Here is a 144,179-nt window from a genome sequence, read left to right as displayed (position 1 = left end):
TTTGATTTTTTTTACACCTATACCTTTCTATAAAACCTTTGAAGTTTGCTTTGCAAGGTGTGGTTTCTTTCAACATTTCTTGCCACGATGTTGATTGAGCCAACCAGATGCATATTGATCAATAAATATCTGTAACTTTTTACAGAAGTCTCGTCTCAAGTTTTTGTTTGGCTCTCTGAAACTTGGGTAGCATAGAGTGCCTTACATGAGGAAAGCTACGGCAAACCTAGACAGCATACTAAAAAGCAGAGTCATCACCTTGCCAACAAAGATCTGCAGAATCAAAGCTATGGTTTTTCCAGTAGCAATGTATGGCTGTGAGAGCTGGACCATAAGGAAGGCTGAGGACTGAAGAATCAATGCCTTTGAACTGTGGTGCTGGAGAAGACTCTTAGGAGTCCCTTGGACTGCCAGAAGGTCAAATCAGTCAATCTTAAAGGAAATCAACCCTGACTGGTCATTGGAAGGATTGATACTGAAGCTCAAGCTCAGATACTTTGGCCACCTAATGCGAAGAGATGACTCTTTGGAAAAGACCCTGATGCTGGGAAAGATTGAAGGCAAAAGGAGAAGTACATTAGTTTTGTCAGTTATCGTTTTTATATTTCATTGAATCCTTGTCTGAATTTTAGTGAATTAGAGAGAGAGAGAGAGAGAGAGAGAGTTATAAAAAAAGTCAAGGAAAAATGGTATCAGGCCTATCAAGAACAAATGAGTCCCGATTGTGATAAATACTTCAATTTGCATGTAGGTGTCCAAACTGAGAGATCTTAATATTTAACTTCTACAGTTGTGCTCATCTTGGGTGCTTGACAATCTCTCTCTCTTTTCTCAAAATGAAATCTGAAATATTAAAGGTGTTGAGGCAGCCTCTCCTTTTTGTGTGAATATAGCTTGTATCCTATTCTGTGGGACTTTGGATAGTCCATCAGTGGATTTTGGTAGAAGCTTTTGAGGACAAATGTGACCGCCTTTCTTTTTTATTTATCCTGGTTATCAGTAGATTTTGGAAGTCTTTCTGGAGAACAATTGTTTTCTCCATCATGTAGCTTTGCATTCTGTATGTGGATGTCTTAAGAATGAATGCCCATCCTGATCTATTTTCCCTTATTACTCAACCTACAGCGTGTAACAAATCCAGTAATTTGAATTAAATCTTCCTTCCTTCCTTCCTTCCTTCCTTCCTTCCTTCCTTCCTTCCTTCCTTCCTTCCTTCCTTCCTTCCTTCCTTCCTTCCTTCCTTCCTGTTTGTCCCTTAGCTTTCCATCAATTATTTGTTACTATCGGCAAACTCAGAGTCTTCCCTGCCATGGTTGATCCTTTAGAAGTCCCCCGTTTTGGCCTGGGAATTTGACCTTTCATTTATTATCCTTTTGGTTTTGATCATAATGTCCTAATATCATAATGGCTTATTGAGAGTCTCCCTTGAGGACTCTTTGGCTATTTTGTCTTACGTATCAATCCTTGATACTGAAACAGATTTTAGGTTGTGGACCTGCAGAGAACAGTGTAGCTTTGCTCCGACTGATTGGTCCAGAGCTAGACTCCATGGAGAAACCATGGCACAGAAGCAGTTGGCCAAAGGATGTGGTTGGATCAAGGACGATGGGAAGCTTTTCAGTCAATAATTACAATTCTATGTATTTCAGCTACTTCGACTTTTTGCTCTTGGGCTAAGCAGCCAACATACAGAGAAGGGCACTCTTAAGAATATAGGAAAGTGGATATGGAGCAGAGAGGATAGTAGAGGATACTTGTCCTTGAACCTGATGGGTTCAAATCTCCACTGAAAGCCACTAAAGCTCACCACGTTGGTTTAGACGCATCTATTCCACTCTTTTCTCACTGCAGTGAGGCTAAATTGGGGTACCCACACATACACCAGCTAAATCCATTGGCCTTCTTGGGATTCATATAGAAGAATGATGAACTCCATTTAGACTATCATCCTTAAGCCTTGACTCTGCTTTTTCAGACAGATTATCCCCTTTCCCCTTCTAGACCTCACCCCTAAGGAGAAAAGAACAGAACCCGAGATATTTCTGAGATGGTTTGCTTTTATTCATCCAGAAGCCAAATGGGGGAGTAGGGAAATAAATAAAGGTTTCGTCTGACAGTACTAGAGGGAAATCTAGGATGGACTGAAATGGAGAAGCTGGTTGAGATCAGTCTTCATTTTTTACCCTGAGGTTTTGACATGTTCCTCTGAGTGAACTTCATGGGGAGGGCTTCATGAACCACCATACAGGTGAATACGTTGGGCTGGTCCCAATCATCTCTGGGGATACTCAGTTTGCTGTAGGCGAAGAAGGAATCTTCATGGTTATTCTTCATAGCTGGGGTATTCACAAAGTTGTCTTCTGGCAGAGGATTGTAATTCTTTAGCCACTGGATATCAATATTTGATGGGGAAAGCCCATTCACCAGGCAGGTAAGGATAACCTCTCTGCCTGGGCTGAGTTTCTCTCGAGCCGGAGGGAAGATGCAGACCTTGGGTGCACTGCTCTTGCCTTTGTGAAGCATGAGGAATGAAACACAATGATGAAACGTAGGACAACTTAGTGGCAGCAATGAATGGTTCACGTCTCTTGCTAAAGTATATGTTTTTAGCCACTATTCATAAATAAGCCCAGTGTTCATGTATATCACTAAATCATGGTTTGCAGGCCATTCTATGACTAGAGTCACACATTCTGCCAAGCCAAAATCAAGTTTTGTTCACATGATGTATTTATCCAACCAGTATTCTGGATTGTTGATGCACATGAGAGACCATGCCTTTTCAGGTCTCTAAGCTTGCAGTGTGCCCAATACATTAAAAATTTTCCTACAACCCCTTGGCCCAAGGGAAAATAAGTCCATTAGTCCCCATGACGGGCAACAAGGTAACTTCTTCCTTACCTGTGGGCTTGGAAATTGTCTTTGTGATGGGAACAGCCAAGCCTGGATATTCCACTGCACAGGTGAAAATCTTTCCTGATTCCCAATCATGGAGGAAGATGGGGAGGCGAATGACAACGGTGTAGGTACCATTCTGTTCTTCCGCCATTTCCATTAAATCAGGATGTGTCATTCCACTCTTCTCCCAAGACCAGGTAATATTCAACCCCTGATCATTTTCCGGATTGCCCACTGCACAGCTGAGCTTGCTATTCTATCTATGTACAAGGGTCTTGGTGTTGGGGGCAGGGCATACACATTAATAGCACTGGAGGAACAGCTTTGGCCATCCAAAGATAAAAAATTAATGTCAGTTCCCTATTCAGCTCTCACTCTCTCTTTTACATTAAAGGCATTAGGGAACTTTAGGGGTGTTTTGAAAGCATCACCAGAAAGGATGGGCCATGCCTACAGCCTAGGGTCCAGTTGCATTCTCTCTTTGATTCAATATTCTGGTTAAAAATGAAAGCAGTGAGATAAAGAGGGAGAAACAATTGGTCAAGTCAAGTAGAAAAAGTGAGAACTTTGGGTAACAGAGGGTGAGGAAAAAATTGAGATCATTTAACCTTTTGTTCTATTCATCGCAAGAAATTGGGCGGGAAAGAAGGACCAGTCACAGACAGAACCAACACTTCATGAAGGGGCCTGTCAACTATTCTTCTCTACCAACTTCTATCCCATAATTTTCTTCCCAATAGGTAAAATGGCTTTTTTCTACAGCAATGCAGTTAAAGATGCAACCAATGACCTCAGATTACAAGAACATACTCCAGTAGAGGATCTAAGGCTACTTCTAGGAAAACCCATCCTAGTTCTTTGGAGGTGCAATGGGAAGATATTTGCTTGGGTCTACAACTCCATCTTCAAAGTAAAGACATTCAGCCCCTCTCTATCCTACACCACCAGAGATGCAATCTGTGGAAGCAGGTGGACAAAGAATGTTGCTAGGATCTGGAACAAAACATATTCCTGTAGAGCTGGTGTCTTCAAAGCAATGCCACTGAAGAAAGCCTTCTTGACCAGTATTAAATTGTGTCCTAAAAAGCAGGCAGTAAAGGCTTAAATCTTCCCAGCTGAACATGGCAGCTATGTTTGCATGGATTGCTAGTTGCCAAGTTCAGCTGAAGGTGGACCATCGTCTGGAATGGGAAGAGTCCAGGCTTAGCTTCTGGTAGTGCTGCAGGTTGCCCAATCACTGAGGTTCTTAGCTGGGGGCTCAACTGAGACTTCAGGGATTACGGTGGTATGCAATTACCCCACAACTTGCTCTAAGCCACATATCAGGAGTTTCAGTCCTTTTGTTCCTTCACTGGTAAGATACTTGGACATGGTGGTGAGCATTTATCATCGGCAGCATTAACTAGGGGAGGAGAATTTCAGAGTGGGTGCAAATGGAACATGGCATCATTTTTTCTTTCCTCTTCCTGGATTTTCCTAGGCTGTGCATACAATCACATAAGAAAAAAAATATGATCAGAATTCCTTTCTAAATTATTGAGTTGCAGTAAGATGTTGCTGGTGAAATATTCATTAGATTTCACTGGCTGGAAATGAGAGAGCTGTTTCACACTGGTGCTTCCAGAGTAGAAACCCCTCAAGGTGCAAACCATGATCTCTGCTTTCTTTGAAGCCAACTGTTCCAATAGAGGGGTCACCCGTTGGAACACGATGGCTGTTTCTGGGAACTGAAAAGACAACAAGCGATGGGAGAGAACATCGCATCCACTGCCTTAAGGTGCAAGTAGGAATTCTTGCCCTGTTAGTCCTTTCCTTCCAAAAATTAAGTTCTCAGAACTCTCTCATTGGGAACCGTGTTTCAGAAAAGCTGGAAACTGGCACAGCAATCTTTGAGAGGGTGTTTAGGCATCTTTTAGGCAAATGAATCTCACTAAATATATCAATTAAAATAAGCGGATGAATCAAAGTGGTGATACGGTTTCAACACCAGCCTGCTAGATTATATAGGGAGGGTCATTTGGTTCAGAACAGGGTTGAAGGTACAGAGGTGCTAATGTCGTGGTCTGAATCTGGAGCATAACAAATTGGATTGCTTGTTTGATGTAATTATTTATTTGTAAAATATTCAAACTGAAATTCCCCTTTCAGGGGGACGACAGATCAAAACATATTGCCACACTCTACCATTTCTGAGCCTCTGAGGGACACAAAGGTTATCAAGTCACTTCCTTCAAAAGATTTTTTTTTCATTTTTCATTTTGTAACATGGGGCACCCATGCTACTGAGATTTCTGGAAATCCAGAGGGTGGCTGGAAGCTTCAGCTGAATGGGAAAAGGAAAAGAATTGTTGCAAAATCTCTAATCCTAAGGCAAGCCTTCTCCATCGTCTACCAAAGGAAGTGAAAAGAAAATGATGATGATGATGATGATGATGATGATGTGGAGAACTCACCTGAGACGTGGTTTTGAGGGCTCAGCGGGAGGCTGTGTCCAGGGAAAAGGAACCCCAAAAAGAGGAGGAGGAGGATGGACCACATTGTGAAATTCAGATTGAAGTTTCACAAGGGCTCCGAGCAGTTATATAATTCCAGAAGATGAAGGAAATCAGCTTCCTATTAAATATCTAGAGCTTCATGGAGAAAGCGAGCAAGCTGACTCAGAAGGGCAAACTTAAGCATCATTGGAAGAGAATCTTGGCACCACATACAGTTGGGTATTTTATTTTTCTACTGGCCATATTCATTTGGATCCCCTCCAATCCTATCAGACTCGGGCTGCTCCCAGTACGATATTGACTTGAGTGGCCACATGATCAGATTTCGCTGAACACAATGTTGGCACCTGCTGAGTAATCTTACTTCTATCTTCTGATCTTTTGGTCATTTTCTGTCCCATTAAAAATGTAGAGCAAAAGTGTGCAAACATGCAGCAATGCAACAATAAACCAATTGTCATCAGCCAAATGCAAAATCATAGTCAATTAAAGCAGACAGGCCACGTGACTTTTTCTTCATCAGCGTGTCCCATGATTGGGTCTTGAATCACGTAAAGAATTTTGTGTTCCACGTCTTTCCAACTGCCGGGTTCTTTCCCTCAATGTTTTTGACCTGGCAATGGGTTTGCCGTTGAAACATTTCACTTTTCAGAGGAAATTTCTTTGCAATGTCTCCACAGCTACCTTCTATGGAGATGACACCCACCAAGAAGAGATGCTGGCTGGAGAATTCTGGAGTTGAAGTCCACCCATCTTAATGTGGCCAAGGTTGGAGAACATTGACTTTATGGAATGCCAGCTGTAGTCTCATAAGGGCTCAGAACAATGATCTAGTTACAGACAGATGCAGGAATGGAATTTCCTGGTTTCGTAGCCTTTACTTTTTTCATGCTTGGGTACGACCTTCTTCCTTTCCTCCTCAGACAACTCTTTGCTTTTCAGCAGCTGCATCACACGGATGGCTCATGATTAATTTGTGTTTCAAAAGAATACCCTGATCACCTTCACAGGTGCTTTTAGCAAGCCTGGTCTCCCTCCTCTTATACTTGAGGGAAGACACATAGAGGTTAAGTCATTCTTCCTTCATGGGAAGTCTGATCCACATGATTACATGCAGTCAAACTTTATTTTTTTAAGACTTGATGCCATGGGCTATTTAATCGATCTATATTGCTGTATGTCAGTATAGCCAAGAAACGGGGCCCTTAACACACTCAGGGCATGCTCAACCTTAACATGCCCAACCTGCTGGACCAAATTGGACAGGTAGAGACAACTGGGAAAGGATGGTCCCTCAGGTAACCTGGTCCCAAGCCATGAAGGGCTTTAAAGGTGACAACCAGCAACTTGAGTTGCACCTAGAAACACACCGGCCACCAATGCAGCTCACCTAGCAGTGGTGTTACATGTGTTGAATATCTGACACCATTTCCTACCCCTGCAGCTGCATTCTGCACCAGTTGAACCTTTCAAATGCTCTTCAAGGGCAGCCAATGTACCGCGTGTTGCAGTAGTCCAAACGGGAGGTCACGAGGGCATGAGCAACGTGAGCAGAGCCTCCCAGTCCAGGAATGGGTGCAACTGGCGCACAAACCTCCTAGCCATGGTTGCCACCTTCTCTCCTAGCAGGAGCCATGAGTCCAAGAGGACTCCCAGATTGCGCACCAGGCCTGTCTGGGGAAGTGCCACCCCTTCCAGGACCAACAGTGGAAAAACCTTGTCACCAGAAGGCCCGAATACCCAAAGCCACTCAGTCTTGCTTGGGTTGAGTCAAAGCCCATTGCAACCCATCTTACACTTACAATCTCCAGAGACTGGGAGAGGACATCCACGGCATCACTCGGGCAGCCCAGGTTGAAGATCTAAAGCTGGGTATCATCAGCGTGCAGATGATACCTCACCCCAAACCTTTGGATCACCTCACCAATGGCCTCACATAGATGTTAAATAGGAGAGGAGGAAGAAGCAAGCCGTAAGGAACCCCACAAAGTAGGGGGCGTGGGCTGGATCTCTCTCCCCCTATCAACTGGAGCTGACCCCGGAGGAAGGAGGACAACCAGCGCAACCCAGTGCTGCCCACTTCCAACTTTCAAAGCTGGTCCAGAAGAATACCATGGTCGATGGTATCGAAGGCTGCTGAGAGGTCAAGAAGAGCAAAGATGGTCACACTAATGCCATCCCGCTCTTGCCAGAGGTCATTTAAGAGTGCAATCAATGCTGTCTCAGTCCCGTAACCCGGCCTGTACATGACTGAAAAGGGTTGAGACAATACTGACTGGAACCAACCCTGGTGGAAGGAGAAGAACCAGTGCAACACCCACCAAGTCAAGAAGCTCAGGCAAGGAGGTTGCTACACAGCAAGGAGGCTGGTACAATAGCAACTGTCCCAACTGATCCCCCTTAGAACCCAACTTCACAAATAGGGTCTCGCACCTGGCAAACTAAGGAGCAGTGCCCCTGGGTGCCTCACATGAGTCTTGGATGACCACTGCCACCCCACTGTCCCTACCAGCTGGGCAATCTCAGAAAGGGGACCCCCCCCCCAAGTAGGTCTTGCACAAAGTAGGGAAGCTAGTTTGAAAGAAAGTTGTTGTCATGTATATCCAATTATTCTTTTTGCTGTGTTTTTTTTGGCTTCTGTTAGGGTTGATGTATGATGTTGATGTTCCTTGTGCTGTTCTTTCTGTTCTCCTCAGTGTAGATGCTGCTGTCATGATTCTCATTGTCCCTTTTCGTTGCTCCTCCATCTGGAACCCCTGCACCATCTTACACATCTGAAGGGGAGGGAAAGAAATGGGAGAATCTGGTGGTAAAAAGTACCCCCCCTACATATGTTAACTAGATTCACCTATGAAAATACTATGAGATGCCCCCCCCCCCACACATATGAACTGCTTAAAGTGCCCTTGTAAGAAAACCTTCGCACCAAGCTGAAGTCACCCTGAGGAGAAGACTCAGTCAGGAAGGCCCAGAGAAGGCCCCGCATTGATTCACTGACCGTCTCTCAAGGATCGTATGGCCTAGGAGGAAGGAGGGGATAAATGATAATCAGGTCACAATGGATGGGCTTATCTAATCAATGGTTTAATAAATAAATATTAACATCCTTTTATTCTCTGTTTTAGTTTGCTTGTTACATTTTTAATATATTTATTGACTGTTTTCAGCTGTGTTGTCCACCGCCCAGAGTCGCCTGCGGTGAGATGGGCGGCTATAGAAATCGGTTTAATAAATAAATAAATACATAAAATAATATTCCAGCGTCACGGTGTCATTTCCACTGTCTCTGCCTTTTGCTTCAGGCTGTCTTTGCAACGTAGTGGGCCGAAGACACACAAGCCCTGGTTCTGCTTTTCTTTGTGGCCGCTCAGCAAAGTACCAGAGCTTTGCGGGGGACCCGTCTCTCCTGTATTACTGCTTGTATGCATGCCAGTAAAATTCTGTCGTCTCTTCCCAGGGATTTGGTGGCTTCGGGTGAGCTACAGACGCCTCCTGAGCCCCCCCATGGCAATATCCCCCCATCTTCCTGTGGCTGCTGCTGACAGTTCCTGGGCTTCAGCTTCCTGGGACCAGCAGACCAATCGCCATCCGGAGTCTCCCGGTCCCTTCTCCGGACTCTCTGAACGGGGGGCATCCCCACATCTGGGAGCAGGGGCTCCTGTTTCACTAGGCTTGGCGTTCCAAGGAAGGGGCCCTGTCTCTGGCTCGCCTTCAGAGGATGGGGGCGGCCAGTGCACGGAGTGAACATTCGGGTTGAGCTCCAACGGGGGAGGACGGCCTAGGCAGCCCCCCACCCTACCCCATATCCAAGTGCAAGCTTGGGACCTTCTCCAAGAAATAGGTAGAGGTCTGTCGCCCCCGGCCCTCCCCAGGTGGTCTGGCAGCCGCTGTAGAGGTATGGGGCAGAAGGGCCTCCCCCAACCCCTCTGGGGAGACCGAAGATTCACTTGGGCAATGGTGCTGGGGGGGAGCCTGGCTTAAGGGGGGGCGGATTTGCTGATTGGCAGCAGCCCAACCCTCCCCCCAGCTGTAGTTTTCGGCAGAAACTGAGAAAACGTTTCCCACAGGCGGGCGGGCAGTGCAGCAGGAGTGCTTGGGGACCTCCAGGATGGCCTTCGTGGTTTGCCCCCCACCCCACCCCCCCTTGCTGCAGCAGCCAGCGATTGCCCAGAAAGCGTCCGCCCCCTCAGGCAGCGCTCCTGTACCTGCCCAGCTGCGGTGTGTGTGTGTGTGTGTGTGTGTGTGTCTGCCTGCCAATCTGGAGCTTTATGAGATTTATATGTTGGCTGTGGCCCTCTGGCATAGGAACAATGTTCATTCAATTACAACTCTTTATTTACAATTTTCCCATGAAGTTTCGCTTTCATCTCTCTTTCATCTCTCTCATTTGCATAGCCTCCCATCTTCAAACCTCATTCTGGGCGGCTTTCAACCCAGCAATAAAGACAACATATACAACGATCAAAACAAACAGAAATAAAACTAAAACCAGAAAGACCAGGCCCTGGGACCACGCTTCAGCCATGCAACCCATCACGTTCTCATCCTACTCTGACTTCACCCCATCCCAGCATCTGGGGCTATCCATCCCCAGAGGTGGAGCACAGAGATGAGCGAGGTAGCCTTGGGAAACCCCATGTTAGAGTGCTGCCTCAAAGGAATCATAAACCTCAGAAACAGCCAAGAGTCACGTAACGCAACAGAACACACACACAAATATACCACGGAGCCCAAGCTGAAGAATCTCCCTCCATATTGATTCACATTGCATGGATTCTTGTACAGCTGCGAAACAAAGACATAACATGTTGGAACATGAAGGATAGTTTCAGGCACCACCTTAATGGTGATCCTTCATGTGTGCTGATCGACCTGAGGGCCAAAATCCTTGGTCCAGGTGTGCACAATCATCCCGTTCTCCTCCTCACAGCTCTTTCAGCGATTCACGAGCGGAAGGGATCCATCCAGACGAACCCTGAAAGCTGGGTGGGCGACTTTGGGCCAGTCACTCTCTCTCAACCCAGCCCATCTCACAGGGTTGCTGTTGTGGGGAGAATGGGGGGATGATCTATGTTTACCACTTTGAGTTATTTATAAAAAAATAATAAAGGCAGGATAAATGTGTATGGAGTAAACCAGCTGAGCTTCATAGTTTTCTGGAGATTTGAACCCATATTGTCTTCCAACAAACTCCCCTCTACTCCACCTTCATTTCATTCTATACATGCTCAGAAGACCACTTTCTTGTATATGTCGGCAGTAATGTCAGAGGTGACATATGACTGAAATTCCTTTAATTACGACGATTTATTTACAATTTCCCCATTCAGTTTCTATGTCATCTCCCCTTGTCCCTCCATCCTTCAAATTCTTTCAGCCAATTGCCACCAGATCAGGGTTGAGCTTCAGTGTTCATTGCAAGTAAACTAGAGGAAGATGGTGTTCATCTGAAAGCAAGATTGATGTTTACCCAACTAATTTAAGTTTAAAGTAGAAGAATGGAAGTGTGGTCCTGGCTTCCCTGAAATGATAAATATTTTCCTTCCTTCCTTCCTTCCTTCCTTCCTTCCTTCCTTCCTTCCTTCCTTCCTTCCTTCCTTCCTTCCTTCCTTCCTTCCTTCCTTCCTTCCTTCCTTCCTTTCACCCTCCCTCCCTCCCTCCCTCCCTCCCTCCCTCCCTCCCTCCCTCCCTCCCTCCCTCCCTTCCTTCCTTCCCCCCAGTTGCAGTTTACATAGTAGAAAACAAATGTAAAACAGCTACAGCAAGTTTAAAAACAGAAAAACGCAATCTTTAGTGGCCCTGAAGAGGTTCAAACAGACTGGAACAGCTCCATCTTCAAGATCTTCATGAATGCTGTCATGGTGGTGCCTGCTTCAGCTCCCTTTAGGCGTTTGTAGGCCCAAACCTGGAGTTCAAGTTGCACCTGGAATCTAATTGTTAGTGAGTTCAGGGCCAGGAGTATTGATGTAAGATGTTCCCGATGACGGGAACGCATTGGTGTATGTGCCATTGAAGTTTGGACTATCTGCACTTCAAAATGGTCTTTAAAGGCAGAATTCTGAATGTCCTTTGTGGAGAGAGGGCTGAATGACACCCTGTGACCAATCCAGGGGCCTTTTATTAAAGGTAATTATTCATTCGTCAACAGGAGTGATATTCACAGGTGAACCTCTTAAGCCACATTGTGGTGTTCTCTCTGAATTGCTGGTGTTGCTTTGCTTGGCCACCTCGGCCTTCATGCCAGATGGCTCTCAGGAGAAGCAACAGGTGAAACGTGTTTGCTTTGCTAGCACAACTCATCAGTTGACGTGTCCCTATTTCATGGATTAATGATAACTTAGCAAAATGCCTCATGGAAATCTCCCAATCTTCTCTACTGTTCGGTGCTCCTCCAGCTAGATGACCATTCGATGTTGGTCCTTAGCCAGCATTGTTTTCAAATTGCTCTTCTTTTTCACCTCTGGTGAACCAAGGGAAGGGAGCAGAGCGATGTTCTCCAGGGGAACATTTTTATAACAATGAGGCTTCAATCGCTCATCATGGAACACCAAATAGAAAAATAGAAAATGCTCCTTTGATCCAGCTTTACTTATCACTCTGTTTTTAAACATCTCTTCATGGAAAACTGCAGGAGTTCCTTGTACACTGAGATGCAGTTTCATTTTTTCACATTCGAGCCCTGAGGGGTAAAAAGAAGAACCAATGGTACTGATAAATTTCACTTCCCTCATCTAACTCGGGAGACTTTTCCATCTTTCTTTGCTGTTCCAGGTGACTCAGACCTTGGACCCCAATCTCCATTCCAATGAGCAGAACCCTGACATAACCTGCTGGTGGCCTTCGAGGAAGCTGACTTTTTGGAAAACCAGCTGCAGAGATGACGTGTTCAGCTAGATTTCTCTTGGTACTGCAGTAAAAGAGGAAAGGGCACCCTCTTCTTCTAATGGACCTGGAAAAAAGTGCCACTCTTTCGCAAACCTGAGAAGACAAAAGTATTTCTGGCATTGCTTTCCACTTCAGTAGTTTTTCACCAGCTGCCTTGCTTCACCTCAGACATAGGCAACTCTTGGAAATAAGCTTTCTCGGCTCAGTCCTAGAAGGTCCATTGAGAAGGCTCTCCAACAGGATTTTCCCTGTGTGCTCAAACCTAGGACTTGGGATTCAGAAGGACTCCCCTCCCCAAAAACGGGAATATAAGTATGGAATTCTATTCAATAGTGTACATTCTATTCAATAAAAAGTCCTTGAAAGAAAGGCGAACGTGATATTCTCCTCCATTCCTTCTTTTTCTTCCTTGAAATGTTATCCCGCCCATCCCTTTCCCACGGCCTCTGCTTTGAATGAAGATCATCCCTCATTGTTCCTCCACTGGATCCCCATTGCCGCCCTCTCCCTTGCAGTGTCTTCTGTGGCCCTTGGAGGTTCAGAAATAGTTGCAAACTTGGGCAGAGTGTTGCCATCTGGTTTGGTCTGTCCCCAGGAATTGACCGGCGAAGGGCAGGTTAGATTTTTGGCGACCAAATAAATAAATACATCAAGCAAGCAATCGGCTATGTTCTGCTGTAGGTTAGGATGGCCACATTACCACCTCGATCCTTTCAACATTGGTCTAAACTGCAAGACCTGGAATATTTTTTTATTTATCTTTCAAATTTGTCACTGTCCATCTCACTGCAGAGTGACTCTGGGCGGTTTACAGTAAAAACAGAATAAACATTAATTAAAATAAATAAATAAATGAAATTTATGGCCCATGGAAGAGGCCCTCTGTCTTTCTTCTCTGCCCTCTTCCCCTACCATTGTCTCCCCCGTGGCCTCTGCTGCCAATGAACACAGCCGTTTTATGTCCTACATGTATGAAAAAGAACATGCAACCGTGTAACTGGCAGCATAAATAAGGGTGAGGGCCTTATTCTGCCACCTCTACATTCTGATTGGCACAGAATTCTACAAATGAATTAAAAAAAAAAAAAAGCTTAATTCTGCTGGTAGGCATTTACGTCCTGGTCAAGTTCTCAAGTGAAAAGCAGCACACGAAAAGGAAATGTTTTCTCTGGTGACACTCAAATATTTGAGGTATGAGTTCTCTGGTTTAGGAAAGTGCTTTGAGGGAAATATACTGGTCTTCCGAATTCTCCAAAAGATGCCTGTAAAATTCTTCAAGGGGCACAGTTTAGACCCCTGGAAAAGCAGCGACGGAGATCCTTGGTAGGAGAAACTTCAGATTAGCTAGACTTATCTACAAATATTTCAGATGACCTTTCTTCTTGCTTATAAGCTGATTGGGTGAGTGTTATTAACAGAGAAGATTGTTGAAGGCAAATTAGAAGATTGCCTGAAGTATCTACTGATGCTGCCGATTATGATGAAGTTTAAGGACTCGCCCAAATTTCCCAGGCTGTTCCTTCCCAGCTGGTCAATTTTGGTCTGTAGAGATATACTAGGAAATCTTCTTCAGAACTACCATATAAACAGTCCTTACCTCTTGTGGGTCCTCACAGTGGGTTCCATAGCACAGTCCAAGATTGTCATCTTCCTTTTGGGTTCTTTGTTCGGAGAACAAGTCTGCCACTAGGTCTTCAATCACAAGGTTCCCACTGAGTCTCCTTCTTTCTTTTCAACGGTCTCTGGCTTAACTCTTAAGATTGTTTTGCCTTTATTTCTATGTCTCCAAAATTCTTCCTGTTGCTGTTTTTGTCCCTGGGTTCCCGTTCCCAGAGAGAAGGTTGGTGTTGAACTGGAAAAAGAAGGGAGGGAGGGAGGGAGGGAAATAAAAAGATGATATGATCTTCATGATAATTATCAGAGAACTTCATCTGTTGGAGCGTAGACCTTAAGAGGCTGCAGTATGAAAAATGCTCACGGGAGGGCAGCAAAAGATTAGGGAAAGTGGAAAAGAACTTAAAGAAGCGTATGTAAAATTGAGACTTCTGTCACTTAAAACTGAAGTTATTCTTATGTAAAATATTTTACGTTGGCTTATGGTCAGTCCCTGACTACACAGGTAGATTAGTGCAGAGAATAAGAAGCCCGTTCTAGTTCTGATTATGCTGGCTTATCTTGTGAAAGCAATAAATGAATTTTAAAAGTGTCTACAGTACTAGAACAAAGGGCTTGGGCTGAGTTTCAATGCCTGCTGTGTTTGTAATGTCCGCATGGTGGCAGGAGAAGATTGGGAAAGAACCACAGAAGCTGAATTGTAGGAAGCAGGGAGAGATCAGAAGTGATTATGGACTGTGTGAATACAGAAGTTAACGCTCTTGATTTCCAGAGGCTTGTAGGGATGATCTCCATAAGTTGGTAGGAAAGTGCATAGCCTTCAGGATACTGACGGTCCCATTTCCATTGCCCATAGAGTCCACCTAGGTTGTGCCTCAATCCACATAGCAATTCCCCAAAAAAGTTCTGGAACTGGTAACATACTTGCATTTCCTCCAGTGACATTACTGCTACGCTCCCTGCAGGCTGAGAGAGGCAAAATGACATATAATCGGACTGACCACTTGCTTGACCATCCTTGAGAATGGTTAGCATATCTGAGCTGCATTAATCCAGATGATCACTAGATGCCAGCAAAGAGAGCTTCAGTGTCCCTTTGCTGCCACCTAGAGGTCCTCTGGATATTTTTAGCCCACTTACGGTAGCCGTATCACTGATGCACGAGAGCCAGTTTGGTGTGGCGGTTAAGGCACCAGGCTAGAAATGGGGAGACGGTGAGTTCTAGTCCTGCTTTAGGCATGAAGCCAGCTGGGTGACCTTGGGCCAGTCGCTCTCTCTCAGCCCTAGGAAGAAGGCAAGGGCAAACCCCTTCTGAAATCTTGCCAAGAAAACTGCAGGGACTTGTCTAGGCAGTTGCCAGGAGTCAGGACTGACTCAAAGGCACACAGACACATCACCAGTGAACCCAAGAATGAAAGAAAGTGAAGTTGAAGCCTAGCTTTTAAAGAAGATCATCTATCCCTGGTGTCATGCTTTTGCCAGAAGAAATTGATGGGAGCAAGGAAAGGAAAATTCATGGTAGAACATGGAGATTGGAAGCTCTGCCATCTTCACCCACAAAGAGTCAAAACTGCAACATGGTTCCTGGGATGAATTCCTAGCCCCCACAAAAAGTTCCTGTAATTACATTGAACCTTCACAGTCATCCTGCTTCCCTATGCAAAGAATTCCTGTTTGGTTTTCAAATGCAGCAATATTCAAAATGTCCACATGGTGGGAGCAGAGGATCAGGAATGATGTTGCAAATTCCGAATGGGGGAAGGTCAGTCATTCTTCAAGAAAGGCAAGTGCTCCTAATTCTGAGCATGTATGCAAAAACTGGAACCCACTAATGCTCGGAAAAGAATAACATGGAAGGAAGGAATATTGGGATTTTCTACTTCTCACTCCCCCCTGCAATGAATTTGGTGGAGACCCCCATGACCCAGAAAAATGTTGGGCTCCTCCTTGTTGAATATGATGAAACTGAGTCTTGAGAACCATCTGTCAGGGATTCTTACCTTGAGCAAGGGGTTGGAGCTCATGGCCTCAAGGGCTCTGTCCAACCCCAGGATTACTAAGGGTTGATTTCAAGATCTTTTCCCAATTTGCAAGTGTAGTGTAACTCTTGCTTCCTTAACCTGCAGGTGGCAGAAAACCAGCTTGATTTGGAGGGTCTGTTGTGGTTTGCGTTTAATTTCCCACCATAAGCATGAAAACATAAGGACTAGAGGTGTGGAGTACCCAGATACGAGCAGGCAAGATGCTTCTGATTTGATGGAGACACTCTCCCTGCACCTGTTGGCTGATCCCTCAAGGAGCTGTGCTTTCTCCCCACCTGGTTCAGGGTCACCTGTTTGTGCTTCTTTCATCTGCAGGTGGCATAAAAATAGTCTGATTTGTCACAGGCCTATCTTTGCCTCATTGGAGCTTCCTGATGTGCTTTCTATGTCTATCTCGTTCCCAAGGAAAAGGTGTGGCTCCTTTAAGGAGGAGCTGATACATACAGGGGGCTGTTGACTTTGGATCTGAATATAGCCTTCCTCTAATAAGAACAGAAGAACATCAGTAGGGACCCGGGCTAAACTAATCCAGCAACGGGATACATTTGGGAACTTCCTCAGTTTGCACTGGATGACTCTAGCTCCCTTCTACTCTGGCCTCCCAAATGGTACCATCACATAGTAAAAATACCCACTGAGACTCGCGTCCGTTGAAAGCCTCATCCTACACAAAGCCGTCCAGTCCTCTTTTTGCATCATCCAACTTAAAGAAGAGAATATACGTAGCTCATGGCCTCAACTGTGGAGTCCTTGGGGTTCTCTGAGCTTGGTTGTTTTCTTGCAAACGCTTTGTTATCCAGCTAGGTAACATCTTCAGTGCTAGAATAGAGTGGGGTTTGCCACTGTATATAAACAGAGAGCAAACCCCACTCCCTTCTAGCACTGAAGATGTTACCTAGCTGGATAACAAAGCGTTTGCAAGAAAACAACCAAGCTCAGAGAACCCCAAGGACTCATCCAACTTCGCTGCCATGGCCACAACTATTGGTAGGGAATGCACAGTTTGAGTAGGCGGGGTGTGAAAAAAGATGTCCTTCTGCTAGTCCTGAATCCCCTGCATTTTTGTTCAATGGATGACCTTGAAGTCTACTATGGTGTCTGTGAGACAAAAGTATTTTTCTCTATCTTCTCTCAGCCATGCATCATTTATAGGCCTCTATGTGATGGAATGGAATTATGAAGGCCAAGCTCAGGCAGATAAACATTTTCTTAGCTCCCCCGAACCGCGTGGGAGGAACAAGAGGATGAGGCTGGCACCTCCCTGAGGAATTCACACTGTTGTGGCTGGAGGACTTTGGCAGCTGGGGTTTGAGTCTGGGAAGATTCTTGCTAGAGGTTGTAGCTAATAAACATAGCTGGACTGAATTGGCATTGTCTCTTGGAGTTCCTTGGGCTAGGCCTGACATCAATCTTCCCAGACTAAAACCCCAGTTCCCAAAGTCCTCCAGCCACAACAGTGTGAATTCCTCCGGGAGGTGCCGTCTCATCCTCTTGTTCCTCCCACGCGGTTCTGGTGAGCTAAGAAAATGTTTACCTGCCTGAGCTTGGCCTTCATAATTCCATTCCATCACACTCTATCATGTCTCCCCTAACCCTCCTCCATTCCAGGTTAGAGACCCCCAATTTCTGTAATCTTTCCTTGTAGGGGAACTTTTTCGCTGCTCTAATTGTTTTGATTACCCCTTTCTGCATGTTTTCCAGCTCTATTGTATCCTATCTAAAGTGTGGTGAAACTAAGCGTCCACCATATTTCAAGGGCGATGTTACCAAAGATTTTTGTTAGGACTTTATTAGATTGGCAGTTCTGTTTTTCATTGCCTTCCTCATGATTCCATGGATGGACGTTCCCTTTTGTAGAGCAACTGAACGCTGAGTTGATATTTCAACCAATGTTCTCCATGATTCCAAGGTCACTTTGCTGGTTAGTGGCTGGCCAAATCCTGGATTCATATTAGCATATAGGTGAAGGTTGGATTTATTGTGCCAGTGTGCCTCACTCGGTACTTCTTTTCACTGAACGTCATTTGTCATTTGGAAGCCCATTTACCCAGATTAGAAAGTCCTTAAGGAGGTCTTCATAAACTCTCTCTGTTTTTGCCACTCTAACCAAGTTGATATATTCACCAAACATGGCCACCTCTCTACTCAGCAGTAAAGCCAGATCCTTTATATATAGGTTCAAAAGTTCTGGTCCTACCTCTTACGGACTTTTTGCTGAAAATGGAAACAAATGAATGGGTGATATATGGATTTGCTGATTGGAAAGGGTCGAATATGGGAAGAAGAGAATTAGGATGTAATTTTAAGGAGGGAGGAACGAGGATAAGATTATTTGGAACTGCTGTAAAGAAGATCGGAAGTCGCTTCCTTATAAATCTTTTTTTTCCTATTTGTGTCTCTTCCTATAATTTATTTTCTTACTTCACATGTTTCTTTTCCTTTCTCTAACTTTGTATTATTTCATGTTTATCTTTTATTCCTGTGAAAAAAAATCAACAAAAATTAAATACATAAAAAATGCTGCTCCCAACACCTCTTCTGTCTCATTTTAGCTAGTTTTGATGCACCTCTTGGTTGGTTCAGGAATGCACTGAGGTTACCCTTAAGTGGGTTTGTCAAGTTGGACCCAGTTTTATGGGTTCTACCAATTGGCTCTTTCTGCTTCATATCTGCAGGCCAAAATGATTTAGACCCTGGATTCCACTCTCCATTCCAATGAGCAGAAATATTATATAACCCACTGGGCACATTACAGGAGCTTTTTTTCTTTTGGGAAGGTGGGATAACTGGAAAGACAGATTGCTAAGCTGGGTGATAGCACTTAGGTGACTGCAGTTGATCTTAAAAAGCTAAGAATGACTTGGGCTGGCTGGTATTTGGACGGGAGACCACCAGGGACCTAAGCTATACTTGGAAGCAAAATAAATCCCAAAAGAAGGCAATGGAAACTATTTCCATACTGTGGCCCAAAACCCAACGTGGATTTTTCCATGAAGTTACCTGGAGTAAATCCTGACTCAATAAAGCTGACCTTGGCAGATGTTAAAAGGGGAAGCTGAACTGCATCTCCCATCTAACTGAAAAGCTGGATGGGAGATGATCAGGACATCTCAGAGCTGTAGGCTAGACTGGGATAGGCAGTGGCAATCTCTTCCATATTGCTTCCAACATGGATGTATCCATGAAGTCACCAACAGCCAACTTGAAGGAGACAGATCGAGTATGCCTTTACGGATCACAGGTGAATCATGGCGATGGGTCAACTGTTTGGAGGCCCATGAGAGTGGAGGCCCATGAGCGTGACAGACCTCCAATCCTATCCAGGCCAAATAAATTTGCTGCGGTGCTCTGGTTGTTGACCTGCAAATGGCGATGGAGGGAAGCGAATTTTTGGAGCACGAGGTATGGCTCTGTTATTTAGCTTAGTAGACATCTGTCCAAAGACTTTGGTTCTCAGATGTTTCAAATGAAAGTGGTTCGGATTATTAAATGCATTTAATATCTCTAAACTGAATGTCAGTGGCGTTACAAAAAGTGGAAAATGGCCTAAATCTCTCTCTCTCTCTCTCTCTCTCTCTCTCTCTCTCTCCTCTCCCTCTCTCTTTTAATTGAATAATTCCAGTGTTTTTGCATTCGCTGAGATTAGATTTATTTTCTCCAATAGCTGGACAAAATATTACTGTACCTAGATATTTCTCCTTATGCTTTGATAAATAAAAAGATAATAAAGCAACCAGCTCACAAAATTTAGACACATAAACACTCTGGGGAAGGCAGGAAATTGCACTTTTTTTGAGGAACTAGGGTGTTGTTCACTGTAGATTTTTCTCTTCTTGTTGTTGTTCAGTCGTTAAGTCATGTCCGACTCTTCCATCTCATCCTCTGACGTCCCCTTCTCCTTTTGCCTTCAACCTTTCCCAGCATCAGGGTCTTTTCCAAAGAGTCCTCTCTTCGCATTAGGTGACCAAAGTATCTGAGCTTGAGCTTCATTATCAGTCCTTCCAATGAGCAATCAGGGTTGATTTCCTTTAAGATGGACTGGTTTGACCTCCTAGCAGTCCAGGGGACTCTAAAGAGTCTTCTCCAGCACCACAGTTCAAAGGCATCGATTCTTTGGTGCTCAGCCTTCTTTATGGTCAGCTTCCTTTTATTCATCCATATCAGTGTGTGAATTCAGGGATGACACTTCTGCCCAGAAATTGAAGTTAGCCTTCTGGGTCAGGTGGGGTTGCTTTGGCTGTTGTCCTCTTTGTGCCATCTTTTTGTTCTGTGCTTTTATTAAAATAAAACAATTATTTTATTGTTTGCTTTTATTTGTGAACTGCTCAGAGTCCCTAGGAGTGAGGCAATATAATAAATAAATAAGTAAATAATCAGTCCAGATTTTTGCACATGCTTGACTTCCTGGCTTTTTAAAATTTAAAGACTGGTAAAAAACCTAGACACAGTGGTTTCGTCTTCTTATTCTTTTCCACCATTAATGTCATTTCTCTCTTGTTGGTCTCTGATAAGTAGATCTGTCTCCACCTCCACCTCCATCTTCATCTCCACCCTCCTCTCTCTCTACGTCTCTCTCTTTCTCGCTCCCCCATTTCTCTTTCACTCTCCCCTTTTCTGCAGTGAAGGAAATGGCCCAGAAACAGGACGGTGGAGTGCGTGAAGGGGAAAACGTTTGAGTGCAGTTGAGTAGGCACAGCTGAGACAGAAGCATTTTTAGAATTCAGAAAAAAGTGTCCCGTGGTCAACTAGAACTTGTTCCATGTTTACAAAGACCCGGCATATGTGGGCTGCAATAATTTGGATGGCAGACACGCACCCAGATCTAATTTCTTCCTTTCCTGACATTTAGTGGTGGGCTGGATTTCTGTAGCTCAAATACAGAAGCCCTAGCTTAAAGCTAAAGTCTGTGCAACTATGTTGTGGTGGTGGTGATCCATCATGTCAACCTTGACTTGTGGTGATTATACGGACAGGTCTATGCAGTTGGTTTGGCAACATTTGCAGAAGTGTTTTTGCCAGGGCTTCTTCCTGGGGCTGAGAGTCCCCAACATTGAATGTGGCAGGGGGCAATTAGTCTCTCTGTGCCCTGCAGGCAGTTTTCACATGACACACGAAGTTAACATTGCAGTCCAAGAGCTATTTTATGCTATCATTTTGCCCCTTGTTGTGTGTGGCCCTTTAACCACATTTTGGGGCTTATTGTGTGATCTGAAGCTAAAACAGAAACCATTTAGGGTTTTGGTAAACAAGACTGTATAGCCAAGGTTTGTTGTAAGCTTCTGCAAACCCCGGAAGCTATTTGGGGTTCAGTTGACATAGCTTGTCACAAACCTTGGTTAAAGAGCCAGATGCAATGTTGGGCAAAAGGGCCCCATGCCCAGGCTTTTTAACGAAGCTTTTAAGTTTGGTATGTCTTGAGAACATAGTCCAAAGTAAGATTTTTGTCAAGACCGATGCTACCTGGCGTGATCACTGGAGAATGGGGGAAAGAGAAGGCAAGCAAGGGCTACTCATGCATTTCTCTTCTTCAGGAGTGGTAAGATAGGTGAGTCACATCAACACATGTTCTAGAATGGAAAGAGGTTTTTGAAAGATCCAGCTAGTTACTGGGACTTTGTAATCCCTTAGAGGTTGTTGAGCTTTAGTTCTCATCCTCCTCAGATAACATATTCCGAGATTATGGAAATAGTGGTCCTTCCAAATGTGGAGCACTACTGATTTTCCACCCTTGACCTCAGTAAAGGTTCCTTCAAGGTGAGCTTGACCCCTGGTATCATCATGGGTCTATCTCTGTTGTGTTTGTAGCAACAGTATGGAAGTGATTTGCCATTGCCTACTTCATGGAGATGTTTCCACTCTCATCCACAGTCCTGGAATTTCTTGCTGCTCTTCATTCCATGACTAACCTTTCCTGGCCTTGCTTAGCTTTTGAAGATTGGCCAAGCATTTAAAATTCGAATGTCTTGGATCCATATTTAGGTGATCACTTATTAGTTTCATCAGAAACAAACCAATAAGATCAACCAAGTTGTAGTTGCTTGTCCATCCCTGCTTATGTTTAGTGGGACATCTCCTTTTGATGTAATGTTGGCCTTTGAAACTTTGATGGAATTAATAAGGGGATGTTGAACCTGAAATATATCTTCCTGATTGTGATGGTAGCTGCTCTGAAAATAATTCTACCTTGGAATTGAGAGGTTCGGCTCTTTACATAACACCCTCCTCCCCCCACTATCTCTTGGTCTGGGTCAATGTAATCTGCTTTCCCCCATATTGGTGAATACTTATGAATGCTTTTTTTTTCACCCGTATCACTGGGACCATCACTACCTCAGTTGAGTGTAGTACCCAGAATTCCTTGCTGCTTTGTGCACCAGTGGCTCTGTAGTGCATGGATGCCCTTGCCATGCAAATGATCTTCTCCAAAGCCCTGCCCAGCTGGACCATGCCCAATTCTAAACTTTGCTCTGCCCTTCAGAGTTTCACACTTAGGATAATTATAGCTTCTGGCTGTCAAGGCTAGAAACTGAGAAGTGCTGAGAATAGCTATCTGAAAAACAAGGTGCTTTCTGAAGAAGCCATTTCTTCTTCCTCCTACCTTTTTTCCAGTTGTGAACAATGCCTGGCCCACCCTCTTTTGGTCCTCCTGAGCCTGATCATGCTGTCCCATCATCCTCCTGTTATGTGCCCAACCTGCATCTAGAGAAGAAAAGATGGAGATTGAGAGAAAGGCCAGTCTGTGCCTGACAAATTCCAACATTTCTATGATCTCTTCAGGAAGGAACTGGGCAATGGAGATACTGAACAACGGCTGAGCTTTTAAAAGAAGCAAATACTTACTTCAAGCCCAGTGGAAGTGTAGCCCCCTTCAACAGAGGGACACACATTCAATCTAGGTGGAAAGCCTGTGTATGGAGGCCACAAGATAGTTTGGAGAAGTTGTGTCTTTCATACCAGGCCAGCCAGATGAAGCCCAAATCATGTTTCTGAGCCCTCCTGAAATGGCTGCCATGAGCTATTTGCTATTCATCCAGTGGTTGCTATGGTGGACATGGCCAGTCAGGAAACACTTGCTTCCCCTCCAGACAAGGTCTCCTATCTTCTCATACTTCAGAATCAGAAACGTGGACATAATTATCTTAATGTGCCTCTAATAGCTTAATGCACAACAATTTTGGGTCCTCCTGTCTCCCCCCACTATGTATTGCCTCTCAAGCTCTAGAACAGTGTTTTTCAAACTTGGCAACTTTAAGATGTGTGCCTCTTAAAGTTGCCAAGTTTGAAAAACTTTGCTCTAAAGGGATAATCTTTGTAGAGATCCAACCAGGTGAAAAAGCACCCCACTACTGATTTCACTAGGTTTATTTCATTATATTCTGAGAAAGATTTCAGGGCCCACATTCTGATTTTGAAGGGGCAAAAGTTAAAATGGACCGCATTTGAAAAAGCACTTCCAAAATAAGAGCATCAGTTACACACACCACTTCCTACATGCTTACTCAGAAGTAAGCTGTGGCAACGGCTGAAAAAATGATTCTTCCCCTCTCCTATTCAGATGTGAGTCTCCCTAGGTTGAGGGGGGGGGGTGCTTATTCTCAGGTAAGTATGGGTAAAATACATGTTGCCTTCATGAAGAAGTAAACAATAAATTCAGTACAGGAATAACCCACCAGTAATTTTTTTTTTGGATCCCCACTTTTTCTGAGCCAATAGAAAACTATTTCTAGTGGGACTTCTTCCCTGTAGAATTTGTCTAACTTGTTCTTGGCACCGTCAGTCTTCAATGTGCCTATTCAGAAGTAGGTCCAGTGGAATGTTGTGGCTTTTATTTCTAGGTTGAAAAACAACAGGACCAGGAACTCTCTTAGGAGAAAGCTAGTGTTTTGCAGCGGTGAAGGGTTTGGGCAAGGAGAGGGGAGATCAGGCTCAAGTCCACCCTTAATCACAGGAGATCACTAGGGACTTTGGCCAGTCCTTCTCACTCAGCCTAGTCAACCTCACAAGGTTATCCTGCTACATTTTTATTCATCACGCAAGGAGGATGTCAGTGTGATAGCACGCATAGATAGAGTGAACTGTATGACTTCAGACTACATAGCATAGAGATTAATTTTGAATATTCCGTCCAGCTAACTATGTTTGCCTGGTGGAAATCCCTGGGCAGGGTTGTTTTTCCCCTTGCTAGCAGAGCATTAAAAAGAAATGTATCACCCACCTAAAAAAGCACTCTTTCCATCACCTCATTCTGCATTAGATCAAATCCACCATCTTGTTAGGTTTTAAGTAGCAACCTATATTTTTATCTTGTCTAAGAGCAGATCTTCCCCAACTTGGACTGAAGGGCTGGATTTGCCCAGCAACCTTAAATCCATTCCTGAATTAGCCCATTTTTCTGGATTCATACAATTCACTGAATCATAAGGGACCTCTGGGTTGGCCTACAAATTAATTAATTAATGCAATTCCACCCTTACACATTGCATTGTGGTTTGGTTAACCATGATTTGAAAAGTCACCACTGGCTGGATACATACATTATACTTTCAGGGGCCTGTGTGATGGGGTTTACCATTGCTGTTTGAACCTCACTTGGGCTTGCATGGTTTCCATGTTGGAAGCAGGATAAATTTTACGTACTCCATGATTATTTTCTTTCCCAATCATGTTTCTGCTCTGCCCTTGACAGCATTCAGTCAATGGGCTACTCATTTTTACGATGATGCCATGACATGCTGATGTCAAAATGGGTTCCACTAGTTGCCTGTCTCCATACATATCTCTAGAGACATGGGAATACCGTTGTCTCCCATCCAGTCTGCTTCCCAGGGTCAAAATGGAGGAAAATAACCCAACTAGGAAAAGGGACAGCACTTTGTCCCCCTTTTGTCTCCTCTCTGAGAAAAAAGAACCCCTTTTGCTTTCTTCCAGAAAAGCTGGGCCTGAAGGTTTGATGATGTTTCTAGAAATATTTAAAACATTTCTAGGCCCTGTGGATGTGAAACCTTTCCAAGGCCACTGACTTAAAATGAACAGAACTTTCATTAAATCAGCATTTCAAATCCAAATACTGCAAACTTTGAAAATGCCCCTTGCAAAATACTTCAACCCTAAAGCAAGGACAACTGAGAAACATCAGAGGAAAACCGGAATGAATAAATGAGAATTTAAAAGGGCTTTCTTAAACATTGGCAAGAATGTTCCCCTTTCCTTAGATACCAAATATCTCCATCCACAGGAAAGCCATCAGTCAGTTATTTCAGATTCTGTTTTCAGTTTGCTTTTCCCTTCCCCCATTTTTCCTTTAAATTATAAACCTAATTAAATTAAAAGGCTGCCCTTTACATTTTTCAGAATCTGATTATGGTGTAAGTGGTCCTGGGAGAGGTTTTTGCAGGAAAAAAAAAGCAGGCAGGAGGAATATTTTTTGAAAGAATCAGAGAGGAATAAAGGGGTGTTTTACAATGATTTGGAGGGGGTTGTTGTGATAGGTTCCATTAAGAAAAAAAAGTCAAGCCGGGCAGCCTTTTCTTCTGAAGAAGGAGCCTGTTAGTCAACAGTTTATATATTACAAGCATCAAAAACTGCTTCAGTACATAAATGCCTTGATTTTCTTAGGGCTGAGTCCCTGCTCACAAAGATGAACTTCAGGAGATGTATGTTGAGGTTGCCTGTTGTAAACTCAGTTTACTTTGGGATTTTTGCAAAGGTTTGTGGATGAAGTCAACTGAAGTCCTTGATTATTTGAAGAGGATTCAAATGCTCAGAAGTGTAAGGGCAGAAAATCCCCATAGATTTTCTCTGAAGTCAACATTGTGAGTTTTCAAAACACAATTCTTTTTCTGGAATACGCTTCAGCCAAGATTAACCCTGGCTCAGAGTCTGCTTCTTTGCTCTTTGGTCTGTCCAACTTCTCTTAATTGCCCCCCCCCCCGTTTATATTGTGCTCATTCTCGCTTCCTTTTCTTGCAGTATCATCTGCAGCTGTGGGGTTGAAACATCCTGTTTGCCATCCTTGTGCATCCAGATGTGACCCAACATTGATGTGAAGGGTGGTGTTTAAAAAGAAAAATGGATGAAGCCCAACTTATAGTGGCAAACTGAAAAAAGTTGGAAACCACCAATTGTCAGAAAAGCATAAAACTAATTCATTTGGACAGGGTATTTTAAAATAGTTCCATCTTTATTGAGAAATTGAGAAGGTTCTCTGGAAGGTATTGGTAGTTCTTGGGTTATGATCGATACTTTGTGAACGGCCCCAATTGTCCAAGCTTTTCCAACTTCTCAGTGAAAAAAAAGTCTGAGAAACATACATAGTCAGCTCGGGAAGAAAGGGAGACAGATTTTTAAAAAATCATAAAATTCCAGTGATGATTTCTCATTCAGTTATTAAAGATGAAGGAGCCCAACTGATCAGTGGTGGTGGTAGAGAGGAAAGGCTTTAACTATTTTAATTAAGTTAAAATGATTTTGGATGTTCTGAAATAAAAAGAAGGCTCTTATTTAAAAGCCCAATATAAAGTTTAGGTTAAGATGGCTACTCAGAAGAAGGGACAGAAGCCCTTCAAACCTTCATCTACATTATGGTTCAGATAGACTGGCCAGACTTCTGCTAAGTCAGCCAAGGCTTTCTATCAAAAATCTGGACAACTCTGGGATGCAGAGAACTTTTGGATTATCTCGGAACAGCTGGAGTCACGGCTCAATTACTGGGGAACCTAGAGTACAATTCTACCCTTACACGTTGCATTGTGCTTTGCTTAATCATAATCTGAATAAGCCACAACTGGCTAGATGCATGCCTTACACATGAAGGGTTCTCTTTAGTATGGCTTAACATGCTGCGTGAACCCAACTGGAGCTTGCATTGTTTCTGTGTTGAGAGGAGGACAACTTTTACCTGCTTAGAGATCATTTCCTTTCCAATCATGGTTGTGTTCTGCCCTTAACAGCATGCAGTCAATGGGCTAATATTGCTGAATTTTGCTCCAGGATCTTTGAGAGCAGAGCAACATCCACCCACATAATTGGTGAAACCTGTTCCTTTCTTCTAATTCTGGTTGTCGGGAATATCTATGACTGGGTTCATGAACTGTCCTAAGCCGTGGCTTGTTTTAATGACTAATTCTTAAGGAAACCATAAGAAACTGGCTCCCACACTGGGCTAAACTATAAACCATGAATGTTTATAAGCCAAAATGTCTGGGTTAGCACAACATGCCAAGCTACAATCAGATGCTGCCTTATGGCTTAGACCAGTGTTTCCCCAACCATAGCCACTGTCAGAGGTGTGCACTTCAGCTCCCAGTATTCTCAGCAACGGCCACACTGGCAAGGACATTCTGGGAGTTGAAGTCTGCACATCTGGAAATTGCCAGGCCGGGAAACACTGGCATGCGTGAATCCAGTGTGGGTCAGGGGCTTTCCAAAGGCCCCAAAATTCAAGATCTGCTCAAAGGCTGCTCTCTGGCTCCCCACACACTGCAGCATCTGTAATTTATCCAGTTTTCAATGGGGATAAAAATCTTTGAACCTGCAACTAAAATTGAACAACCCAAAGCTCCAATTTCACCAGTGTTATTAAGACTGTTTGGGGAGCTGGAGGGTTAGGGATGAGAATGTGAGGTTGGCCTACCAGAGACCTCCCGCTTTTTATTCCCCACTTAAAATGCCCCAAAGTAGGTCAACAAATTTTGGGTAGGCCCTTTCCTGATGGCCCCAGTTGAAATAGTATTGAGTCAGACTGCTACTTGAATTAAACACTACTTATTAAAAAATAAAGTCTTGCAATGCTTGTAGTCTTGACCTTCCTTGTGGATTCTCAGGTGCCCTTGCTGAACTTTTGTCTAAGCTGTCCAATCAAGTTGGGAATATAGAAGCAAAATGAAATGATTACCTCTTGCCTGCTAGGTTTGGAGGTTGCATCTAGCTGGCCTCGGTTGGCCTTGGGAAAAAACAAACAGATCAGCTCTCAGATGGGCATCCACTAAGAAATCTCTGGACTGCAGTGTAGACTTGGAAGTTGAGGAAGGGAGTGGGAAACTATTTCTGAATGATTTTCAGGGAAGCATCTGAACATGCCCGTGGAATCAACAGGGGTTGACCTGGACTCGAGGCAGACTTGATTACTTTATTTGGAGAAGGATCCTGATGCTGATCATCATCAGTCAAAGAAGTTGTGGGTAACCTTAGCCTTCATCCCCATCCATTCCTGTTTCAAACCTTTCTAGCTTTGTGGTCTGACATGCTACCCTGAAGACAGAGGGTACCTCCTGCCCAACCATTAGTTTCAGCTGAGTTTTGCAACCACAAGCCCTATGTGGCTGAAAAGGAGAGATGAATCTCCCTTCTCTAATTTGACTCACATATAGGAAAGTGGATTAATCCAGAAGCTGAAGCTGTCAGCTTTTTTTCCTCTGTCAAATGCAGTGAAAAGCATCAGCCATTTCTTCTGTTCAAAGCACAACACCCAGAGGCACACAACATGCCAACCCCAGGTGACATAACCACGATTTAACTAATTGCCTAACCTTGCCAAAGTTGGAGCTGGAACCCAATTGCTCTAGTGAGTTTGCAACCTACTGGCCACAAACGAATCAACTCTTCATTCAAACTCACTGTCTTGTCCCAGCCATAAATTACAAACATGCTTTTTCTCTTACATGATTTCTACCTTGGAAAAAAACACAAAACCTTAAACCATTTCTTTTTCTGTTCAGTTACTGCTACCAGGAAGAGGGATGGGGGGGGGGAGGGTTATATCGATTCTATTTTACCTACAAAAGCAATTCTGTCTTTTTTTGACCAGTTCTGCTTTGCTTCTATCTTCCTACCTAGAGAAAGGGGGTTCAAAGATGTAGCTTGTTAAGGAAAATTGCAGGGTTTGCAGACAGAGTGAAAAGCATTGACACTTTATTGGAAATAAAAGTGTCATTGCTTTTCCTTCTCTAAGTCAGGAACTATCTGTCTGTCTAAGAACAAGAACCTAAGAGTACCCGCCCATCACTTAGAGCTGAGGAAAACCCCCAGATGTTCTCCATTCCACAGGTGCTAAGCAACACATTTTTTAGAAGCTGGAATCCCCTCCATGGTTTAATGTGGTGTCTGAGGTTCTATTGTGAGAACAAGGGACAGCAATCCAGAACCTCTTTTTCTTAAATGTATCAGATTCTATTTTAAGAATTAGAGCTAGACCCCAACCAGATGATCTCTGCTCCCTGCGAGAGGACTTAGATGTTTGACGTTTTGTGTGTCCCCTGCAAGTTTTCCCAGGAACTGTAACATCTCCCCTACGAGGAATTCTAAGGAACGGATCCAGGCCATAAATTGCCCAGTCCCACTTATCAGTTGCAATCTATGCCAGAGAGAATCTTTGCTGCCACTCTGGAACCACCAGCAGTCCTGGGAAAGCTTGATGGGTCTCCTGAAATGAAACCCTTTCTGCCTTCTGATCTTGGTCCAGACATCCAGATTCCTCAAAATCACTTGCTCTAACCCACTTGAAACTGTTCTTCCTGATGTGAGGAAGCTGAGAATGAAGCAGATGGCCTCTGAAGATCAAAGGGGCCAAGCTTCATAGCCTGCTTTTTTCCAGGTTGACACTCATTAGCCAAAGGAGAGGAAGACGGGGTGTGAGGTTACAGATTGATTAACACATTTTTTCCATAGGGGAAACAAGATTGAGACCCACATCAAACTAAATTTTAGATTCTTTTCCATTGTAAATGACAAAACATTCAGTGGGGGTAGGGAACCAAATGTTTCTGCAGAACCCCAGGAGAGAACTGAAACCAACTAAGGTCAAAATCATTTTGAGTGAGTTGCACATGATAGCTTAAAAAAAAGTCTCACACACATACAGTACACATGCACACTAGGTGTATGCAACCAGAGCCTGGATGAAACAATCAGAACTAGAAGGCTTTGAGTCCAGCCTCTGCTCAGGGCAGGAACCTACTTTCAACAATCCCAAACAGATGGTTGTCTGACCTTCTTCTGAATAGCTCCAGTGAAGGGGAGACCAACCCCTCTCTGGATACCAGGGCCACACTGCTCTGTTTGGAGGTTTTGAGTTTGTTTAGCATTCCCTTGAAATCTATTCCCTTCTATTAAATCCATTATCCTGTCTCCTGAACTCTGGAACAAGACAGGACAGCTGTTGACTTGCTTCTGAGTGACATCCTTTGAGATATTTGAATAGTGCTCTCTGGTCCCCATTCAAGCTCCCTTTCTTCAAGGCCAAACTTGTCTGCTCCTTCAGCCTAAGCTTCTAGACCCCAGATTAACCTTGTTGCTCTTCTCTGAGCCTTTCTGAAATCTGCTGAATGGGATGCAGTGCTCAGTGTGCTGTCTGATCAAAGTTTAGTCATCGCCACCTTACATGAAACCGATGCAATGATCCTGCTCAATCTCGCCTCCATATTTAGTTTCTTTGGCATTTCCCACCAGGTCCATTTCGAACAAGGGTACGGCAGTTATAAACTAATGATAGTGTCCTCTGGCTTGAAACCATCTTACAAAGACCTGCTAGCTTTCATTTCCTTTCTGTGATTTCTGGAGTGATATCAGAAACAGTTAAGAAACGAGTGCACACATTTTAAAAATAGTGAACGTAATAGTCAGTTTGCAGGGGACAGGTTTCAACCTACCAAAGTGTGTTTTTTCCCCTCTTTTGGAAATTGTTTGGGGGGAGGGGAGGAAATAGGTCATGGGCTCAGAAGAGTGGGGTTTCTTATGATGCCCTGAACCTCTTGATAATCTGGAAGCAACTTGATCTTTGCAGTGTGGACATTTCTCCATGCAAATACTCATCTTCTCCCTATATCCTGTATTTTGTTTTTTGTATCTGCTGCTTGGATTTTGCTTTGCCCAGGACAGCTTCATATTCTTTGATCATTACAGTTTTGTCATGGGCAAGCTGGGAAAGGAACTGTGAATAATAATGGAGGGAAACTGTGAGTTACTTTCCTGAAGCTGAATCCTATTGCTTTGGCTTCTTTCCACTGAGTGAGTGACAGACCCATTTTTCTCTAGGTAGGCAATTTCCTGGGCCACCTTGTTCCTGTCCCCCATGTGTCAAGGGCTGGCCTGCCTGCTGAGGAAAATAATTTGATCGAAGGGAGTCCGGTGGACCACTTTGATTACAGGCGTGGATAGCCTTTTCTCTTGTAATGAGTAAAAGAAAGAGAAGTTCTGCTAAAGGCAGAGAAGAGACAAGAGTTTCCCCCCTGATAGGAGATTCTAACATGTATGCTGCGTATTAAAATCCTTATCATCCATCAGCTCATTCGTGAGCTGCACTACCTGCAAATTCAGATGTCACTTTCTTAAAAGTGGGCATAAACCAACGGAGAAGGTTGCAAGTTGCCTCGTATGAATTCAGATCTTCGATCTTCTTCCCCCCTTTGCTTACTTAGCTTGAAAAGGCTGATCTAAGTGAGCTTCACATCATTCTTAAGGGATGTCTCAGAGTACCTGCATTATTTCCTATTTTGTGCTTTTGTGTGTGAGTGAACAGAGGGTGCTACAACTGATGCAGAAGAAAGGTTGCCTCTTCTTTCATCCCATTTGATTTCACAGGCTTTAGAGGGCTTTAATTTACTACAATAGCCTGTCAAATCTTCTTCCCCAGGGCCTAAAAATCATGTGCCTGTGTAGAAGGGGGCAAGAGGGTCAGATGACATGTCCATGACTATGTCATAATGCTGTGACTTATGTAGTTGTGCCAGAAGTCAGGATACAATTACTTAAGGGTAGCATTCAAGTGGTGACATAGTCATACATGCACCCATTTTACTAAGCCAGAATGTGGTTTGCTTGGTTTCCATTGAAAGTGTTGTGTGAAAGGAGTTGCTGTCCTTCTTAGAACAGAATGTGTAGCTCAGCTTCTAGCAGGAACCCAACCAAAGTTGCTTTCTTTCAATAAGCCATGGTTGTAGAAACCAGAGCTAAGCATCATGTGTGAACCCAGCTAGTGACAGATGGGTAATACTATGTATGTTCTGAGGGCTAGTTCAGAACATAGGATTGATGAAGAAGAAGGGTGGGGTTTCTGAGAAGGTGAAATTCCATTCTGCAAGAAGGAGTGAAGATGTCCATTCCTTTAAAACTAAATCCAACTCTAGGAAGCATAAGATCTCTTAGAACGCATGATGACATCACAGGATGTATGACATCGTCATGCAAGTGATGCAAAATTATGTCATTTGCATCACTCATTTCATCATTTGCCCTACTGGCTGAAAAACATTATAACATGCATGGCATCACTTGTTCCCTTGCACCTCACCCCCAGATACCCACGTAGGAAGATTTTATTTTGTTTCGGTTTCTCTTTATTATTTTCAAGCAAATACAATACAGATGACAAAAAAATAGAATACGAAGAGCAGCAACAGTGCTTCCAATCTGGAATCCCAATAGCGTGCCATTGGGGAAAGGGGGAGTTTGTTGGTGATAGAGAATGAGGCAAGAGGCATTTCTTGACCGTGCTTAAGTTACTATCACTAAAATATAGGAAAGGGCACATTTTTTCTCGTGCTGTTCTGAGAGCCTGAGGACCTATTAAGGAGATAGACACACAGCTTAAAAGACCTTGGGGTAAAAAGGAGACTTGGATCTCTGCAGTGGGCTGGCGAGTTGGAAACAGAAGCAGTGGCAGTAGCTCATTGGAAGATGACCTGCTTTCTGCAGGGACTTTTCTAATATTTTTATCTCCACACCCGGTTACTTTGTGGAGAAGAGTTTCATACTGGTCTGTGCTTTCTTTTTGCGAGAGGGCTCTTTCAGCAGACATTTGAAAATGGATCCAAGCAAAGTGGCCTCTCCTCCACCAGAACATCATCTCCAACTCAACAGGAAGAGAACCGGCTGATCACGGAGAAGAGTGGGATTGAAAGAAGTAGAATGGAGCTTCCAGAAAATGGTTCTATATTCTTTGCTGGATTACGTTCTTATAGTGAGGGCTTATTGGTTTATTCTTCAGGTTCAAAAGAGAAGATGCAAGCCATTTTACCTGTTGAGGAGAGATGAGAATAATATAATACGAAATATAAATCAGGCGAAGGGATAGAAGAAGAGTTGATAGGCATCTCCATGAAATAGGTTACTGTGTTTTCTTTTCCTCTCTATTACTTTCCTTCTTGAACACCCTAGCCATAATCGCTGAGAATGTAATCAGATCAGAAGAGGTGATCTGATTACAGTAAAGGATTAATTATCATGTCTTCCGTTTTCAGATCACATGTGAACTGCTGTAAGGACACTGAATGTAACCCAAGGTCACCTGTGTAAACTCCTGAGCATTCCAGAGGCCCCCTCCCCAAGAGCATAGAGATTGAAGTCCTCCAGGACTTAGCTGGGGAGATTCCAGAACCAGGCCTGTGATGGGGTCTGGGAGCCCAAGAAAGCTCTGTGTCTTGCAGCAAGATGGCAGAACCCAAACAGCATCTTCAGCTTACCCCCAACACCCTAAATTTGCATACAAATAGTCCTTGTTTAGCGACTGCTCATTTAGCGACTGTTCCCAGTTATGATAGTGATGAAAAAGTAACTTTATGACCAATCCTTGCATTTATGACCTTCACAGGTCTGAAAGTAAAGGGAAGCTGAAGTAAGATCTTAAGCACAGTCAGAGTTTCACTTAGTGACTGCTTCACTTAATGATCAAGTTGCCGGTCCCAATTGTGGTTGCAACACAAGGACTACTTGTACCGGCACTGACAATCCATCACCTCTACAGCAAGTCCCATCATCACCCCCAAAATATCTCAGAAGATCATTGCCACCCCTCCTCCACTATCTTGGGGTCATGGTTGGTGAAGGCCATAAACCTGGGAAGGTATATCTCAGATAGGGCAACTGCTCCATGCTCGCCCAACCAGGTTTTGATAATACATATCAGTGTGTTCAATCGTTTACAAGCAAGTCATGGATTTGATGTTTACCAGCGCCAGCTTGAGATCAAGGCCTTGTGGACTGGCTACCTGGACCCAGGAGTGAGGTCACTGAACTGGTAGCAGAAACTAGCACCCTGTTCCCAACCTCCCTTCCTTGGAAAGCTAGCCTGATTCCTCCTGTTGTACCTTCACTAATCTGTCGTGACTAAAAGTTGCCTTCTGTTCAACCCTTCTCGTCCACACCCTCCAAGTACTACCCTTCCACCTACCCACTGGCTCTGGGAGCCATCAGAAAGTTTAAAAAAGGGAAAAAAAGAGTAATACGTATCCATAAGGACCACTCATAGTCTATCCACCATTTCTTCTTTTCTTACTCTTCTATTTCCAAAATATTTAGGTCAGCATCTTTCCATCCTGTACCTAGGACAAAAACAAATGCATTTTGCAACATCCCTCTTTTTACCCTTTACTTACTTTGAACAATGTTACAGTGGCACTGTAACACACGCTGAGCAGGAAGAAAATAAAGAAAATCAAGATGGTAGTCCACAAATGCTTAATCTCCTCCTCTTTCTTTATACTGTAATTGTTCTCGATTGACACAGTTGCCTCTGTAAGATGAGAAAGAGATGTCAATCCTGGGGTTGTTCATCAACATAAAATATCCAGCATCCACTCCCCCATCAACTGTTTCATCGTAAGCGTGGAACCTTTATATCCATAAATCTGGCTGTAACACAATGGGAATTCTACCATGATGGAATTCCATGGTGAAACTGCTTAGCCATTAGAGAGGTATGGATATCCTCTAAAAATCAGTTTTGTCCAATGGATTCCATCTGCTTCAATTGATTCTGTTGTTTTTTATGCCTAATGTAATATAAATGCCAGGTATCGGCATCCACCAGCATTTAACTTGGTTGTGCGTGATCTCTGGTTGATGATGATGATTCCTTTCAATGTAATGTAGGCAACAAAACATGATATAGACAGGGATGAATGAAATGTCTATTTATAAGATCAGCTAGGATGGGTTTATTAGTAGGTAGACCCAAGTGTGGTCATATTTAGAGCTGACTTACATCAACCCGTGAGATTGTAGTGTCTTGGCTAACTTAAATCTTGTTCATTTTCATGAATCTACTCCAATCACTTCTAAACTTATTTTCAAGCCAGTAAACATTGCCTCACTTTTGTAATGGTGATTTGCTGTAAGATCCTTATTAGGGGATTCTGCAAAGTACGGTTCAAAGAAGATGTGATGGTGCAATCAAAGCTTTTGTGTGCGACACACATAAAGAACAGTAGGGCTTCAATTGTGCCATCATGACCGCCATCTTGACTTTTTAAATCATATTCTGCAGATTGTTGCCATCAGTGTAAAATATCGAGCATCCACAATTGTTATCATGGATTGTTATGTTAGCGTGATTGTTATTCTAGTTGTCTGGAGGGGGGCCAAGAAAGCAAATGACCAAACAAGCATCGTGACATCATGATGCAAGCAAGCTGCCATCTTGGAGCACAAGTAATGTGTCGTTTCATCTTTCTTGCATCATTATGCTGTGTACCAGACATCTATGAATCTTGGCTGCGACTTTGGTGCTCACTCTTACAGAGAGTGATTTCACTCCATTGAAATAAATGGGCTCTCCTAACAATAAAGAGAAGTTTACTCCAAAATCTGGTCATCAATTTATTTCTGGCATAATGAATTTGTCCTAGAGTATCTGCAGATGATCACTTTCCATGTTTTTTTCAGGATTGTACCTGGGGACCTGTTTATGGATGATCTCTGAAGATGTTAACTGTAGCTTGATGAGCAAGCTACAGGCCAGTCTTTGCTAAGTCTATCAGTGTCAAGAAGCCACTGAAAATGTCTGGGTGGGATAATAAGGTGATACTAGCAGAAGGAGAATAAGTGAGTCCAATGAATCTATTCCATCACAAACATGACTAGAAAGACCACCCAGGGAGCTTCACCATTGAATAGAGATTTGAAAATAGGCCTCCAGTTACCAAAATTTAGAATAACCCGTTCAGATATGTGGTTATTATTGACTCAAATAGTGCACAATTTATTGTGAACACAAGAGGAAATTGATGTTTTCCTTTCATGGATGATGATAATTAATCACAAAGTCACAACTATGGCAATGAAACTCCAAGCTGAGACCGAGATCTACTTGTAATTATGTTGTTTTAATTGTGTTCCTAAGGACCGCAAGGCCATCCTTTTTTAGGCCAGAGTGGGGCATATTATGTCTATTGTGTGATATGTTCTTTTTAGTTTTTGGATGGTATTCTGAATCGTCATTCTGAATACTCAGTTATTCAGTTTATTTATGTTCTTCCTTGCACACCAGGACAGGAAGAATCACTGATGAGCATATTCTGTTTCTCTCCAGTAGCTTGGAGTTCTTCTCTCCCAGATTATATAACCTGGCATTGCTCTACCAAAGCAGGTCTGGAAAATGAACCAGTTGCCTAGTAGAAGCATCTTCACCAAATGTCAAAATTCCAAAAATATTTGGCATCTGTGTCGATACATTTTTCAGTGTTCGGCATTCTTCCTTGTTTCCATGTTTCTTCTGAACTGCTCTTTGGCTATCAGAGAGCAATTCTTAGAAAAATTGGGGAACACGATTATTTTATGGAGCCTGATAAATGCAGATGTTTTAGGTTAGTTTGTATTATCAGAAGAAACTGAGAAGTTTTAATGTTTATTTTCCAAAATTATGGGTGTTTGTGCCAGGTCCATTAATCTGGCCTAAGTATTTTGAGAATATGATCCTTCCTTCCCTTTCTCCTTCTTTTAAGTTGTGCTTAAGAAATTATTATATTAAATTGGAACCATGCTCTCCTCAAATTATTTTACAGGTGTGGTTTGAAGGCCATCTTTTGAGCAGACTTTCTTCACCACCATGTTTTTGTAGGAAAAGATCCCTCTTAGATGGTTTTAGTTCCTAGATGGATTAGTGGATTGAGCAATGAATGTCTTGCCTGTAGAGCACAATAATTTCTACTGGTATTGCTGTGAGAAAAGGTGGTGTTTGTCTCTCGTCATGCACATTGGACTTGTCAAAAACATCCTTTTCTTCCTAACCATTAAGTTAAAAAGAATTGGGGAAAAAAAGGTCAGGTTGCACATTAAAGATCACCATTAAGGTGGTGCTTGAAACTATCCTTTATATTCTAACATGTTATGTCTTTGTTTCACAGCTATATAAGAATCCATGCAACGTGAATCAATATGGAGGGAGATTCTTCAGCTTGGGATCCATGGTATATTTGTGTGTGTGTTCTGTTGCGTTACATGACTCTTGGCTGTTTCTGAGGTTTATGATTCCTTTGAGGCAGCACTCTAACATGGGGTTTCCCAAGGCTACCTCGCTCATCTCTGTGCTCCACCTCTGGGGATGGATAGCCCCAGATGCTGGGATGGGGTGAAGTCAGAGTAGGATGAGAATGTGATGGGTTGCATGGCTGAAGCGTGGTCCCAGGGCCTGGTCTTTCTGGTTTTAGTTTTATTTCTGTTTGTTTTGATCGTTGTATATGTTGTCTTTATTGCTGGGTTGAAGGCCGCCCAGAATGAGATTTTAAGATGGGAGGGTATATAACCGAGAGAGATGAAAGAGAGATGAAAGCGAAACTTAATGGGAAAATTGTAAATAAAGAATTGTAATTGAATGAACTTCATTCCTATGCCAGAGGGCCACAGCCAACATATAAAGGAAAGTGGTCTTCTTTGCACATTCAACAAGAAACAAGTGTGTGCAGTACAGAGGAGTTTGGTGGAAGGTGATATGGGTTCAAATCTCCAGAGAACTATGAAGCTCAGCTGGTTGGTCTGGACACGTCCCTTCTGCTCCTGACTCACCTGGAAGAGCTGGGAGGAGGATAACAGGGGATGATTGCCCATACACGGACCAATGATTTCGGCCCTCAGGTCGATACTGATATGCAAGAAGTGAAACCCCCTTTGCTTCCAATATCAACCTGAAATCTTATTCTAATGTGCAGAGAAATTAGCTCATTTCCTCTCCATTCCAGAATTCATCCCTCATCCTGGCCAAGTCCCCAGTCTGGTTGAAGAAAAGAGCACAATCTGAGAGACCTCTGAGTTTGGTTTGCTTTTATTTAGCCAGGAGCCAAACACATAAGCCTGGAAACTATTTACAAGGACTGGATATGACAAGTGAGAGAGAACTCTAGGAAGACAATGCATGTTGACAGGAGTCTTCAACGTTTACCCGTAGATTTCTCTATGCTCCTCTGAATGAACTTCATCTCAGGGGCCTCATGGACTATCATACAGGTGAAAATATCTCCAACGTTCCATTGTGATTCGGGGAGGAACAGTTTGCTATACGTGAAGAAGGAATCATCTCGTTTCTCCTTCACAGGTGGGGTGTTGACATAGTTATCTTCTGAAATGGGATTGCCATTCTTTTGCCACTGGACATCATTATCCTCTGGGTAGAACCCACGAATTAAGCAGCTTATGATCAATGAATTGCCAGGGTTGTGCGTCACTTCAATGGGAGGGTAGATGTGGATGATGGGTTCCTTGCTGTGTTCTTTGTGAACATAGAAAGAAAAAGATAAAGGAAAGAGAGGCAAATATTTTTTAGTCTGTAATAAAGTAATGGAAGCAGTGATTGGATCCCCATGTACTAAGCCATAATTTATTGTAGCTAAGAAACCACTGAGGATTGGTTCACTTGTGAGATAAAGAGATTAGTCACAATTATAATTACACAGAATTGACTGGGGGGGAGGGGGTATCACATAGCATTCCAAGCCAAAATGAAACTTAATGTGATGTAAGAACCTCAGCCAATGTGCACAATTAATATTCTGAAGGCAGGACATGCTGGAGCTTTAAAGGGTTTAACTCTGCTTCCTCCTTACCTCTGATCTTGGAAATTGTCTTAACGATGGGGCCGGGCAAACCTGGATATTCCACTGTACAGGTGAAAAGCTCTCCTGAGTCCCAATCTTCGGTAGACACACGGAGGCGGCTGACAGCAGTGAAGGTTCCATTCATTTCTTCGGTCACCTCCACTAATTCAGGATGCATGGCTTCTTGCTTCTCCCGTGACCAGCTAATTTTCAACCCCTCTTCCTTTTCCAGACTGACAACCACACAGGTGATCTTGGCATTTTTGTTTATGTACAAGTCTTTTGGGCGTGGGGCCAGAAGGTAGGTGTTAATCCCAGAGGAGATGTGGCTACTGTCATCTATGGATACAAAATTCATGTCAACACTCCTCACCTTTCCCTTAGAACCTTGACCTAATTTCTTCCCTTCCTTCTAGATCAGCTCTTGAGCTTGTTCGAGTAAAATGTTGCTTGTTTAGCTTGGGAATGGGGAATTGTCCAGTGTACATCCCATTATCTGACCCCAGTTGACTACTGGCTCAGTGTTTTGCATGTCTTCCTTTCACAAGAATACTTCTTACAGTAAAATTCAAGGAAGGATCACTTCATGACACATCTTTTAAAAGAAGGAACCATGTTATTGGTAAGAGTTTATACTTCAATCTCAATAGTCAAGTAGTGAGGAACTGTTGCCCACTAAGACTTACAATATGTCTGATAATATGTTATCCCACTATTAGATTCAAGTCCTCCTTCTTCTGGTTAAGATGCCCATTCCTATCACTGGGTAGTGTTCCATATGCTGGGGCATCTTAACCATGAAATCTTCCTCTGTGTGCCCACGATTCTTGCTTCCAGCTATGCCAGAAAAATGGCAGTGGGGATTTGCCTGAATATCTACATATCAGCAAGTAATGAACTTGCTTATGTCAATGAAGCTTAATTGAAAATGGTATAGATTTCTATATAAGAGAGAAGATCTTGTAAAAAGGCTAGCCATCCTCCTCCATGACTTTCTATTTTTGTCCATTACCCCCTTCTATAAACCAGAGTCTGCATCCAATCATTATTACCTTCACATTTCCTGGCTCTGCTTTTCACCTTGGTTTGTGATGCCTCGTGGGTTACTTGGCAGTAGTACGTATTCCCTTCCAGCCAATCTGCTTGGGTAATGTTGACCGTGCTGGTGGTACTGAAGGTGTACCCACTTACATCATGCTTGGGAGGTTCGGTGTATGGAGCCAGCAAACCCTGGTGGCTGCCCACCAGCCATTCAACGTGAATCTCTTTGGGGTAGAAACTCTCAATGAAGCACACCAGCTGTATGATTCCATCACTCCCTTTCAAGTTGCATGGGGAATGGAGCAGCCGGACCTCGGGGGCCACCGGTTCACGGGCTGCACAGGCTGTGGGGATGGGAGTGACTTTTAGTGATTCAAGATGCACCACCTCTTCTTCCCTGAACTCTGTTCCACTCAAGATGGCCTTCTTACAAATACTGAACCATAACAGGACCACAAAGGGCAAATTAAAGAACCGATTTTGTTGCTTAGCAGATTCTAAGCAAAATTAACCTCCATTAATGTCTTTTGTTTCTCGTATTCTTGTTGTATTTGCCCTCTGGCTTCATGATCTATGGTTTAATGATCATTCCTTCTCATTCAAATTCATCCTCTCTTAATCCCTTTTCAAAGCATAAGGTTTCCTGGCCCTACAGCTCCAAGGTGTGCTTTGCTGCTCCCAATACAAGGGAGGGCAAAGGGATTATGTCATCCGTTTTCTTCTACTGTTGCCTCTGAGATGCTCCCAGACACCTCCAGATCCTTTTTCATAGCACCCATTCAACACCAAGAAAAGGGATACAGATACTTAAACTGGCAAATGCTTCATATTGCTAAAGCTGCTTCAAGAATGATAAAGCAGTAAAACCTTTATAATGCATCCCCACCAATTGCACTGAAATATGACATGGATTTCAGAAAACATCCCAGGCTTGCCTGCATTTAAATAAAAATGCTGAAACTTGCCCCCTCATCATTGAAATCTCAAATGACTTGACCTGGGTTCTCCCTTCTCCAGATTAGAAAGGCCCAAATCTTTTCTCCTCACACCGATCACCTGGTCCTTGCAAATCCCTTTGGAAAGGCACCAGTTTTAGGTATTTTCCATAATGTAAGAGTTTTGGTCCTAAGCAAAAATCTGATACTATCCTGAATACTATATCGATTTTCCATCCCTTCACCCTCAACCTTGGTTTTCTTGCTTTTGCCAAATCAACTGCCCTTTGAAAGGAAAAAGGTTAACAACAATTTTGCTGGACTCACGCTCAATTTTTTTGTTAATTCTGGAGTTGGTGGCTGGATGGTGAACGCTGCACTGGAATGACTCCGATTCCCACTGGTTGATTGGGATGGTGAGCAGACTGCTATGGGTATAATGGCTGGACGAATGCAAAACTGGAGGGAAGTGGAGGATTCCGCTGGTGATGGCGCCTGAGTTCCATTGCACCGTGGCTGGTTCGGGAAAGTAGTCATCGATGAGACAACCAATGGTAACTTGGGAGGCGGTGGAAATGTCTTGGCCAGGAGACAGTGGGAACACAGTTGGGGCTTTGGGAGTAGCTGTAGGGAAGATAAAGACAGGATGATGAAGATGGTGTAGACATATCTTCTGATGGACTTGAGTGCTTCTAGAGCAGATTGTTCTACAGCAGTGTTTTTCATGCTTGGCCACTTGAAGATGTTTGACTTCAACTCCCAAAATTCTCTAGCCCCCATGCTGGCTGGGGAATTTTGGGAGTTGAAGCACACACATTTTAAAGTTGCCAAGTTTGAAGAGCACTGCTCTACACTATTCATGTGAATTTGTGGAGAGAGAATTTGCAGGAAACTGTGGTCCTGTAGTTGTTCTGATTTTTTTTTCTTTCCTCAAATAGATTAGTTAAGGAGATAAATATGGAATAGTTCTATGGTGCCATTAGAGAGATCCATCATCTGGAAACACCTGCAACTATTATTTCATCTAATTATTGACAGTGCATGGAAGAGAGACAGACTTCAAGCATATTTTCATACTGTGAGGTCTAGAGTTTTGCTTCGATCGAAAGAAAGCTGAGGTTCTCAATGTGCTGAATTTGCAGAACATTCATACCCTCGTTTCTCCTTAAGCCCTAGATTTCAGACCTTGAACTGCAATTTTTCTGCAAATCAGGGAAGTTTAGCTTTCTGAGTTCAAAGCAGCTACATCAAACCACACCGAAGGAATTTTATTTTGTCCCCCAAATCAGGTTTAGAGCCATCAAGTGATGAATACAAGGAGTGGGGCCATATTTTTGTGGCAAAGCAGAAAATCTGAGAAAGATCTAGGGATGTAGCATTTTAATCCCCAAAACCTGGATAGGAGACAGAAGGAGACTTTAGATTGCTGAGATTCTGACTGAGGTAGCAACGCAGCATTTAAGTTGTATAGGATTTAGTCTGAAGATGAAAACAATAAAAACCTACATTAAAAAAATACATGCATTTTAAAAAATATATTTTTAAAATTAAAAATGATTTGAAAATATTTAGAACTTAAATATTTTCTAAAAGTTTACTTTTTAAAAAAAATAATAAACCCAAATCTCTGCATAAAGAGAACTGGATTCCTGGAAGAAGAGGTTCTAGATTAATTTTCTTCCTGCTCTCCATCTGGATCAGATGCTTATTTATTTGTTTACGAATATGGTGATACATCGCTCACCTGAAATGTCTTAGACCTCGAGGAGATTGTTTCAGTGAAAACCAGATATTGTTTCACTTGACAGGTCCAGAGTCTGAAGCAAGTGCAATGAAACCTTTTGCTTGTGAAGGGAAAAATGGGTACGAATCGAAATCCTCTACAGACAAAACCCTAGCTGAAACCTTGTTATTTCATTTAAGAATGTCAACCCCTCTCTTGTTTGTTGGCTCTCCTGCTCATGTACAAGGCAGAAAATTGAGAGCTAAGGCTCCTAATGGGCCAATCTATATCACTAACGGTTGACTCATATTTCCTTTCTGGTGGATGATGTACCACTCTAAACCGTTCAGCTGTCAGAACAAGACACTTTCATCTAACAATGCCCGGATACAAATCCTATTGAAGTCCACCTGGATTCAAACTGGCGCTAAGGACTCAGGAACCGATACAGAAAAAGAGTTGGCACTCCTGGACTTAACCTTCGATCAGGAACTTGCATTTCATCATCTCTTATCCATGTTTCTTTCATGCCATTCTAGCACCATGCATTATCTGAGCTAGTTGATACCTCCCCACTACTAGGCTGAAATAAATTTCATGTCCAGGAAAATATGGGGACTTAGGCCAGTCTGCAAAGAGAAGGAGACTTTTCATCTTAACCTCACATTGGTACAGAGAGGCCCAGATGGACACCACAATAGCCCAGCAAGGGGCCAATGAACAATGATAGACCATCCATTCCTAAGACAGAGTGAGGGTCATTTTAGACTCTCTACATTATAGTCAAAAAGAGGGAAAAAGTCCATGAGAGTGGTTTAACAAAATAGTGAAAAAAATACATTATGGGAGTTGAAGCCCAATACATTGCAAGGCTCCGGATTGGAGGAGTCAGCTCTAGGCAATAGGTTCAAGTTTCTCTAGTAAATGCAAAGCTTCAGTTTATAAGAACTGTTCTGCTTTCATCTGGCAGCAGAGAAGACCCTAAGTACTATGAGAGCCTAAAAGTTAGGGACTGGTCTTTCAGCCAGGGTTCAGCTCCCACTGTGTGCAGAATTCCCTGGGTACAATCTAGCCCATGTCCTGCAGGGGCTGGATCTAGAACCTGAGATGTCCAGTAACAAAAGGGCCAGACTACCCTGACTTGTCAGATCCTTTCTGTCACCACAGTCTCTCCTTTCATGCTTTGCTACACCCTTTCATTCCTAAATGGGGAAGAGAACTAGGGTTGCTAACCATCCTTTCATCTCTGCAGGCCTTAGCTAGCAATCGCATGAACATCCATCTTGCAAAAGCCATCACCTGCTGGCTAGGGGCAATTACATGTCTTTTGAAGCAGGTGGCTTCATTGGGGAGCTGTGGGCTTGGAGAAACCACGCTGTTAGAGCCCTTGGTCCAGTGAGCCCCCTTAAAATGTGGTTCTCAACAAAGCCGCAAGGAATCTTGCGTTAGTACATCCTATGAAACATGCCACTCACCTCCCTGCAAGAGTCAGACTGGGAGCGTATTTTCATATAGTATCCCTGAGCATTAGGCTTCAAGCAGTAGATAAATCACATAAATATGCAGATAAATATCTTCAGATCGGGAAGATCAGAAACCTCTGGATTTCACAACTTGGTTCCTTGGGTCTCCTTACTCAGAAGCGTGTCTATTTAACAGCTTTTGAGTTTTTCTAAGGGTTTCTCCCACCTTCTGGTAGCCCTTTAAGGTAGTCCAGATTACTAGCTCTATCTGTGGCTCTTCCTCCTGTCTCCAAAGGTCATTCCCACCTACTATGACACCTTCTCAGAAACCGAATGATCTTGATCTGGAAATTCCAGAGTCTCTCAAGATGAGCAACAGGTGGGGGGACAAAATCTCGAGAGCTTCCCTCCACCTTCCTGAGCCCAGTTAATTGTCTGAGAGATGAGAGACCTTCTCAATGAATTTTAGCCTTGGCATAGGGTTTCCAGGAGGGTGCTTGGCTCTCTAGCACCTAGTTTGAAGCTTACATTCAACTGATGGCGCATCAAACTTTCCCAGTCAAGCATCATCCTCAAAACAAGCCTCCTTGCAGCCTAAGCCCAATTTAGCAGCTCATCAATTTTCCAGCTCAAATCTGACTGGGTTATGCTTTCTGCTTCCCTCTCCCACTTGCCAAGATGTCAAGTGCCTCTTTTGCTGTCCAGTAGCTTCACCGTAGCCTAACCTTTCTCTGTGAGGAGAGACTTTTAAGTAGCAATCCAGAACCAGCTTTGAGGAACCAGCTGTCCCAAAGCACAGCTGGGAATTAAGACCTTTCTGGTAGAAGCTTTTCTCATCACCAATGAGTTCTAAGGTGAACAATGGCTTCTAGCAATTTCCTTTAGGATCTCCCTATCACAGCAGGCTTTGAGCAATCATCTACATTGCATCTTTGCTCTTCACTAACTAATTGGAACCCTAAAATACAAGAAGATGACCCCCAAAATTGCAGATGAGCACAGGGCACCAAACAGGTACCCAGTTAGCTTGCTTCTGCCTGCCAGCTGATCTGAACTCTGGATTCAACTAGAAGCGCATGTACCACATGGTTGAGCCTACAGTTTGCAGCAGGCCCCCTTGCAGGCTACCTTACCTGCTCAGCTCAGAAGTGGAAAAATCCTTGGGTGAGCTTTAGGCTTGGACGAGACTCCAAGGAGCCCCATTCTCTCCAATTGCTGAACCTTCAAACCCACCTCCTCCCAACTGAGGTGGCAGGCTTGGCACCCAGATAATACCCTTACTCCCTGATAGTTTCCCTGACCCCTAGCATTCATCAGGAAGCTCGTAGTTGGGCTTCTGGCTGAGAGTAGACCCCCAAGTAGCCTCTTTCTGCTGACTAGCTTGACTAAACTCTGAATTCAGCTAGGAGGATGACAAATGGCACAGTGAAGGATCCAGCATGGCTCAGATTTCCCTCCCTCTGACACTCAATCAAAAGCAAAGGATCTCCCAGATGAGCTACCCCAAGGCACCCAGATCCTAGAATTCAAATGGGTGATCAAGAAGCTATCAGTTGAGGATCAGGCTTGAAGCAGATGCTGGGGTAGCTCTTCCTAGTCTTAGCTCTCAGCTGGAGCTTCAGAAATATCCCAGCTGAGTATCATCTTTGGGGCAGGCTATCAATCACCTCCTTCGATTTTCACTAGTAGAAGCTGGTGTTGATTGGTAAGGCCTAAGCTTCCCAATTATATATCAGGCTTGTGAGGTTATCTAGGTAAGCCTACTGCTGCCCCCTCAGCTGAACTGAGAGCTAAAAATGTATCTCAGTTGAGTTTGGATGAGGCTTTCTGGAAACTCTCCACAGCTCCAATATCTTCCTTGCAAACTGCATATCTGAGCATCTTACAAATGAATCCCCTAACATGGGACAGATTCTATTCTCCTCACCTTGATCCACTTCAGGTTCCTTCACATAATGCTAAACAAGGACATGAGAAGCAAGGTGGAAGGTGGGTCAGAAGTTAAATAAGAAACTTCCTGGTTGTTTGTGGAACGTGGAAGAAGCTAACAAAGAGAGCTGAGTTCTCCTCATCCCCAGTTTTGGAACTTCTCCCTCAGCTTCCCAGCTGAACATGGGTTGCTACTTGCCAAACCCAACTGAAGTTGGAGCATTATCTGGAATATGAGGAGCCCATGGTTAGGTTCTGGTAGTACTACAGTTTGCCTGGTTAGTGAAATGCTCAACTGGGAGGCTCAGCTGAGACTTCAGGGATTACTACCTTACAAATTGCTCTAAGCCTGATATCAAGAATTTCAGTCTATTTGTTCCTTCAGCTAGTGAGATACACAGAAGATGGTGGTGACCAAACTTTACTATTCAGCATCTGTTGGGAAACCTGAACCTGAGTTACCTTAACCTTCTATGTCTTGATCTTCCCAAACCCCAAATGTTGATGAATTTTGTACTTACCAAGCCAAGCGTCAGCTTCAGTTCAAATCATCAAACCTCTGCTGCCAATCTGTAGTCTGTCTCAGAATTTCCCCCTCACCTTGTTCTTAAAGAATGTTCTAAAAAAGATTTTTTCCAGTTAGTGACGTTCTTTGATCTGGCGTGAAGGTGTGAAAAAAACAAGATCACTGAGGTCCAAGAGATATAATTGGGATCCAAGAGGTGCCATCTTAGAACAAAAAAGTCTCAGTCACAGAGAACTTCCCCATTTTCTTCCCCTAGCGATCTCTTTTTAGAGTCCCAAAGTTCCATCACTAGGCAAGGCCAAGCTGTCGAAATGAGCTGATGATTAATTAATCTGACCAACAGAAATGTCTAGATTGCTGTCTTTATTGTTTTAAGTTTCTTGCATAGTACTTCATTAATTAATCAATACTGTTATGTTTTTTCTGAAGAAGAGGTAAAGGCATTCTGGGGCATAAAACAAACTGAACCTGTCTTCCTAAATGGATATAAATCTTATGGAGAGTAGTGATATATATCTAATTATTTCATTTACTAGCAATTTTTTAAATATATTACCTAGGTTTTTAAAAAGCCCAAATCCAATGAGCATTAGTTGCCTTATATTTCCATGCTGTCTGTTCACACCACTCACATGCTTCTCATATCTTCTTATTAATCCATTTTATTCATCTTTCCCATTCTTTCCCTTTCCCCATTTTTATTTCATCTAGATCTTTGGGATCTTATGATTGGGGAGGGCAAGGCATTTCACTGATGTGGAATATGAGGGTGTGCACTGGGAATGGAGCCTGAAAGATTTGTACAAGATTTTCCAAAACTACCACAGAATAACTTTAAAAAAGGCCTTAAGCAGCACTTTCCAGCGAATAAAAGAAGATGAGGACTTCCAACCAGCAGTTGGTCCCTTAAAAGAACCTGAGCAATAAAAGCTATGAAAGAAAGTGACGTCTTGGTGGAAAAGAAGCTAATCTGCACTGACCACACATGGTGCCACGTAAAAGATAAGTGGACATGAGTTCTAGATCTGAGATCTCAGTACCAAGATCCACAGTAGTGCCAAGTTGTAGAAACTCTAGGTTCAAATGGCTCTCCTTAGTTTACATGTTTATTTGTGGGTGAAAAAAACCTATAGACACAATAATCAATTATCATATCTGTCTAAGCTGTGGATAAGGATTCCTGAGCCAGAAACCTTATGGAAAAGGTCAGTTTTGAAGAAGTCTTTCAAGGAAGGAAAAAAGTATTTTCCTATCTCTCTAAAATAAAAAAGGGGGTGGGGAGGAAGTAAATTAGTCTCAGATCTGTTATACTTTCCTATATTTGCACTGATAATATCTACTTCGAAAACACAGAAGGAAGTGTTGTTTTTGTCAAGGTTTAACGCCCTCATGGGTTAGCCAACAAACAAACAAGGAAGCATAAAACCTCCCCTTCTAGAGTCCTAAATCCTGCCATAATCAGAGCTGGTTTAAGGAATTTGGGGACTAAATGTTCCAGCAGTGCTCACGAGGTGACCCTGGTGCATAATCCTAGATGAACATTGCAGGTGGATTTCCGCAAAAGGAGGTGGTCAAACAGTGTAATCAAAAGTGAATGTCCACAGAACCTGAGCTGCACATGAAAACTGTCTCTAGAATAAACAGATTGCATATAAAAACTGAATCCTTGCTACTCAAACTCTTTGAGGCCTGCAAGTTTATTGCAATACTTGAATGCATATTTTTATTTTAAAAAGTGTAATTCAGAGAGAGAGAGAGAGAGAGAGAGAGAGAGAGAGACTTTCCCTTGGCAGAAGCCGAGAGAGAAAATTACTACCCTTTATTCTGGAAATGTTATTTTCCCTGCTTTCCATGCTATACACTTATAGTAAACAGGGGAAATCCTATTGTAAGAGGTTAAAAGAAAATCTGACCTGTCAATCTAGCTAAAGCAACAGACACATCTAAAACCTGTAAAACTGTCAGGTCTACAGGATAGACCAGGCCAAGAACTAACTCCAGTTTGGCCTAAAACTACTTTTATAAGGATTGGCTATCAGAAGAGAACCTTGCAAGTCTGAATGTGCTTCCCCTCTTTCCCCTTTTATCTTCATGTGAATTAGGGGGGTGCCTGAGATATTTTTGGGCCCTTTCCCCCTCATCTGGGATTAAGCCATGTTTATCTACTCTTTGCCTTGGTAACAGATCTTCCCTCTCTCCATCGAGGTCATCCTTTTCACTCTTTACAGAAACTCAGGTATGAGGAACCAAGCAGGAACAGAAGGTTCCCCTCTTGGGCTTTAGAAAAAGGGGAATACAACACATGTACAAAAGGGAGAAGCTTGTGTTAGGATGTCATAACACCCATTATGTTCTTTTGGTGTCATCGTGGCTAGAAGTGAACCCCTCCAGCCAGCTAGTGACTAGTGAAAGCTATAGGTCAAATGGAATTTGTTTTCTTTTATGGACTATGATCTGAGTTGTGAGATTTTCTGCTGTGGTGTGTATATGTTTGCGTGAGCTTCTGGGCGAAGGAAGCAGCTGACTGAAATCAACTTCTTTAGACATAACTTCTCATCTTTCTCTTGTTTTCCTTCTTTTTTTTAACACCCTTCTAGTTCTTTGACCTTGAGGTTCATCATAAAGAGACGAATTATTCCTGAATCAGTGACACTCATTCTGGGGAGCTGTCAGATCAAGCAACTGAAAGAAGAATGGCTGCCACTTGCCTTCTTTTGAGTAAACCAAAGGACAGTTGCTGCAGTGCCAAATTGGCTGTCCCCAGTGTCTACAATGACGTGTCTCTACCTACAGAGATTAGAATTATGCTGGCCATCTTTTTCCCACTGATACTCTATGGAAAAGAGATTTGGATTTTGAAGAAGCAAGATAGAAAGAGTATTGATTCTTTTGGGCTTTGGTGTTGGAGAAGACTCCAAACCATGGATGTCCAAGGAAGCAAGGGGCTCAATGAACAAAGCAACCCAGGGTTCTCACTCAAAGCACAAATGACACTTCTGTAATAGCTGCCTCCATTTCAGCTATACAAAGGAAACATAAGAAAAGGTAAGATGTAAGATTTATTCTAGAAGTAAAATCTGCACCTAAATATATCTTAGTGCCATCTATTCCTGCCTTCAACTTCTTTAGCCAGTTACCTTTCCATGAGCAGTTATGAAGGATTTATCTCTGCCCTTGAGAAGGAGGTGGGAGAAATGAAATGACTACTCAGACCTGGAAAACTAGAAGGTGGGAGAAAGGGTCTCCAAACAGCCCCAGCTTGACTTCATTGTCTTTAAAAAAGGTTTTGGACAGGTGTTCAAGTTTCTGTTAATACACTGTACAATAATAAAATAGAATTCCTGGAGTCCTGCAGAGTCTGTTTTGTGAGCTGGCTTATCTTGAAGGGCTGAGAAAAGTTCTCCCTCTTAATTCACATCTACTAAGCCTAGGCATCCACAGATGATGATAATGATGATGATGATGACCCTTCCCAACCCAATGTCTTTCAGAACTGCAGGACTACAACACCTTGAGATCCCCAGCCAACATTGTCATGCTTGATTGGAGATGCTGGGCAGTGGAGTGGAGGCACCACAGCTGGATGTAGACCAACCCTGAGCTGCAGAGGGCACTGAGAAGGCAGACTGGACTTTGGATAAAGTCAGCAGAAGAACAAGCCCCTTCAATGCCTCTCAGCACAGCTGCCAGGGCAATGTGCGTATCTACAACCATGGAACACCAAACACAACCCCCCCACCAACAACGGCAGGGCGTGCTACTGTATATAAACAGAGAGCAAACCCCATTCCACTCTAGCATTGAAGATGTTACTTAGCCGGGTAACAAAACATTTGCAAGAAAACTATCAAAGCTTTGCTGGGGATCCTGTCTATACTGTATTATTGGTTGTATGCATGTAAATAAAATTATGCTGTATCTTCAAAGGGTTTTGGCTGCTTTAGGCAGGCCAGGTTTTGGCTATAACAATAGAAATTTGGGAGCTAGTTCAGAATTGGATAAGTAGTGCTAAGTTTGCAACTTGAGCAATCCCAACTCCATCATCATTTGAAAGAGGTAGCAAAGAGAACCCTTGTTAGATGTTAACATCTCCCTGAGGATACAGCTCTGGAGGGAAATGGTGAACTCCTCCTGACATATAGCCAGATGTTTCCTTTGATGGAAGTTCTTCCCACCTTCTGGCCTCCTCAGAATTTTGGAGATTAGAGGAGCAAACCTGAGGGGCAAGAAAGGCAATGTGCCAACCAGGAGGAGGAGCAGGCCTGGATAGATAAACCAAACTTCAGCTAGAACGGATTAGTAGATTTGCTTTCAAAGCTTGAAGTCATATGCTGAACTTCCATGAAAGGACAGGGGGCTTAGGGAGGCATGGATATAACCTTGGAAAAGGCATCCAGAGGACAACAATAAGTGCATGTGTAAATCCTGGGGTGGGGGGGCAGGACAGTATTAGAAAGAAGACTGGTTCCTCCCTGACTCCCTAGAGTAGAAGAGAGTAGAAAGGGAAAACTCAGGCAGACTTGCAAGATTCTGTTACTACATGTTGCCTCAATACAGTATAGGGGCTACCTTATGGAGTTAGTTTCTTGATCTGATCTACAGTACCTTGTAGGTAGAGGGGGAAATTCATGTTGCTTTTATCCATGCCATCAAGGAGACTGGATCTTAGGCTCCTTGGTTCCCTACTCATCGTGTCTATACCACTGTGGCCAGCTCTGAAATACTCTTGTTGTCTGGAATTTGCAGGAGACGGAGCTACTGTGACAGAGGGCTGTTCCTCTAATTGCACAGGAGATATTCTCCCGTTTGAGTCTTCTTCCTTCTCTCTTGGGCATCTGAGGTGGGTGAGCCACCACAATGGGGTTGTGTGTATTTGGATATTTCCTCATTTGCTCTAGACATATTGGAAGGGAGTGTAATTGTTCCAAGTCTTTTAGTCCTTCCTCCCAGGGCAGCTATGAAGAGCAATCCAGTTTTCAAGATACCCTCCTCCCCTGTAGGAAAACCCAGCCATTTTGTAAAACAAGATTAATGGCTTAGCCTGTTGCACGAACTCAATCAACTGAGATCTGTTCAATTAACCATGTTTGGATGTGTGAACTCAGGCAGAGAGAGAGAAGTGAGTGTTCCAGGAGGCAGTTCAGAAAAGCAATCCACCCCGCTGAAGTGTTAACAGGAATTAGTTTTTGCAGACATCTGAAAGAGGAGCAAAGATACCACTACTCGTAAAGAGTGTCCATCCATTTTTATTTATTTTCTAGCAAACAGAGTACAATAACAAAGTAAGCCATTATATTACAGCAGTAGAATTTTTCTTTGTATCGGTCTTGTCTAAAAAAATGTGAAGATGGACTAGGGGAGATGACAGGTGGACAGTTCACAAAACAGATTACACATTTAAAGCTGTGCAAGAGGACACAAGGTATTTCTTTACTGTGGTTATGGGGTCCTCTCTGAAATAGATACACCGAACTGAGTCGGCTACATTCAATTGGAGCTAAAGGTCTCATGATGGAAGATATTTTAAGGGAATAGGGATGATACTCTGTGTATTTCTCTGTGTGTGTTTGTACACCTTCAAGTCAGCGTTGACTCCTGGCAACTGCCTGGACTAGTTCCTGCAGTTTTTTTGGCAAGGTTTTTTGGAAGTGGTTTGCCGTTGCCTTCTTCTTCCTAGGGCTGAGAGAGGAACTGGCCCAAGGTCACCCAGCTGGCTTCCTGCTAAGGCAGGACTTGAACTGATGGCCTCCTGGTTTCCAGTCTGATGCCTTAACCACTACACCAAACTGACTCTCAGGAGTAATGCTTAGAGGAGGACAAATGAAGAATGGAATGTCTGAAACAGAGAGGATGGGCTGGGAAAGAGAAGCATGTGGACGAATGCTTCAGACACTAAACTAGGTTTTTTCAAGAGGCTTTTGGTAGATATCCATTTTTTCTCATCCCTATCTGGATACGAGACCTGTCTGCTTTTTAGGAAACAATTTAATACTGGTCCAGAAGGCTTTCTTCAGTGGCATTGCTTTGAAGACACCGGCTCTACAGGAATATGTTTTTGTTCCAGATCCTAGCAACGTTCTTTGTCCACCTGCTTCCACAGATTGCATCTCTGGTGGTGCAGGATAGAGAGGGGCTGAAAGTCTTTTAATTGAAGATGGAGTTGTAGACCCAAGCAAATATCTTCCCATTGTACCTCCAAAGGACTAGAATGGGTTTTCCTAGAAGTAGCCTTAGATCCTCTACTGGAGTATGTTCTTGTAATCTGAGGTCAGTGGTTGCTTCTTTAACTGCATTACTGTAGAAAAAAGCCATTTTACCTATTGGGAAGAAAATTATGGGATAGAAGTTGTTAGAGAAGAATAGTTGACAGGCCCCTTCATGAAGTGTTGGTTCTGTCTGTGACTGGTCCTTCTTTCCCGCCCAATTTCTTGCAATGAATAGAACAAAAGGTTAAATGATCTCAATTTTTTCCTCACCCTCTGTTACCCAAAGTTCTCACTTTTTCCACTTGACTTGACTAATTGTTTCTCCCTCTTTATCTCACTGCTTTGATTTTTAACCAGAATATTGAATCAAAAAGAGAATGCAACTGGACCCTAGGCTGTAGGCATGGCCCATCCTTTCTGGTGATGCTGTCAAAACACCTCTAAAGTTCCCTAATGCCTTTAATGTAAAACAGAAACTTCTTAAGTACATGGGGAGTAATGCTGTTAATTACATTGCAAGGAAATTGAATCAAGCTTAGCTTTTCTCCTGGCTCTGCCCATTTTTTTTTTTTAAATCAAGCTCTTATCTACTTAACAATGTGACCTGGTATATTATTTGAAGGGCAGATGCAGCCCTCATTCTGAAAAAAAGTTGCTGTCTTCTGTTTTAATGGAATAGTTGACCTAATACCATTTTTGCAAGCAGGGGTATATGCATGTCCTTCCACAGCACCACACTCTATCCACACTAGGTTGTAATGAACCACACAGATATTTCAGCATTTATGAGAACATAAGAACTCTACAGATGAATCAAAGCAAAGGCCTTTCTAGTCTAGTCTTCTGCTGCGATAGTATGGCCTCTTAAAGCAGGGTTCCTCAACCTTGGCAACTTTAAGACGGGTGGACTTCAACTCCCAGAATTCCCCAGGCTGGGGAATTCTGGAAGTTGAAGTCCACCCATCTTAAAGTTGCCAAGGTTGAGGAACCCTGTCTTAAAGGATCGTGAGAAGGTCATAAAAGGAACATGAGCTGAATAGCATCTGCCCACCTCAAATACTGGCAAGAAAAAAGTCATCATTCTGATCATGGATTGCTGATCCTCCTTTTTGCCTTGTTCTGTTTTCAAAGGGTCCATGTGAACCCCTTTCCTCCTCCTACTCACTGAGAAAAAGTAAGTCCTCCTCCTTCCCACTTACTTTGAACAGTGTTACTGTGGCACTATAGCACACGCTGAGGAGGAAGAGAATGAAGAAAATAAAAAGTATGGTCCACAAATGCTCTAGTTCCTCCTCTTTCTCATTGCTGTAATCATTCTCCACAATCACAAAGATCCCTGTGAAAGAAAACGTAAAAATAAGTCATTCTCCATATTGGTCACCAACATAAAATCCATCAACATAAAATCCATAAAACGTCTGTCTATCTATCTACCCACTCATTAGTACTTCTGATTAATCAGACCATACGTGTTACAAGTATACATAAACCAATATTGTGGGACATCTGGATAGAATTCCATTATGAAAATGCTAATCAATTTGCAGAACTATGGATTTCTATTAAAAAAAATCCTCTTTGGCCCTATGGATTATATTTCCTGTAAATGATTCTGTCATGTTATATTTAATGTGATTCATGGTAAAGATATTAGCTTGTTCATGGGTTCTGTACTAATCCTTTTTATTATTTATCTGATTTTAATGTTGATTAGCATATATATGGGTATAAATGGACTTCAAGAAGTCATGATAAGTGTATATTAATGATGATTCAGGCATTACGACTAATTCTGCATAAAGATTATGATTGTTGGGAAGGGGGAATAATTCAGTGTTCACCTATTTTATGAAAGACTTGCCTAGAAGAATCAGACCGAGAACTTCATTATTCAGGAGGGATTTGAAAGTGGGTTTCCAGCCATCAATCAGCTGAGATAATCACTGACAACACAGAGATTGCTGGTTGTACTCACATCACATATGGTTAATTAAGAAGTTACAAGTACGGCACTTAAATTTTAGTCATAGCTATTTCCGTAGTGATGATTTATAATATCTTGATAGCATCACTCAGCTCTTTTAATTCTATTTTATTTGTGTTCCTAAATAACTTCAAGCCCCTACTTTTTCAGACAAACTGAGCCTATTACATCTATTATATACTTTTGTTTAAAAAAAAGATTTTAATAGTTATACAGTGGTATATTATTATTATGGTTGGTCACACAGTCAGTCAGATGTTTAGACTGGATTTGGCATTTTTATCCACCTATTGAGTCCTTCCCAAGGATCTGAGATGATGATGATGATGCCCTTTTTGGGGGGGGGGAGAGAAAAAACCCGTCTATCCATATTTATATGTATTGCTTATGTGGAATACTCTTATCTGTTTCTCTCTTCCTTCATTCCATTGTCTTTTCCATATTATCATTGTCTGATGTTTTCTTTAATTTTCTTTAATTCTTTTAATTCTTTAAATCTCTTTAATTTTTATAGAGTTGGGCTTGCTTCAAGGAAGTAGGACTTGGCCAATTCTTAGGAGCTTAGAGTTAGTTCTCAGCTTCTAGAACCAAGATGTTATGCCTGTATTCTTCACATGTAGATTACCAGACTTCTTGGCACTGGTGTCCGTAATGTTTCTTTCTTTGGTGATGTATAGTGTCGTGTTTTTTCTATGTCTGTTGTACATTAGTTTTGTCAGTTATCGTTTTTATATTTCATTGAATTCCTTGTCTGAATTTTAGTGAAAGAGAGAGAGAGAGAGAGAGAGAGAGAGAGAGAGAGAGAGAGATCTAAAAAAAGTCAAGGAAAATGGTATCAGGCCTATCAAGAACAAATGTGTCCTGATTCTGATAAATACTTCAATTTGCATCACCTTGCCGACAAAGATCCACATAATCAAAGCTATGGTTTTTTCAGTAGCAATGTATGGCTGTGAGAGCTGGATCATAAGGAAGGCTGAGTGCCAAAGAATTGATGCCTTTGAACGGTGGTGCTGGAGAAGACTCTTAGGAGTCCCTTGGACTGCCAGAAGGTCAAATCAGTCAATCTGAAAGGAAATCAATCCTGACTGCTCATTGGAAGGATTGATACTGAAGCTCAGACTCAGATACTTTGGCCACCTAATGCGAAGAGAGAACTCTTTGGAAAAGACCCTGATACTGGGAAAGATTGAAGGCAAAAGGAGAAGTACATTAGTTTTGTCAGTTATTGTTTTTATATTTCATTGAATTCCTTGTCTGCATTTTAGTGAATTAGAAAGAGAGAGAGTTCTAAAAAAAGTCAAGAAAAAAATATCAGGTCTATCAGGAACAAATGTGTCCTGATTGTGATAAATACTTCAATTTGCATGTAGGTGTCCAAACTGAGAGATCTTAATATTTAACTTCCACAGTTGTGCTCGTCTTGGGTGCTTGACAATCTCTCTCTCTCTTTTCTCAAAATGGAATCTGAAATATCAAAGGTGTTGAGGTAGGTAGGATTTTGGTAGAAGCTTTTGAGGACAAATGTGACCGCCTTTCTTTTTTATTTATCCTGGTTATCAGTAGATTTTGGAAGTCTTTCTGGAGAACAATTGTTTTCTCCATCATGTAGCTTTGCATTCTGTATGTGGATGTCTTAAGACCTGAATGCCCATCCTGATCTATTTTCCCTTATTACTCAACCTACAGAGTGTAACAAATCCAATAATTTGAATTAAATATTTCCTTCCTTCCTCCCTTCCTCCCTTCCTCCCTTCCTTCCTGTTTGTCCCTTAGTTTTCCACCAATTATCTGGTACTATCGGCAAATTCAGAGTCTTCCCTGCCATGGTTGATCCTTTAGAAGTCCCCCGTTTTGGCCTGGGAATTTGACCTTTCATTTATTATCCTTTTGGTTTTGATCATAATGTCCTTATAACGGTTTATTGAGAGTCTCCCTTGAGGACTCTTTGGCTATTTTCTCTTAGGTATCAATCCTTGATACTGAAACAGATTTTAGGTTGTGGACCTGCAGAGAACAGTGTAGCTTTGCTCCGACTGATTGGTCCAGAGCTAGACTCCATGGAGAAACCATGGCACAGAAGCAGTTGGCCAAAGGATGTGGTTGGATCAAGGACGATGGGAAGCTTTTCAGTCAATAATTACAATTCTATGTATTTCAGCTACTTGGACCTTTTGCTCTTGGGCTAAGCAGCCAACATACAGAGAAGGGCACTCTTAAGAATATAGGAAAGTGGATATGGAGCAGAGAGGATAGTAGAGGATACTTGTCCTTGAACCTGATGGGTTCAAATCTCCACTGAAAGCCACTAAAGCTCACCGCGTTGGTTTAGACGCATCTATTCCACTCTTTTCTCACTGCAGTGAGGCTAAATTGGGGTACCCACACATACACCAGCTAAATCCATTGGTCTTGGGATTCATATAGAAGAATGATGAACTCCATTTAGACTATCAGCCTTAAGCCTTGACTCTGCTTTTTCAGACAGATTATCCCCTTTCCCCTTCTAGACCTCACCCCTAAGGAGAAAAGAACAGAACTCGAGATATTTCTGAGATGGTTTGCTTTTATTCATCCAGAAGCCAAATGGGTGAGTAGAGAAATAATTAACAGTTTGGTCTGACAGTACTAGAGGCAAATCTAGGATGGATTGAAATGGAGAAGCTGGTTGAGATCAGTCTTCATTTTTTACCCTGAGATTTTGACATGTTCCTCTGAGTGAACTTCATGGGGAGGGCTTCATGGACCACCATACAGGTGAATACATCGGACCGTTCCCAATCATCTCTGGGGATACTCAGTTTGCTGTAGGCGAAGAAGGAATCTTCATGGTTATTCTTCATAGCTGGGGTATTCACAAAGTTGTCTTCTGGCAGAGGATTGTAATTCTTTAGCCACTGGATATCAAGATATGCTGGGGAAAACCCATTCACCATGCAGGAAAGACTCATAATGTTGCCTGGGTTGAGTTCCTCTTGGGGGGGAGGGAAGATGGAGACCTTGGGTGCACTGCTCTTGCCTTTGTGAAGCATGAGGAAAGAAACACAATGATGAAATGTAGGACAACTTAGTGGCAGCAATAAATGGTTCACATCTCTTGCTAAACTATGTTTTTTAGCCACTGTTCATTAAATAAGCCCAGTGTTCAGGTAAATCATGCTTTGCAGGCCATTCTATGACTAGAGTCACACACTGCACAAAGCCAAAAGCAAGTTTTGTTCACATGATGTATTTATCCAACTAGAGTCACCCGTTGGGGGAGATGGGCAGCATACAAATTTAATAATAAATAAATAAAATAAATAAAAATATTCTGGATTGTTGATGCACATGACTGACCATGCCTTTTCAGGTCTCCAAGCATGCAGTGCACACCATATATTACAGAGATTTTCCTACAACCTCTTGACTCAAATGAGGGATGGCAAGGTAACTTCTTCCTTACCTGCGAGCTTGGAAATTATCTTTGTGATGGGAACAGCCAAGCCTGGATATTCCACTGCACAGGTGAAAATCTCTCCCGAGTCCCAGTCATGGGGGAAGACGGAGAGGCGGCTGACAATGGTGTAGGTACCATTCTGTTCTTCTGTTGTTTCCGCTAAATCAGGGTTTACATTTCCACCCTTGCCCCGAGACCAGGTAAATTTCAACCCCTGATCGTTTTCCAGATTGCCCACCACACAGCTGAGCTTGCTATTTCTATCTGTGTACAAGGCTCTCGGTGTTGGGGGCAGAATATACACATTAATAGCACTGGAGGAACAGCTACTGCCATCTAAGGATAAAAAAAATTAAAGTCAGTTCCCTATTCAGCTCTCACTTTTCCCCCATCCCAGCAGGCTCTTGATCTTTTCTCTACAGGAGCTGCTTTCAAGTTTAGTACATATAGGTCCCTTGATATTGCCTCTTTATTTATGACTAGAGTTATCTAGTATGATAACATAGATTTTTCTATCATCCATATGCCCTAAAGACAAAGAACATTACTATAAAACCCACTTTCTGGACCAACTGCAGGAAGTGGGGGTTCATTTTTCCTGAAAGTTCATTAGATCTGAAAGCCGGTTGACACCAATGACTTAACTTGGGTCATTAACTGAATGGCATAATTACACAAATAACCTAAATCATGGATGTTATAAATCATGGATGTCATAACATTATAAGATCAATGTAAAGCAAATTCACTGCCTCCAGGTGGAGGCATAGCTTGTTCATTCAGAATCTGCTCCTGCCTCTCACTTGGACCTTCCAACATTGGATGAAGTTACCAAGAACACAGCAGAAGAGATCTAAGGCTGCTGATTGGCTACCATATTCAGTGAATCTACAGGTAAGAAAGGGCTCCTCCCCATCTTTCTTTCTTCTTCCCTCAGGAACCCATCATCCTTTAAACTGACAACAGTCTAGCTTCTCCTTGTTTCCCAAAGGCCTGTGGTTTAGGGTTCCTAAACAGTTGCACAATTGAAACAAACAAAGAGTCCTTTACCTGATGACACATCATGAAGAAGAAAAGGAGATGTTTAATATCCTTGGCCTTTGCCAAGAGCCCTAGAGTTGGGAGGGGGTCATTTAGGCCATGGAGTTCAACCTTCTGCTCAATCCAAATTAAAGATTATCAGACCAATGGCTGGTCATCCAGGGAAAGGGAGCCCAACACCATTCTGCATCATTGTTTCCACTATCCAACTCTCTTACTCTTAGGAATGTTCTTTTACCATTTATACCTCCCACCCCAATCATATTTTCATATCAATATCTTATCAGTAACAAAGAACAATTGGCCACTAGATTTCCATTATCAGATGCAGGTCTAGAGCAGGTGACCCTCAACAAATTATTCATATCTGCTGTCTTATCTTCTGGATAGAGATTTCCCACTGAATATGGAATGCTAAGTGTCATAAAATGTCCCCTGCTTGGGGAAAAGCATAGTTACCAAGGCTCATGAAATGAAATTTGGATTGATGCCCAGATATTGCCTTCCAATTGAACCAGAAAAATGCCCCCTCTCCCCAAATACGGTTGTTGGAGAGGTGAAGAAGCCTTAAATTAATGAAGCTTAATTGAAAATGGTATGGATTTCTAGATCAGACAGCAGGTTTTGTAAAAAGGTTAGCTATCCTTATCCTTGATTTTCTATTTTCATTCCATTCTCACTTATACAAACCAGACTCTGCATTGCATCATTATTACCTTCACATTTCCTGGCTCTGCTTTTCATCTTGGTTTGTGACCCCGCATGGGTTACTTGGCAGTAGTAAGTATTCCCTCCCAGCCAATCTGCTTGGGTTACGTTGATCGTGCTGGTGGTACTGAAAGTGTACCCACTTACATCCTGCCTGGGAGGCTCAGTGGATGAAATCACCTGTTGGCTGCCCACCAGCCATTCAACGTTCAGCTCTTTGGGGTAGAAACCCGAAATCAGGCACACCAGCTGTATGATCCCATCACTAACTTTGGGATTGCATGAAGAATGGAGAAGGCGTACCTCGGGGGGCATTGGGTCATGGGTTGGAGCACCTGAGGAGGAGGAATTACATGACACATTCAACTACTATTCAGTATAACAGGGTGAGGAAGAAGGAAAGTATAAATGAAGGTAGCCCCTTGGTTAGTAGACCACTACAACCCCTATCCTTCATCCATCAGTTTTCTCAGTTTTTCTCTTATTGTTCTAAGTGTCTTCTGATTTAATCCTTTGAAAATCCTTGACCTCTCACCATGGCATCTCTCTCTCTTCTGAATCTCTCCTCAAAGCATGTTTTCCTCAGCTACATCTAACAAGCGTTGCCTTGATTCCTTCCACAACTGATGGCTACTCCTGCATTTCCTCCTGTCATTCCAGGATATGGGATATGATTACTAGAAGCCCTTCTTGCTTTGCTTACTTCACCAATCTGAACGCTGAGTATTGAGATAAACAGCTGAAATGCCAAAGCAGTTTGAGTTACACGTAGATAATGGAGCAACTAACTCAGTGAAGCATGGAAGAAAACCTGACAATGTATTGTGTCAAAGCCCACCAAAACATGACTTCTGAAATCATTCTCGTCCCAAAATTACTTTTAAGAAACAAATATTGGAACCTGCCCCCAGACCTGAAAGCTGAAATGAATCCCCCCACCTCCCACATTCTTTGCAAATAGCTGGACAGGTCAGAAAATATTACCTTGACCATTGCCACAGTTTCCTACTTCTTTACCTTCATATTTGACTTTTCTTGCCTTTGACCAATCAACTGCCCTTTAGAAGGAAAAAGGATAATAACTTCGTTGGACTCACGCTCAATTTTTTTGGTAATTCTGGAGCTGGTGGCTGCATGGTTAACGTTGCACTGGAATGAGTCTGATTTCCACTGGCTGATGGGGACGGTGAGCTGGCTGCTGTGGGTATAGAGGCCAGATGGAAACAAAACTGAAGGGAACTGATGGATTCCGCTGGTGATGGCACCTGAGTTCCATTGCACCGTAGCTGGTTCGGGAAAGTAGCCTTTGATGAGACAACCCATGCTAACTTGGGAGGCAGTGGCTACATCTTGGCTACAAGGAGACAGTGGGAACACAGTTGGGGCTGTGGGAGTAGCTGTAGGGAAAGATAAAGATAAGATGATGAAGATAGTGAGCGCACATTTGGATTGAACTTACAATGGCATTGATATCGTATTCACATGGTATTCATAACTTGATCTATGGTTCCAACTTGATTAGAAGGTGTCATATCTAAATGGAATTAGGAATGCTCCCAAATGAGATTTATATCTCCCCTCACCCTTGCCCTATTCATGGATGTTCAGGAATAGGGCAAAAAGTTAAATTGAATTGCTTACAACTTCTTCCATCTTTTTTTCCCCTTACGAACTCAGACACAGAAATGAATATCCACACATTGTCCCTTGACTGTCAGCAGTAGGAATTTGGAAATGTTGTGTCAGGGCCACGAAGGGCCTCAGGTAGGAAAGAAGAGCTTCAATCATTTTGGGAATATGAAGTGTTGAAGATGTAGGAGTTTGAAGGTTATTTTCATCGCTGTGAGAAACAGGCTTGCAAAAATAGGTTTTAAGGTCCTTAGGGGTGAATTCTGGACAGAATACACACAACCTTTAACAGCATACTTACCAGTATGTCCAACAGCCATTGGCATTTGAATTTTTTTCTAATTACTTGACTCTTGCTAAAGAACTGCAAATTATTCCTAAATCAGATGTATCAAGACTTTTCAGTTTAAAAGATTTACGAGTAAACCAAAAAACTTTAACTAGGATCGAAGCTAATAGGCACTAGCTAGGCTTGGCATTGTGGGAGCACTCTTTCCTATACCCAGAGTAAAAAAATATGTCTCCGTGACTGGGAGCTGATGGAGCTGAACCAAGGACTGAAGGGCTTAAGCGGTTTTTGAGAATACCAAAATTGTCTTTTGCTTAAAAAAAGAGCGTGACTGAAGACCTAAGACATTCTTGCAAATAAAATATTATTTTTTTAAAACCAGACTATATCAATGTGCAATGCATTTTCTGATGCTTTGGGCACAGTGTGCATGTACATGGATATACACATACATGGACGTGTGCACAACACACACACACACACACACACACACATGGCTCTTGTTCCTTATCTTTTGCCTGCTAGTAGTGTTAAAATCTCAAGTCCAAAAGGTTTTTGCCCACTGTGGATAGAATCAATCAGTGTAATATCTTTGTTGTGATAAAAGCATGGGCACATAACTTCACAGAGATAACTGTTAACTTTTGATTGATAACTCTAACCCGTTTGGTGGGCCAAAAAAAAACAAAACACCAAAACAAAACCAAGATGTCCAAAATAAACAGGTGTAATAAATTTTTAGAATAATTTTCACTGGCAGGCAAGAAAGGAACAAGAGCCATATATAAGATATCCTTGCATAGAAGTCACCACACTGTCCACCTAGCTGAGGAACATCCTATCTCAAGTTTGCTTTATCCCTAGCTCTGGCTTCCATTGTTCTCCCTTGCTAGAGTTAAGAAGGAAAACACAAGATTTCTTGGGGCAAGCCTTTTGGGCAGGATGACCCTGCCCCAAACCATAAATATTCCAGCTAATTTGGGATAGCTGGCAGGCTGATCTGCAACTCCAAGGTCAAGCTTTCCACTTTCAAAGGACTTACAAGTAACCAGATGAGAGGTAATTTATTTTGAATCATCCATGGAAGGAGGAGGAGGACAACCCACTGGATTTGAGGCTACCAGCTGCAGCCTATGAGAAGAAGGGGGAAGATCATCATGCCAAACAGGAAGAATGGTAGGAGAAATTTAGAATTATAATCACTGCCTCAAAGAATATGAGAATGAAGTATATTTGGGGCTCGGTTCTCATTGCCGTAGCAAACCTGAGTTTTAATCCAAACAGGAATCAGTTTCAGTAGCTTTCAGCAAAATCTGATGGTTTCATCAGAATGACCAAATGTCATGGTAGGTGGGAATGAGCTGGGAGACAGTGGGAAGAGCTACAGCCAGATGGGGAACAGTCAAATAAAAGGTAGCTGAGCCCGCAGCAGGAACAGGGGTGTGGGAAGGGTCTCAGAAGGGACCCTGCCTAGTTTCTTGAGCTATCGAGTTGAGCGGGGAGGAATGTCCTTTCAGACTTGCAAGATTCTGCTAATGTAACCTTACAGTAAAGTAGATTTAGTTCACCTGGGGGTGCTTCCTGTCTGGGCTACCTCACAAGGCTGACACCAAATGAGTGTTGTGACACAAGTTCTAACCCTTACATACCTGTGTGCAATGTCACAATAGTCTTGCCCAGGGCCAGATGGAGGCCAACTGCTACCCTAAACACAGCCCAACAATGGTGCCCCTCAGCCCTTCCATTGCTTAACCCACAAGGCATTAATATCTAGTAACTGCTGAAGGTGAAATAAGAGATTAAAAAATCAGTTTTCTTCCAGGCCCATCCCCCAGGCTGAGCCCCACAACTATATTAAATATAATCTTTTTAAAAATGTGTATTTAACACTCAGCAGCAGTAAGCAATATAAGCAAATTATTTACTTATAACTAGGGCAATAGAAAAAAATGCAAACGTTCAACACTTTTTAACGCATTTTTAAATAAAACTGTTATAAGGGAAAAATGCAAATGCAAAAATTTACTGAAAACTAAAATGGAGTGTGGCAGGGAAAGAGTTAAGGTCATGCCATAATCCCCCCCCCCCTTTTCCCACCAAGAGATAGGAAGAAAGTTAGCCTTTCGCCCCGCATGCAATCAAAGATTTATTTCTTTTTTAAATGTAGGAACACCAGCCACAGGATAACTCTTAGGCACATATTCACTGCCTCCATGAAAACAAGATTCTTTGGCTTAGGGTGATGGCAGTGTTTACAATTTATGGAGCCGAGGGACTCCATAAAACTTTGTAAAAACTTACATCCCCTTCTTTTTTTTCCCTCTCTTTTTGTCTTGCTGCCCCTGTATAAATCACATAAAGTTATGACAGGCGGCTTATTTTGGCTCCTTCTGAACATTTTCTGCTACTAATTTTACATGATTTAAGCTGCATTAAAGACTCAGAGGGAACCAGTTTGGTACAGTGGTTAAAAATGTGGTAGAAGGAGATGGGAGACTGTGAGTTCTAGTCCTGCCTTAGACACAAAGCCAGCTGGGTGACCCTGGGCCAGTCCCTCTCTCTCAGCCTTAGAAAGAAGAAGACCAGGGCAGACCATTTCCAAAAATCCTATCGAGAAAACCGTAGGGACTAGTCCATATAGTCACCAGGAGTCAAGATGGACTCAAACGACTATTGTAACAATAAAACCGCAGAAGGAGTAAAACTAGAGTGAAAAATTGCATCCGTATCCATTTCAGAAGCACATGGGATCTAAGTAAAATCTGTCATATGCAGCTTTGATTTGATTTAAATGGATTTGGGGTCACGAGATACAGCTGCATCTAAAAATGAGAACCTCTCAAGATTCTGTACCCCTTTTAGATATGTCATTTTCTCACTTCCTGTTATCCAGCACCATCTGTGGCTAGCAGAACTATGCATTTTGTCACCTCCTTATATGCAGACTGAATATCTGCTTGTCTATCTCTCTCCTGCAGTGTTTCTCAACCTTGGCCACTTTAAGATACATGGACTTCAGCTCCCAGAATTCCCCAGCCAGCATGGCTGGCTGGGGAAATTCTGGGAGTTGAAGTCCACACATCTTAAAGTGGCCAAGGTTGAGAAACACTGGTCTATTGAATAAAGCAAGTTATAGAGGCAAAGATAACGGAGTGTCACTCAAACCATGGGAGATGCAGGTTGACAAACTAATTTATAGAATTATTTTCAGTTCACTGTGTTTTGCATTCTAGATGTAGAAGATTCTTTATAAGCTACGAACATTTGGAAGTTCATGAAACCAAATCCCACCACTAAATGAATATTTACGATTCCCTTCTAGTGGATAAATGGAATGCAGCAATGTGCCATTTTAACCTAGAAGTGGAAAAGGCAAATGTGTTAAGGCAAACATTCACCCTATTGACTCAGCTCATCGTTAAAATTAAACATCAAGACTCTGACAAGAGAAACAGAAGTTTCAGTACTAGTCATTCAGGGCATTAGCAGTGCTAACTGACCAAAACAATCTTGTTTTTGCCCTCTGCCTTTATGAGCACTGTGGCCTACAGAAATAAGCAGATGGCTGATTTTATGCCTGAGAAATGAGTAAATTTTGAATTGGTTTTGATTCTAATTGTACTGTTCTTAGTCTTATGTTGTACAATTTATATATTTGAAAGCCACTGGCAGTATGCTGTAAGCCTGACCCTTGGAGGGAAATGAACAGTTGTCTTCATGGAACATGAAAGTGGGCGAGGAGCTATATGGATATTAAATGCAAGATTCCTTTCTATCTAAGTTGAGAATCTGGTTTAGGTTAACTCACTGGGGCAGGGTTTCTCCCTGAGAGTTTTTCTAAGCTCCACGCTTCCCTGATTACCAAGGAACATCACAATGCTTTCATGATCGGCTAAAAGCCTATGCCAAGCAGGAAACTCAGCCATGAGAGCACTAAACTCCCAGATGATGACCCCTCAGAAAGGTGGAGAAAACCCTCTTGAGATACTTGAAATTTTGTCATATGCCTGAATTGAAACTGAGAGAATCTGGAATTTCCAGATTATCCTCAGGCTTATGAGAAGGTAACAAAAAACCACGGAAAGACCTCATCAGATGAAAAATAGAAGAAGTTTTGAGCTTCCAAAGCAGCAAATTCTCAGAAAGCTGGGAGAGAAAAGAGCAAGGAGCAAGGAGATGAAACACAGATTTCTGATCTCCTAAATCTGCCTAAGTCCTCAAGATGGGAACTCTGCTTTCTAACAGCTAGTTTTAAGATTAAAAATCAATGGATGGTTGAAGAGAGTAGAACTTTTGTACTTTTATACTAACCTTGGGCCAAACTACTCTTTTGCTCACTCTCTTAGCTTCCTGGAAGCATAAGGGTCACCCAGAAGATCATTTATCTCTCATCTGAGCGTAAGAGATGTTCCACCTGGCCCTATTAACTTCTTCAAAGCTTAATAGTAATTTGGATTGGGAATTAATTTCAGGGAGCTCTCCTGAGTGCCCCTGGCTCCTTTTGACACACCTTGTTATGTAGGAGAAGTTGTTAGGAAGGTTACCCAAAAAGGTAGAAGAGACCCTTGCTCTCCCGTAGCTTAATTTTACACTCTGTATGGAAGTGAAGAAGCTCTCAGTTTCAAGCAAGCTTGAAGCAGAGACCCACTGAACCCCCTTCCTCCTGACTCAGTTGGAGCTTAGCATTCAGGTAGGAGGTGAAAAAATTTCCAGTTCAGTATGAAGCTTGGAATAACCTCCACCCTCTTGCTTCTCACTAGCTTCACTGAATCCTAGCATACAAGTGAACGTCTCAGTAGAGCATCCAGCAGCCCCCTTGTTCCCCATTACCTTATTTGAGTCCTGGGACTCAGCTAGGAGACCAAAAAGCTTACTGCTGAGCATGAGACTCATAGCTCTGGCCTATGTTATCTGAAACATAGCATTCACATGGGCGACTGGAAACAGCTCTGGCTTGGAGGAGGCAGCTAATTTAAATCCTAGGACTAAGGTGGGGAATTAAAAAGCATCCCATTGAGTATGAGATTTGTAGGAAGTTCTCTTGTTACCAATTAAGAATTAAAGCATTCAGCTGGTGTCTCAGCTCTACATCATGCTTGAAGCAGACACGCAGATAACCCCTTGATCCACACTAGCTTATGTGAACCCACACTCTCCCTTGAGTGACCAAGTGCTCTCAGCTGAATAGCAGGGTTGGAAAAGATGTCTAATTAAGCCCCTTAGCTAGGAGGTGAAAAATCTCCTGGTTGAGCCTGACATTTGGAATGAGCCCCCTTGCTCCCTGCTAGCTTTACTGACTCCTAGCATCCAGCTAGAGGATTGAAGATATCTCAGTTGAGCATGAGGGTTGGGGCAAGAAACCTCTTTGCTCTTCATTACCTTATTTGAAGGCTAGACCTCAACTTGGAGATCAAGAAGCTCCATACTAAGTATGAGACTTGTAGGAGCTTCTCTTGCTGTTCACTAGCTTATCTGAATTCTAGCATTCAGCTGATGAATAAAAATGTATCAGCTGAGCATCATGCTTGGAACTATTACCCACTCACTTTCCTTCTTCCCTGCTAGCTTACTGGAACCCTCACACCCTCTATAAGAAGGACAGCAATCTTCTATTTAAATGTAAGATTTGGAGAAAGCATCATGTGGTCCTCTTGCTCCTCACCCTTTTACAAACTCTCTCTTGGAGAATGATCAAGCAGCTCACTGTTATATGTAAGGACTGAAGCAGATATCCAGTTAGCTCCCTTTTTCCTGATTAGCTTAGTAGAACCCTAAGCATTCTGAAAGGATGTGAAAAATCTCCTAGCATGAAGCTTGGGAGAAGCCCACTTGCTCCAAACTAGCCTCACTACATTCTAGAGTTAATTGATGATTAAAAATGCAAAAGTTCAGCATCAGGCTTGGAGCAGACACTCAGGTAGCCCTGTTGCTCCCCACAAGCTTCTATGAACCCAAGCTCTCAAACTGAGTCATTACAAAGCTCCCAGCTAAGTAGAAGGCTTGGAAGCTTGGGGAAACAGCCCCCATTCCCCCCTGCTTAGGGGAATCATAGCAGTCAGCTAGGAGGTGAAAAAGATCTCCTAGCTGAGCACGAAGCTTGGAATAAGGCTTCTTTCTCTGTACTAGCTGCACTGAATTGTATCATTCAGTTGGATGGTTGAGGATGTCTTTGCCAAGCTTGGAGCCTCCCTGTTCACTGCTAGCTTATTTGAGTTCTAGAGCTCAACTGGGGATCAAGCAGCTGTCTGTTAAGAATGAGACTAGTAGCAAACTCCCTTCCTACTGACTGGCTTAGCCGAACACTAATACTCAGCTAGAGGTTTTCCAGTTAAGTCTTCCAGTTTGGAATAACCCCCTTGCTCCCCACTCACTTTCCCGAATCCTAGCATTGAGCTGGGGATAAAAATATAAAAACTTGGCATCCAGCTTGGAGTAATCCAGCCCACTAGCTGATTTCAGAGTCCTTGGACATAAAGAAGCTTCCTGTTGAACATGAGGCTAGTAGCTAGTTCCCTTGCTCTTCAATAGCTTATCTAAAGCATGGTAAACAGCTGGGGAGTAAGAATGTCTCAATTGAGCATCAGGCTCGGCAAAGACAAGGTTGCTTCCTTAATCCTCACTAGTTTATATGAGCCCAAGATTGCAGGACAGGGATCAAGCTAAACATCAGATATGTGGTTAACCTTCTTGCTCCTGCCCTAGCTGAAGCATGATATTGAGGTAGGAGGTGAAAAATCTCCCAGTTAAGCATGAAGCTCAGAATAAGCCTTATTGGTCCCTACTTGCTTGACTGAAATATAGCAGTCAGCCAGACTGGGATGTCTCAGCTGAGCCTCAGGCTTGGATAAGACAACCAGATACCCCTTTCTACCCACTAGCTTATATGAACCCAAGCTCTGAGTTGTGTGATTACGATGCTCCCAGTTGAGCACCAGCTTTGCAGTAGATACCCAGTTAAGTTGTTTCCTCCCAGCTTAGTTAGGAGCTAAGCTATGAGGTGAAAAACTTCTCAGTTGAGTCTAAAGCTGGAGCAAGCCCCTATGCTCCCTACTAGCTTATATGAATCCTTATATGAATCCTAGTTGAATATGAGGCTTGGGGTAAGCATTGCTGCTTCCCACTAACTTTTCTTAACCCTCATACTCAGCTGTATGATCAAGGAGCTCCCAGTTGAGCTCCAGATGGCCCTCAGCTGCCACTAACTTATTTGAGTAGGATCACTCAGGTAGGTGCTTAAGATATTTCCAGTAGACATGAAGGCTAAGCTGCTTTTTTCAACACTATTTAAACTGAGACCTAGCTCTTAACTGAGGGCTAATCCAGATCTTCCTGGATGTTCCTAACCCTCACTTGTTCTCACTTGGCTTTGAGGAGATATCCTGATGATCCCCTTTTCTGCAGTAGCACATCTTATTTCCACCATTCAGGGATCAGGGAGAATAACTGACTGAAGCCCTAGAACTCATCTGGGCAAACATGAGGTTTTGGGTGGGCTTCTAAGGAGTGCCTTGATCATCGCTAGCTATTGTGGCATTTAGTTGTAATCCTGATGGCCAAGGCCTACCAATTAAGTATCAGACTAGATAGATGTCCAGGTAACCCCACAGCTAGCTCCTCAGCTTGTCTGTTCCTGATCTAAGTGGTCAGAAATAATTTTAGAATCAAGTTTGGAACCAGTGATGGTCCCAGTAGCTCCACTGAAGCCTATTTCCTTTGTTAGAAATGAGAAGTCTCCCAAATCCTCCCTTAACCCCATCTAGCTTTCCTTAGTATTGTACTAAGCAAGGAGATGAGGATCAAGGTGGCAGGTAGGCTAGATGGAACATGCAGATCCTCCCAGCTTTTTATGAAGCTTGGAAGAAACTAGCAGAGTGTGCTAGAACTCTCTTCATTCCTTTTTGAACTTTTCTCTAAACGGAGTGGCAGGCAGTTTCTCAGCTCAGTGTGGTAGTTAGGTGTACATCTGTTGCTTCTTGCTAACTCCTTACTGAAACCTGATCACCAGCAACGATGTGAGAAGCCCAGTCTGGGCAGAATTGCAGGTTGCTCAGTCATTGAGGTATTCAGCTGAGACGCACAGCTGAGACTCCAGGGACTGTAGGAAAATCAACTAAACCAGTGTTTCTCAACCTTGGGAACTTTAAGATGTGTGGACTTCAACTCCCAGAATTCCCCATGTTGGCTGGGGAATTCTGGGAGTTGAAGTCCACACATCTTAAAGTTCCCAAGGTTGAGAAACATGAACTAGACTATCCTACAACTTGCTGTAAACCTGCTATCTGGAACTTCAGTCCATTTGATGGATCTTTGATCATATGGAGAACACAACAAGCCTTACTATTCATCAACAGCCAGGAAAACTAAATGCAATTACAGGAAATCCGAATAAAACGACAGATACAGATCCTTATCCCAAGACATCTTACCTTGCGCTCCTGCCCCAGAGGTGGCAACTGATTCCAGAAAAGTCCCCTTTCTTCCAGTATATTGTCATTTATTTCTATCTTTCCAGGACCCAGAAAGTTAAATAACAGTATCTCTTTTTTACTCACCAAATCAAATGCCATAGACACCATCAGACTTCTGTTGCCAATCTGCATTCTGTTTCTCCTCAAGAATGATCTCCCTTGATTAATAGGCCCTTCAGAGTTTTACTCATGTTATTAGGAAGTGTCATTTAAAAACAAAGAGAAAATTAGCAGTTAGTGACGTCCTTAGAGCTGGCATGAAGGTGTGAATTGAAGGTGTGAAAAAAACATCATCTGTGTGGTCCAGGGGACATAACTGACTTCCCAAAATTGCTGCATGAAATGTATTCAAGCGTGGAAAACTTCCCTTCTTTCTCATTTATGTCTTTTTGAGGTCCAAAAATTCTGTCACTGAGAAAAACAGGGGTATCAAACACTCAGATGTTAGTTAATCTGGTCAACAAAACCTGTAAATATTTATTTCGATTTACTTTCTCACTAAATCACTATCTGGTCAATATTATGATGTTGTCCAAGAGGATGAAGAAGCATTTCAGAGTCTTCAAAAAATCAATGCAGTGTTCCTATTTGTGTGTAAAACCTTTGGAGTTTAGTGATACTTGCATGCACTGTCTAGTTAACTCAGGCCCGGGAGTACAGCTGGGCCTCATCCTTAGTTGCACCTCCTTTTTTATCTTTAAAGCATTAAAAGTCTTGCCATGTCTTGGAAAACTAATCTCCAAATCCTTTCTAGCTGTTTGCTGACATTTTTCCAGCAGACCATTACAGCACAAACATTGACAGAACTTGACAAAACAAATACTTTAGGTAGGATAATAGCACTGACTCCTGAGAGGAAAAAGTGCAAACTCTATGCTTAAACAATATCTTTACTCAGGGCCAGTGAGTAAACTATCAAATGACTTATGGAAAATCCTGCTCCTTATTGGAATCCCAGGACTGGCTGTAAGCTTGAGTCCTACTAGTTTACACTCCCAAGCAGATGCTGCTGATCAAATAAGTTCAAAAGGGTTAGGGTGTTCCCAGTTGCATGGGAAGAGATATATGGCTCCTTGTTAAGCTCAGAGACTAAAAAGGGGATGATGAGGTCAGTAAAAAGTTGCTCTAGGGTTTTCAAACCTGTCACTCAGTTGAGGTGGTCTGATATTGTTATGGAATCCAGCCACCCAGAAATTTGCAAAAGGAAGAGTAAAAGCTAGCTCCAAGCTAGCAATTGAAAGCTGGAGGGATCCTTTGTCCTTCCTCAACAATTTGACACCTCTCCAGAGGATTCCTCTACCCCTATCTTTCAGAGCTATAGATTCTTGCTAAAATATGAGATTGCTCAGTATTGTCCTTCTGGTAGGCTGTAATTGAAACTTTTGGGAATTCTCAGCCAAGAGGACCTTTCTGGCTGGTGATTTTGGATGCTGCAATCCCAATACAAGTATACTGGCCAACGTTGGGGAAAGTGGAGAGATACTAGTGAGTGACCAAAGAACCCTCCAGCCAACTACTGAGGCTTAATATTGGGATTGTGAGAAAATCTGTGTGTTCCAGTGATAGCTTAATTACTCTCAGCAAGCAATGCTAGCTCAAGAAAACTTAATATACCACTTTGAGGTTAACAAAAAAGACTGCATGCATTCCTGCTGAAAATGGAGAAGGAAGGGAGCTCCTGAAGTGTTTCTGAAGCTGTTCTTAAGCAAATAACTTCCATATTGTCCAAGTCTGTTCAGATGCCCTGCTTTTCCCAAGTCTATGAATTTTTGATTTCCAGAATGCTGGAGATCTGAGCAGTTTCTCCTGCCCTCTTTCAGCTTGCAGTGGCCTATTCATTGGAGGGTTTAGATTGGGACCATGTTAGCTTCTCTGCTGAATTGATCCCTTGACCCAGTTGTTGCTGTTACTAATCTGAAATGGAGAGTTGGTTCCTAGGATATGAGACTCCTGTTGCTGTTCAGATGTTGCTGTGGTCCTAGGAGCCTTTCACAGAAGCCATGCTAGATATGCTGGGGGATGATGCTCAAGAACATTTAGATAGCTACAATTCTCTGTGCTTGTGCTTGGGAGGTGTTCCCCATTGTTTTTCATCCTGCTGTACTTTTGGGAGCAATCTAGCTCTTCTTGGACTGAGTACTGGACTTTACTGATGGGTTGCTCCAGTCATTGAATCCCTGAGGTACTTTTAATAGCATATAAATATCCCAGTTAGGCATGAGGCTTCAACAAGCTAAAGGATGTATGCAAATAATTGTTCAGTATATTCCCAAAGCCATAATTTGATGGCTTGCTTCATTGGTCCACCTGTAGCTACTGTCTCAAATATTCTGAAGCTCCCAGTTGTAATGAGGAAGCTGGATAGCTTCCAGAAGTTCTCCCCATTAGTTTCAGAACCACACATGTGGGAGAAACCTTTCCTAGCTGATCACTGGACTCCAGAGAGTCTTGGTTTTTCCCTGACAATAGCGCTTTTTGCTGATATTGCTGAATGTCAGAGAAGCCTGGAAGCTGTGTGCATGTCTCCAAGCTAGAACTGAGCAATGCAGTGAGCAGGTCTTCCTCAAACCAGTATTGGATTCTAGAGGGGGTTCACTTGACTCCTTTGCTCTATGGATCTCATCTGCTTGCAGATGTCTCTGAATGGAGCATAGAGAATGCTTGCTTCTCTCCACCACTCAAAGGAGTACTGCATTGTGACGTTTCCTTCTGCTCAAGCTTCAGAAAGCCAGAAGATGTATTTTCTTCCTCAGTCATCTAGGCATACCACTCAGTTGGAGGCTAGATGTCACTCCATAACATTATAGATCCACCAGATGTTCTAATTGCTAGCTGATGCCAACTACAAAAATAGAAAGGAAGACTATTTAATGCTCCTAAATTCTTCTCCTTTAGTAGAAGAAATCTATTAAATACAGTATGTTAAAAATAACTAAACATCAGTACTAATCTTCTTCTGAGGAATTAACAATACTGCCAATTAAAGAGGAAATTTAATCTAGCATATGAACATCCAGAAGAAAAACTATCAACAAAGCTGACCAGTTATTCTGTTAATGATTACATTTGACTGTGGTAATCAAAAGGAATCAGTATTCCAGGTAAGGTGTTTCAGAAAAGTGTATTACAATCAATCAGATGTAATCATTGACAGATTGAAAGATGAGCCTATCCCCTTTCCCAGAAGGAGTCAGCAGGAAATCTAGTCTTGGGGCAAAGTGATAGGATACCATGAGACTGACATTCAGCATCCTTTAGCCAAGTAGCAGATCTGAGAAAATTATCTCTAAATTAACCCTGTTCCATCTCCATGCCTACTTGGGGTAACAATGTTTGACCTCAACTGATGGTAACTAGCATTAGTTGGGAAGCCTGAGAAACCAGAACTCAAATAGATTGCATTTTGTCCATTACCACCTCCTCTTTTCTCATAGTACAGGACTGATCTAAAGAGTTCCTGTTGTTCTAGTTCATCTGTGTGATGAACCAGCCTTGTTTCTACTCACTATGCTAAAGCCCACCGTTGACTGAAGCAACCAAGTCTCTTCTACTTTGGCCTTTTGAAAATAATCTCTGTTTTGTGGATCCATCAGACCTTCTTCCTAGAATTTTCTCAAAAGCTTTCTGTTGTTCCCCTACCCCATCCCAAAAGAAAGAAACTGTGATGGAATGGAATTATGAAGGCCAAGCCCAGGGAGATAAACATTTTCTTAGCTCGCCAGAACCACGTGGGAGGAACAAGAGGATGAGACTGGCACCTCCCTGAGGAATTCACACTGTTGTGGCTGGAGAACTTTGGGAACTGGGGTTTTAGTCTGGGAAGATTCTTGCTAGAGGTTGTAGCTAATAAGCATAGCTGGATTGAATTGGCTTTGTCTCTTGAAGTTCCTTGGGCTAGGCCTGACAGAAACACAGTTAGAGATATCCTTGGGATTGTAGGAAGGTCTGATATACAGTATACTGTATATATTGTGGCTGAATCACATCTGATGAAGATGCTATATTATGCTATAAAGCGGGAACAGATTTTTTTTCTCAGACACAAAACTTCCCCTTTCTTTGTTTACTTGTTTTCAAAGGGAAATTAGGTTCTAAAATACTAGGCTAGGGCAAATTAATCCCTCAGAGCCCTATCTATATCCATCCATCCATCCATCCATCCATCCATCCATCCATCCATCCATCCATCCATCCATCATCTCTATGTTCTATCTATCTATCTGTATGCCCATCTATGGATGGAATGATTGATTATATGCCATCAAGTTAGTGTCAACTCTTAGCAACAACATTGATAGATTTTTTCCTCCAAACCCTAACCACAGGAGTGACTTGTAAAATGGATTCCCTGACTCAATATGGTGAATAATCTGATTATACACTTCTATGTGCAGTTTTATCATTTATATATTTTTAAGACTATGGTGATGTGATTATGAAATAAAACTCTTGCTCAGTCATAATAAAATCTAAGTGGGTACAATTGCATTTACTTATATTCACCTGATAACAAGATGTTTTATGAAGAATATTTATACTAGAGCTCTCTAAAGGCTTTTAATATGTAATGCCTAATTTGATTTAATATAAATAGAACGTATTTTAAGAGAGCCAGTTTGGTGTGGTGGTCAAGACCTAAGGCTAGAAACCAGGAGACCGTGGGTTCTAGTCCTTCTTAAGCACAAAGCCAGCTGGGTGACCTCGGGCCAGTCACTCTTTCTCAGCCATAGGAAGGAGACAATGGCAAACCACTTCTGAAATCTTGCTAAGAAAACTGTAGGGACTAGTCCAGGCAGTCACCAGGAATCAACAATGACTCGAAGTCACACACACACACACACACACACACACACACACACACCTCCTCATTACAGCTTATTGCCACCTGAAGGTGGAAAATCTGGATCAGCCTGACTATCTTGCCCCAATGGGCAATTCCATCTGAACTTCTTTCCCATGAATCTACAAATGTATGTGTTCTTTATATGTAACATTTGTACTCTTCCTTCATATTAAGTGCAGAACTTGGTAGCCCAGAGTATGCCAAGAAATAGTCATCACTCACTTCCTATATACCTCTGATAGGTAGGTCCATTTTTATTCCTCTTTGGACGGTCATAGGAAATGCCATCTTCCACCAGTTGAAGGCTTCACTAAATTAGCTCACCTGTTCTTCTTATGCTTCTTTGGGTAATATTTGGCGTAAGTAAGAGCTGATGGTCTTATGGAGAGCTCTTTGCATACCCATGTACCTTTTTCCTTGTCCTGCCTCACTTGTATGGTTCTTGCAAGTTATAATGAAACTTCAACTCTTTCCAAATTCTAGAAGAAGCTGACCTTCACGTATTGCTCAAAGTTTACCTGCAAGGAATTGTGGACATTGAGGATGACGAAAAATTCAAAAAATGTTCATCCTTTCTTTCTACTGTCATCATTTTTTTTCTAGTGAGCCTCTTCTACAGTGCCACTGTGACAACCATCAAGGTAAGACACATGGGATGCAAACAGAGGATACTGTAATGAAATAGTCTTGATCATATTTTTTAAACAGAGAATTAGTAGCCTTTAAATGGTAATTGGAAGTGGGTGAAGCTGCCTTTTTGTAGTCCTCGATATCCACTTTTGGAATGGATTTCTATCATTTATTAATAATATGTAGTGATAAGAAAACATACGTATAGATGTTTGTACACATTTTGTATGTATTTTCCCTTGGATGGATGGATGGATAGATAGATACATTACTGATTGATTAGTTTTATGATCATATTAAAAAAATAAAATCCAGATCAAATACAAGGTCTATTTCCAAGAGAAAATAGGTAAAAGAAAATAGAATAATAAAATACATATGTGCTAAATACAAAGAATCAATGTTCAGATAAATGCATCGCCATTGTACAATACCCCAATGTGTTCAATATAATGGATTCTTAGCTGAACTGCCTTGTCCATAAACTTAGCAGTTCTGCAAACAATGTATATGTTACAGCCCAGGAGAAAATAGGACAACCTGAAATTCAATGCTCAGTGGGCTGTTCTTTCAGGTAGAGATTTTAAATATCCAAGCCTAAAAGGGACATACAGTTGACAATCAAATAAAACATGAGCAATATCTTTGATGGCCAGGACACCGCTTATACATGTCCTCTCATGATAGGGCACCGTTGTATACATACTTTTGGCCCAGGACTCTTTTAATTGGAAACCCCAATTTCTAGTGAAATACTTTTCAGTAAAGTTGTATATATTCTTTTGTGTATTTTCCCCAGGGACTGCCTTTTAAGGTCATTTCCATGAAATGAGAAGAGAGCAAAGTTGCTAGTGGAAGAAATAGATAAGGATGACCCAGATTCCAAGCATGAAGATTTTGCAATAATTTGTAACCTATTTGGGTCATCAACATTGTACCAGACCAATGCTCAAGTTCAATGTTTCCCAAATTGGGTGGTTTCCAAATTTTATATTTATTTTTTTAAAATTTATATATCAACTTTGTCACTGCCCATCTTGTTGAAATGACTCTGGGTGGTTTACAAAACAATTAATATCAATTAAAATTACAATATACAATAGTCTGAAATAAATAGAAAATAAGTAGATCCAAGAATAGATGTTAAAATTGGCAGTCACTCAGGGAGCGTTATCAAGGCGCCAGCCACCCCCAGGATTGGGTAAAATTGTCACCCCACGCAAGCTGGCAGAGCTGGGAAGGTAGGGGCTCGTCGCATCTTTGGGGGTAAATATTCCAAAGGGTGGGGGCAACGGCAGAGACGGCTCTCCTCCTGGGCCCCGCCAGCTGATATTCTCTTGCTGGAGGGTCTGCAACATGCCCTCTCTGCCTGACCAGGTGGGATGGGTTGATGTGATGGGGGTGTGACAGTCCTTCATGTAACCTGGACCCATGCCATGTAGACCGGGGACGTGGTGGCGCAGTGGCTTAATGACGCTGAAAGTTGCCGGCCAGAAATGGTCGACACTTCAGCGGTTTGAGCCCAGCTCCGCGCAGCAGAGCGAGCTCCTGCTTCCTCCCCAGCTCCTGTCAACCCAGCAGCTCGAAAACTTACGTGAGTAGATAAATGGAGACTCTCACCCCGGTGGGAGGAAAAATGCTGGTGGCGCCTTGAAAAGGAGATGGGAGCAGTTGCTGTTAACGCAGAAGCCGCGCATGCCTGAAAAAGGCGCAAAGCAACAGAAACCCCACCTCCTCCGCTCGCCAGCTGGGCTCTGCTCTAGGAAGGCGGCAATGGTGAACCACTTCCGAAAAACACTTTGCCTTGAAAACTGCAGGGACTCGTCCAGGCAGTTGCTGCAGAATCAGTCACAATTGAGTGCAGATTAAAAAAAAAAAAGAAAGCCATGTAGGGCTTTAAAGGTAATAACCAACACTTGGAATTGGACCTGGAAGCAAACTGGCACCCAGTGCAGCTCCCGCACTAAAGGTGTAATATGTGCCATTCTTGGGGCACCCAAGATGGTCCACATGGCTGCCTTTTGAACCACCTGTAGCTTCCGGATACTCTTCAACGGTAGCCCCATGTAGAGCACATGTATGGAGTACCATGTCCACAAATCCTGCACAAAGTTTATGGTGGCTGGGAAATGCTGGGCATCAAACTGCATGCATTTGGAAATGGTTTAGGTTGGAAATTACTGTTCCAGTTTTTGGTGTTCATCGGGTGGTGTGGCATGGATTGGGGAGGTTGCGTGGGGGTGCGTGAGTGGCCAGCGCAGTGTGAGCACAGAGGGTTTACATTTACATTTACATTTGTCTCCATTTTAGAGCCTAAGTTCAGTTTTGTTTCACTGTGTTGTCTTACACATGGGTACTACTCTGTGTCTCAGGAATGGTCATTTTTTATTTTAGCAAAGAAATCTAAAACCCCAAGGAGAACATTACCACATTTTTATCTTCTTGTGGAACAGACAGAGGATCATTGTACAATATGTCTTGACTAGAATTCATCTTTTTAAAACTATGATTGCTATACAATGCTGTAATATATATATATATATATAGTAAATTCTCCTCTCACCCCTACGGGTGGTACGTGTCTTCCTCAATCTCGGGTCCTCTACCAGAGGCCTGGGGGTTTGAGGGCTCTGCGCAGTATCTGACCTGTTCCTAGCCCTGCACTCTTCTGGACAGAGAGCTCTGATGTTGTTCCTGGGATCTGCTGGAGCCACTCTCCCAGCTTAGGAGTCACGGCCCTGAGTGCTCCTACCACCACTGGGACCCCTTTGGCCTTTATTTTCCACATCCTCTCTACTTCCTCCTTCAGGCCCTGGTACTTCTCCAGCTTCTCATGCTCCTTCTTCCTGAGGTTGCTGTCACTTGGCATGGCTACATCTATCACTACCACTGTCTTCTGGTCTTTGTCTACTACCATGATGTCTGGTTGATTGGCCAGTACCTGCCTATCTGTCTGGATCTGGAAGTCCCACAGGATCTTAGCCCTGTTATTCTCTCTCTCTCTCTCTCTCTGTGTATATGTATATCTCTCTATCTCTCTATCTCTCTATCTCTCTATCTCTCTATCTCTCTATCTCTCTCTCTCTCTATCTCTCTATCTATCTCTCTATCTCTCTATCTCTCTATCTCTCTATCTCTCTATCTCTCTATCTCTCTATCTCTCTATCTCTCTATCTCTCTATCTATCTATCTCTCTATCTCTCTATCTATCTATCTATCTATCTAATATTGAAGTTGTCACTGGTTTTTATGATAGAATCCATATTGCTCTTTTAGACAAATGTGGCTCAACCATGCAGTTCACTTACTGAATCTTAAACTAGCTGACATTAGGAGTGATTGTTAATGACAAGTCTCTGAAGGTGTTCCCTCCATGAGATGTTGCAAATTTGTTGGTGCTCTGTATTCAACACCCATTCATGAATGAAAACCTCAGACACCATAAAAAAATCTGTTTGAAGGGCAAATCTCAATTTTTGATACCAAGGAGGTTTCTTCAGGAGAAGAAAGGAAATAACAAAACAAATCTTTGCCATCTATAGATCAATGAAAACTAGTATATGAAGATTTATTTGGGCAAAACTATATTTCAGTTGAGACTTGGAAGTTAGGACTTTCCTGAATTACAAAAAGCTGAACATTTCTCTGCTCCTCTGATCAGAACAAGGACATCACAAGTTGTATTTAAAGCCCAATTTATATCCAGATCTAGAATTGAAATCACATTTTGCCCTAAGAACCTGGGTTCTGATTCCAGTGGGGACTTTCTGCTCACCAGGAATATGTGATTGAGTTTCCCAAGTCAACAAAGAGTCTGTACAGATTGTCATGGATGATCTACTCACCTATTGAAACATCTGATATCCCATTCAAGAGAACAGATATAGGAATTGAATCATGTAACTATCCACACTGGGATGGAAAATTTGAGAGCAAGCTTGATCTAGTGGTTAAGGCTCCAGGCTAGAAACCAGGAGATGGGGAGTTCTAATCTTGCCTTAAGCATGAAAGCTGGCTGGGTGACTTTGGGTCAGTCCCTCTCTCTCAGCCCATGATATCAGGTTTGGGCAATAAACTGATCAATCAATTCCTGCCTCAACCAATGGATCAACATTTGATTGATTTGAAAAACAACAACTGGGATGGAAAACATTCAGTGTTTTGGTGAGCAGATTAGGGTTTTAGTGGGTGGGGTTATGCTCCAAAAAGTGTGTGGCTATGACATGCACAGGAGCAGAACCAGGCTTTTCCATTTCCCCCCCATGTATTTTGGGGGAATGTGTAATATTACTTAATCTAAAAGGGAATAGCATTACGCGCACACACACGTTTTATAGGTAGTTCCCCCCCCCCTTTTAATTGGATTAAGCCTATGCTTTTTTCCATAGATGCTTAATGAATGAATGCTTATTTGTGCTATCTCTGTTTTTGTGAGGAACCCCCAATAGATCTGTTGTTGTTCACTGTGAACATATATATGCCCTGTCTGTGCCTCTTCTAATATTAAAATTGTCTGGTGAAAACAAATGTCAGGCTGTAAGAAAATTGCTTAAAGCAAGAGAAGATGAGGAAGTAAAGCTGAAGTTTAGCTCTCTTCAGCCATGCATCCTGTTTTGAATGTACATAGGATAGACCCATGAAATGTAAATGTGGTAGCAAGCCTCATCAAGCATGGCTTTTAGGTGCTAGCTTCTGCAGGCCTGCAGAACTCTAGGCCAATAAGTAAATAACTAAATAAATAAGGCATCCCCAAGATCTTATCAGAGGCCTGAACAGGGACATAGACTTCCTGAAGGTAGAGGCCAGCAATTAAACAATTATGGAAAATAAGAAAGGGTAGGATGGATGGAAATCAATGATCTTAGCATTCTTTTCCATTATGTCTTTGGACTTTTGTTCCTCTGTTCCAATTGCAATGACGTGCTTACTCTATTTGTCCCTCTTACACATTAGATGGTGAAAGACAGTCATCATTTTGAGAAGATCACTATTATGACTGGGTACACTCTGTTTGCAACATCAAGAACAGACTGTGCTGGACTTGGAATCTGATTGCAAAAGATGCTCCACAGTTGTAGGAACACATACATAACCTCCACCTGTAACTTTTTAAATCAGCCATGTCTTCCCAGAATTGAGTGTTGCTTTCTGGAGCTGCCATGTAATTCTGAGAGAAGATGTGGCTATTTTTAAGAGTTCCAGGTTTTCTGGTGCTCTGAAAGACCATTTTGGAATTAGATTGGAAATGTCCTAGGACTATTTAGCTCAACTTCTTGTCTCTTCTATCCCTCTTGCTTAGCCATGCTGACCATGTAAGCATATAAGTTACAATGTAGATCTTGATTTCAAAATACTTCAAGTATTTAGCATCTCTTACCAAATTCTCCTTTTGTCATCTCATAAGATCAGTCTTCCAGAGTTTTGCAGTAAAGAATGAAAATTTCCTTAGTCAACTAAGGAAAGAGAAGTGTAACTGAACAGTGGTTCAGATATTATGTACTGGAATCTAGAAGTTGAAATCCAATCCGGCTTGAAGCATCAGTTAGGTAAGCTGGTTTAGAAGAGTGGTAAATCATTTACCTCCTCAGGTTCAGTATCTTCATATAGTGCTATGGACAGCCAGTAGAAGCTACAATGATGTGATGTACAACATGGCATTATTTACAGATATGATGTCACTTGGCCCCTTTAACCCATCCTGGAAATGCCTTATGCAAATGGTATGCCTTAATACCTTAATACATGCTGCCACCATTGTTCCACATGGTAACCTTGTCATTGAAATGTGGTTCAGGATGAAAGGAGGCCATGTACTACCATTACCTTAAAGACAGTAAGCCATAAGTCTATCATTTCAGCATGACACCCAAAACACAGGCTGCCATTTTGCAAAACATCAACAATCCCATATATTATCCAGCTGGTGGGTTGTAATGATATGTGGGAATGATCATGGGAGACAGAAGAAAGAGCCGGAGCCTAGACAATGGTCTGATAAATGAAAACTGAGTCTGAAAGAGGGGCAGGGGTGTAGAAAGTGTCTCAGAAGGGACCTGCCTAGTTTTGGGGGGAGTAAAAGTAAGGAAGGGGAGAGGTACTTTCGGACTTGCAAAATTCTGTTACTGCAGTGTTGTCCAAACCTGGCCATTTTAAGATGAGTGGACTTCAGCTCCCAGAATTCCCCAGCCAGCATGGCTGGCTGGGGAATTCTGGGAGTTGAAGGCCACTCATCTTAAAGTGGCCAAGTTTGGACAACACTGGGTTACTGTAACCTTACAATAAAGGTAGTGTTAGTACTTAGGTTCAGTGTCTCTTATCTGGACTACCTTGAAGGGCCACCATGGAGTGAAATGTCTTGTTTTAAAATAAAGGGTTAACAGGTTGTTTTGTGCTGTGTGTGGGGAAGAGGGAAAGGTAGGTAGAAATGAGTAAAGGTTGAAAGCCTAAATGTGTGTATTCAGCAGTTCTACAGTCCCCAGATAACAAGGATATCCACATAGCTGTTCTAAATGTAAGAAATGAACAAATGATGGTCTGATACTTACTGTGAAAAATGTTCCTCACCTCAACAATTGCTTAAGGGAGTGAGAAACTATGTGCCATTTACATCCTTGGAAAATTATGAAGATTCAGATGGCCCAGATCCTGCTAGCATTTCATAAGGCCTGGCTTGTCCCTAGTATTGGACCAGCGTGGTGAATGTGCGTGCCCGTAATGGTCTGGTACTGAATGAATGTGGCTGGTCTTGATTGTGCCATGTTTTATTGGTGGTTTTATTGTGTCTCATTCTATACTGGGTTTAATTCTATGTTAGATTGCCAGAGTCACAATCTGCAAGTTGAGCAGCCATATAAGATGAATGAATGAATATATACATGAACAAATGAATGAATGAACAAATGAATGAATGAAGTAATGGTTTCACTCTTTCTGTTGAAATTGATCATTCCTATCAAGAGGAAAAACAAGAAAGTGGGAGAAGAGGCATATGCTGGGGTCTAAAGGATGAGGTTGATGAAATTACTGAAACAAAGTCTTACCAGCATAGGTATCCATTCCTAACTATGATGATGCCCATATTAAGAAATGGCCTTCACAACATTGTCATGCATGTTTCATCACTTGCTTTAAGATGCCTCTGTTACCAGGGTAGTTTGAAAGTTTGGTTGGAAGCACCTCAAGATTAATCTCTGAGCTCTTTTGAATATCATATCCGTGATTCTATGACAACATTATTTTCTAGTGTTTCCCAAGTGTTTCCCTGATTTTGACCCTGGGCATACACTCTTGGCCTGGATGCAGACATTGTACTGAACTAACATGTGGCTTGTTAGTGTGTTGTGGGATTTATACTTTGTACTTCAGCATACTGTGCAGGTTGAGCTAATCCGGTGCAGGCTGAGCTAATCCGGTGCTTTACTCCATTAACCATTGTTGAGTGACTTAGGACAATGTGGATCCCGCATTTGCTATTTCAAAGGGATCTTTTCTGCTTAGATGAGGCCAAGCCTGGCCCTGTAGGATTAATTCCACCAGCAGTCCTCAAGTGACCGCAGGGTAAAAAAAATTGTGGATAAAGCATTTCCTCTCATGGGCCAAAAAGTTGAAAAAAGTGCCCCCTGCTAAATTGTCCTGACTCATGTTGCTGTTGAATTCATGGTTGTATACTCTCCATATCCCCCCCCCTCAAAAAAGTTTGAGGCTAGGAAATGAGCCATGTGGGACCTTCTGCTGAAGACAGATGATTTTTTGGAAAGCAGAAGAAGCATCTAACTGTTGAGAACCTTAAGTGTAACAACTTCCTGGCACATTTAATCTATTACATGCTATTTTCCAGGGCAGGAACAAAGTAATTAATTATGGCCACATGGAAAACTCTTATCATTACATTTCTTCCTGATTGCTGTTAATGACAATATGGCCGGCACCATAAGTGATGGTTTCCCGTCGCTCTTTCTGTAAGTCATCCTGAGAACAGATGTGTCCTGTTTACACCAAGAGCCACAGCTGAGGTTTCCAGTTTGAGCCAAAATCTTGCAGTAATAGAGACAAAAGCTCAGATAAGGCACCTCAAGCTTTGAATAGAAACTTATTTCCGTTTGCGTTTTGACTCAGCTAAAGGTGAAAACACAAAGGGTTTGGTGGGGAAAACCAAACTGTAATGCATTAACTTTAAAAAAAAAAATGTCATGCAGGGTTTTCCCTGCCCAAAGGGGTGGAAAAATTTCATATAGAACCTTATAGGGATCAACAGGATTTTCCATAAAAGAAGCTCTGGGTCAAGCATACCAGGTCCACAATGTCACAATCCCTGTTATGATAGCATTGTCCTCCCTTTTTCACTCCATTAGTGAGATTATAAAATAATAAAGGAGGCAAATGGTGGAGCCACTCCAGGGTTAGCAATCTCGTCTGTAGAAAATAACAGTGTTGTAGATATGCACAAATGACCAGGCTCCAAGTATCTACTGAAGACACATTAGGGGAAGACCCAGCTCTCTGGATAAGGCTCTAATGCTGGGAAAGGAGGAAAGGAAGAGAAGAAGCAGTTGAAGATGACCAACAGCAAGGTGGACAGACTCAGTTACAGTGGCAATGGGTGCACCATTGGGAGACCTGAAGGGCCAAGGTGTAGCTATTGTTGGTAAGGGCTAATATAGTGCAACTGTTAAAAACATACATTAGAAATGAGGATCCCAGGTTCTAATCTTCCCTCACTGGGTAATGTTGGGCTGACCTTACTTTGTGAACAGGTTTGTGGTTGTGAGGTTAAAATTCTCTATGTAAACCATGTTTTATGCAGAGATTGGAGCAGGGAGTGAACTCATAGCTAGTCAATAATGTTCGCCTGTCTTCCTCTAGCAATGCTTGCTGGTCTGGTAGTTGTTTGTTCCATTGATTCTTCTGCTAAATCCCTGTATTAATTAAACACGCAAATAAATATTATGGGCAGAAGTGTGCAGTGTTTACCAAAGCATGGCCACACAACAGGCAGCCTTTTCTGGCCTTCGGAACCAGAATGCCAACATCATTTGGGATCCATTATTTCCTTGGGGAACACTGTTGGGGAAATTCTGGCAGTGCCACATTGCCATCCCTGTTCTGGACTAAGCATAGTCCATAAGCAGAACTTTCTTGGACAGGTTTAGATTCAAGGAAGATCCTGTAGGTTTAGAATATTTGCCTGCTCTGGGAATACCAGCCACACATCTTTTCAATTTCCATCGTGCCTCTGACTTAATGGGGGGTTGTGGGACATTAAAAGGGTACCGTGGCCATCACCATCAGATAAGCATGCTAGGGACCACCCACCATATAAGAAGCCCACCAGAGGAAACTTTGCCCAGGAGCAAAGTGAGAGCCAATCTTGGTGTTAACTTTAATGGGTTCCAGAAACCATATTGTGCAAAAGTTAACAAGCGACAGATGATTGATCAGGAAGGTCTGCAGCCATCTGACCAAGATATATAATATCAGTAGTAAATAATCATGTCATTTCTTTACTTTGCTTCCATGCTTGTCAAGTTCAGCATAATATGAGGTCTTTTTGTTCCAGAATTAACAAATTTCACTCCAGTCTGCTGAAAACAGTCTGGGCCTCAAAGTGTCTACTGCCCTCATAGTCTAATATCCACTGCAGACCTTTCTCTTCACCTCTCTTCACCTCTACCCCCTGATAAAAAGCATTCTCTTTATTCCCCTTCCTTTTCTTTTCAGATCCTAATCAAGAAGAAAATGGAGCCCAGATTCTGTTGTTCCATGAAACTCACTAGCTACAGATTAGGCACTTGATAAACATATAGATCTTGTATTTTTTTTACCCTTGGTGGATCTCCAAAGCAAGCAGACATGAAATACAGAGAATGGAGGCTTTAGGCAAGTGTTCTGCTCAACTTAAGACACCAAACAGTGATCTTTCAGCAATGGAATTGTTCTTGTTTTATGGCACATGTTGAGTTTGAAAAAGAAAGTTGATCAGGGGGACAGAGAAGAACCAATGGCCTTTAAATAAGACTCCAGATTTGTAGCTTCAGTATCTTAATTTCTCCAACTTTCACCTGTGATAAAGATGAAAGCATCTTCAAGTCAAGATCAACTCTTAGTGAATGCATTAATCCATCCGTATGCTTTTCTTGGGAATGGTTAGCCATTGCTTCCTTCTGCAATGTCTTCTCAATTTCCCAGTTTAGACTACAGCCCTAAGATTTCCTAACAGATCTCATATCCATGTACTAACAAGCTCAAAATCGCCCTTAGCTTTTTAGAAATCAGCCAATGTTGGCTACCTGCTACCAGCTGCTAATATCAAATATAGTGCGTGGTTAATCTGTGGGGCACTTTGCAATTCTGAAACACAAGTCTTATGTATTCAGTGAAGCTTACTCCTAGGTAAATGTCCCCACAGGATGATTTTAAAGCTGAAAAAATTCTAAAGTTACCTATTCTGTAGCAAAATTTTACTATTTAGTGACAAGGATACGCCATGAGAAAGTTACCATCATGGGACAGAATGACTATCTGCAGAGGTAACTTAGTTTATGAAAATTATTGAATGTTTCATTCAGTGTTAGGTTTTATTGATTATATTGGATTTATGATTAATGGCTGTAATACTGTTTTCATTTGCTTTGTTCTCAGGATTGCAGTTTTACAGTGCCAACTTAGGCATACTTATTGAGAAATCTCATCACGTTCAATCTCAGGGAAGGCTGGTTATGAGTTTGCCCTTAATTTTGTCACAATAAAAATCTGCTAAAGATATCCTTAATCAAATGCAACTGAATCAACCTATCTAAGACAGAACTAAGCTGAGATTCACTAAGCAAAGAAATGACAGAATTCAGATTCTCTCATTTCTGAACACTATAGTCAAACTTGAAAACATCTGTACCTGAAAACATTTGTTATGGATTTCCACCTTCATTTTTAAACCTTATTTCCCCTTTTCTTGTAATCTCTTCCCCCATCAGTACTTAGGTTGTGAACTCGTGACTTTGTATGTATGAGCTACCTTGCCACAAATTCGATTCTGATGATTTTAGTCGACTCCATCTGGAGGTGAAATCAGCGTTTATTGCAATCCCCCCAACCCACTTTTTTTTAAAAAAAGATAGAGACAAACAATAATAGATAGGTGAAAAAGAAACTTTATGTAGCAGCAAAAGTTTTATAGAACACTTCTACATAGGGAGGAAATCATATCATGGGGAACAAGGGAAAAACAATATAATCAGAATCAGTGCAGCTACAGAAGAAACCAAAATCCAGAAAAAATAAGCAAGGAACCTAAGAATGGTGCAGTATATAGCATAAACCTTAGCACAATATAATGGAATGCAATAAAAACCTGCTTTAATACAGTTTACATAGCATAAGAGGGCAAAACATAATGCTAATAGGGTAAAATAAATGCAATTGCCTGGACAGTGTTATTCAGTTTCATAAAATGCAGCCAAATGCGAAAGAGGGCAATGCTGATATGTGCTATACCATGATAAAATACATACTGAACCTTAGTCAATGAACCTACGGCACACACTTATTAGATACCTATAGTTTCAAGAAAACAGCCATCGATTCTTAGACACTCTACGTAGTTTGCTGTTCATACTCTGCACTAAGAAACTCTCTGGGGCTAATTGCCTAATTCACAGTAAACGAAGTAGCTAATTAAATGAATTTCAAAGTAAATGGTGTCTTAGGCCCATGCTAAGTAGCTGATTAGCACTACAAGCACCAACCAGCTGTTTAGCACTAGAGGGCTGATCAAGAGTGGAGCAAAATTCATGTTGAAAAGGAAGCTGGTGGGTTAAGTACTGGAAATGGGGGGAACAGGCTTTTATTTTCACCCTCTTCTTGAAAAATGAAAACAGTGTCCCTCTTGAAAAGTTATTTAGCACACTAGAAAGTCCATCAAGTCATGGAATGTGCCATGCTGGTAAATTAGTCATGATCAAAAGTTGGCTTGTTTGGAAAGCGCACAATACTTCTGTTTGCTTTTTTTTTTTTTTTTTCAATCCTCATGTTTCCTTTCAGTATGGGACAGTGGCAAGCTGGCCCTTTACAAAAATAAGGAATAAGGAAACAGGGAGGGGAACACGTTGTCATTTGTGCATCCATAGTGAGCTCCTTAGCACTGGTGACTTTTGGGGTAAAGATATTAAAGTCCCTCTCTTTCGTAGAAGCTTTTTTTTCTATGTAGAAAACAAACTTGCTTCTTCCTGTTATTGATAAGGCTCCCAAAGCAGATTCCGTAAAGTTGGAGTGGATATTTTTGCCTCATTTAATGCTTTGCTGTGACTTCCCGTGAAAAATGTAGCTGAGAACAGGGATAATGAAAGATGGGTGAGAGAAAGGGATGATGGGGGGAAAGGTGGGGTCTCATTTGGTGTGTGCTTCGTTGATAGGAAAGAATGATGGTTATTTCACCTGTGAAAAGGGAAAATGAGTGGGGAAGAGAGAAAGAAAAAACATTAAATCAGCTACCCCATATTAAATAAATGACCTGGTGTGGGTTATGAAATATATCTAGGATATCTAACTTCCTACCATTGAATAATGGCTTAACTAGCCCCATTATCTCATGACAATTCTTATAAATCTTGATAGCAGAGAACAATCAGTTGATAGGCAAACTGGTAAATGTTAATTAATACACAAGCACACATTGTGTGCTATGTATTTTGTTGTGGCATCCCCAATGCTTTCTCAAAATTCTGAATATCCTAATTGTACTCTGGACTTAGCTATTGAATTGGTCCAACTCAATGGAGGGGTGCCTTGGCCTTCCAGTTGTTATTGAACTAGAACTCCCAGTATCCTTCATCCTTGGCTTTGCTAGTAGGGGCTACTGGGAATTGCAGTTGAGGAACATCTAAGAGACCCCCCTTTCTCAACCTGGAATGGTTCTTTTGCAGTTCCATGATTTTATGCTGTGATGGGTAAGTACTCATTTACTGGAAAGGCAACTGAGAAAGAAGGTGGATAATAATCTATTTCTATGGTTTGATGGATTTCCTCTTTACCTTGATGAAAGTGACAAGACCGCCATAAAAGATTGCAACAATGAAGAGGACAATGAAGGTGAAAACTTTGTTCCAGACACGATTGGCTTCTTCCAGTTCACTGTATTCATCTTCGCTTTCGTTGCGGATGTCACACAAGGCAGTTCCCATGACGGTGCAATCCCAGGAATCTGCAAAATGGAGTGAAAAAAATTAGGTTAGCGCGTGGAGGAAAGATGTTTCTGAAAAGCAAAGGAACAAAAGCCAACAGAGAGCATTTGATGTACAGAGAGAGGGAACGGGACATTATCTATTTCTATTGGATCATTTATTTAATGTGTGTATTTATGATATTTTATACCACCAAGAACCACATGTTCAGGGTGAGTTATAAAAACTACACCCCAAAGATATAAAATAATCAAAGCAGATTTGAAGCAAGATCAGTGTGAACAGTTTAATGGCTAGAAAATGAAATATCAGCCCCCCATTCCCAAAGCATAAAATTCAGTATCAAACCAGTCTTGAAACCATCAAGGAGAAATGATTAGTGTCAAAAGTCTAACACATATTAAAAGATAAGTAAAAAAGTTCAGGAACTTTTTTTTAGGAAAAAAGGTCAAATGGAAGTCAAATGAGTATCTGTGGGAATATATTGGCCACATTCAAAACAACAGTGCTCATATAGCAACTTTGGGGTATTGCATTAGCCTAAATTGTGGCTCTTTGTGGTGTAAACCAGGGCACGACTTGCCAATCAAAGAAGAAAGAAAGAAACATCCAATTAATAAATATTGTTTTAATGTGAAATGGAAAGATACATAAAAAATGCATTATAACAAGAGTGGCACAATTGGTGTTGCTGTTGGTGTTGTTTTTTACCAGTAAATAAATTGGTTGTTCTAGTTATTATATTTTCAGAGGAGACATGAGCTACAAGGCACGTATACGAGGCTCCCATCATCCACTTGCTTATGGGGACTTCAAGCATGCTGAGTAAGGAACACGTTTTTTTCTCATGATCACATTTCATGCCATGGGCATCATAACCCTTGAAGGACATCTCTTTGTTCTCTTCTTCCCACTTCAAAAAGATTTCATCTGGATAGAAATCTTTAGCTGTGCATAGTAGGGTTACATTTAGGCCTTCACAGGAGGACTGATGCTGGAGACCCACTTTTGGGGGTCTTGTAAACCCTGTGTTAACAAAGACAAGACAACAGAACATTTTTGGGAACAAAAATATGCTGGAACCTATCATCATTGTACCCTAAAACTACTATATCAAGCAGGGTTTTTTTCCCTTTTCAGAACCTCCCCACTCCCCCAGAGCTCTGGAGTCTACTATTTTAATTTGTTTGTGTAAGGATGATGGGTTAGGAATCTTAAATATTCCTGGCATCCTCGTCAAGCTATGACTCCTGGGATTCTACATGGACATCCCAAGTTAAAATGACATCAGTGTGTTGTGAACATACCATTAAGATATGGCCATGATCCTGCTCTTAAGAAATAAGCATCTGCTAAGTGTTTTCTGGTTTTGGCCACTGTCAGAATCAATTCAGAATAAGGCTGAATTGAATTACTTCCCAATTTCCCTGTAATTAGAGTACCTCTTTTCTCAGTTGCTTGCCTGCTCTTTATATGAGTCCTTACCATTCTTTCGATCAAAATGCTTCTTCACTTTTTCTCCTAGGCCACTCTGGATGCTACAAGTGAATTGGGTGGTGGCGGCCCACTCACTCAGATTCACCTGCAATTGGCCATACATCAAAGAAGTGGTGTTGGTTTCTTGGAAGACTTCATTTGTCACTGAATAATTGTTGGCAGGTTTTCCATCCATGGTCCAGCTGAATGATGCATTGGCACTTGCGTTCGTGAGGGGTATTATGCAGGTTACAGCTGCACTTCTGTTTGTGAAGAGATCTTCAAAGGATGGTAATTGCATACTGATAACTTCCATATTGTTTGGAGACATCACCATTCCTTCAAAAACAATGTTGCATTGAATTAGTTTGAAGTGTGCTTTCCTGTTGCTACCTTACCTCTAGCTGATCCTTTGTCTGATTAGCCTGGGGAATCTAAATTAAATTAATCCAACATCTGGATGCTGTTGCTGAGAAAGAAGGAGGGCAAGCAACTTCCTTCTTTTGCAGAAAAGGAAGGTCCTTCTATCTGGGTATAGACAAGATGAAGGGTATATGGAACCAACCCTGGAAAATGATTTGGTCTGGATCCATGTCCAACTCTTTTCTCAAAGCTAATAGGTCAACTCTCCATCTAATAGAAGCAATTATTTACTACAAGGCCAAGTGCATATCAGAGTTGATATTCTAAAAGCTATCAGTGTGCATTTCATCTCTATCAACCAATTGGTTACTTTCCTCCCTGTTTGATGCCAGTCAATATCAACTCAATAGCCACAGCCATCAGTGACATGGTACTGTTCTCAATGATTTATTTTGGCTATGCAAATTACTAAAAGCATAAAGTTTCTGTTAGGAACAATATTAATAAGAAAAACAAGAATTAGCATGTGGGACTTGGCAGACCGAAAATCATGACCACTGATTTTTTTGGAATATTTAGCATGCCATAATGAGGCATAGGAAATGCGGTGCTTATTCAAAAGTAAAAGCACTTTGTGGATGGATTGAATGTTCTGTTTCTTCTGTTTGCAATTTAAGTGTGCAGTTAACAGTCTATGACGACTTACCAGAAGAATGCACGTCTTTCTTAATCAAATGGTGGGTTGCACTGTGATTTACGGTGCATGTATATATTTGTGGATTGTGCCATTCTTCTCCACTGACCGTCAAACTACAGTCCTTCTGGAACTTCCCATCAGGGAGGGGCACTGGAGATGAACAGTTTGGAATGGAATTGAGGTTCTGTCCTTTGATGCTCCACTGAATGTCTATGGTTTTGGGATAGAAGTTGGTAGCAAAGCAGACAAGTTTCTGATAGCCCTTGTCCTCAAAGGTGTGGAATGCCATCACTCGTGGGGGAGTAGGTTTCAGGATATCTGAAAAGAAATAGTTGATCTTTGGGTGGCACAATGGTATTCATATGACCAGGACGCTGTTTCCTGCGAGTTTAATATATATGGTTAAACAGCAATAATCTAGATAGATTAGCAACTTTTGACACCCAGCTTTTACTTGATAGGTGTGGCAAGGAAGCTTAGTGATTGAAGTGATTGCAAATAATTCATGGAGGCTTGTTTCCAATTGGGAACCCATTTGTGCACGGTCTGCCATATGCCAACAGCCATCACTGCCCAAACACCACTGACAGAGCTATCTTACCATCAAAGTTACCCTGAAATACAGAACTTTTCAATGCAGGAGATTTAGTACGCATCTGAGAGTTGTGAACATTGAATTTTTGTGTGTTTCGTTTGTGCTTAAGAATTGCAGTTGAGCAACTTGATCCTATGGTTCTTCACTAACTTCTGTGATTCACATAGTAATTTGCCCTGAGCAAAATTAAATCTTGGTTCCATTCTTGGCTAATGGAGAATCTTCCAGCACCAAGACTTACCATACAAATGTTTACTGATGCTCTTCATGATAGTTAGGGATTCATGGCCCACTAGGCAAGTATACAGAGCTCTATTTTCCCATTCAGATGCTGGGATTTTTAGAATGCTTTGAGTAGAAAAGGTGGAGTTTCCAGCTTCGGGTGTGGATGGGCCTATGACATACTCAGAGGCATCAATACTTCTGTTGTTCTTCTTCCATTGGATGAGTATTTCAGATGGGAAGAATCCCTTGATCACACAAGCCAACCAAGCAACTGCTTGGGAGGTAGGTTGTGTCAGCTGTGATAGTGATGGAATGACCAAGGAGAGAGATGGTGCCTTAATGTGGCTGAAATCTATATGGGATAAACATGGAAAAGAAATGTGGGTAAGGGTGATTTTTTTAAAAAAGTGAAAGAAAAGGAAGGTTGATAAACGTAATAAATCTCATTGATGGTACAGTAATGATGGTACCTTCAAAATATTTAATTTTCATGATTTTGAACTGTTGAAAGTTTTTACTCTGGCCATCCGTTTTCTGATCTATATGAAACTAAAGGTGTGAAAATAATTTCTCTGATAATTGGTACAGAGAATCATTCTTCCTTCCTCCACAATTTTCAGGGGCAAGCCAATAACTTTTCACTGGTCTTTTGGGCCTTGCGGAATCTTTTCTCACCTTTGTTTTTTTGGATGCTCTGCTCCACTTTAGGGAAGAGTGAGCAGCGATGAGAAACGATGCACTCAATTTTCTTTCCAGAATCCCAGTTCTGGCTGGAGAGGTTCAGTTGGCTTTGAAAACTCTGGGTCTGGTTTGTATGTCTTTTGATTTTTTCAGTTGTGGCGTTCGTGGTGAGGTTAAGCCCGTTCATCATCCAGGTGAGAATGACATACTCCAGTTCATACCCCACCACAAGGCAAGTCAAAAGAGCTTTCTTTTGGGTGAATAGTCTCTCAAGGGGTGGTTTGAGTAGATACATTGCGGGAGGTGGTACACTGTCCTTACATGCTGGAAGAGGGCAGAAGACAAACATTGCTCTTTATGATGGGCAGCATAAACTAGTAAAAAGCAGCATATGAAGAAACAAACCACTATAGGAAGTATTGAAATAGAGTTAAGGAACAGGAATCAGCCCTACTGGCAGCAAATCAGGACATTTCACTCAATAATCAAACAAGTTTCTTTCCAGTTGAGTTAGGTCTTAAATTATTACATTCTCGAAACTGCTGTGACCAACCCAAAATCATGCCCCAGCAGCCTGATTGTTTTAGGCCCCACGGGAGTCAAAAGTAGAAGGACAACAAGATACGAGAACATGAATTTATGTTCCACACAGAAATATGTTAAGAGGCAGAGAAAGAAAGAAAGAGACACACAGAGAGAATGAGTTAGGAAGGAGGAAACAGAGAGAGAGAGAGAGATGTAAAATCACCTTTGCACTTGCTGATACTTCTTGTCTCTGTGTGTTTTCTTCCATGTTGAGTTACTTTGCAGGTATATTCTTGTAGCGTGTTCCACTCGTGTAGGGTTAATGACAAATTGCTGCTGACATGGAATTGGGTAATACTTGACTGACTGATTGGTGACATTTGATTTTTCCCATCTGCTTCCCAGATGACTTGGATATTCTCTAGGGAGTAGCCGTAGATGGAGCAGACTAAGGTAACAGTACTGATGGTTCCTAAAATTATGCTGGGGCAGAGTGGGTGGACATTCAGGGTCACCATGAGAGGAATGGGCATAACCCAGTCTAAAGAAACAGAGAGAGAAACATCAATTGTATTTAAGGTTTCTTTTGTAGGAAAATGAAGAATATAGGGTCTCCAAAAATAGTCAATGACAGAATGAACTCTAGCAATGAATCTGTGTAACGCTTCTTTAGCCTTCCCTTGTATCTCAATGTTTTCTATTGTTTCTGTATCTACCATTCATCCATTATCTCAAATGTTGTAATCTTTGCTTCTTAACAGTAACAGGAAGATGGATTCTCTTACCTTTTGTCCCATTCCCATTCAATTAGATGAAAGAAAGTTTGCTTTAGAAAAAACAAGAATTTTGGGGAGTGTCATGGGTAGAGTGTGGTGGTCTCACACCTATTATGTTACAAAAAATGGCCAAGGAGTGTGGGTGAATGCTGCATCTTCCCTTGTACAAATACCTCCTTCCTTGGTTTTCCATGCTTGCATTAAATCTCAAGGGAAGGAACCATGGAAGAACTCTCTTTGGATTTTTTTTCCAGAAGGTACAGCTATCACTGATAAGGGGAGTCTTGTTCATGAAGAACCTGTTGGAGAATGTCTCCATTCCCTGGAGAAATCATCTACTGAATCTGTTTGCTCAGAAATTTGGCAGAGAATTTAGAAAGACCACTGGTGCCTCTAAATCTTCCCCTGAACCCTTCATGGTCCACACAGCATTATGGTTGTTCCAGCATTAGTTGTCCTGCCTTTCTAACCTCTCTAGATTTTTTAATAGTGCAGTATAATCCAGGCCCATGCTGCTCAGAAGGAAGCCCCACTGCATTTAGTGGGGTTCACACCCGAAAAGTGGGAAGGAGAAGATTCCAGCATTAATTGCCCAATTAAGAGATGAAGCTTGAACATTCTAGCTTTGCTGCCCTATTTCACCTTTTCTGGAGACTGTCTTGACACTTCTTGTATTTGTTCGTTGGTGTACCACTTCACAAGTATTGTTTTCCACTTCTTGCCATTGGGAGAGGGGGATGGTGAGTTGGCTGCTGGCCCAATATGTTCCATCTGCTATCTTCTTTTCCACAATGTTCTTATGTTGTGGGAAACCCATCCACTTGATGGTGACATCTGAGGGTCTGTAATTAAATGCGATGCATTTCAACGTCATGGTTTTCTTCACCCGATCTACTGACTGCAGGAGTTCCACGGTAGGAGCTCGAGGTTCCAGTGAATCTGTAAAGAAACTGTGATAATCAGGAGCCATAATAGAAGAGGAAAAAGGGTCATATCATAGGGTGCACTAGGGTGACATCAAATGATAAGTTACCTGTAATAAGCAAAAGGATCTCCCTGGAGTGTAAATAAAAGAATTGGAGACGCTCTTCATGAAGCAAATTAGGGCTGTATGAATCTTCCTGATGTAGACTCTTTGTAGTACGATGGGAATGTGAAGCTGATGGAAGTGGTGTCTGAGCATGTCCAGAATAAATGGGCCCCAAGTACTAAGGAGGAGTCTAGAACTAGTTTTTTCTTTTGCCAATGAAATTAGATGTGTGCAAGAAGTGTAAAAACAGCTGGAAACTTTGAAATTGTATCATTAAAAAAATACTTCTTTCAGGGGAAAAAATGGTGCAGTGTTGAAATGCATGCAATGATTTCTTCCTGAACCTATATTTAAAATATACAATTATTCACCTGCTTTCTCTCTCTTACTGTCTAGATGGTGCTTTTAGCTCAGGCAGTGCTTGCTTGCCTTCTGAAAAGCAAGATACACTTATTTAGTGCAGCTTACACACATACTGGATTGCACAATGCAAGCATCCACAGCATATACATTTTAGAGTTGTAGCAGGACATTTGTTGCATAGCCAGCCGAGAGAAAAGTTCAACCACCTCAGTGGGCAAAAACAAAGAACAGCAAATGTATGACATTGCTTCAGATATCTCATTCCTAGGTCCGAGTCACCAGAAAGAAGCAAGCAGATGTTAACCAACAATGAAGGAGGTTTGCTCTTCTCATTAAATGCATGTTTGGTATGAGTGCTATATCTATAGAAATGGTCATCCTCTGATACACTAGAGTGTTTGGTACCGTATAAACATTGTATAATAACAAGTGAGTGAATAAAACATCTTCCAAAGCATTGGGGACATTAACCAAGTAAGGTAATACCATCTAAATGTTTTTGTTTGAACTGGAAAGCTAAGCAGGATCAGGCCTGGTTAGAATTTGGAGGGGAGACATTCAGGGAATTCCAGAACTGCAAGCTAGACTGAAAGCTGTTGAAAGTTGGAAACTTCCCAGGAAGAGAGAGTGCTTAACCACTTCCGTACTGCTGCCAAGAAGACATCGTGGACCAGGAACGGTTTGACTTCAAGAAAACGTTCTTTTATCTTAATATTTCAAGTGAGTTCCCTAAAATGTCAACTTTTTTCCAACAGAAGAAAAATGGAAAAAATCCATCCCACCCTTCTGCTTTTTTCCAGTTATTCCTCTACCCCCCTGCAATTCTTCTTTAGGCAAAAGTATGAATTGTTTCCTTTGAAAGGACAGAAACGAGGCAAGGTTGTGTGAATGCTCCATCAGTGGTGTTTGATTTTGATGGCTGTTTAACATGGAAAACTCATTATCAGAATAATTTGCATAATGCAGATACATGTATGAACTAGTCCAGGTCCCCTCTTGCGGTTAAGGCTATTAGTATGTGCACTGACTCACAGAATTTAGGGTTAAATTTTAAACATGACGGGATTCATTTTAGCAGGCATTTCACTGAATCAAGGCACACCCTGATTTCCATGTCCTACCCTTGTGGATATACTCTGGCTATACCTAAAATTGTAATTGATAAATGTATTTATTCTATAAATATACTTGCTTAAGCCCAGATTACTATTTCTCTTAATCTTGGTGCTTGGACTCTTCTCCTGTTAATGTTGCAAGTTTGCATGTGACAAATTTTGGATTGGTTGCAGGGAACAGAATATCATGGATTAGATATACCTCTGTCCTTCCTTTTCCATGATTCTTGTCCACTCCCCTGTAAAATATGGTTGAGCTTGGTTGATAGTTGAGCTTGTCCTACATAACTGCACTCAAGCAGGCAAATTATATCCAAAACTTGGTGCTCCACTAATCACAGCATAGAAGATTATGCCAACAGCAAGTTCAGCAGCCATCCTTGGACTCTGGATACCATTACACGGTTCGATGCAATGGCTTTGCTGGAAAAGGAAGGACTGAGATCTTACAAGATCTCATAAGATCTTGCAAGAGATTGGCACAATTTTGTGTGAAATTTTGATGAGGATTTTGATAGTTTTGAGTTTGGGGGGGGGAAGGGCTCTGTAAGGCACAATATACATTCTCTGCTGCTCCATAATACAACTTTTCATCTGGGCTTCCCAGAATAACAACTTCTCACAGCTGCACATGTAGCACCTTAAATCATTAGCAATGTTTTTCAATGAATGGGTCCTGCTTTCCATTAACGAACCTGCCTCTCAGCAGTGGTGAAGTGCTAAACCAAAGGATGCGGATGATCTATTTGCTTCTGAAGCCTTTACAGTGAAGAATCTGTTGGCAGGAAATCCACCATGCTTGCAATTTGACTCATCACGATACCTTTAGCACCCAACTTAGAAGGTCCACTTACCGATGGGTACATTTTCATGGGCCGTGAATGGTTTTTGAGAAGCAGGATGGTAGACTATACATTGATAGTTGCCTCCCTTTCCTCCCGGTTCATCTCTGCCAATTTTCAAGATGCTGTAAATGGAATACCCATTTGTAGTCTTTGTTGCGATCCCGTTGTCATACAGCTTTTCACTCAGGGATACGTTATTTCTTTCCCATGAGATGCTAATTTCCGCTGGGGAAAATCCAGTCACATCACAGATAAGAATGAGGCCCGTGGTGCTCTTGAGTGAAATATCTGGGGAGGCTCGAGAAACGGTGACGTAGGGTTCTTGAATGTCTAAATCGAAAAAGAAAAGCAAAATGCAGGCTTTTTAAAACAGAAAGTAACATGGTATTTGCTCCTGTTCAGAGCATCACTTTACTAAATGGTCAAAGTCCTTGATAGTATTTTTAAAACTCCCAATGTGTTATGATTTAAAGAAGGCCAAGAATGAAATAGAACTGTTTCAGAAGTTTTCAAAGATTTTGGTTTAATGCTTCTCTATCTGCTTTTGGTGCTGGATATTTCTTGACAATACTCATAGTCCTACCTTTCCTCTAATTACTCTGCTTTGTTGTAATTTGTCATTGTTATAGCCTTTCGAGTTAGTCTGGACACCTGGTGACTACATGGAGAGGTCCATGCAGCTTTCTTTCCTAGATCAGGAGGCCCTTCAGACAGTCCCTCATGCCCTAGTCATCTCGTGGCTTGACTACCACAACAAGCTCTACATGAGGCTACCCTTGAAGACTACCTGGAAGCTTCAACTGGTCCAGAATGTGGTGGGGCAAGCAGAAATGGGCATGGCTTGGTATGTCCATGTCACACTTTGTTTTCTGAGCTGCATTGGTTGCCAGTTTTCTTCCGGGTACAATTCAAGATGCTGGTTGTTACCTATAAAGCTCTCCATGGCATAGAGCCTGATTACTTGAGGGACTACCTGTCTCCCCGAGCATCTGCCTGGCTGATTCAATCCTGCAGGATTGGCGTGCTCTGGGTTCCTTCAGTTAAACAGTGTCAACTCTCAGGACCCTGGAAGCATGCCTTCTTTGCAGCAGCATCTGTCCTCTGAGATATGGATGGTTCTGTCTCTACTACTGTTTAGCAGAGATCTGAAGACCTGGATTTTCTCCCAGGCCTTTGGTGAGGGAGAGTCAGACCCCTCACTTCATCACACTTGCCATCTTTTATCTCTATCTTTTATTGATTTTATTGTAACTTCTTTCTTTGATTGTTGTGAGCTGCCTCAAATCATTGAGAGTTGGGTGGGATACAAGTTTAATATATTCTTATTATGGTCAGTCAGCCAGATGTTTAGATGGGATTTGGAATTTTTATCCACCTATTGAGTCCTTCCCAAGGACCAGGGATAGGCAGATGTTGTTTGATGGTGTTAAAGGCATCGTCGCAGGATGGAAGCTATTCCAAGTAAAGCTGCCTTTTGCAATTGACTGATGGTGCTATTATTATTATTATTATTATTATTATTATTATTATTATTATTATTTTGAAAGTGGTTTGCCCAAATCTTTTTCCTACTGCAAAGAGAGAATGACCAGCCCAAAGTCATACAACTAGCTTTCATGCATAAGAACCTGTGTCTTCCCTCTCGAAATCCAGTGTTTTTAACCACTAACCAAACTGCTAATTTAGTGTAAAATATCCTTAAAATTTAATTTAATTTAATCATATGAAATAAATTAATACATTATATTTAATTCTAATTTAATTTAGTGTAAAATGTCTTCCCCGTTTTTCTCTTTCCCTAGATCTCCTCAGTCACTTGGTCATTTCATAGTCAGGTGTATCCAGAGAGGCAAGCAAGAAATGTATTGTGTTGTAAGGTCACCATTCAGACTCTGCCACTTTTGTACATATGTTGTGATGTCAAAGCATCCACGTAAGGGGTGGGCCTTTTGCTATGACATCACAACTCGTGTCATGCTGACAGAGGTTCAATGGATGGTCCTGCGGATGGTGAATATGATGATCTCATTATGCTGTCCTGCCAATTCAATTTGGCTATGCCCTATTAGAAAGAACCAAATATGATTGAGAGCAATGCTTGAGGCCTCACTGTGACCATACCAACTTTTTTGCCTTCCTTTTGATTATCTGAAAAAAAAAAAGCAGCCTGCCTTTTTCTCCTGGTGAAGCAACAAGGCAGAATATGGATTTTTTTTTCAGGGAAATGTAAGAGCAGAGAAGATGTTTCATCCTGTCTTAGTCTGGGGGAACAATAAGATTCATTTTAGAGGATGCAGATGGAATATGTGTGTGATATGCACATACAATTTATTGTTATTTTAAAAAATGTATTTCTTAGTTTTATATCCTTTCTTTCCTTCAGGAACTCTAGATAACTTACATGGGGATCCTCACAACAATCACACTTTGAGGTAGGCTGGTCCATGGTCAATGAATGAGCTTCAAGGTTGGGGGTGAATTTGGCTTTTCTCAGTCCTTGTCCAAACCCTTCACACCACGCACTGGTACTCAAGATGTGTCTTTGCATATACATGTGTGTGTGTGTGTGTATGTGTGAATTTCCCCTATTTGCTAGAAGTTTGGCTTTGAAGGAGGGCCCCTCAGTCAGTTCTTCAGCTCACATACTTTTCTTTTCTGTGAAACTTGCATCAGAGAACTTCTGCCTGTGTATAAATAGATGCCATTTTTGTTTTCCTGCCATAGACATTAAAATATTGGGAGCAGGCCATATGCACCATCCTCCCCGTCATTATTTTCTGGCCTTCAAAAATATGGAAGGAGAGAAAATAGCAAGGAAGGAAAAGGTGAATTTCTGAAGACGGTTCATGTGAAAGACTGTGAAGAGGTTGAAAAAGGACCTGGGGAAATTCTAGACTTAAACTCTCAACAGATAGGAAAGGAATTCCTTGGTAGCTCATCTTATAAACATCAGTCCAAGGTACAAAAAACCTAGGAAAAGGAAATTCAAAATATTCAAAGAAACTGCACTTTAATTAAGTCACTAATAACAAAGGGTGGAGGATCCCCATCACAACTTCCAAAGTTCTTTACACTATTCCTGTTTTGTACATTAAAACCCTTTATTGTGAAGTTATGTGATTCTTGCTTTCTTGACAGAGAGACGTGGTAAAGGGCTTGACAGTCTACTCACAAGTATCCTTTTTGATGGTTATTTCTTCTGTGAGTTCTTCAAAGCAACTCCCGGCTACTTTGCAGGCGAAGATGGTGCCCTTTCTCCATTGCTCCAAAGACACCGAATGGTTGCTTCTCAAGTTCTGACTTCCATTAGCATCAATCTTCACCATCTCATTCACGCCATCGCTGCTTGGCTTGCCATCCACAAGCCAGGTTATCTGAGCACTTTCAAGGTTAGAAGAAATCACAGTGCAGACGAGGACGGCCGATGTATCAAGTAGGCTTTTATAAGATGGTTTGGTAAAAAACACGACGGGCCGATGCGTGCAACCATAGCACACTGTGGAGAAGACCAAGAGACAGAAGATACAAGGATTATAATACTATTCTGGGATAGTATTATATTGTGATGGCTCCCTTATTAATATTATTGCCTCCTGGTTTGTGTGCTTTTATAGTTATTCTTGCTTGGGATGGTTTTTTATGTATTTATTCTTTTTAATTGATGTACGCCGCCCGCAGTCACTTTTCTGTGAGATGGGCAGCTATATAAATACGACAAATAAACAAACAGTAGCCCTTGCATGGGGAGAAATGATTAACGATTCATCAGCAGTGACAGATATGCTAAGAGGTTGCAAGATTTAGTAGTTTCTTTCTTTTTTTTAATAAAGAAATTAAAACTGAGCTCAGTTGAAAAGCTCTAATATCAGGCTCTAAATGTATATATTTACATCTACATTTATCTATCTGTCTGGCCAACCACTCACCAAGTAACTCTTGACAGATAACCAAGGTTAAAAAATCACAGTATGAAAGTGCAACAAGAAAATAATGAGATGTTCCTCACTGGAGACCTCAAATAATTACCCTTGGCTCATCTACAATCGTAGTCAAGTGGCTGAGGGAAGAATCAGCTCAAGGACCTTCTGAAAGGTTGGCATATATATTATTACTATTTTGGCTTACATTCTATGTGTGGATTTCAATTAACAACATAAAATTAAAATTAGTCATGTCATTAAGATAGACGATAGCAGGGCCCTGATGATAGGTCCCCACAGAGTTCTTTAAAGAGGTGTTCTTTCCCAGCTATACAAAACCATAATAGGGAGGGGTGGCCTGAATATCTGAGGGTAGGGGGGGCCTTCAGTAAGAAGGTTTGACAATGGGCTCCACAGAGATGGTATTCCCCTAGATTTGGGACCTTCAGCAAGCCTTCTCTATTAGATCCCATTGGGAGTGCAGATTCAACTTGGAGAAGGTGGTCTTAGAGTTATCCAAACCCTAAGCCATGTAAGGCTTTAAAAGGGATAAGTACCACCTTTTCTTATATCCAGAAGTTGGGTGTGGATTCATGCAACTTCAGGAGTAGTGATTTTATCTGGTTGAACCTACTTTTAGCCTTCGGTTCCACTATTATGCTAGACCAGCTGAAGCTTCTGAATGGTTTTCAGATGCAGCCCCAGGTAGAACAGATTGCAAGAATGCAGCTGCAATGTGACAAGGGAATGATAAGCTGACATCAGAGTCTCCTATTCCAGAAGTGGCCACAGTTGCTCCATAAAATGTAATTAAACTATATGAATAAGGGATGAAAATCCCAGGCTACAATGTTGGCCTACAGTCAACCCAGTGTCACCCAGATGGACTTCTCAAGCTCCTAGAGCACCGTGGAGTCCTTGGGCTTCTTTGAGCTTGGTTCTTTTCTTGCAAACGTTTCATTACCTGGCTAGGTAACATCTTCAGTGCTAAAATGGGATGAGGTTCGCTCTCTATTTATCTGCTATGGTCTGCTTTGCCAGTGCTGGTGGGGGTGGGGGTTCTGTTTTGTTCTTCTGGTAGTTCCTTGATTAGCACTGGCAAAGCAGGCCACAGCAGATAAATAGAGAGCAAACCTCATCCCATTTTAGCACTGAAGATGTTACCTAGCCAGGTAATGAAACGTTTGCAAGAAAAGAACCAAGCTCAGAGAACCCCAAGGACTCCACAGTTCAATCCTGAGCTACACATATTCGCCTCTATTCCTAGAGCACCTTCAGAACCATACATTAGTGAAAACCCCAGGTGATCATCTGTCCAGATCACTTCTTACTCAACCATCATTCTGTAGCCCAGAAGCTCTTACTACCTTATGGTGGTAATCCTCACCTTGACATTTGCTGGTATTGTGCATTGTTATGTTTTGACTGCCTGGCGGGCGAGTCACTTTACAGGTGTAGAGATCCCCTTTGTGCCAACTCTCTTTGCTGATGTTCATTTGGATGAAACTGGAGTAACCGTTGCCCATCCCCGCATCAGCTTTCAATGCCACCTCTACTTTCTCTTGGATCTTTACTCCATTCTTCAGCCATTCCACTTCAGCTTTTCCACCACTAAGGCTTCTTAAGAAGCACACCAGCTCCATGTTGGCTACTGAGCCCTGTTTGCCACAAGTGGGTGCTAAGATCTGAACATCAACTGGCTTCAGAGGATGCCATATACAATCTGAGAATGGAAAGCAGAAAAACATTGTTGACTGTTGGAAGAGCCATTCTTAGGAAATGTTTTTACTTAAAGCAGACTTTTTACAAACCTATCTTCCTGGCACTCTGGACTCAATAGCAAACAAGGAGAACATCGCCTATATTTGTCCTTAACTCAGACATTTATAGGAAAACAAGCCAAACTGAGATTACAATGGGCCTTTTGCAGTGAAATGTACTTTGGAGGGGGTAGGATATCCTGTGATATTCTAGTCCCAAACAATTCCTATTTTTCAAGGTCAAAGCTGCTCTACTTAATTGACTTCAGAAGCAAGTTGATAACCAGTTCAAGAGTCTGATCAGGATGTTATCTTCAGAACCTGGACCTTTGATCATCTCCAGATTGTCTTGAAGAGCAACCCTGTCTAATGCATCTAACATCAGGAGAACATGAAGGTGATTATAGCATGGCCTCAACAAGCATGGTGGTGCCTAGCTAATCCCATCTGGGCTCAGAAGCTAGGCAAGATCAGGCCTGGGTAGTATTTGAACTGGAGAATTTAGGGAATCCCAGGGCTATAGGCTGGACTGGGAAGTAAAAAAAAAAAATCCAAGAAGGGAACAGCAAAACTATTTCTGTTTCATTGCCAAGAAAACTGCTTAGATGCATCTGAGAGTCAAACATGACCCGAAGGAAATGTTGCCTTGTGAAGTGAAGCAAAAACATTTGAAATCCTTGAAGAGGAAGGGAAAGTTGAAATATCAGGTTGTGTTGGTAAAAACTGAGGAAGCTCTTCATTTAGAGGGAACTCCATCTCCCTCAAATCTGATTATATATCTAGCCCAAGGTCTTCAACAAGTACTGGCCCCGGTAACTTAAGTCTCAAAAGGCATCAAAAATTGGAGCTTAAATTTCCCTTCAACTCAAAAGTAGAATGAGGAAATTAAGAAATTCAGGGACAAGACTGATGCTAAAGACATCATTTAGCATTGCAGGAATCTTCTGAAGCTCTAAAAAACAGCTTCTGGGAGTGGGGGTGGGATCTAATAGGACAATGATATAAGAATTGTCTTTTAATCCCAAACGTGATCTCAATGAAACCCATTCTTCCTTCTGAAGCTGCTCCTTGGGATGGAAGGAAAGATGGCCTTCATTCCATCTTCCTTCTCAAGCCAAAGGGCTACAAAGGGAGGAGAGAAATTAAATCCCCTCATCTGCTGATCCCCAGCGACTGTTATTTTCAAGATTTTAAAGAATGATGTATAATGCTAACCCATACATTTGACATCATGGTTAGTCTAGATCTCCAAATGTTGGATTAGGTTCTGCTAATTTCTTTGGCCTTTGCTATCAGGGAAATGAGACTTTATTGAACTTCACGGGGCCTCCCATGAGCATTTCATTCTGTAGATATTGGGGATAGAAGAGACATCTCTTTTCGTTGATGCTCTCCTTCATTATGGTTGTGGTAGAGGAAGAAGTGCTCAGAAAAGAACTGGGTTGCTTTTGTGTTGTGTGGTTTCCCAGTTTCCTTATTTCCCCCACTGGGATCTCAGGAATTGGTGATTGGCAACAGGGACAATTATCCTGGCTCATGGCAACACAAGAGGGCCACCTTCTCTGTTTCTGTGCACACCATTGTCCCACCAGGTTGAGCATACACTCCTGGCAGAGTCCCAGCATCACATCTGCTCATCAGTCCTCTGGTGACCGTAACCTCCCATTGTTCACCCTCTTGAAGAAACTTACATTTGCTTGTGAAGGTCGCCGAGGGAGAGCTTTCTATTTTTCCATCTGGATTCTGCTTTGCAAGGCATTTGTAAGATTTTGTTGAGAAGCTGGAGGAAGGAACCGTGAGTTGACTTGTCGTGAATATGTTCTCTCCAGATATGGGGTGTGATGGGAATTTTTTCTCCCCTGGAGCGTCAGGTTCCCACTTGATTTCCCAAGACTTTACATTGTGTTCAATTAGCAGGCAAGCAAAAGTTACACTGTCAGAATCTTCCTTATTACTGGTACTACAGCAGGACCAAAGGGGGAAGATGGAAGGAGGACTGCTTTCTGTAGGCAGAAAAAAAAGAACGTGATGGGAGGTGATAGGAAATATCATAGGCTGGAAACCAATCTTAAAATGAGCTCAATGAGGCTGTTAAATGTAATTAAATTAAAAGCTTCCACCAAGTTAAATTAATGTAATTGTTTAATTAATTTTAATTTAAATTTAATTTTAGTTCCAATTTTGATTTTATTGTTTGTTCTACATATGTGTAGTTTTTAAGTTTGAAAATATTAAGCCCTGATTGTTGAAGAAACAGAAAAGCCAATCAATCAATCAATCAATCAACCATGCTATAGCTTAAAAGCTTTTATGGAGTCTTTATAAAATTGTTTTCTCTGAAATATCTTATTTTTGGCTGAATATCAATAAACGCAATTACACCCACTTGGATTTTATTATGACTGAATGCTAAGATACCACTATTGTTGATATGGAATGAGGTAGCTGAACCCGTTTTGATAATACAAGAGTCTCCCTCCAACCATCAGCACTGTGAAAAAGAAGCAGTGTAAACAAAAATTAAGATAATTTAGACAAATAAATAAAAGACCCAAAACTTTCTACAAAACCCAGGAAAAAACTGAAATCCACCCGCTTTCAGTCATCTCTACTGGCATCAAGGAGATGGCATATGATGGGGCATCTGACTACTAGAAATTAGTAACAAAACATGGCAAACAACTTTCTGCATGTACTCTATTTTTCCAGATGTTCTGGAAAAACATGTGGTTGCCCTGTTCTGCACATGTAAAAAATAGAGGCCACCATTTTGCATATATACTAAATGGCAGCTGCATATTTTTCCCATGCATAAATAGAGTACTTCTGTAGACAATAAGGAAAATGACTTGGTGGAGATACTGTGATTCAGGCCAAAGGGGCTGAAACATTTTTTAAAAGTCCAGAATCAAATCTGGAGGTTGAGTCATGGCAACTGGACTTCTTTTCTTTTGGTCTGATACGTTTCGCTGCTTGTCCAAGCAGCTTCTTCAGTCTAGAAAGTTGGTTAGGGGGGACCCCATAAATGTCTTCCGGGGTGGCTGCGTTTCTCACTGACATGATGGGCTAGTTGAAGGGACAATAGGAGATGTGATTAGTAGAGTCTTTGGAGTCTTTGTAGAACTCTGAACACTTTGAACATTGCGTATACTACCAAAACATATACACCAAAACATAAGAAGACAACTGTAGTAGATGCAATCCAGTGCAGTGAGGAGTGTTCAGAGCTCTGCATTGGAGAAACCAAACAGCCTTTACACAAGAGGATGGCCCAGCACACAAGGAACAACAACACAGGACCAGAATCAGCAGTTTACCTTCATCTAAAGGAAAAAGGACACTCATTTGAGGACAATAATGTTCACATTTTGGACAGAGAAGATAGGTGGTTTGAGAGAGGCGTGAAGGAAAGTGGAAAATCCTTCCCTCAATAGAGGTGGAGGCCTCAGACACAACTTGTCTTCCATTTTTCATGCTGCTCTTTCATCAGTCCCCAGGAAGATTAAGACCACTTCACAAGTTCACCGGAAGGCAGCACTTAACGACCCAGTTGAGGACAAGTGAGGGATTAGGAGTAAGACATCCACACCCCAAAGACTCTACTAATCACATCTCCTATTGTCCCTTCAACTAGCCCATCATGTCAGTGAGAAACGCAGCCACCCTGGAAGACATTTATGGGGTCCCCCCTAACCAACTTTCTAGACTGAAGAAGCTGCTTGGACAAGCAGCGAAACGTATCAGACCAAAAGAAAAGAAGTCCAGTTGCCATGACTCAACCTCCAGATAATTCCACCTGGATGAATGAGAATCTTCATCAACATCCAGAATCAAATAACATTCAGAAGTGACTCAGGCAAATGCCTCCTAATTTACTGAATTATAAGAAGAAGTTACAGCACAAACAGACTTGCAAGATACTGGTATTATAGCAATATCAATAAAAGTAGTTTTAGCCTTTCTTTGGAATTGACTTTCTGTTCTGGTCTATGTTGTGGGACTCACATTGTCTGATCAGCATTTCATCCTCCCTCCCTCTTCCTTCCTCTTCCCCTCCATTTCCCACAAGTATTCAGTACATTTCATTTTAGTTGAGTTAGGTCTAAACTTATTAAATAAGTCACATGCAGCTGTCCTTCAACCCTTTCTTGATACTGAGCTCACAATGAATGTAAGTTGCGGTATTCAACCCAGCAATCCATGTTAAATCCTGTATCAGCTATATTGTTGCCCATGATAGTAAATTTACATATGTTGATATTTGGGAACATTAGGAAATTCCAATAGAAGATAATATCTGTAGCTCAGGATTGAACTGTGGAGTCCTTGGTGCTCTCTGAGCTCGGTTGTTTGCTTGCAAACGTTTCATTACCTGACTAGGTAACATCATCAGTGCCAGTGAGGGTGGGGTTTGCTCTCTGTTTATATGATAAATATGATAAATAAAATCTACAAATAGCTTGCCCTGCCAGTGTTGGTGGGGGTGAGGTTTTCTCCTTGGTAGTTCCTTGATTAGGGTATTGTTCTCTGCTTCATTGTTTGTCTGTTGTTAATTCCTGCTTATTTGGGTGTTGGTTGCTGGACAGGATGTGTTCTGGTCTTTTGGTTTCCTTCTTAGCTTTTTTTATTGTCTCTTTTGAAAGATGTGTAAATGTGGTTAATCTCTCTGTGTCTGTTGATGGTTGATTTATCTGACTGCCAAGCTTTCAGGTATTCCCTAGTGTTTTTGAAATTAGATTGGTCTAGGATGCTGACAGTTTCCCAGTTGAAACTATGGTTGAGTCTGTCCATGTGTTGTGAGATTAAGGAGTTTTCATTGTGTCTTCTGACTGCTAGTTGGTATTTATGGATGTGCTCTGCTAGTCTTCTGCCTGAGGCTTGGCATTCAGACAAATCTGCTAAATGCATGTATGCTGTACAGGGCTCTCAGACATATATAGATGGATCCAACTGTATCCATTGGATGGATAAACTGAGAGTAAGCTGTGATTTCTTTCTTTCTATTCTCTGTGGTTGTATAATGTTGGGATAGTGTTTTTAGGAAAGCCTATATTGTGGAGTCCTTGGGGTTCTTTGAGCTTGGTGTTTTCCTGCAGGTGTTTCATTACCCATCTAGGTAACATCTTCAGTGCTAGAAGGAAGTGGGATTTGCTTTCTGATTATATACAGCAGCTTGCCCTGTCAGTGTTAGTGGGGAAATTGTTTTTTCCTTGGTAGTTCCTAGATTAGGCTGTTGTTTACTGCTTGATTGTTTGTCTCATGTTAATCCTGGTGTTAATCCCTGTTTGAGGAGAGATTGCTGGTGAGGAGATGTTTTGGTCTTTTTTGTTTCTTTTTTATTGTCTCTTTTGAATAGTGTGTAGATGTTGTTTATCTCTACATGCCTGTTGATGGCTCTACGTGCCTCTTGGTCTGAATACCAAGCTTCCAGGAATTCCCTCATGTTTTTGGATTTAGCTTGGTCTAAGATGCAGACACTTTCCCAGTTAAAATTATGATTAAATCTGTCCACATGTCCTTAATCTCACAACTCCTTAATCTCACAACTCCTTAATCTCACAATTCATGGACAGACTTAACCAGAATTTCAACTGGGAAACTCTCAGCACCTTAGACCATAGAGATAAACAACATTTACACACTATTCAAAAGAGACAATAAAAAGGAAACAAAAAGACCAGAACATCTCCTCGCCAGCAATCAACACACAGTCAAGCAGGGATTAACACCAGGATTAACATGAGACAAACAAACAAGCAGCAAACAATATCCTAATCAAAGAACTACCAACTCAGACAAACAATCAAGCAGTAAACAACAGCCTAATCTAGGAACTACCAAGGAAAAAACAATTTCCCCACTAACACTGACAGGGCAAGCTGCTGTATATAATCAGAGAGTGAACCCCACTTCCTTCTAGCACTGAAGATGTTACCTAGCTGGGTAATGAAACGTCTGCAAAAAAACAACAAAGCTCAGAGAACCCCAAGGACTCTACAGTTCAACCCTGAGCTACATATATTCTCTTCTATTGAAACCTATATTCTTGAGGTTGAGAAGTCTGCTAAGCTTCTGATAAACATCTGTGGAAGTCCAAGTTTTAGAAGCCTTATAGGAACTATTACTTGAAGAAATCAACTTACAGAGCAGCTACAGTCTAAATGTAGCCAAGGAGGAAGGTACTGTATAAGCTTCCTGTCTCCCACAGTCAATTCACCAAAGAATTTTTTTTGTGAAAGGAAAAACCAGATGTTTCAGTATCTGAGTACAGCATCCACAATACTCTCTATAGACACTTTGTAGGCTGGGACCTCAATCAGCATATGCCTCATGACTGATAATGGCCCAGAAGAACCAGGAAATGACCCACAGGAACCAGAATCCAAGTTGGTGAAAAGAGTGATTTCTGTTCTGCATCAGTATATGATCTGAACTTTTAGTAGGACTTGAGACATGACCAAAGGAACAGAAGAAATGCCTGTTGCAATTCATAAAATGTTTAATTTCCAAAATCCAAGATAGGGTTTTGCTTAAATGAATCTTCATGTATTAACTTATATTGATCTGTGGATGACAAAGGTTTATTCATAGTTACCTCTTCTGCTGATCAGTTGCCTGACTGAAATAAATGTATCTGGGAATGTAGAAGAGTGTGTATCTCCTTGGCCTATTGAATACAGATTTGGTACCTGGCAGAGAATACTTCTGGGCATGAAAGACAAATTGAGTCTGCTGAACCTTTATGGCCTTCCACTCCAAACAGATTTTTGTGGTGTCTAGGGAATTTCGCTCCCAAATGTGGGTTGAATATGAAGCGCAAATAACCTTGCAACACCAACTGGAGGGAACACCATCAGCATCGTAGAATCTGGTGATCCTTCTTATTTTTTCCACCCCAAGAGAAGGTTGAATAGAGATGATGTGAATGATCTGGAAGTCTGTCTGCCTGTTAATGAGCAGGATACCTCTCTGCAAATGGGACAGAAGGGGACCAACTTTGGCGTGTGTGGGTGTGAGAGAGAAAAAGAGAGAGAGAAGCTGGCAAAAGAAGATTGTGCTTTAAGATGGCCCTGATCCATCAACCCCCTTTGCATCCCCACGGGTGAGGAAACTGGACATCATGCTGGCCACTGTTCCATTCTAACCCCTTTCCCTCCTCCTCCCAGTTTTGTTATCCAGGATAGACCATTCAGCCTATCCTGTGCTTCCCAATGCACATATACCCCCCAAAGGTATGGCCATTGTTAGTAAAGAGGTTGGAAAGAATTCAAGAAGCCATGCTCCTCCAGCCTTCCCACTCTCGCAATGTCCACTTCTTTAAGATTCAGAAAACACTGCATGGTGTAACTAAGTTTGTCGGAAAAGCAAATTGGGATTCTGTAATAACAAAATTGGCACCTTCAGTACAAGGAACAATTCACAAGGGAGGCATGTCATTCATCAAGAATAGATATTTATTACAGCATTGTATGCAATCTCAATTTAAAAAAAAGATGAACATTGTGGTCAGTACAGATTGTGCAGTGATCCCCTGTCTGTTTATATGAAGATAAAAGTGCAGTAAGGCCCTTTTAGGGTATTAGATCAGGCAGATCATTCTGGCTAAAATCATAATAATGATAAAAAATGACTATAACTGAGACACAGAGAAGTATCCACATATACACCACACAGAATATAACACAATAAAGTGAAGCAAAATTTCACAATGGATCTAAACTGTAAACAACTGGGCTGTTTCAGCTCATATGAAATCTTATGGCTATGATACAAAGCAAGGTCAAAATGCCATTCCCCTCAAATAAACCCTTTCTCCTTTCACAGAAGTAGATGGAAAAGTCGTAAATAAACAAAGTAGGTCAACGAATGTGGAGTCATTTGGGTCGAACCAGCCTCTGTCTTTCTATTTCACCTGGAATCAGAAAAAAGATGAAATAATGTTACTGTTGAGCAGAGATGAAACCCAATTTTCCCAGAAAATGGGTTTGTCTGAAATGTAGTCAGTCATCACTTTTAATGTGAAGGGCAAATGATGAAATAAATGAATGGAGAGTAACAGTATACTGGGATCTCCATTAGAGACTTGTAGCATTTTCTAGCCTCACTCAAATATTGTGGAGCACCATCAAGCCGGTTCTCATTACTGTTATTTTAGCCCAACAGTAGCTGGATGACTTTAGAAGATGGTACAAATCACTAGTGAAAATTTAGCCTAAGTATATTTTGAAACATAAATGTAAATGAAATGAAAGCTAGGTCTTGCCTGGCTCAAAGCCCTGCTTTGTGGAGTGTGGCTCCTAGCATGACATTCAGAGGTCAAGTGTAATCAACAACTGGTAAATGGTGCTTCTGCCTGATCTATAAGAATCCTACCACATATCTGTCTGCTCTGGTATGGACAACCTTGGTTGCAATCCATGGAGTTGTAAAGCAAAATGGGTGGGGCTGTCTCATGCATCTGGGTGGACCCAAAATCTTCCATTTTTCCCCTATGCATTCTTCAATTCCATAACACACCTTCCCTGGAAAGGGAAGAGCATGATAGGTATGAATTGAGAGTCTTGTGTTTTCTACCTCATAATGGGAGAAAAGTGAGCTGCCGATGTTCTGCATCTTGTTTCTGAGCTTGATAGAACAATAAAGGAGAATTCTAGAAGCCAGATAAGGGGGTTGGGGGACTGTAGCCCTCCTCCACTAATATATACTTTTATCATCCTCTTTCTTTTCTAAGTTATGTACTGGTGATCTAATGAAATAAGGAGAGAGAAAGAGAAGAAAGTAGGGGGTAAAAAAAAGGTTGGTTAGAATGGATCCACTCCATCAAGAGTGGAGAATCTGAAGATAAATAGAAGCAATTCAGGTGAGAAGTGAAGGTAGTCGAGAATGAAGCAAATAGATCATAAAAGAGAAAATCTGGAAAATTTCCAGAAATGCGGACCAGCTGCCAGAATTCCCTTGGTGAAACACTGAACTGGAGCAATGGACTGGAGGAATGGTGACAACCAAAATGGGTTACAAATTATTGCCAAATCTTTAGATTTGGAATTTGGCTCTAGTAACTCCAGTGCCACTTCTGCTCTCAACTCAGTCTGCAGTATTCTCAGATATCACAATTAGATATATATGAGATACTGGTTATTCCACAATGTTAATACACATAAATTGATACAAGTGCTTGCTTTTTGTCTTTTCTGCAATGCAGAACAATGAGCACAAAAAGTGTACAGCAGGAAAAATACGCACAAGTGTATTTTCAGGAGTAGTGAAAATTATTTCCTTAAAAACGGGCTTCTAATGAATGACCACACAGCCAGAAGTATGGACACAAGGGAAAATGCGTACAAAATGTTTCCAAATATCTATACGTATGTTTTCATATCACCCCCTGTTATCAATAAATGATAGAAATCCATTCCAAAAGTGGATAATGATGACTACAAAAAGGCAGCTTGTATTTTACCTTTAGACCTTGTATTTTACCTTTATTTTATTGTTTGGTATGGTTGTAAGACTAATAAATCAATAATCTCTCTCTCTGTCTCTCCTCTATCTATCTATCTATCTATCTATCTATCTATCTATCTGTCTGTCTGTCTGTCTGTCTGTCTGTCTGTCTGTCTGTCTGTCCGTCCGTCCGTCCATCCATCCATCCATCGGAAAATACATACAAAATGTATAAATACATACATAAATACATACAAAACATACAGATATCTATATGTATGTTTTCTTATCATTAATAAATGATAGAAATCCATTCCAAAAGTGGACATTGATAACTACAAAAAGGCAGCTTCACCAATTGCAAGTTAATGTCTACCAGTTCTCTATTTAGAAAATATGATCAAGGATATTTCACTTCAGTATCCTCTATGTGCTTACCTTGATGACTGTCACAGTGGCACTGTAGAAGAGGCTCACTAGGAAAAGAATGATGAAGGTGGAAAGGATGGATGAAAGGTTCTGGAATTCTTCTTCATCTTCAGAGTCCACAATTCCATCTATGTAACCTTTGGACAATACATGAAGGTCAGCTTCTAAAGTTCAGAAAGAAGTCAAGTTGCGTTGAAGCTAAATGGCACATTCAATAAAGATAGCGCGCAAAAGCCGTGAAAGTGATACAGGACAGGAAAGAAGCACTTAGGTACAGAAAAAGTTCTTTGCAAGACAATAAATACTTGATGATGCCAAATAATAGCTGAGGAAACATGGGGAAAGAAGAGGTGAGCTAATTTAGTAAAGCCTTGGAGGGGTGGGAGATGGCATTTCTTAGGACCATCCCAAATCAGGAATAAAAAGGGGGCTGTACCCTCTACTGACTTCTGAAGATTATTTTCCAATGAGTGATCAATAGTGCTTGTCTTGGGAATTACTCAATCCATCAAATCTGCAGAGGTGAAGTGAAGAAAGAACACCAATGAAAAGATGTATAAACCTGCAGATTCATCGGAAGAAGGTTTATAAGGAACAGCATGTTGGGGCAAGATATTCAAGCTGATCTAAAATCTTCACCTTTGGTTGGCAAGATGGTGCAATATTGGCTGATCACCATTTGCAATTAATTTGAAGAGCTGAACTCTTAAGGATGAATTCATGAATTTTTTATGAATTCAGTAGAGCAATTGCTTTCTGAATGGATACAGGAAATCCATCTGATGAGGTACTCTCCTTGAAATCCCTAGAACACAATAGTTTCAAGGTTTTTGTGTAATCCTTGAAAGGACAATATGTGTTCCTTTCAACTCGTAATCATGGATTGTGAATATAGAGTGTTCTGTTATGGGCTGCTACAATTTAAGCACTGGGAATATATCAATTATGAAAAACACTCTGATTTGGAGCAAAGAAATGTCTCATCCTTTGTATGTTCTTGGCTGGGAGATTTTTTCATATGTCACATTCATTTTAAATGAATCTAAGCCTTCAAAAGAAGTTACAATCAGTGTCTCTTGTATTATCACAAGATAGGCTAATTGTAAAGAAAGTGAAAGCGGTCCGATCAAGGCCACTCGTGAATTGAATTTGTGGTTTACAATATTTAAAGTCAGCACTGTATCCATTCCATTATATTGTCATATTTTATTTGGTGTAACTGTGTGAGTGAATGTCAGTGTATGAGCAAACCAGTGCATTCTGATTTAAATTCCTCTTTCACTATATCTCTGAATATTAACCAAGAATTATGAATTTTCCTTGAGTACAAAGAGAGACTATTAGTGCGCTGTCTGAAAACAAGCTGCATCAGGTCAGCTAGGTAACTAAGTCAGATCCATAACACACTAAGGAGACTACCATCTACACAAAGAAGTTGAGCAGGATTCAATTCAGTGAATCTTCCCAATGCGACTTTGAGTTCCAGTTCGACAGCATCCAATACTGAGTTGCCCAGTATTTTGCTGTAAGATGAGGCTGAGGATGAATTTTGCCTTTCTAAGTGCTATGGTTGATGATCCATAGCTTAACATTATTGAGAAGCAATGGGAAATTGGATAGATGGAAAAGGTCCATGCTAGCGTTGAACACTTATGGAACTTTCCTTGAGTCCAGTATTCTTCCTCATATGTTGAGAGAGAAGAAAGAGGCTTCAGGGCATGGATCACCTTGCCTCCAATGAGTACTTTGGCCTTGGGCATAAATTCCTTCTCTTTCTTCTGGTTCTTCTTTGAGGAGAAGCAACAGTTCTTTGGCCTTTTCTGGCACTGTGGCCATTTTATGACGATTAAAACTTGTGGAGAAGAATTTGTCTGGAGTATTTTTTTAAGTCAAGTACTAGAGTAAAAAATCAAGAGTATAAATTTTAGGCTTGTTACATCTGTTGGATGGGAGGAGTGAAAAGTTTTGAAGCATAAAATTTACTGTTTACTTGCTTACAAGAGAAAAGATAATGACTGCCCACTATGAAGGTCTCTGCTCTGGTCTAACAAAATTCATTTGCTCAAAGAACAGGGAAATAATAACTGTATCAAGGATGGCAGTATTATATATGTTTTATAAAAGATCAAATGAGTAGTGTTCAGGGTGTATGGAAAATTTAATTAGCTTATTGTAGGACTATTTAATGTGGAAACGATTTAATTTTTTTTTTAAATCAATTCGGGGTGTTCTGTCTCCTCTGTTGTCCCAATAAAGTAATCTGTGAAATTTCTCCTAAGGATGCTAGAATGTTCAGTGTGGTTAACACAATGAAGCGATGTTGATAGATGTACGTGATTTGTTAATTAGTTAAATGTATGTAAGTGAATAATTTAATTAAATTGCGTGAATTTTCCCCTCTGTAGCTAAGGACTCTAAAAGCAATCATCAGTTTTTGACCTTGTATTAGTGCATGAGATAATCTCTTATTGTCCTGAAGTTCTAAATATTTGATCTTCTAAATACTTTCATTATTATAAACATTCACAATGAACCAAATAATTGTGGCTTTCTTTTAAAATACTGTATTTCGCGTTTTATAGAAGAACATCGGTGTGCTGAGAATTGTTGAGATGTACTAGGTTATTTTGCAGGAAACCCCAAATGTCATTCACTGATATTCAGAACCACATGATTATTATATTGTGCATTTGCTATTTGACAAATGTATGTACGATGAGTCTGAATGGAAGCACAACAGTGCACTCAGAAGGCCTGTTTTATGTTGTTCAGCTAAGCTGTCCTTGTTTGTGTGCCTCTTCGTTGTATTGGTGTCTACAATTTTTACTTTCACTTATAAGAGAAAAAGGAAGGGCAGATTGTCCAGAGCTAAAACTGTGTTAGCTGACTGATACCTGTTATGCAAGATATAGCCTTCAATATTTATTTAGTTGTGTTCATATTGAAAGAATTTGGCTCCAATTAAAGATGCGTTGGGGGGTTATTTTAGTGTGTTTTGGACATTCATAAAACTGTCTCTTAAGAACTTCCTTGTCCTGTACAAACGAAGCTATGTTGCCACAGATAATTCCTTATGAACACCCAATGGATGAGACATCTCCTTAATTGTAAAAGAAATTAAAGAGAAGTGTTCAAGACGTTTCATGGTCCTAGCCTGTGCATGTACAGAATGGTGTGATCTGAGAACATGAATAACTCTACATTAGGCGTTGATGTTGGGAGTAGATAATCCATGATGGGTACAGAAAAAGGAAGCTGTCCACCAGCTTTCTAAAATAGCTCTTCTCCAGTTTAATATAGGGATGGAACAATTAGAACAAAGACTGTTATGCTGTAGAAGAATGTGAAGTGCAAGAGGCATTGCTAGAAGAAAGAAATGAGAAAAGGTTAAGGAAGAGTTGGAGAAGGAATATAGATGCAAGAGGAAGTCAGAACTTCCAGTGTAGTCATGCATCACCACTATTTCTCACAATAAGCCAGATTTTTTCTTTGTTTTGAGAAAAATACTTTATTGCAAAAATTTTATTTTCTTCAAAAAGATGTGGCCAGCTAATGCTTTAACATTCCACATCTTTCCTTAGATATCTGCCTTCATCACTGCGAACCTTCCACCAAAGTATCAATAATGAAGCAGGAGAAACACATGCTGGTAGGAATAGGGCAAATGAAGGTTTCTTAAAAGAAATTAGGTTAAGAATTAGTAGCAAGTGCTCATGGCGTCGGAGAGGACTAAGGAGATGTTGACTATGGATGGTTTACCCGTGTTCTTGTCTATAGTCTTCTGCACTGTGCTGAACGGCAAGGCTTCATGTCCCACTATGCAAGTGAAAGTGTCTCCAGAACTCCATGACTGTTCGTTGGTGGTCAGCATGCTGTAGGCAGAGTACTGGTTCGATGTTTTGGTCTCTAATATGGGTTGGTTGGTGTAGTACTCTGATTCATTGACTGGCTCTTCATTATGGAGCCATCGCACAAAGAAGTTGCCAGGATAGAAACCTTTAATGAAGCATGTGATGGTTACTGCTTCCCGCAAAGCCAGTTGTTCTGATGGAGGTGGAAGGACGTAGACAGAAGGAGCATGTTTTGTGCTGCCTGAATGTTGGGAAAAGAAAAAGAACAAGGAAAGGGTGAGCAGAATATTTAGTACACATTCTTTCTCATGTTTAACTGTAGCTGCTGCTTTGTAAGACTGCACTAGCATTTTGATATGTCAAAGAACAAATATTAGTTTATTATCTTAGAGGTAGAAGGTGCATATTTAGTAGAAAAGAAGGCTTTCCTACTTAACGTAGACAAGAGAAAGGAAATTTGGTCATATGGAATATGACTAAGCCAGAATTAGGTGCCAGGGGATTCATTTGCTTATACAGCCTAGCTGGATAATGTGACTTATCAAGACCAAAGCAGCCTGGGAACAATGAACTTTATGCTATCTGTGTAAGGCTGTTGATCACCATCCTAGTGGCCCCAAGCTGTGTGCAAACGTTTCCTAGAAGAAAGTGAGAATACAGTTTCTCTCCCTAAAAGAAGAGTGAAAATTGAAAAAAAAAAAGTCTGTAGAGCACTATGGGTATGGAAACTGGATTCTCAGTGGATGTGCTCGATTGGAATTAAGGAGCAAATTCACTTATCTAGAACCCTCCTGGAACAAGTGACCCCTATTTTATATGGATCAATATAAAATAGAAACTTACCACTCTCCTTCTCCAGGGTTTTTTCTACTGGGTTTGCAAGTACGCCTTCAAATGTAACTTTACAGGTAAAAGTTTCACCCTCCTTCCATTCTGTTGCACACACTGTAGCTATAGCATCAACGTAGAACATCTGGTTTTTCTGGACCTGCAAATCTCCCAGTGCAGTATGCAGTTGCTTGTGGTCTGATTTTCGTGTCCAGGTGACGTTCAAGTTTGAAATGTCAATAGGTATATTGGAGATTCTGCAAGTCAGTTTGGCTGAGTTGGTCTGGTAGATATCAGCAAAAGCTGGGGGGATGGTTTCCACTTTAACAGATGCACACCCTATGGGATCTGAGGGATTTCAAGACAAAAGTGAGAACAGTGTTTGATTCTACAATAAATCAATAAATTGTACAAATTTTCTACCCTTCTAATATTTACTAATAAGCTTATGATAGAGTTGCTTATGAGTCTGCTTTCTTGTGATCCATTAAAATCTCTTGAACAGTGGCTAAGTAATGTACAGTGTGTGGTCCTCTCATCCCCTATACACTGCATTCAGGTGGAAGAATATTGTACTCTTGATCTCTGGGGCCTGCTCCTATGCATCATTGAGAAATGTACAGATTTTCTCTTTGGATTTATCTCTGACAGCGACTAGATGGGATTTTAAGAATCTCTCATGATACATTTTGTATGGAACCAGCAAAACGGAAAACCATTTTGCTTTAAGGATGGAGTTTTTGGGGAAAAAAAATCTAAAACTCAATGATGACCTTTGAAATGACAGCATTGATATCAGGTGGTTGCATATAACATTTTGCCCTTTTTCTGGCATCTGTGAGTTAGGAGAATGTGTTTTCTCTGTTTAAATTCTTTCTATGTATAGCTCTTCAGAGAAAAGAAGATTCTCTATGTTGACAATAAAATACAGGTGAATATTCTGATCCCAGATAATTTACTGAACTAATTGATGCTCTCAGAGACAGTGTGCCTAGTGTCTGGTGAACAAAGATATGTACAGTGTGTGTGTGTATGAATCTTCTGTTGAGCAGTGGAGCCAAAAAATTGAATAACTCAGTGCTCAATCTAGAGGATCCTTTGGGCAAAGTGTTATCCCTTGAATGGCCACCTTGCTCTGATTCCTAAAGAAACTTCTATTTACCTTTGCAAAAAGATTGCATGCTGAACTCCTGTGAATGATTGTATGCCGTGCTTCTCGCTTCACAGATGAACTTTTTGCCAGAAAACCAGTCTTCCTTGGTGATGATGAGTTGGCTCCAGATGGTGTATGTACCACGAGTATTTAAGAGGGGTTTGCTGGTGGTGATGTCACTGGTGATTTCTGTTTGCTCCTTAAACCAGTGGATTTCAGTGTTTGGAGAGCAGAGGTTACTAATTTCACAGGTGACAGTGGAATTTAGGTAGCTACTTAAAAATGCAGCAAGAGGTGGTGCCCGAACAAGCATCTCAGGGGGAGGGCCTCCTGGAGCTAGAACATTGCAAGAAAAAAATGATTATGACAAGGAAATTCAACACCTTAAAGGCATAATATAAATGAAGATTCAGAAGTTGCAGTAATATGGAGAGGCTTGCATGTTCAGATCTAGCTAGAAACTTATTAGATAAGCGAAGTGGTCTGCTGGTATTTGATTATGGGCCATAATTGAGTAACACATCTGCATCTACCTGAATCTCTGGGAAACAGGGACCTACTGGAAACAAGGATGAGCAGGGTTCAGCCCCAGAGCACATAACAGGGCACTGGTGAGCATATGCAGAGAACTCATTTCCCATGGCCAAGAAGAAGCCAATCCTGTTCAACCTCATCTACAGTCAGAGGGTTGGGTTTCAAGGTTAGAGGAAGTACCTTAGTGTGCCTGTCTTTCAGAAGGAATCATCATTTTCTGGGTAGAAAATGTCAGGTCTGAATTAGACTTTGTTAATTATTAATTGGGTTAAGAAGAGGATATTATGTGTGGTGATTTAGGGCAGCCCTTCTGGAGGCGGGGGGGGGGGCTAAATTTTCTACAAACTCAGGTCACAATGGAGTGTGTTGTGTATGAAAGTGGCCTACATTCTCATGGATGATATGGTTGGTGGAATAAAGCAAAGACTTTCACTTACGTTGTGGTTTAGCAACTGCTACCACTCCGTTCCCCTGCGAATGGTCAGTTTTGCAATAGAATGGTTTATATGTATTCCATATTTCCAATGAGACTTTAGCCTCGGAAGCTGCAGTGAATGTCCCAGCCGGGTTCCTAATAGAAGGAAATTTCTTGAAGCTTTCGGCGCTGAGACTCTCGTTGCTTGGATTATTCCAGGAGAAAGTGACTGCATCTGGCAGAAAATTCTTGGCGAGGCATCCGATGACGATGTCTGTACTCCCTGAGTTCTTCTCAGATGGGATGAGTGGGAAAAGAGAAGGGGCACTTGGGGGTTCTGAGGGAGAAGAAAAAGAGAAGGACGGCGGGTTTTGGAGATGTTACATGTTCAGCTGCGATTGAATGCTTGAAAGGAAGCGAACGCTTGCTTTGCTGAGAAAGGAAGACAAGATTAGCAATGATTTGTGTAGGTTTTCCCTGAGTTAGCCAGACGCTTTTGTGGAGTGTGTGTTCTGGTTCATTTATACCTTCAAGTTATATGAAAGTATCCAGTCTGTGGGTTTGCATCACTCGGTTCCTTATTAGTTCTTACAATTCATATGGATTCCACCTTCACATGTTCCTCCTATGTGTGAGCTAATGTAGTAGGATTAGGAAGTATGAACTGAAGTGCAAACATTTCACTGTTAGCTGCCCATAGCCCGAGATCTTTGTTTGCCCTCAGTCTCGGCACCATGCTTTGTCATAGGAGATTTAAAACAACGGGTCAACTTTTCCGGGTTGTCGTAAGAATCACTGAGATCAGCCTTGGGAAATATTTTGAATTCGTATGACTGCAAACTGGAAGAGTTCCAGGAGGCCTAATGCTAGCTATTTTCTTTCAACGGCAATGGATTTTCAGATTCCTGAAAGGAATGTTGGTCAAACCTCCCTGGCATATCTACCCTTAGTGCCAAAAAGAAGAAATGCTTAAGAAGAGTTTTTAAAATGTCATTTACCCACAGGTCACAACTGTAATGATGAAATGTTTCTGACCCTGGGGAACAAAACGAGAGGCTAAATCCCACCCCCCCGCCATGCCACATGCTGAGATTTGAAACCAATCGAGCATTTGTTCTCAAAAAGGTGAAGCAGATCTCAGGCCTCAAGCATCAAATGGGCTTTTCCCTGAGACCTACACCACAAGGTTGCACTAGTCCATGGCTCTCTTGGTCAGCCAGGTAAACGAAAGCCAATAATTTGCTCAAACTGGACATTCTGCTTGCCTCCACTTTCTTGTCCAGTGGGTGCTCCCTTTTGGGTGGCTATGGAGCACTTGTCAGCCCTTCGAGGTAGCCCAGACACGAAACCAATTTCACGAATACTAGCACCACCTTTATTGTAAGGTTACTGTAACAGAATCTTGCAAGTCTGAAAGCGCATCTCTCCCCCCTTTCTTTACTTTCCAGGGAATGAGGGAGGGTCCCTTCTGAGATGCTTTCCACACCTCCATTATTTCTGTGGGCTGAGATATCTCTTATCTGACCGTTGCCCTGCTTGCGGCTCTTCCTCCTCCTCCTCTTCCTCCTGTCTCTCAAGGATATTCCCACAGATCATTACAGAACTTCAGAAAACCTTCAAATTCTCCTGTCTAAAGGGATATCTCTCTCTTAATGGCCCCAGTTTAGGCTCCAATCCTATCAACTTTCCTGATTTCTTGGACGAAGTCATGATGATTATTATTCTGATCTATCATCTATCTATCTATCTATCATCTATCTATCTATCATCTCAAGGTAGCAAACACATCTAATACACCTTCCTCCTATTTTCCCCACCACAACAACCCTGTGAGGTGGGTTGGGCTAAGAGGGAATGACTGGCCCAATGTCACCCAGCTGGCTTTCATGCCTAAGGAAGGCCTAAAACTCACAATCTCCTGGTTTCTAGGCCAGCACCCTCACTACTAGACCAAAGTGGCTCAGATATTTTCCAGAGGTATTCTGTCATGATAACCAGACCTGTTTATGGAATCCCCCACAGGCCTTCCTAACTAGGTTGAGGATCTGAAGCCCTTCTGGAGAAATGCTTCAGCTTCTTCTGTGCAAGAGCTGAGTCCCCTTCTCTCTGGTGCTGTGTTGATGGACACACACAATTCTCTTCCGTATGGGAAGGGCAAGAACTGAGAAAAAACCTCAGCAGCCTTTGGGTTTTTTTTTTCTCAAAAAGAAATACAGCTCTTTTTGAAATATTAATCCAAGTCAACTGCATGGCACTTACTAAAAGCTTCTGTACACTGTTTCTGTGTTGTTACAGAATCAAAGAGCCATCGGAGGGACCCAGTTCTGCTTCTCCTTTAACTTTGGAGAACAAGCAGGGCGAAAGCATTCTCAGTGACCATGATAAAAACTGATTCTTCTCCCTCCCCAAAGGTGACCATCTCATCCTTCTCCCCCCACCCCAATCCAGACTTGGCCTGGTTCTGTTTTTTTAAGAGCACTTTGTGTGCCAAAATCAGGAGGGGAAATTTGTCTTGGCCTGAACCTACTGATGGTACATTAAAGGAACAGTTATTAAAAGCTGCCGTGACTACAATTCAGATACTGATTCTGCATTAGTCTAACATCCCAAGCAATAAACAGCCATCATCACTTAGCATCAATTCAGTGGCCATGCAGGAAAAAGAAAAAGGAAGCAGGAAGACAACGAAACCTTTCAGAGATTTTTACATCAGGATATCTAACAGGACAAGGCAATATTGGGCCTCAGGTTTAGCTCAGAAAACCAAGTCTTGGGTCATTCAGGTCTAGCTCCTCAATACTTTTTCCTGGAATGTGGCAGTCCAAAATTTAAGCTAAGCTGGAGGCTTGCAACTGGGAAGCTATGGAGAAAGAACTCCACTCTCCCAGCAGCCCTCCTAATCCCAAACACCCCCTTCTCCATGATTCCCATAGCCAGCATTGCTTGGGGAATGTGACACCTTCACATCCTCAGCTTCAGGAAGGCTTTCTAGAAACTCCAGGAGCTTCCTTCAGCTTTTTCAAAAGCATTCAAAGGAAGCTGGGTGGGAGAGTTCTGCAGGGCAATGCACTCTCCCAAATCCTCAGCAGTCCCCGAACCACCAAACCCACACAGAAGCAGGCAGCTGCTTCTGTCGCTTGTCAAGAGCTTGGCTTTAGCTTGGCTGAATGCCCTTCCTGCAGCTGATCTACTGCTAGAATTTTTCATACCTCCTAACTCTGTTGCATTTCAGAAGGGAAGCCCACCTTCTCTCTGCCTGCATTTCTAGAGCTGAAGCTTGGAGGAAAACCATGCAATTTACCAGCTGAATGCTGGACATTGGTGAATCCATAATACTGTACCCACCAGAATCTTCCAAAGTTCAAGCAGATGAGTACTGACCTTCTAGGAGACCAGGTGGGGGGAAGCTAGCTGCTTTCTCTTGGCGTCTTCAAAAGCCCATGCATAACTGACCAAGCCAAATCATTTATCTGGATGGGGAAAGGCAGCAGTCCCCCCAACAGTCCCCCCAAAGCTCATACAAACTCCGCTCTTTTTTGCTGAATCCAACACTCAGCTGGTGACTTTCTAGTTCTCCTACCTGGGCTCTGATTTTTAGAAAGCTGGGAAGGTGCATTCCTCCCTCCCTCAATGCCCCCTGTTCTTGGGGAAGCTTCCTGTACCTTATCTGGCCATCCCAAACCACTTCTCAAACCAGAGCCTTGGAGCGGCATGAGAAAATCTCATGCGCGCCTCAAGGTTAACATGAAGGGTTGCACATATCCCAGTGGGAAACTAGCCTTCAACAAAGGAAAGAGAGGCAGGGAAATTGCTCACCCCCTTTTTGTTTCAAGGCTGGGATGGCTGAGCTAAGAGACTCACATGCCTCTTGCAAACTCTACGGCTTCAAGGAAATCTGGGCACTGTAATTCTCATTTTTCAAAGCCGTACAGTTATCTCCCTAGAAGAACCTTGAGTTTTAGAGTAGGGAAAAAGGCTCTCGGAGCTTCAGAGTTTTTCCAGGTTCTGAAAGCAAGTGCTTTCCAGCTAGCCTGGCCATGTGCTCCAGAGAAATGGCATCTCTCACAACTTTCTCCATGCCGCAAATTGGCATGTGTCCCTCCGCTGACCCTCCGGCTGCAATCACAGAACAGGCGGGTTGTCGAATTAACGGTTTTCTTTTTTGGTTTTGTACAACAGATTGAATCATAAAATAACTGGACTGAATCTGTACAACAGCCTAAGCTGTTAAAAAAAAAATTCTCTCATTAGAAATCTAAGAGAATCACCCACCTTCTAGCTAAGGGACTTCCTTGGAATAATTCCTAAAATTTTCAGAGCTCTAAATCAATAGGGAACAGGCTGAGCTCCAATTCACCTCCTTCCCCATCCTTCAGCTCCAAATATACTGCAGGATAATGAGCTGAATGCTTCATAGACCATGAGGAATGCTTTGCCTTGGTTTGCCATCTAAGCTCTTTGTAACTCCAAGCAAAACTTGGACTAAAGGGCTTCAATCTTCAAAGGCTTACATCCCAGTGAAATCTCCTGCCTGAAACCTCACCACCCAGATTCCAACATCAGAGATCTTTGGAGGGCTTCAACCCAACTGGAGCTACCCTAGATCTGGAACCCACCACGCACCATCTCAGCCAGCGCTGAGCTTCTCATAAGCTCCGGAGATGCTAGAAGCTTTCCCCATCATGGTACGCTTCCCAAGAAGCTTATGGGGGAAGGCTGCTAGCGATTCCCCAGTGGAGCTCTAGGCATGCAAGGCTTCAACCCAACTGTAGCTACCTTAGATCTGAAACCCACCACGCACCACCTCAGCCAGCGCTGAGCTTCTAAAAAGCTCCGGAGATGCTAGAAGCTTTCCCCATCATGGTACGCTTCCCAAGAAGCTTATGGGGGAAGGCTGCTAGCAATTCCCCAGTGGAGCTCTAGGCATGCAAGGCTTCAACCCAACTGTAGCTACCCTAGATCTGAAACCCACCACGCACCACCTCAGCCAGCACTGAGCTTCTAAAAAGCTCCGGAGATGCTAGAAGCTTTCCCCGTCATGGTACGCTTCCCAAGAAGCTTATGGGGGAAGGCTGCTAGCAATTCCCCAGTGGAGCTCTAGGCATGCAAGGCTTCAACCCAACTGTAGCTACCCTAGATCTGAAACCCACCACGCACCACCTCAGCCAGCGCTGAGCTTCTAAAAAGCTCCGGAGATGCTAGAAGCTTTCCCCGTCATGGTACGCTTCCCAAGGAGCTTATGGGGGAAGGCTGCTAGCAATTCCCCAGTGGAGCTCTAGGCATGCAAGGCTTCAACCCAACTGTAGCTACCCTAGATCTGAAACCCACCACGCACCACCTCAGCCAGCGCTGAGCTTCTAAAAAGCTCCGGAGATGCTAGAAGCTTTCCCCGTCATGGTACGCTTCCCAAGGAGCTTATGGGGAAGGCTGCTAGCAATTCCCCAGTGGAGCTCTAGGCATGCAAGCAATCCCAGTTCAATCTATCCTGAAATTAGAGGTGTAGAAAGGCTGCAGCTTTCCAAGCTGACTGGTGGGCTTCAGAACTTCTACAGGGCTGCTAGAGCTTTCCCCATCATTATTAGATCCACCACTAAGCTGGGAACCTTTCAGTGCTTTTGGGCTAGCAAAGGCTTTAACTTATTTCTACCACCCTAGCTACTTCCACAGTGGAAAGAATGGCAGGTCTCCCAGTTGAGTGGTGGGCTTCACAGAAAGCCAGGAGTTTTCCCCAAACCCCTCTGCTCTCAAGGATTCTCCCAGCTATGGATTAGCCTTTGGAGAATCTCAGGTTGCTCCTTCCTCCCAGCTAGTGATGTGATCAGTATGAAAGATGTTCAGCTTCCCTAACCCCCAGCCCAGCTAACCCTTAGCAGCAGATTTCAGGTGCATACATCTAAACACAATGCAAGCCTTCAGAGAAACTACAGGCTTGCCCATAGTGGCTAAAGCCAATTCTCAGTAGAGGAACAAAGCAGCTTCAACCTGGCCAAGCCCTTAGCTTTAGGGAGATGCCATCTCAGCTGTAGTCACTATAGTTTTGAAAGCTTAGCATCCATATACTCCTAGCTCAGCGGTTGGTTTCTGAGGATCCCAAACCCAGAGCTAAGGAGGAAAAGCATTGATTTGGTCCCTAGCTAAGCACTAGGCTTAGTTGTACATACCCCCCTGTTCCTTTTGCACCTAGAATATGAATTAGCTCCTAGCCATACTGTGGGTTTCAGAGAAGCTAGAGGGTTGCTGATATTTTTACCCAGTTTTCATCAAGTTGCTTTTCAGCCGAGAGCAAGGGGGCTCTAGAAAGTCACCCTATCACGGCTGCTGATCCCTACCCTAGCTATTGCTGCTAAAATTATTACAGCCCAAAAACCTAGCATCCTAGCTTAGTATTGGATAAGCTAGGCAAATGCTGGGAGCTTCTTCCTTTGCTCTGGACCACTGTTCAGGAGGAAGACCTTGGATTTCTATCACTGAGCACTTGATAGAAATGGTTTGCCGGTCCTTACTTGCACAGCTGGCTTTGGAGAAAGTGCTCCAAATATCCCTAGCTGAACCTTCCACTTTCTCTAGGCAAGCACCTAGCTTTGGAGAATCGTTTGATATAGCTGCTATAGCACTAGCCTTCAGGAAAGCTAGGGAGATAGGCTTCAAGAAGCTAAGCCAGTGAGAAGAGCTTCTCTTCCTTTCCCAAAGCTACAGCTTGAGTACAAGGCTCTCCAGCTTTTCTCTAGCTGAGTATTCGAATTCAAACTGATACCCTTTACTATCATGCCATTGCTAGAGCTAGCCTGGAGCTGACAGGTCTGACCGTCTCCTGCAACTAAACATCTGGCTTGCTGAAATGCTCATAGTCCTTTGCTTTTCTGATCATTCCCAAAGACATAGCCGAGTAGGAAGCTATACATCTCTTCAAAAGTGGAACAGTGTGCTTTAGGGATGTTCAGGGACATTCTCCCTGCCTGAGCTATTATTGCCACAGATATAGGTAAAGCTATAGAGGTCGGGAAGACTAGGCTGTGGAGCAGAGAATCTGTAGGACTTCTTTCTGGCTAAGCTTCAGAGATATTAGAAAGATCCAGCTGACTATCCTGCAACTCCAAGAGTTTTATTCAGGTGGGCAAGATATTGGATGTGTCCTTATTGGGAAGACCCTCAGAGCATTCCGGATGGTTGGGAGTTAAGATGGTGAAGAGGGTTACTAATTTTGCAGTTAAAAGAATCTCTGTCTATCAGCCAGTCAATCAACCAATCTTCTAAATAACTATCACCCTTAGAAACATTTTAATAAATCACCACCCCTATCTCATAAACAATATGAAAAATAATGTTAACTAAACGGGATAATTAATTTATCAGGTACTATATTATAAGCTCCCCTTAGTCTATGCTATCTAGACTAAGACAAGTAAAAATAATTCCTTTCCTCAACCAAACTTCTGAGATGACCTATACTTTTTTAAAAATCAATCAAACAGAAAAAGAAAGATGGACATTTCAAATCAAAGCAATTATGATGCTCCACCAAGATGAAATATATTGAGGATAAGAATAAAACAATCCCAATTAAAATAATAATAAAAAGTATGTCCTTTCAGTTGAGAAAATTCAGAAAGAGCTTCCCTTGTTACTCGGGAGAAACACCCCTCTCCCTAAAAAACAACCCAGATTCATGCCACAAATTCATTCTTTTCTAAAAACCACGCTAATAAAATCTCTCACTTTCATCATGGATAATTCATAAAAAACAAACAACGGTTCAACAGCATCACTAAAATATGCTATATAGCTTAGTGCAAAATTATTAGTAAAGATTCTATTCTTATAAAGTAGAAACATAATTAAAAGGTATTGCTATAGTAATCAAGTACCTAATAATGTAAATAATAATCCATAATAATTAAGTAAAAGAGATTGTCATAGTAACAAGTAGAAAATATGTGGTTATTAACATTGAATCAATACAGATATTTCTGCTTTTCCTTACCATTTCAGCGTATGATTTCTAGAAGAAAATGTGCAGAAATCGTAGAGTGCCAGCAAAAACAAATGCCTAAGGAGAGACTTTTTTCTTTTTTAAGTTAAAACATGATAAATAAGATTTATTCTTGGAAAGGGAAGGGGAAGGAGGACCAAAAACAACAGATGTTGTTTCTGAAATGTTCAGGGCTATTTTCATCCATGCAGAACCAATCTAGAGGCCCCAAACCCTGTCAGATGGAACTTGAGTCTTAAAATATATTGAAACTGAGAAACGAATCTATCACCATCTGCTCCCTTAACATCCCAGAATGTTCTATTTTCTGTCTGGCTATTTTAGTTTCACCCACCAACCACCCAACTGCAAATAAACACATTAATTCTGGGGGGAAAAAAAAGAAAAGAAAAAGAAAAAACTATACTGATTTTCTATTTTTCCTATTTTATCTAACCAGCATTTTATCTTGCTTTCTAACTTCAGTCTGTTTAAAGGCAATTATGTAACCATTTTATTTTGTACTAACAATTTTACTTTACTACAAATCTCATCTTTGGTTAAATCGGAGATTTGAGCTGATTTCCCCTAAACTTAATTCAGAGGCAGGAATCAGTCCAGGAATGAATAAGACACTGTCTTCAGTAAATCCCATAAAGAACAGGAGTTATGACTAACCATCAAAAATAACAGAAAATAACAGAGATAGAATGCAGTGATATGTTAAAGATTATCTAATTCCTTGCGGCATAACAGAAACCTTTAACCATCTGAATATGCTACATGAAACAAGGTCTTACAAAAGGCCATTTCAGAATTCTTTAAGTCTTTCTTTAAAATGCCATGAGACTTTTTTCCCCTCTTCTACAGCAAAGTAATATATAACAGAGAATTCAAGCAAACAGCAAAAAAGAAATGAAAGAATTAATATTCCGATCTGTGGAAGGGTAACTAGAATTAAAGTAATGGATGACAAAAGGAATAGGAATGGCTGTCTGTAGAAAGACAGACAACAATTCGGCAGAGAGACAGATTTACACTTTGAAAATGATGCGTCTAAGATGCGATTCTGTTTCTGCATTGAAATAATTGACCCACTGGTAAACAGAAGAAGAATTAAGAAAGGAGTGACTATCTCATTTCTGACACTGGATATCTGACATTTTCATCTTGTGGTTCAGAAATTTTAGAAATTAAAAACATTGAGAGAATAGAAGAGTGAATATCTTCAGAGGAGGCAAAATCCTCCCCAAACAGTAAACCGCTTCATACTTATATGAAACGTATATAATTTAGAAAAATTTAGATTTACCTGTGGTAACTGTGACTGGTGTTCCATTTCCCCAGTAGTAAAATACACAGTGATAGAATTACCTGTCAACAGTGTCCTTAATCCTTTGCGGTCACTGTAGACTGGACTGGAGTAATATTAAGAAAATCTCACTCTAGATTCCTTTTCTCCCCAAGTCCTAACTAAACCCTTCCTCACTTCAAATGAGATTTGTTGTTTCCACTCATCTTTTAGAACAAACCTAATAAAATTTCAACCTGATAGCATCTTTCTTCTCTATTTCTAGAGCGGGCAAACATATTTTTTTGTAAAGGACATCAAGAGCCCAATTTTGTTCGCAACCATCTTCCTAAATTCTTGCAGATGGATAGGAGATGATAGAGCAGCATTTTAAAAGAAAGGAAGAAAAAAAGAATGCGGGTAAAGAAAGGAGAAACCAGGGTAATTTTGATCTTTGCTACCGATTCAGTTCTTCCTGAATTCTGGTGAATCCAAAGAAAATAGCACTAAAATCACAAAGAAAAATTTAAAAGAATATCTTAGAAAAGAAAAATTGTTTTTACCTGTTGTGACAGTGACTGGGGTGCCTTGTCCCCAAACGTCAAGCCAGCTGTCACACTGGAAAATTCTTAGGAGGAACCGATTCAAGAACTTCAACTCATTAGTTATCCTGACGTAACGTTAAGGATTAATTTATTGGCAGTCAATGGACTGCGATGGCAAGAACTTTGAACTCATCAGGTGTAGAAGAATTCTCCAAAAACATTTCTTTTGCAGGTTCTCTTTTAACCTATTTAAAATTTCAGCCTAAAGACAGCTAAGGGACCTAAAAATACAGATTGTTCTAGGGGAGAATTCATGTTGCATGTCGGCAACTCCGTAACCAATTTTCTGCCTGTTTGACTGAAGTACAGCTTTCTGTCAAGTGGGCCGTTTGGGGACTTCAGTGGATCCTATCAGAAATACAGTCGATTCTCCTGAAATTAGGGGTCACCCTCTCTGTTTCCAGAATGTGCTCCCCAAAAGGATTGCTCCTGTCTCAGAACTGGAACAGTCCCACAGACAAAAGGTTTAGGGATGTCATCTCAAAAATTAAAGCAAAAAGCAAAAAGGAAATAAAATCCAAATTAAAACAGGAAGAAATAGAAGGAATAAAAAAACAAAACATACCTGAGGTGACTGTGACTGTTGTTCCTTGGCCCCAGTGATCAAAGTAGTCACATCATGTCACCCCTTCCTATGCCATGTACAAAAACCTAGTAAGGAATTACTTTGCTTTTTCCAGCCCACAAAAAAGGGCTTCATCCTAATTTAGACAAGCTCCATACCAAAATAGCCTTCGAATAGCTTCAGAAGACAAAAGTTGCACAAACATTGCTCAGGACTCACCAAATTACTGAAAGAAAAGAGTTTTCTGGTACATTAAGAGAAAAATACATGTTGGGGCAAAGCTGTTCTAGACTTCGTTACTTAGTTCTGGAAATGCGTAGTCTTTAGATCTGAGATGAGACTGTTGCTTGTTTGATGTTTGGTTGCCACAGAGAAACTCCAACGCTTGATGCCTTAATATCAAAATGTAGAAGTAGATTTTAAAAAAAATCCCCAGCATAATCTGAAATCCTATGGATGGATTTATAAAGAAGACGTGTATTTTAGCCTAGAGCATGATTCTCAGGAATGGCAAAAATGCGAATGGTCATGCAAAGACATTTTGAGATAGAGAGCGGCTTCGGTTCATCTGACTATCATTTTGGAAAAAATGAGAGACAAATCCAAGAAAATTCCTAAACAAACACAGTATAGAGAACAAAGAGCCCAATTTTACTCACCGGTGCTTACGGTAACCAAAGTTCCTGGTCCCCATTGGTCAAAAGCATAGTTGTCACAGAGATATGAATTCCACTCCCGGTTGACAAAATCATCTTGTCCCAAATCTCCAGGCACCTGATGTTAAATCTGTCCCATTGTCTTTCCATTCCTCGTTCTAACTATGCCTCTTTCCTGCCTAACCTTCATGTCCACAATTGTATTCTCTCTCTCTCTAATTAAAAAAACATTTCTCTTTCCTCCTCTCCTTTTGTATTTTGGACAGAGTGGTCTAGGGTGGCAAGTATCTCTTTAAATCACTACATCCATGAGAAATATATAATCGAAAATCTTTACCTCAAGTTACAGTTACTGGAGTTCCTTGGCTCCAACAATAGAATCCATCATAGTATTTGCATGGATTAATCTGTCTACTGAAGGTGAACAAATGCATACTAGCTCCCTTCCACTGAGAAGATGATGGCCAGTTTCTCCAAGTGGACTGAACTGATATTCAATCCGTAAACTTAGACATAACTGGATATCAGACAGTGGTTTTGTGCCAAATGAGAGTGCAGTGGAATTCCTACACTTTGGAATTCACCAGACATTACACTTTTTCTACATCTATTTCCCCATTTTAGTGAAATTGTAACTAAACCAATAATTCTCTATAGTTAATAATTAAGCAGCCTTATTAATATCTACAGCTTTTGGAACTAGTCCAACCTAGCATTGGAAAAAAATAAAAATGGAGTAGGAATAATTTTTTTTACCTGAAGTGACAGTCACTGGGGTTCCTGGGCCCCAGAAAGCATAGTTACACACCATTCAATTTTCTACTAATAATCTTACAAAAACTGGTTAGAAATATGGCTTGATCCTTTGCTCCTGCTTTGGGAGAACCTGACTGAAATGCTTGCTCATCAAATCACAAGGATTCCATTCAAACACCGGGAAAGAAACCTTTTTTTTTTTTGTTTAAACAGAAATAGACAGTTTCCACAGTATGTAAAAAAATACATCCAAAAAACCTCAACAGAAGAATGCGAAATGCCTGATATTTAAGACTGCTAATTCTAAATTCTAAGAAGGTTTCTGGGGAGAAAAATATAATGAAGGATAGATAAATAATTAGATGTTACCTGAAGTGACAGAGACAAGGGTTCCTCGTCCCCAGATGTTGAAGTCCCAGTAGCACACTAACTGGTTTCTTTTTGGTCAGTGCCACAAAAATTAGGGCACTTGCAAGAGGAAATGAAAACCACGTTGGAAACAAACCTTAATGGGTTTTGGTGAACCTTTCTCAACTGGTATAGATTAGGCTTCAGCTCTCTGCTCCCCTCTTTTCAATGGCAACCATTAACTATATATTTCCAGAATTATTCCATTCTATTCAACTCCACTCCATTCCTCAAACAAGAGGAATTTTTCAGATTTGGTAAAAATCCATACAAGGTCTTCTCTATAGATCCCCATGGCTTCAGAATAATCTACATTACATTTCTATTAAGTCAGATTGCAATTCTGTTGCAACTGGAATATCAATGCTTACCTGAGGAGACGATGACTTGAGTTCCTCGTCCCCAGACATTAAAGGCATCCCAGCTCACAGTAATCTATTTTCTAAACTACTTCATTCAAATACCCGTGACATGGAAGGGCATACCTTAAATACTCAACAGGCTACGATTCAGAATAGATTTCAGGACGGAAAGAAGGAAATAATTGAAAAAAGAACATTGACATGAAGTGATGATACCCTTGGTGTCTTTTCCCCACTAATCCAAAATCGCCCAGCTGAACAGTATGTTTCTCTTTCTTTAAAGGCCAACAAAAAGCTTGTTATGAATGTCATGGCCAAATCTTTAATTATTTCTGGTTCAAGCTCTTGACTAGCCCCAGCTCTGACCTTAAGGAAGAGGTTAGCATTTTTTCTCCATGTATTCCTGGTTATTGCTCAGTGTCAGATAAAATATGGGTTCTATGAAGGCTGGCATTTAAGCCATTTGAGATCAGCATATGTATTAATTTTAGCAGCTGCAACTGTGAGTAGGATTACATGAAAAGGGAGTGGGAAAAGGTCCCTAGAAAATTTTAATTCAACTTAAAAGACACATAAAGCATTTATGACAGCCCTGTGAAGCAGTTTATAAATTGTATAAATGAATGTATTTATTTTGAGGGAGGGGGGAATCAGTGAAGATCAATGAAGCCACAATGAAGACTATATGTACATGTGTGTGTGTATACACAAGCACACACACACACATACATACACACACACATATACTCTCTCTCTCTCTCTCTCTCTCTCTCTATATATATATATATATATTGCAGTCTTCTGGACAGAGAGCTCTGATGTTGTTCCTGGGGTCTGTATTTAATTCTTTCACCTGAAGTCCCAAAGACTGCTAGATCTGATCCTCAGTAATCAAATGCATAACCCCAAGTTGTAGCCTCGTGTGCTAGGACTAGCTTCTCTTGGTTTGTGTTCCAGGAAAAATTGGCCTTGAAAGGTTGCTAAGACCTTCCTAAACTTGTCTGAAGTGGCACCACCCCCAACCATGGCATTGTGGATATTTTCTTAATTAATTTTCCCTTGGTATAGGCAGGTGAAAACAAAACAGGGAAATGGGACAGGTAGTGGTAGACTTCCAATTTTCTTGCTGGTGGTCCATTGACTGTAACGAGGGTAGCTGGAACTCCGATCCAATCTTCCTCCTCACTGTTTGCTGCCAGTACACGATGGTATCTTTAATGACAGAAAGAGGAATGACTGAATCATTTGTGTTATGAAAGAAAGAAGAGCCTAAATATAGCGGAACCCTTTGAGAGCTCTGAATCTACTGGATCTTGAAAATATGTGGATCTGGGGTATGAGGACTCTTCTTTGAGAAGCAGACTGCCATATCTCTATCTAGTACACAGGCTGATTATATGCCTCCCAATTAGATACTGATCTCAGATTTTGGAGGTGTCCATGGCTGGAGTTTATCTCTGAGGATTAAAAGCTGGAGAGAAAGTTGGCAGGGAGTGTGTGTGTGTGTGTGTGTGTGTGTGAGACTCTCCTTCTTATCTGACTTGTAAATTGCTTATGTAGTCATTCCGTAAGTTGATGTTAGAAGCCGAAAGATGGAATGAATGCATATTGGGCTGAAGAGGAAAAAAACTAACAACCACCCCCAAAAAACCCCAACCCCCGCCCAAAAAACAAAAAGCAAAAAACAAAAATCATTTCAACTTAGAAGTCTATATCCAATGGGATTTTATAGGATCTAGATTTAATTCCTTGTGCAATATTTGATAGCCTGATATACAGTAGTTTGTATTTTTTCATCTTCAAATGATCTTTTGTCTATATATTTTTATGTAATTTAGATGTGGGGGTCCTCCTCCTCTTCCTCCTTGATTTTGCTTAGTTGCTTATTTATTCATTTCTTTTGATTTATCTGGCTGCCCCTCTCACCAAAGTGACTTTGGGTTAGGAGCAGAGTTCAAGATGAAAACAAGAGTATGAATAATTATAAAAATACCCAATGTATAATCCAATGAAAAAGAAATGGTCGCCAAGAACAAAATATCTCAAGGTAATGGCAAACCATTTGGTCTTCATAATGTTCCTGGTGTCCACGCTAGTGTGGTCAATGACCTTGAGCTGGACATCCTAGAGAGCGAAGTCAAGTGGGCCTTAGGAAGCATTACTAACAACAAAGCTAGCGGAGATGACAATATTCCAGCCGAGTCATTTAAAATACTAAAAGATGATGCTGTTAAAGTGCTGCACTCAATATGCCAGCAAGTTTGGAAAATGCAACAGTGGCCACGGGATTGGAAAAGGTCAGTTTACGTTCCAATTCCAAAGAAGGGCAATGCCAAAGAATGCTCAAATTATTGCACAATTGCACTCATTTCATATGCTAGCTGTGAGATTTGCCCCGTTCGACAGAGAAACTCTCGTGACACGTGTGGTTCACAAAGAAGGTTTACTCATGCGTAACGTAGTAGTCACAAGCAAAGCCAGGACTGGCTTGGTACAATTGCATCACTTGTTATATTCCCCCCTTCCCGCGCTTTTTCCCGCCTTGTGATCGCGTTGCGGCTGTGGGCTATTAGGCCCCCCCAATAATCCCCCTTGATTGTCCATGATGGCAGGTTCGGTCAGGGTCCATTGTCCTTGATGGGCAGTCCCCCCCGGCTTGGGTTGGTCCCTCCCCGTTACGTGCAAGCCCGCGGGTTCTGTGCTGCGCGCGATCTTGTTTCGCTGCCTGCGGCCCCGTTCATTGCTGGCTCGCGCCGTTATCAGTTTATAGTTAAAGCTTCCGCTGCGGTTTTCCTGTTTGGCTGGGCGCAGGTGGCCCGTTAATTAGCGGCGCTTTCAGTTCCTCTTTTCCTCGCTAGCTGCCGCCGGTGGAGCTTCCCCGAAGCCCCGTGCTGACCGAACCTGACATACCGCCCCCCTGAAGACAAGTCCCCCTCTTAATTGGGCTACTAGGGTGTTGCCCCCCCCCATCTGCCATAACGGTGTGCCTTTCCTTGGCTAAGTCACTTATAGGATGGGTCCCCGAAGGTTCTCCTTCCCCTCCTTCCCTTCCTTCGCCGCTGCGCACGTCGAGCAGCTGGCCACGTACTCCCTCGTATCCCTCCGGAGAGACAGCCACCAGAACTGTTCACGCAGGAGGTGGAAAGTCCTAACAAACCCACAGTGTCCCGTAGTGTCCTCGGCGTGCCCTCTCCGGAGCACATCCACCCGGCAAGCTTCTGGAACGTAGAGCCTCCCCTTGTGCTCCCAGCAGGTCCCTTGTTTCTTCAGGGAGTCCTTGTTGTTTACTAACCAGGGGTCTCCCTCGCTCGCCTCCGCACAGCGCCGCCTCAGCTCCGGCTCGGCTCCCTTCCCCTGCTTCTCCCTTGGGGGTTGGGCTCCGCCTTTCGCCTCCAGCTGGGTCGTCCTTGTTGGGTCCCTGGATTCGAGCGGCGGCTCCCTCAGTGTCCTACAACCTTCCAGGTTCCCCTGGCCGCGGCCAGGTCCCGGTCTATCGCCGGTTGCTTCACTCACGCTTGGCGCGGACCAGTCGGCTCCCGGCGCCGCTCCTGCCCCCGTTCTTGATGCCAGTGTGATCGCCGCCTGCTTTGCCATGGGGCCCTCGGGTCCCGCTGCCACCGTCTCTGCTGTAGCCGACCCCTGCGTTGCTGCGGGGCCCTTCGTCGTCGATGCCACCGCCACCTCGGCGGTCTCTGACCCCTCTCGTTTGTTGGTCGCCCTCGGCGCCGTCCTCGTATTCGCCTGACGGGCGGTTGGTCGCCCGGGCCCCGCTGCTGTCGCTGCTGCGGCTTGCCGGCCCTCGGCTCTCTGTCGCGCAGTCGCCACCTCGCCTAGCTCCGTGGGGTCCTCAGCTCCCGCGCCGCCTCCGCGGCTCAACCTGGCTTCCCCGGTGGTGCCGTCGAATCGCACCGTCTCTGCTGCCACGCTCTCTCGTGCGCTTGCCGCCTCGGCTCCTCTGCCGGTCTCCCTCGGCGCCGCCCTCGCCGCGTGTGCAGTTGGTTTCCCGGGCTCTATTGCCGCCGCTGCCGCAGCTCGCTGGCCCTCGGCTCGCCGTCGCCCAGCCGCCACCTCGCCGGGTTCTGTGGGGCCCCCTGTTCTCGTGCCACCTCCGCAGCTCGACCCCGTCTGCTCGGTGGTGCCGCCGAACCGCACCGTCTTGGCCACCCAATCGATGTGCGGGTTCTGGCGCGTAAGCCATGCCAGCCCCAGCACTAGTGCATGGCTGGCCCCCGGGGCAACTACTAAGCCTAGCTCCTCCCGGCTTGTCCCCACTGTCAAACCGACCGGCTCAGTGCGATACTGCGCCGGTTCCCCCTGCCGTCGATCCATCCAACTGGCTGAGTGCGAGGGGCTTCCTGAGTCTCCTCACGCTGAGCCCCAGCGCGGATGCCAGTACCGGGTGGATCAGGCAGTGGGTGCATCCCGAATCCAGCAAGGCATCGATTTTCGCCTCTGCTTCTGATCTCACCCCCTTGAGGTGGACCCTGATCCTCATGGGCGAGTAGCTTCTTCTGTCCCGCCCTTCCTCATGCTGCCACTCCGTTGGCTGCTCTGGGGTGCGCCTCAGCGTCGCCGGCCATCGCCTCCCGCTGGCTCGCTCTCCCCTCCACGCAGAGCCGGGCTTCCTCGTGAGCCAGCCGGCTCCGCTGCACACCGCTCCACTAGCTGCTGTCTCCTCCCAGGATCGGTCGGGGTCCCTTATAGCCGGGAATCGCCGGCCCCCGTCCTTTGTGCAGCTCGCCAAGACCCCCTGCCTCGAGGGGCACTGCACCATCCGATGCCCCTTGCCTCCACACCGGTAGCAGGTCCCTGCAGTCTGCCGGGCGTTTCCAACCTCGATCCTCTGCCGTCGGTTCCTGCGCCTCGCCTCCGGTGCCGCCTCACTTTGGTCCGCTGTGGCTGGTATCGGGGCTCGCGCCTCTCGCTTCCCTGGGTCTCCGGCATCCCCCGCCGTCTCCACCAGCCAGCTCCACTTCACTAGAGCCTCCAGGTCGTCCCTACTGGGTGCTCCCCCCTGGATCTCTGAGTGGAGCCTGTCCACTTCTGCTAGCCTGGTCTCCACGCCGCCCTCTGCGGCTGCCCCAGCCGGGGCCCTGGGTCCGCCACTCCATGCCTCCCGCATGCCCGGTACAGCTGTCGTCTGCTGCTGGAGGTCGCCCTCCAGCCCGTCCAGCCTCTCCTCCGGCTCCTGGCTCCCGGACCCTGCGCCGCTGCTCCCGGGAACCGCATGTCCCGTCAAGCCCTCTGGCTCCGTCCCGCTGCTGAGCGCCCGCTTGGCGCCCCGCGAACTGGCCGTGGTTGTGGGTCCCCTCTTCCTCACGCTAGGGACTGGAGTCATCTGCGCAACCTCTGGTCTAGGCTCCGTGCAGTTTCTTGAGGTCATATCCTCACTGCTGCCGTTATCGCCCGATTCCTTCTTCGCCTGCGACTCTGCCCCTGGGGCCTTGCCCCGCCGGAAGATGGTCTGCAACATCACTTGGACAGCATCCATCCGCTGCTCGATCTTGGCCTCCAGTTGGGTGAATTGTTCCTCAAGCTCTCGGGCCTCGGGTTCCGAGTCACTACTCGTCGCGACCCCCCATGCTGGCGACCCGTTGGGGCTCCTGCCCCCGCCGAACGACCACCCGTCCTCTGGCGCCCTCTTGGCTGTGTCCGTGCGCCATTCGCCCCGGACTGGTCCCGCCATCACGCCTTCGGATCTGGGCTCCTGGTAGCCCAGCTGGCACGCGGTTTCCCCATCGCTTGCCATCTCCTGGTGCCGTTAATCAATTCCTCTCCGGTCTTGGCTGCAGGGAAAGAAAGGTGAGCGCTCCTCGGTGTGTACCGGGTAGCACTCAATGTGAGTCCTGGCTTTATGTGAGATTTGCCCCGTTCGACAGAGAAACTCTCGTGACACGTGTGGTTCACAAAGAAGGTTTACTCATGCGTAACGTAGTAGTCACAAGCAAAGCCAGGACTGGCTTGGTACAATTGCATCACTTGTTATATTCCCCCCTTCCCGCGCTTTTTCCCGCCTTGTGATCGCGTTGCGGCTGTGGGCTATTAGGCCCCCCCAATAATCCCCCTTGATTGTCCATGATGGCAGGTTCGGTCAGGGTCCATTGTCCTTGATGGGCAGTCCCCCCCGGCTTGGGTTGGTCCCTCCCCGTTACGTGCAAGCCCGCGGGTTCTGTGCTGCGCGCGATCTTGTTTCGCTGCCTGCGGCCCCGTTCATTGTTGGCTCGCGCCGTTATCAGTTTATAGTTAAAAGCTTCCGCTGCGGTTTTCCTGTTTGGCTGGGCGCAGGTGGCCCGTTAATTAGCGGCGCTTTCAGTTCCTCTTTTCCTCGCTAGCTGCCGCCGGTGGAGCTTCCCCGAAGCCCCGTGCTGACCGAACCTGACACTAGCAAGGTTATGCTCAAAATCCTACAAGCTAGGCTTCAGCAGTACGTGAACCAAGAACTACCAGATGTACAAGCTGGGTTTCGAAGAGGCAGAGGAACTAGAGATCAAATTGCCAACATTTGCTAGATCATGGAGAAAGCACAAGAGTTCCAGAAAAACATCTACTTCTGCTTCATTGACTATGCAAAAGCCTTTGATTGTGTGGATCACAACAAACTGTGGCAAATGCTTAAAGAGATGGGGGTACCAGACCACCTTACCTGTCTCCTGAGAAATTTGTATGCAGGCCAAGAAGCAACAGTTAGAACCGGTCATGGAACAACTGATTGGTTCAAAATAGGGAAAGGAGTACGACAAAGCTGTATACTGTCACCCTGCTTATTTGACCTATATGCAGAGTACATCATGAGAAATGCCAGGCTGGAAGAATCACAAGCCGGAATTAAGATTGCAGGGAGAAACATCAACAAGCTCAGATATGCAGAAGATACCAGCCTAATGGCAGAAAGCAAAGAAGAACTAAAGAGCCTCTTGATGCGGGTGAAAAAGGAGAGTGCAAAAGCTGGCTTGAAACTCAACGTTAAAAAAACTAAGATCATGGCATCTGGACACATCAATTCCTGGCAAATAGAAGGGGTAGAAATGGAAGCAGTAACAGACTTCATTTATTTGGGCTCCAAGATCACTGCAGATGGAGACTGCAGCCATGAAATTAAAAGACGTTTGCTCCTTGGGAGGAAAGCTATGGCAAACCTAGACAGCATATTAAAAAGCAGAGACATCACCTTGCCGACAAAGATCTGCATAATCAAAGCTATGTTCTTTCCAGTAGTAGTGTATGACTGTGAACGCTGGACCATAAAGAAGGCTGAGCGCCAAAGAATTGATGCCTTTGAACTGTGGTGCTGGAGAAGACTCTTGAGAGTCCCCTGGACTGCTAGGAGGTCAAACCAGTCAATCTTAAAGGAAATCAACCCTGTCTGCTCATTGGAAGGATTGATAATGAAACTCAAGCTCAGATACTTTGGTCACCTAATGTGAAGAGAGGACTCTTTGGAAAAGACCCTGATGCTGGGAAAGGTTGGGAGAAGAGGGTGGCAGAGGATGAGATGGTTAGATAGCATCACTGAAGCAATGAGCATGAAACTGAGCAAACTCAGGGAGGCAGTGGAGGACAGGAAGGTCTGGCACGATATGGTTCATGGGGTCACAAAGAGTTGGACATGACTTAATGATTGAACAACAACAACTTATTTATTTATGTATTAAATTTATATGCTGCCCATCTCCCCAAGAAAGTAGCCCTGGGTGGCTCATAATTAAAATCTGAAACAATAAAAACAATAAAATATAAAAATCCACATTACAATTAGTAGTAATAATTTTATATAAAAAAACTTATAGACAGTTCAAGATGATGGGGGGAGCAGTATCGATCATCGCACCAGCCAATTCCAACAATGTGAGCCCCGATCAGGCCCCCAGGCCTTCTGGAATAGCCATGTTTTCATGCTTTTTTGGAAGGTCAGGAGAGTGGGGGCAGCCTGCACCTAAGGTGGCAAGCTGTTCCAAAGGACGGGGCCCACGGCAGAAAAGGCCCTTTTCCTAGACCCCGCCAGCCAAAATTCCTTGATTGGTGGGGTCCACAACCTGCCCCTTCTACTGGACCAAATGGGGTGGGCAAATATAATGGGGGCGAGACAGCTCCTCACATAACCTGGTCCTGTGCCATGTAACGGTGTCATAGAGGGAGCCAGAAAGTGTCCCTTCTGTGTCATGGCACTTACCCTCTGGAATAAGATCCTCCCTGAGATTCATGTGACTCCCATCCTATAGACCTTCTGCAAGGCCCTGAAGACCCCAGCCTTAGGTTGAGATGGATGGAGCCCCTTGATGGATGTGTTTTTGTCTATGTTTTTTGTATCAAGCGACCAGATTCCACCTTGTTTTTGTTTTGCATTGTGTTTTTATTATATTGTGAGACATCCAGAGTTGGTTTAGGGTTAGGGAGACTGGGAGACCATGAGTTCTAGTGCCACCTTAGGCACGAAGCCAGCTGGGTGACCATGGGCCAGTAACTTTCTATCAGCCTTAGGAAGGAAGCAATGGCAAACCACTTCTGAAAACCTTGCCAAGAAAACTGCAGGGACTTTCCAGCCATTCACCACAAGTCAACACTGACTTGAAGGCACGGGTGTGTGCACACACACACACACACACACACACACAAGAAGCCTACACATACACACATGTACATACATTTATACATTCATAATCATTATCACCTCAAATCAATCCACTGCAGCATGAGGGTCTTCAGCTGTGTCCAACTGCTTCAGGACATTGGAAGTTGCTTGCAACTAATGCTTTGGAATTGAGTTACAACATCTTCTTGATGTTTCTTTGGGTATCTTCCGTGTCTTTTAAGGTCAGGTAGCAGCCAGCTGAGGATTGTCGCCTAGTGCTGATCTGTTCATTGCGTGAGATATCTAGAATAGAAAGAATATTGATGCTTTTCAACTTTGGAGTTGGAGAAGACTCCTGAGAATACCAAGGATAGCCAAGAAGACAAACAAATGGATCGTAGAATGATCAGTCCAGAGTTTTTGCTCAAGGCACAAATAACTATCCTATTCTGAACATATTATGAGAAGACCCAGCTCCCTTGAGAAGCCTACAATGCTGGGAAAAAGGAAAAGAAAGGGAAGAACATGATGACCTGCAGCAAGGTGGGTGGGTGCACTGTTGAAAGACCTGAAGGACCAAGATGGGGACAAATTATCCTGCAGAAAATCTATCCATGTGGTCACAAAGAGTTGACAGTGATTGATCAATCAATCACCCCCTTCATTATGTCACATACTGTGGTGTGTTTGTGATTCCATATATTTCTTTTCTGGTCCCATCTTGTGATGTCAAGCATTTGCCATGCCATGCTTATTTGGGTAACTTTCAGCTTCTCTACTTCTTCTGCATTTAATGTCCAGGTTTCACAATCATATGTCAGTACAGGTAGTATCAAAAAATTATCTTTAAGCAGGTTATCTTTAAGCAGGTCTTTTGACTGCAGCATGAAGTTGTCCAAATAGTTTCCAACCTATATTCAAAATTTATTGCATGATATCATCTTCCATATAATCTTTTGACCAAGAGAGGTGTAATTGTTGACCTTTTTCAGTTTACCATTTTCCATTTTTATTGGCAAAGATTGGGAATAATGGTTAAACATGACTCTTACCTTCTTCAGCTATTTTCAAGTCTGATCACTTGCTGCTGTAATTCAATCCTGTTATTCATCTTTGAAGGTTAGCAACAGTGTCATCAACAAAATATAGATGGCCAAGGTATTCACCATTGACCTTTATCCTGCTTTGGACCAATCCAGCAAGCAATCAGATATTCCTTAGAGCTGGGAGGATCTGGTCACGTATTCTTAAAAACAATGAATCTGGAAGATCAGCAACAACAACAGAAAAACAAGAACTGCCATAACAAAATAGCATAAACTAGCAATAGCTTTAGAGGCCTGTCTTTAAATTGGTCTTGAATTGCTCTTTTCTGATGTGTTAACCTTTCTCCAAAAATGCTATCTGTGCATACCAACTTTGCATGAAGACATCTACAGAGTGAGTGAGTCCTTATGTCAGTTGAATTGCAAGTGCTTCTTTGGGGGTTCCCTCAGATGGCACAGTCACATGGCTGCTTTCTGTAACCATTTCTTTCTTCATTCCACAAACCTGCAGGAAAGAGTTTGCCTGGTCCTCAACGTGCAGCTTCTTTGAAAGATGCAGATTAACGTCCATGGCGTGTTGGACATTAATCCAAGAAGGGGGCTTTGATCACGTAATCACAGCAGCCATCTTCTCAGCCTTGCTAGGTAGTCCTGACAGGAAGCACGCCCAGAAGGACTAGCTCTACTTTATTGTAGGGTTACATTAACAGAATCTTGCAAGTGTGAAAATACATTTCTCCCCCGTCACCTATACAGCCCAAAAACTAGGGAAGGACCCCTCTGAGACATTTACCACACTCCCATTCCTTCTGTGGGTTCAGCTCCCTCTTATCTGACTGTTCCCCTAGCTGTGGCTCTTCCCCCTGTCTCCCAAGGTCATTCCCACATTCCGTGACACATCTAGACTTTGTGCCTCCCCTCCTTGCAGACCTCCAATCGTTATTATCATCACATCAAGGAGAGTCCGTACTGTGCATCCGCTAGGCTCTGACTAGTGAACCTGACTGAAGTGGTAGGGAAATCTTTAGCATTGGAGAACTGCTGTTGGTCCTTCACCCCTCAATTAGGAGCCATATTCTTTCTTTCTGAGTTGCTTCAGAATGAATGATCTGTATTGTTGTTTTCCAGGGAAGATTTTGGAATGCTCTATAATGAATGGCTTTCAAGGGCCAGAAATTGATTATAATAAAGACCTTGGTTCTCAGGAGCTATCTGGTCGGGCTGGTTGAGTCATCTCTCAAAGAGCCGATTTTGTATTGATGTGTATCACTGTGGTTGCTATATTGTCCCACAGTATGTTGTACTAGTACTAAATCCTTTACAAGGGCATCTTCAGGTAGAGAAGCATTGTATGTGGAATGCAGCAATATAGGAAAGGGCGGATTCTGCCATCTTTGGCTTCTTTTTAAAGTTCTTTTCTTTTAAAATTTGCACTTGGTTCTTTGCTATGCAGGGGGAGGATTCAACCACTGAGCCAGAAATCAATCTTCTGAAAACTTCAGTTTTGAAGCAAAGGCAGGTTTCTAGTTTGTATCATGGTAGAATTAGAATGTACAGCAAAGGATCCTCTTCCTGAAAAATTAGCTGGAGTGGATTTTGAATTTCAGTTGTGTCTTGCAAGTGCCAATACCCATTTAGCTAATTTTCAAGAAGTCAGAGAGAAGTGGTCCTCCTTTCCATTGCCCATCCTCCAACATTCATTTCCTTGGTTATTTCTTTCCTCTCAACTCCTTCGCAAACTTCATGGCTTGCTTCCTGCTTAAACATTGAGAGGAAATCGAAATAGAAGCAGACTTCCTATCCAGGATTAATTTTGGATGTCTTGAAAGAATGTGGGGGTTGGGTGGCGGAGAAGAGATGGCAGTTGCATTCCCTTGAGTCTTTTCTGAAGGGCATCAGATGGGTTACAACTTATTCAGATAAGCAGAAGATAATCAAGGCAGAAGTAACATTGTTGGAAATGAAAAATTCTAGGCTGTAGTGTGAGAAAGAAAGTGATTTGTGCTGAATGACCAAGTCCCCAGATATAAATCTATATCTAGATATGATGAGGGAGGAGAACCTGAAGTGGATGGTGGGTATGTGCATATATGTTTTAACACCATTGTCCTTAAGATGGAGAGAACATGGAACATGGTGGGATAGAAGTCATTTTTCCAGTCGAA

At 42.3% G+C, this 144,179-nt stretch overlaps 1 protein-coding gene and 4 gene segments (V, D, J or C); all 5 read right to left on the bottom strand.

Moving 5' to 3' along the window:
- The window catches only part of LOC103052960 (Ig gamma chain C region-like), a 12,174-nt gene extending 9,125 nt beyond the window's left edge, over nucleotides 1-3,049 (bottom strand). The window contains 2 exon segments of the C gene segment in view: nucleotides 2,184-2,510; nucleotides 2,902-3,049. Of these exon segments, the coding sequence occupies nucleotides 2,184-2,510; nucleotides 2,902-3,049 (475 nt within the window).
- Nucleotides 3,050-37,952: 34,903 nt separating this feature from the next.
- Nucleotides 37,953-142,585, bottom strand: LOC103053584 (Ig gamma-2C chain C region-like). The segment is given in 6 exon segments: nucleotides 37,953-38,408; nucleotides 38,743-39,072; nucleotides 39,786-40,118; nucleotides 41,037-41,333; nucleotides 132,409-132,472; nucleotides 142,520-142,585. Coding segments are annotated over 6 exon segments (1,428 nt in total).
- LOC103057376 (immunoglobulin heavy constant gamma 2-like) lies at nucleotides 51,598-131,699 on the bottom strand. The segment is given in 8 exon segments: nucleotides 51,598-52,667; nucleotides 53,756-53,892; nucleotides 54,629-54,643; nucleotides 57,233-57,559; nucleotides 57,986-58,315; nucleotides 59,737-60,063; nucleotides 60,826-61,125; nucleotides 131,630-131,699. Coding segments are annotated over 8 exon segments (1,569 nt in total).
- On the bottom strand, nucleotides 86,728-104,953 carry LOC103057134 (uncharacterized). Its single transcript, XM_025174110.2, has 13 exons — nucleotides 104,825-104,953; nucleotides 102,761-103,096; nucleotides 100,626-100,949; nucleotides 97,463-97,783; nucleotides 94,743-95,039; nucleotides 93,548-93,865; nucleotides 92,794-93,123; nucleotides 92,135-92,470; nucleotides 91,308-91,616; nucleotides 90,248-90,577; nucleotides 89,474-89,788; nucleotides 88,613-88,782; nucleotides 86,728-88,016 (listed from the first exon to the last, which is right to left on the bottom strand). Exons 2-13 carry the CDS (start codon nucleotides 103,014-103,016, stop codon nucleotides 88,008-88,010), a joined length of 3,315 nt encoding a protein of 1,104 aa, XP_025029878.2. The 5' UTR covers nucleotides 103,017-103,096; nucleotides 104,825-104,953; the 3' UTR covers nucleotides 86,728-88,007.
- On the bottom strand, nucleotides 116,488-131,063 carry LOC107326434 (Ig mu chain C region secreted form-like). The segment is given in 6 exon segments: nucleotides 116,488-117,098; nucleotides 117,701-118,033; nucleotides 118,848-119,174; nucleotides 119,810-120,124; nucleotides 130,877-130,991; nucleotides 131,058-131,063. Coding segments are annotated over 6 exon segments (1,491 nt in total).
- Nucleotides 142,586-144,179: the final 1,594 nt, after the last annotated feature.

This window comes from Python bivittatus, unplaced genomic scaffold (genome assembly GCF_059951505.1).
Source record: "Python bivittatus isolate LINGU-HERP-01145 unplaced genomic scaffold, Pbiv_v1 ctg000370_np1212, whole genome shotgun sequence".
NCBI classification, from domain to species: Eukaryota; Metazoa; Chordata; class Lepidosauria; order Squamata; family Pythonidae; genus Python; species Python bivittatus.
This window is presented reverse-complemented; position numbering and strand designations above follow the sequence as displayed.

Excerpts from the sequence above, each read along its gene's own strand:
- LOC103057134 (XM_025174110.2), bottom strand. The coding sequence starts at position 103,016 with ATGGAGCTGGTGTGCTTCTTAAGAAGCCTTAGTGGTGGAAAAGCTGAA. Across the intron at positions 100,950-102,760 it reads CAATACCAGCAAATGTCAAG|TGTGCTATGGTTGCACGCAT; the intron begins GTGAGGATTACC and ends TCTTCTCCACAG. Across the intron at positions 92,471-92,793 it reads GAGCATCCAAAAAAACAAAG|ATTTCAGCCACATTAAGGCA; the intron begins GTGAGAAAAGAT and ends TATCCCATATAG.